This window comes from Paroedura picta, chromosome 7 (assembly GCF_049243985.1).
Source record: "Paroedura picta isolate Pp20150507F chromosome 7, Ppicta_v3.0, whole genome shotgun sequence".
NCBI classification, from domain to species: domain Eukaryota; kingdom Metazoa; phylum Chordata; class Lepidosauria; order Squamata; family Gekkonidae; genus Paroedura; species Paroedura picta.
Window position 1 is genome coordinate 114,736,308 of NC_135375.1, and position 142,634 is coordinate 114,878,941.

At 50.9% G+C, this 142,634-nt stretch overlaps 2 protein-coding genes across 2 annotated transcripts; both read right to left on the reverse strand.

Annotated features, from left to right (window-relative positions):
- Positions 1-651: 651 nt before the first annotated feature.
- SYNPO2L (synaptopodin 2 like) lies at positions 652-77,156 on the reverse strand. The gene is made up of 4 exons (XM_077346069.1): positions 76,847-77,156; positions 56,061-56,212; positions 47,714-48,378; positions 652-8,427 (listed from the first exon to the last, which is right to left on the reverse strand). Exons 1-4 carry the CDS (start codon positions 76,952-76,954, stop codon positions 6,116-6,118), a joined length of 3,237 nt encoding a protein of 1,078 aa, XP_077202184.1. The 5' UTR covers positions 76,955-77,156; the 3' UTR covers positions 652-6,115.
- A 14,721-nt stretch (positions 77,157-91,877) lies between these two features.
- On the reverse strand, positions 91,878-94,039 carry LOC143841897 (uncharacterized). The gene is made up of 3 exons (XM_077346461.1): positions 93,915-94,039; positions 92,804-93,094; positions 91,878-92,188 (listed from the first exon to the last, which is right to left on the reverse strand). Exons 1-3 carry the CDS (start codon positions 94,005-94,007, stop codon positions 91,961-91,963), a joined length of 612 nt encoding a protein of 203 aa, XP_077202576.1. The 5' UTR covers positions 94,008-94,039; the 3' UTR covers positions 91,878-91,960.
- Between the last annotated feature and the right edge of the window lie 48,595 nt (positions 94,040-142,634).

The following is a 142,634-nucleotide window of genomic DNA, read 5'->3' on the forward strand; positions in this document are numbered from 1 at the left end:
GAGAAGGGGGTCAGGGAGCAGGTCATTGGGGGGCTCCAGGAAACGGATTCGCAGGCACCCTGGCACCCATGTGCTCTCTGGAGGAAGTCCTGGTCATAAAGGACAGCAAGAGAGAAGGGGAGGACTCATTTAAAGGGACCGGCTGGGAGGGGGCAAAGGGGATGCAGACCGATGAGCATGGCATGGGAAGACAGGAAGGCAAAAAGAGGGGTTACCCTGGAGAGGACTTGGTGCTCTTTCACCTGAATGGATGGTCAGTCATTACAGGGATTCAGCAATAGGTCTCTCATGAGGTTGGGGAGATCAGAGAAATTTTGAGCAGAGTTTACCAGTCTTCAGCAGACTAATGTCTCAGGTGAGGTGAGACTAATGTCTCAGGTGAAGCCTGCCTCGGGGGGGAGGGGGCTTGCTTATACAGCTGCTCACTGGACACTTGGCTGCAGCAGGGGCCTTGGTAGTGCTGGCTCTTTGCCTTTGGTGTAAGCTGCCTCTCTGCCTGTTTTCAACGGGCATCTCTGCCAGGGAAAGAGGCCAGTCTTCCAGTTTTAAAACCCGTAACCATACAAAGTCATCCATCAGGGCGTCCAAGGCCAGGGGTCATGGGGATCAGACTGTGCACATTTGAAGTGAAAAGGCAACAGAAGCAGCGGGTAAAAGTGCAGGCCAGAAGTTTATTCTTCAGCACAAGCAGTCGCAAAGCTACTTGACTTCAAAAGAAAACAAAAGGACGCTCCAAAGGACAGAACAAGTTCAATCTGTTTCTGCAACCTGATGGCCTAGCTCGAGCAGAACTGTTTGGGGGCAGGTTCCTCTCTGGTGTGAACAACCCGCTTTCTGGTAAAGTCCAGAGGGGAAACATTCATTTACTTCACAGGAGTGCCAGTTCTAGACTAAAAATGGCTACAAGAGGATCTGACAAGGAGGAACACTCTCGGGTGTGAGTTCCAGATGTGTCTACTCTACAGTGTCCAGATGTGAGCAAATGATGGAAACCTAAGCCCCATCCAGAGCTTCTCAACCCCCCCCACCCCCCACCCCCCACCAACACACAAGTATCCCAGTATTCTTTTCTGCATTACTAGCCAGGTCTCCCCATTTTTTTGAGCATAGAATCCTAGAGTTGGAAGGGATCTCCAGGGTCATCTAGTCCAACCCCCTACACAATGCAGGAACTCACAACTATCTGCCTACCCCCAGTGACCCCAGTTTCATACCCAAGTGTCCCCACACACACACAAGTGTCCCCTACCCCTCACACACACATACACCAAAAAATCTCCCAAATCCAGCCTGGCCTGGAAGAAAATCATCTACCACCCCACCGTGGTGATCATCGGTTCCCTGGGCATGCAAGGACGGGCCACCTTTGGAATTCTGACAGGATGTAGAGGGTGCAGACCCAAAATGGCTTCTGCAGCTTATCTTCGGTCACACAGTGAAGACCCTTGTGTTCTGCTTGTGGTGGCTGCCAAAGTAAGTTTAAAAAAAACAACTGCACAGCCAATCAAATCCCCAGTGGCCAATCAAAAGCCTTGCTAGGCAAAGCCTAAAACCACTCAGCAGGCACCAGGAAAGGTATCAGCTGGCACCTTAGTGCCCAAGAAGAGCACCAGTTGGGGCCCCCTGCTCCAAACCTTTCCACAGTGAGTTTGCCTCATTTGGCCTTTTGATAGGTTGCTGTTCTACCTCAAGAGTCCTAACTTTCCACAGCACAAGGCCCTGGAGCCAGCAAATATGGCCTTGGATCCCAAATGCTGTTTGTGTTGAGGGTGAAAACAGTGTGCCTAATGCCTTTGTCCAAACCCACCTCTTGCTCTTGAAGGGCATCCAGAGCCCATCCCCCCTGTCTTCCTGAGCTGCACCTCCCCCTCCACACCCGCCATGCCAATCACTCCCCACTGGCAAAGTCCCTTCCTTTGAAGCCCACAAGAGGGAGGTCTGTGGGGAGGCCCACCCTCTGCAGGCCTAGCCTTGAAACCTCCTCTTTGGAGTTCCTGAGCTGGCACCCATTCTGAGGATGTGACAGCTTCTCTCCTGGCACATTTCTCCCATTTCCCCTGAAACAAGGATCCACCCTGCCCAGCTTCTCCAGAGGACCAATGCACACGACTGGCCACTCTTATCTGGAGCTGGGCTCCCCACCCTAAAAGAGGCCTTCAGGTTCTCTTAGGATTGCCAGGCTCCAGATGATGACATCTGATCTGGCAGCTTGGGTGGGTGGGCTCTATGGCAGAAGTCCCTCCCCATTCACAAACCCTGTCCTCTCCAGGCCCCACCCCCAGTCTCCAGGAATGTCCTCACCCTAGCTTGTCTCCTGTGCCTGCAGGAGGACATGTGAAAGGACCTCCAGCCCCACCCCCTCCATCCCTTGGTGGTGGACTCAGATGCTGCGAGTGCCCCCTTCATGGTGACTGGGCGGTGCTTGGCCAGAGGTTCTTTCCATCACCCTGCAGGGTGACGGGGGTTGGACCAGATGGTCTTTAGGACCCTTCCAACTGTTTAATTCTATGACTCTGCCACATGCAAACACATGCTAATTCTCACCAGCTCTAGATTGAGCACCTGAGTACAGAACAATGCAAGCGCCCCATTCAGGATGCTGGTGGGAGAAATGGCAAGGAAAAGGAAGGAGCCAGGCCCAAAAGAAGTCTGGAGCCCGGACAGCTGGTGGAGTCCTCCACCGACCACCTCCATTCCTGGCACCAAGCAGCAAACACACTGCCCGGCGCTACAGGGGAGGGGCAGCCGCCTTGCCTTGGCATGGGAGTTCAGCAGCCACCTGTCTGTTCGGCAAGGCAGCAGAGTCAGGGCTCACTGGGGGTCACTTGGAAAGTGCAGGTGGGTGGGGGGGTTGTGTGCAGACCCAGTGGTGCAGCAAATCCGGAACCAGCATCCCAGATAGAAGAAGGAGGAGGAGGAGGAGGTTTGTTCTTATATGCCGCTTTTCTCTACCCGAAGGAGTCTCAAAGCAGCTTACAATCGCATTCCCTTTCCTCTCCCCACAACAGACACCCTGTGGGGGGGGGGGTTAAAAGAGGCCTGATATTACTGAAGAAGAATAAGAGTTGGTTCTTATATGCCGCTTTTCTCTACCTGAAGGAGGCTCAAAGTGGTTTACAGTCTACTTCCCTTTCCTCTCCCCACAACAGACACCCTGTGGGGTGGGTGAGGCTGAGAGAGCCCTGATCTTACTGCCCGGTCAGAACAGCTTTCTCAGTGCTGTGGGGAGCCCAAGGTCACCCAGCTGGCTGCATGTGGGGGAGCGCAGAATCAAACCCGGCTCGCCAGATTAGAAGTCCGCACTCCTAACCACTACACCAAACTGGTAATGTTTGAGGGAGGCTGTGACCAAAACACAGCTGAGGCACATGCATCCAGGACAGCACATGGGTTTTTCTCCATGATAAAGAGAAGCCATGATCAGCATGAGCTGATCAGCCCTCCTTCAGCCCATCTAGGAGAGAAGGGTATCCCCATGCACACACACTGTTCTGGTCCATGTGTTTTTACTTGGGGGTCCTGACCTTAACTCAACCAGGCTAGATTTGTATCAGGTTTACTGCTCTGCGCTCAGCAAACTTCCCTATCCCGATATTTTAATGGATCAATATTCTGGAGAAATGTGGCTTTTTTTTTGCTTAAGCTGTTACATATTTTTTGTGCCTATAGCCACATGCAGGGACGACAGGTTTAGACCCCACAGGAATTCACCACCCCACCTTTCCTTGCATAGCTAGCAGTGTCTTGTGAAGATGCCAGGGAACTCTGCACATGCCCATGGTAGTCCTTGCATCCACCTCCGTGTCTCCCCAGCCCTGACACTCCAGCCACAGGTGCCCTGGAGCCAGGGGAAGTCGTACTGCTACGTCCCCTCACTGGTGATTCGAAGGGTCCCATGCCATCTTTTGAACCAACCAAGGACCTGGGGTTTGGATGCAAATCATGTCCCGCAAACCATGAAATCTCAGACATCCCTCGCTTTTAGCTGCATCCTCCTCCAGCAAGGGATTACTTTCCAAAATCCCACCCGACTTTCCGAAATCCAATGGACCACACTTGGTCTTCTTTTCATGGGAGGGCTCTCCAAAATCCAGTCTCTCCTCCCGAGATTCCTCCATGGAAGTTCTTCCCCCTTCTGCCCCGGGGGAAAGAGCTGCAATGTGGTATGATTAGAATACCTTTCACAGGCCAGAGTCTCTCTCCAAGTCCCCAATCCCAGAATCCAGTTTTCTTCTTTCCGTAACGAGAATCCTGTCTCTCTTTACATGATGGTCACAGCAAAGAAAAGTGGGACGGTTTGTAGTTCTACACTGAGCAGAAAAGTAAACCTGTCCCTTAGGCCAGGGGTAGTCAAACTGCGGCCCTCCAGATGCCCATGGACTACAATTCCCAGGAGCCCCTGCCAGCATTCGCTGGCAGGGGCTCCTGGGAATTGGAGTCCATGGACATCTGGAGGGCCGCAGTTTGACTACCCCTGCCTTAGGCTTACAATAAAGCGACAATATCAATAATTTACATACTTTGTCTTTGCAATGCAATAAAGCTGTATAAATGGAAACACATCTCTTTGTTTTTCTTTTCATTTAATGTGAAGGTTCCCATTTTCAAACTTTTCCTCAATGGTTGTCCTCTCACGACTAGATCAGTATAAGTGATTCTAAACAGGAGGTGTCTAGCACCTGAATTACGCAGAAGAATTCTTAAGATATAATCTGGCCAACGGCTCCGTGTCGTGTGGAGATGCTTGCTTGTCTGTGGACTGTTTTGGTTGGAATCTTCACATTAAATGAAAAGAAAAACCAAGAGACAAGGAAGTAAAATGCTGATATTGTGGTTTTATTGTAAGCCGAAGGGACAGGTCTACTTCTCTGCTCACTATCTTTAACTGATGGCAGCCTGAGCTCCGGATCCTTTCTGCCCCCAGTCTTGCATCTTCTTTCTTTCTTCTTGGCCCTAGCAAACATCACAAGGCTGGTGTGAAACAGGATGGGGGTGGGAGTGGGGGTGGAGAACTAGGGGGTTCTGCCTCCATGAGAAGGAATCTGGGCCTCATGGGGGCATCTTTTGGGCAAATGAGCTGTCTTCTTTGTGGGGGAAGCAGTGGTGGGTGGGTGGGTGGGTGGGTGTGCCTGCATGTTGCACAGGAATCTGGTGCATGACCTAAGGCAGGTCACAGAACTGCATCTCATGAGCCCACAGTGAGTGGCAAGTCAATTGTGTTTGCTGCTTAATCATAAGGGGGTGGGACGGAGGGCTCTAATCTGGGGTCAATGCGGCCTCCTTTATAAATGCCCTGATTTTAACCCCTATAAACTCTGTTCAAAACACTGCATCAGGGAGCTGATAGCCTAATGTTGGCCTCAAAGGTGTGGCTGAGAGCTCACCAAAGGATACCCCTCAGGCTCCCCTCTACTGCCCATTTCAGGCAGGAAAACTTGCTCTCCGTGACTTTGCTGCATCTTAAATGTCTGGGAGGCCCCAGATCCCCCCCCCCCCACACACACACATTGCTTGAAAGCTACCGGTAGATACTGCAGGCTGCTTTGGGGGTTTAGGTTTTATCCATCCTTTGGCTATTTCTCTTTGGAGGGCTGTTGGCTCCCTGCTGGGCCCTTGTGACCCTGGACTTGACAGCACAGAAGTGATGTTGTCTGAGCAATTATGAATATTCAGCTGTCTGATGCTATTTTCAGTATTCCCCCCTCCCCCGCAGTTAAACTGTTAAATCTCTTAGAAATGTTGCAAGTCCCAAAATGGAGGGACCAGAGGATGAGGAATTCAGGAAAGGGAGCCGTCCAAATTTGTCTTTGATTGTCCTGATTTACAGGAATTGAATTTGAAAGGCCGGGGGGGGGGGATCCTAAAGATTTTGTCCAGAAGAATTCAGATCAGTTTGCAAATTATGCAGAAACAAACTTGGGTTTGTCAATCAAATGTCCACCCACTGCAAATCCTGGCTCCCTGGTGTTTGTATGAGAAGCGTTGTTTCAAGCCCCTGCTGGCTATGCCTCCATTTTTAGATGTGCACTTAGGCAGATATCTTAGGTATACATCTAAAAAACCCACATCATGTATGAACAGGACAGGAAACAACTCGTGCAGGCCTGGTCTCCGATCATTTATGGCCAGAACCTGGTCTCCAGATATGTGCCTGCATCCCGGTCTGGGCAGCAGAGAACCTGGGTCTGGCTACCTGGAAACTGGACGACAACGAGGGTGGGTGTGGGGAGCCCCCCCTGCCTGCCTGCCTGAGTTCCGGAGAGCTCTGGTATTGGGTGGGAGTCTCCTGGAAGGGCCCAGGGGAGACAGGTGCAGAGGTGGAGGCCCTTTCTGCCCTCCATATGGGCTCATCCAATGTGGTTGCAGAACGGGGGGCCAAGACTGTAGGGGCCAGGCTGCCTGAGGTGGGCACGGGGGCGGGGGTGGAGAAGCGGCGGATCTCATAGGTCCTGGCGGTTTTAACAGGGATTTGTTTGGCTGGGCCGACGGGCAAACTGGACTGCTGGGCTGATGGGGCCATGGCGGCCGGGTCACCAGAGCCCAGAGTCTCCCCGAAACAGAACATGGCCGACTTGAGCTGGTAGGGCTGGTGCCGCAGGAAATCGATGGCCTTGATCCCCGATTTCTGGCTGGGGGCCTTTTTCACTCTGCTCTCGGCTTTCCTGGCCTGAGACTTGCAGGCAGCCAAGGGATAGAATGGGGAATGCAGAGGGTTATAAGCGATGGGAGGAGGGGCACGGATGTTTGGGGAGTACTTCCAAGAGGAAGGCAGGGAAGGAGTCGGGGACGGGCTCCGGGGCTTGGGGGCCAGTTTCGGCGAGGCTTCCACTACAAACTTGTCCATGCGGCTCTGTCGCTTGGCAAAGAGCTCCGCCCCCTTTCCCTTCAGATGCGAGAGGCCGTGTGCCGGAGACAGCCCATTCACCAGTCCGCCAGAGGCCTGTGGGGGCTGAGGCTTGGGGGCTACTGGGGGTGGGTTCTTGAACCTGCGGGCAGAAGCCTGCATGAAGTTGCAGGCTTCTGCCCCAAGACTGAGGAAGTCTTCCTCTGGCCCCGACTCAAAGCCAGCCCCATGCTGGTCGCCTTTGGGCTTTTCATCCAGGTTCTGCACCAAAGAGAGCAGCTCGGGGTTAGGAGAATTCTTTTTCTTCTCCTCTGCTGACTTGAACATGGGCTTCTTGCTGCTCCGCCGACGGGCCTCCTGCAAGATGCCCGTTCGGGGCCCTGGCACAGCAATCCTCTGCTCCCGGCTGACGAGAGGCTCAGAAGCAGGCCGTGGAGGGGCCGGGGCTGCCGCGCTGGGGGGCTGCCATGGCTGTGGTGGGACAGGGCTGAGGCACAGAGACGAGGAAGCGGCCTCCTGGGCCTGCGGCAAGGACTTAGGGACGGCTGCATTTTCGGCTGGTCTAGATGGAAGCGACAGGTGTATGGAAGCAGTGGAGGTTCTTGCTGTGCTGGAAGACAGCTTGGCCTCTGCTGAATTCCCACTTCGGAAAGGGGCTGTGGTCGGCATGGTTGGGAGGCAGAGAGACACCGAAGAGCTTGCTGGGCTGGTCGGCTGCACCGCTGATGGAGTGGAAGGAAGCACAGTGGTCCCTACAGAGACAGTGGAGACAGGAGGCGCAGGAGTTCTCCATCTGCCTTGGCCCTCGTTGTTTCTCTTTGGCATGGATGGCCTGAACATAACAGAAGAAGTCACAGGCTGCTGCCCGGAGAAACCAGGAGTGAAAGGACGGGCAGACCTGTTGAAGATGCCTGTGGGACCCGGAGGGAACTGGGAACCTCCTGCTCCTCCTCCTCCGAAGATGGCCGTGGGAGACTGGAGCTGAGCAGGGCTGGGTGCGGGCAGCCGGCTGGAGACTTGGACAGCCTCCACACGGACATTCAGGGGGGACTTCTTGGCCTTCTGTGGAGTTGGCATCTCACTATTCTCCAAGGTGGGTGTTTGTGGGAAAGCTGGAGTTGGGAGCTGTCCTTCAGCCCTCTGGGCATTTTCCGAAGTGTGCCTGCCAGCCTTCTGTCTCTGCTGCTCGAACAACTGTGCCCCCCTGCCTGAGGCTTCAGAGAGGCCGGGCTGAGGCTGTGCTGGATCCTGCACCGGCTGTTCCTTGGGCTTCTCAATGTCTAGGTAGGTATTATCCCAGTCAGAGTGGTTGGTTATACTTCGAGCATCAGAGAAGCCCTCCTCATCGAACTCAGACTCACTGGTGGGAAAGACGCCATCCTCTTCGTCATAGCAACGGTCTTCGTCAACACTCCCAAAACTGACCAGCGTGTACTTCTTGGCCCTCTGCCTTCGCTTTTTGAACATCAGGACTCCCTTGGAATGGGGGTTGGGGGCGTCTGTCAGTAGGGATGCGATGGTTCGGCACTTGGTTTTGGCTTCTTTCACGTTCTTCTCCTGCATGCTCTCGCTGCGGTGAAGCTCTGCAACGGATGGGAAAAGATACACTCAGTGCTCTGCAACAAATCACATCTCAAAATCCCACAGGGAGGGTCATACCCCTTTCAATTTCTGCTCCTCTCACAATCCATTTGGGGGCCTATGTGGGAACCCCTGCAGACATAATTCCAGAAACCTCAAAAGAATTGAGGCGTGCATCAGAACTGTATTTATGTTTTCTTCTTTATTACTTGCCTTCAGTGGGTTTTTTTTTTTTTTTGTATGTTCAACCGTTCTTTATTCATTTCATTTTAATAGGACACGTGAAATTCTTGGAGATTGGCCCTTCTGCCCCACAAATTCAGCTTATAAGCAGACTGGAGCAAGCATCCCTATTTTTAAATGGGATAGGAATTCGGGGGGGGGTTGTATTTTACAGTGTTTAATGATTATGTTGTGTTTTTATGAAATATTTTATTGTGAACCGCCATGAGCCACTGGGAACAGCGGTAAATAAATTTAATTCTAAATAAATAAATGTTGAAATCACTCACTACATTTCTGGCTTTTTATTTTCTTGACCAATTGGTTTGAAATACTTGGGGATTATCCGGGGGATTATCATCAGGAAAATAGAAGAAGGGTTTCTCTTTTATAGGCAATTAAGATTTCTCACCTATGAATAGGAACAACCCTAACAAAGACAAGCACTAAGCCGTATTATCTCACATGATTTATCAAATGTAACGAGAGATCTCAGAGATGTGCAGTTCTGTTGGCAGTTCTGTAGGCAAACTTCCTCCCTCACGGTGAGGAAGTTTGCCTACAAATACCCTCCACTAAATATAAATACCCCCCACGACTGTAGGGTAACAGTTCCTTACTAAGAACTTACTGGACATGTGCAGGGAATAGGCACATATAGGATCCAAAAATCATGACGACTGTCAGAAACACTGAACACAGAAACCTACCAGAACAATCCTGTTCGGTGGTGAGCCAAATAATCGACTACTGGTTGGTTAATGTGCCTGCCAATTTCACAATCAGCTGGCTTTCCTTTTACCCTCTCTTTCTGCCATCTTGCTTCCCTTTGTCACATCCAGATCTGGGCCAGATCAGAGGCCTTTTTATCCCCTCCTTCCCTTCCACTTTTTCTAAAGAGCTCCTATTTCCCCTTCTGGGCTTTCCTTCCTAAGTGGCAGCTCTACATTTGCATACCAGTGTGCAGAATTTTTGCAGGATATTCCTCCAGGCCTCTGTTCCAAATGGAAAATTAGTTGTTGAGATTAGTTCACAATTTTAAAGAGATAAAGTCACTCTAGAGTCCAGCCCAAATTTGGAGCAAGGGTGTGTGTGCTTGGTGAGTGTTTTTGTTGTACTACAAAAGAAGGCTGTTCTTGGCATCTCTTTGGCAAAGGATGAAAACTGCTTGCAAGAGGTGGGAGAGGGGAGCAGTGGATTAAAAGTGAGTTAATGAACAGGAAAGAAAGAGAGAGAGGGCTTCCCACAGATGGGAAGCAGTGAGGCTTGTGCTTTTTAATCTGTTCATTAACTGTTTGGTATTAAAAAGAAAGCAGGGAAGTGGCTCAGTTTGTGGAAGACACTCTGCTGAAAAGGGCAGTAAGAACCAAGGAGAACTGTGTGGTGCTTCAGAGGGATCTGACAAGGATGAGTGTGACAAATGAGGATCAATGTAGGCAAATGCAAATCCATTGGAACCAAAAATCCTAACTGTAAATTTACATTGATGGGCTTTGAACTGGTGGTGGCAGGCTAGGAAAGAGATTTTGGAATTGTGGTGGATGACAACTCAGTCAGCTACTACAATAAAAGATGCACAATCTACTATGGGTCTCTGAAGATAGGGTGGATTATAAATCCTATAATAAAATAAATAAATAAATGTCACCCAGCTGGTTGCATGCAGGGAACAGGAAATCTGCACTCCTAACACTACAGGAAGGTGGTTTAAAAACAGAGATGTGGTTAGCATGACAAGACGTGTTCTTGAAAAAGCCATGCTGATTCTGAGGGCCATTCCGCACGACTTTAAAGTAGCAGAAGGCTTGCAAATTGTAAACGCTACTAATTTGCAGTTCCGCAAAACGTCGCACACAATCTGCCACACTCCTGAAACAGTCCCGCAAAAAGCGATTCGTTGTAGTGCCTAAAGGGAAATTGGGAAAAGTAGATTCACCCTCCGAAAAGCGCTACACTCTTGCAAACAATCTGCAACAGTAGTGAAAAAGACCTGTGCGTTCCCATTGTTGCAGTTCCAACAAAGTCCCTCCCCCTGGCTCTCTCCTCCGAACTTCCGGCAAAGCAATCGCCATTTTTTTCTCTCGGAGCGAGCAGAAAGCAATGAACCACTGAGCCTTCATTCACCCAGCGAGGCTTTTCTGGCTACAGTCCCTCCACAGAAGTGCTTTAAAGCTCCCAAGCACAACACAGCCCCGTTTGCAAGTTCCCTTTATTTTCAGCCGAAAATTGCATCCATGCGGGGGGGGGGGGGGATTTTTTTTTTCACTCGGGGGAGAATGGTAATGAAGACTCACCAGCTCACACGCCAGCTAGATGGGTCTCTCCGTTAGGAGGAATCAAGGCATATTCGTTGCAACGTGTTTTTTTCTTTTTAAAAAAAAACCTGTTCTTAAAGGGAAAGGGGCTTTTCAGGAACATGATAACAACCGCCCATTGGCTGTTCATTTGATTGACGGCCAGGGGCGGGACAAAGCACAGAAAAAATCGCTTCCTTTCTAGCGATTTTTGTGAGACCAGAAACCTGTGGGAAATGATTGAAAAGCTACTGGATTCCACCACAAAGGCAGGTATGTGTAATGCCGAGATTGCACTTTTAAAAATAGCGTTTCTGCTTTCTGGAACCAATTGGCAACATTGGTCCTTTTGTGGAAAGGCCCTGTGTAATTATAGCCACCTGCTCTAGCTGCTCAAGAACTGTTTGATTATTTGTTCTACAATTTTGACAGCTATAGATGTCAAGCTGATGGGCCAGTAGTTACCTGGATCCTTCCCCCCCCCCTTCTTGAAGATGGGGACGTTTGCCCCCCCCCATCTTCTGGCACTTCACCTGTTCTCCAAGAATAGACAGAGGCTCAGAAATTACATCTTCAAGTGTTTTAGTACTCTTGGATGCAAAGTACATCTGGCCCAGAGGATTTGGTTTCATTTTTAAAAGTTAGGTGCTTATGGACTACCCCTATAGTGATCCTACGACACAACTCCCATCCCTCATCAGGTGAAATGATTTTGCCACATTGAACATGATTCCCCTGGCAAGAGAAGACTGAGAAGTAGGTATTGAGCAATTCAGCCCTGTCTTCATCACTTGTTACAATGTCACTTTCTTGTCCTACCATATCACTATTCTTTTTCTTACTTTGAATATACCTGAAGAACCTCTTTTTGTTGTTTTCTAGCATTTCTTGCTAGTCTGAGCTAAGGTGACCTGATTTTAGGATTGGTAAAGAGGGAAGCTTAGAATGATGTATATGATTTCTCCTTCCTTCTCAAACTGCTGTCTCGGGGTCAAATTATATGTTAGTTTTAGAATTTGGAGACAAATTTAAAATGTTGTAAGGGCCTGATTGGGGCCTTCGTGCAAAATAGCACTCCTACGACTGCTTGCCAGAATCTCATAAACCCTGTATCCCCTAAACTGAATGTATTAATTTCCCCCAAAAGATACCTTAAATAGAACCTGGAGTGTGATGCCTTTTGTATACAAGCTGTGGATTTTTATGTTCTTCTGCTCCTCCTTCACTGATCTTCAGGATGTAGTGTCAGAAACCCTCCTTGGCTCTTGGCATCCCTCAGCTGCCCCAGACTCCACCCTGCCTCTCGGGTTCAATCTTGCCCTTTCTCCAAGGAGCATGGTGTTTAAAACTTACTTTCCAAACACTCCCCTGCCCAAGAGGATGGCAGCCAGGATGGCAGCCACCTCCTCTCTGGCCGGCTGGCTGGGCATAGGAAAGCGGGGAGCGGGGTGGAGGCAGCCGCTTGGCCACTCTCCCCATCTGGGCTAGCCTGCTGCGCAGCTCCTCCTCCTCCTCCTCTGCCCACCGCTGCTGCTGCCTCCTGCTCCCTTGGGCCTGGCCGCCACCCGCAGGTAGGGCTGACTGCCTTGCTTCGCCTCCACCCTGTCCTGCCCAACGGGGCATCGCACCTGGCCGGCCAGCCGGGCCGAGCGAAGCGGGACGGAGGCGGTGGAGGCGGTGGAGGTAGCGGTGCTCCCACCCTCCCTCCGACTGGGCTCACCGTCACCACCATAACTCTGTCGCTGCTATCCAGTGCCTTCCTCCCTGCCCGGAACTCTCTGGGCCCGCCTTGTCCAAACTTGTGCCTGCGTGTGCGCCCATAGCCCCGCCTCCAAGGAGGAGACCTGGCCCGCCTCGCACACCTCCCTCACAGCCCCCTGCCTCGCTCACCTCGCTGCACGTGCTGCCGCCCCCCCCAGCTGCAGAACGTTCATGGGGTGGGGCTGACTTGGGCTCAGCGCAGGTGGGGTGGCTGGGGCTGGGCACAGCTGCGACACATCCCGTTGCAGCCGGGCACGTCGCGGGACTTTCAAAGAGCTCGGCGGGACGCGGGACATTTTGGCTAGAAGCATGACAGTTCCGCGAGAGTTGGGTTGCCTCGTAAGCTTAGCCTAAACTCATACTCAGCTTTAGCTTTTCTAATATTCTCTCTATAAGCATTGGTTATTCGATTATTTCCTCCTTGGTTATAAGGTTCTCCTTCCATTTCCTAAATGTGTCTTTTTTATTACTCAACTCTTTTGAAAGGTTTCTTTCCTGGTTTCTTTAGGTTCCAGTTTTCCTTCTCAAGGGAATTATCTGCTATTGTCCCTTCCATCTCTTTAAGTTTTTTCTGATCATGGGATTCTACTCAACAGAACTTTAAGTTTGTTCAATTTCGTTCTCCTGAAGTTCAGCTTGTATGTATAACTACGTACAGCTCTTCTCTTCCCTAAAATGATAAAGTCCAAAAATCATACTATGCCCACAACTTTTATCTCATCAACCAGTTCTTCCCTATTGGCGAGAATCAAGTCTAAGCAGACTGCTGGTTGCCCCTTTCCATTTTTGGGAAATGAAGCTGTCGGCAAGACAAGTCAAGAATTTATTGTATTTTGCATTTTTAGCAGAGCTGGTCTTCCAACAGATATCTGGGTAATTGAAATCTCCTATGACCACTAGGTCCTGTCTCTCTGAGAACTTTGTAATCTGGTCTAGGAGCATCTCATCCAAGTCCTCTACCTGGCCTGGAGGTCTATAGCAGACCCCTCACCATAATATCCCTATTATTTCCTACTTTTATTTTTACACAAAGACTTTGCTGAACTCTCATGCTCAGACACATGTATATCCTCACAAGTATATATATTCTTGGCAAATAGTTCTACTCCTCCCTTCTTTATTTGCCTGATTGAGAAGGGACATGGTGGAGGTTTATGAAATTATGCTGGGGACAGAGAATGCAGAGAAAGAAGTCCTTTTCTCCCTTTCTCACAATATAAGAACTTGTGGGCAGTCAATGAAGTTAATGAGTAGTCAGCTTAGGACACATAAAAGAAAGATCTTCACCCAAAAAGGAATCTACCACATGGGATTCACTGCTATGGGTGTCTACAGTCATACGTTCAAGAGGAGAGCAGAGGTCTACCAGTGGCTATTATCCCCAATGTATGGATGGAACATATTGATTGTTATATATTCATGGCTTACTTCTTGGTTTTCTCTTAAATTGAGTAAGTAGAGCTTTATTTTGAACACCGAACATGTACTCTGCTGAGATGGGAGGGGGAATGATGCTACATTTTGTGGGAAGGTGCTTGCTAGCCCATTCTCATATTGCTAGACTCAACCCATTTGTAAACAACAACAGCAACAACAACAACCAGAATTTACATGATGGGAAGAATAAGCAATAGTAGAGACTATACAACAATAAAGGGGAGAGGAAATGCAGAAGGTGCAGAGTGGCAGGGACAACCTCAGTGTGGGTGGCAAAGCACTTTGCAAGGAGTGGGGAAAGGTGGAGGTGGGAAAATTTGAGGGAGTCTGTATGCTTTTGAATTACCTTCAGCTTGGAAGCAAAACAGTGAAAAAAGTACAAAATTATTCTCAGAAAACTCGGGGAAACAGTGACCAGAACCAGAACCAGAAAATCAATGCAGATTAACAACACCCCCCCCCCACAAACATAGAATCATAGAGTTGGAAGAAACCTCCATGGTAATCTAATCCATCTCCCTGCAGTATACAGGAAATTCACAACTTCCTGCCCATCCACAGTGACCCCAATTCCTTGCTGAGATAATGCCCCCCTCCCAAATCTCTGGCCAGTCTGATGAGACAGAAATTTGCTTCCTGATCCCAAAGTGACAATTGGTGTTTCCCTGGTCATGCAAGAAAGGACCACAAGAACCAAGCACTGGCACAGTCCCTTCTGCCCGCCCACTCATAATCTGCCAAAATTCACAGAATCAGCATTTCTTTCAGATGGTTGTCTAGCCTCTGCTTAAAAAAAGAAGGAGAACCCACCACCTCCCGAGGAAGCCTGTTCCACTGAGGAACTGCTTTAATTGTCAGGAGCTTCTTCTGGATGTTTAGCTGATAACATCCATGATAAAAGTGAGGGAAAATGCAGAACAATAAAAGGCTCTCAAAGGTATGTGGAACACCGAAGTTCCACCTGTTCCAGAGCTCATAGTTCCATCCCCCTTACCTCTCCCACTCTCTCACAAACACTCACACAAACACACACATGCAGACCCCTTCCCTCCCCACTAACCCCTCAGCCCCCACCACCACCAGCCGTCTCCCCTCCCTCTTCTGGCACACTCCCTGGGATGGGACTATGGATGTCATGCCCATACCCACTTCCATCCCAGGAGGTGCACCAGAAGATGTGTATCACATCAAAAAGGAAAACCTGATGGACTTGCACAGTGAAAGTAAGGGAAACACCCATGCATAACAGGCCTACATCTAGGGTAATGATACTCTATATTCTTGGTGCTTGAGGGACAACAGTGAAGCTTCTGAATTGCTGGCCATGCTGGTGGGCCTCCCGATTGCAACTGGAAGGTCCATTGGCCTGATCCAATATAGCTTCTCTTATGTTCTTAAGGGGAAATACATTCACTGTTGCCAAGGTCTGGCTTTCTGGATGTTGTCACACATAGCTAAAGACATGTTCTATTTAGAGCAACACTGCAAAGATTTGAATGCAAATTCTTTCTCTCTGCATGGCCATATAGGATGTGCAGGTTCAGTCCAAGGCAAAACTAGCCCTGTAGCCTGCAGTACTGGGGAATGTATTCTCTCTTTCCTCACTGGCACTGCAGATCAGGGGAGTGACAGTTACCAAATGATGCAAAAGATGCAGGGAAATGTGGAAGGTGAGAGGAAGGGGCTGCAGAACTTTCTGCATTCTCAACCTGCCCCAACCCTGCCCCAAGCAGTGCAAGTTCAGCATCTTTAAAATTTGGTGCTTCACTTGCTCTTAAATGGGTGCCTTTCTTTGCCTCCATCACCTTCTTTAGAGGTGTCACGTCCTCCAAATAAGTTTAATATCCTGTTACAGTTCCCCTCCGCTTCGTTCAAGACTTACAGGCTGTTCTCCATTCTTATCTAGAAACAAACACAACAGAACAAAACAACCTCTAGTAGTTGAAGCTGGTCTTAATAGGAACCTTCCCCCCCCCCCCCCCAAGTAAGGCATAAAATGTCCAGCGGATTTATTGTGGAGTTCCAAATCAGTGCTCTAAGATAACTACAGTGAAAAAGGTATGACTTAATCAGCTTTAAGAGTCTCAAGCATCCTTCCAAGTGTCCTAAGCAGGCTCTGAGGCCCCTTTCCTCCTAGAGTCCGGGGGCCCAAAGAAGCTGCTGGGTTCTCTCGCTCATGGATCTGCATCAAAACCAGCGGCACCAAAATCAAAAACTCAAGTCTCTCCACAACCCTCCAACTTTCACAGAACTTTCAACTCACAAAAGCCTACACACAGACTTCTGTATGGCATCCATTCCAGAATGACTCCCACTTAGATACAAGCTAGTTCAGGGAATTTATCAGTCCTCCTGCCAAACACAAGGCCAGAGAAGCAATCCAAAATTCTACTGGCATTTTTTTGTGGGGAAGGAAATGCTGAAAGCAGCAAGGACATTCTCTAGATCTTATTAAATTACTTCAGACAAGCAAGAGGCCAGTCCTCCCCAGTCACCATCCAAAGTCCTCCTTGTGGGCCTTGGGCTACCCAATGCCCGGCCTTTTGTTACCCCCAAGTGTTCAGGAGAGTGTATGGCACCAGTAATAAAACAAATCAATCCCTGCCCTTCAGAGGACTCACTATCTGACTTTGGCAGGGAAAGAAAGGAGGATAGAGTTCAAAACTCAGCTCAGGTATGAACTGGTTCCAGCAATAATTCCATCAGCACCCAGTCCTATGGCAGGCAAGATAACTCTCAAATCACAACGGTGCTCCCAAGAAATGATGGAGAGAAGGTTTGGGGGACCAGCCTTCTCTTGCCTCTCTTGTCCATAATGGTCATCACCATCTGAAGGCAAGTAGAAAATGGACAGAAGGGAGAGAGGTCAAAGGAAAGTCCATGGAGATCAAAGCCGGTACTTTCCATCAGGACAGAAGATCACAGGTCTGCCCTGTTTTTTAACAGCAGTCAGCCTTGGGCATGCCTCCCCCAGCAGGTCAGTTCCCTGCTCCCCTGCCCCCCCCAACAACAACAACTATTCAGTGTCCAGCTAACACTGGATGGCTGAGTCTCACCTTAAAACACACACCCCTTCCTAAGTTTGAGGCCTAGAATCTCTTGGGCAGGTGACTTCCATCCCACTCGTTTCACGGTGTATAAAGAAGTTACTTCCCTTTGCCTCTCCTGGATTGCTTCAGCTTCATTGGCAGGATGGCTTATCGTTTCTAAGGCACCTGGGTGGGTGTTGAGAAGTACGAAGGTGGAAGGCTCCTTGACATCTCCATTCATTTCCTCTGCCTCCCCACCCCTTTTCTCCAGTCTCCCAAAGGCCAGAAGTCAAGAACCACCCAAGAACCACCCAAGCCCTCCCCAGCAGCAGGAGGGAGGAAGGCGTCTGTCTGTCTGTCTGTCTGTCTGTCTGAAGCTAGACAGAGGGGTACCTGCGTAGGGTTGGTCCAAGCTCTTGACAGGAGCGTCCAGGCCAGGCGAGGAGGGCATGTCACATCCCCCTTTCAACTTGCAGCTCTCCATAAGGAGAAAGAGCGAAGTGGAGCAGCTCCCTTCTGGAGCAGAACCAAAACTTCAAAAGAGCCCGAGCCCTTTGATTGCGACTCAGCTGGCCTTTTAAAGCCTCCCTTTTGTCTCCCTGCCTTTGCTGTTGACAGCCATGAGGTAACGCTCTCTATTTTTACTCCCTGAGCACCATCACTAAGTAGCTTGAGGGATGCTGTCAACTGTCGAGCACTCTTTCCGTGACCGTGGCTTAAAATAAGACAAGGCGTCTCCCTCGCCACAAAAGCCTTGGTCCAGAGGAGCCCTGGGCAGGGGGGGGGGGCAGGGAAGCCACGGAGGACCATCTTCTGGAAAGGACAGTTGCCTGACCTGGTGCTCACACTGTTCTTGGTCAAGCGAGGCATGAGGGCTTTTTGCCTCTTACGAGCCCTTAACCATCACCACCCCCACCCCCACCCCCACCTGTATCCTGCGTGGAGACTGTAGTTTGTGCTGCCCTTGGTCCTCCCATTTACCTCTGAAATTCATGCCCAGCTCGAAAGGTTACAAAACATAGACCCAGCAGAGCAAACAAATAGTCCAGGGGCACCTTTAAGACGAACAAAGTCTTATTCAAGGTATTCCATTCTATGACACTGTCTCTGAGGAAGTGTGCCTGCACACGAGAGCTCATACCTTGAATAAAAACTTGTGGGTCTTCCAGGTGCCCCTGCTGGACTCTAAATTTATTCTGTCACAAAACATGTGAGCTTCGGAGCTGAGCCTCTCCCTCCTGCTCCTTTGCTGGCTTCTGTGTCGGGTGGGGAGAAAAGAGCTTCACGCAACAGAAGACACAGTGCGGCCCATCCGGACAGGCTCCTTTTGATGCCGGAAGAGCACCAGCCCTGCCTACAGGGGAGAGAGGGGAGTCAACAGACTCACTCAGTTGTCCCTGTCAGACTGACGGGGTGCCCTGTTTGCCCGTCTTGGGGTTCCACCTTATTCTGTTGTTCTAGAACATCACCACAACAAAGTTGAGGCGTTTGCAAGAATATTTTCTGATAAGGTTCCAGGAGTATGACGATCTTCCTCCACACACACTTAAGGTGAGGCCTGGAGAACTCCCGGAATTACACCTGACCTCTCGACTCCAGAGGTCAGTTTCTCTTGAGAGAATGGCTGCTTTGAAGTTTGGGGTTTGTGCAGCATGATACACTCCCCAGATCGAAAGGATCAGGCGACCCAACAAGATCGAAATTTTGCCTCAGGGTTTAATTTAAACGGACCCATTCCTGGCAAAAGAATAAGACTGAGGTTTATCAGCAAAGCTCCCAGAACATCACCAGGCTGGCCCACAGTTGTCTTTCCAGAGCAATACTGAACTCCACTATATTTAGTTATCTTATTTATACCCCACTTTTCTTCCCAACCGGGCCCCAAAATGGCTTACATCGTTCTCCATCCACATGCTAACCCTGTGAGGTAGGCAAGGCTGTGATTGGCCCAAGGTTCTGTAACACAAGCGTGGGTCTCCCCGATGCTAGTCTGACACTCTTAGCCACGACACCATATGGGCTCATTGACAGACCGGATAAGAGCACTTTATTTATTTGCCCTTCTCCCCAAAGCAGCTCACTGAGTTCTCTTCTCCTCCATTTCATTGTCACAACAACCCTGTGAGGAAAGCTCGGACGAGAGTGTGTGACAGCCGCAGGGTTGCCCATGGAGCTTGCGTGGCAGAGCGGGGATTGAAATGTGGCTTTCCCACATCCTGGTCTGACCATACCAAACAGAAGGCGAAATGATGTCTTCTGCAGCAGGGCCAGTTAGTTCCTCACCTGGTTGTTCTTGTGGGTTCTGCAAGTTACTGAACCCAAGTTGTTTGTTTCCAGTGTGACTTGCTGAGGTTTGCGGTATGCCACATTTGTGTCAAATAAACAGGATAATGCTAAGTTAGCCAAACACACAAGCTTCTTCTGAGTAGCCACTACCACCAAGCAACTCAGGAGAGCATGAAGACTTTGTTCTCCAGCACAGCTACTCAGAACAGGATTCGCGAAACGCAGATCTGCAGCAACTTCCTAACACAAACAAGGGACGCAGGAATGCATCTTGATTGCTACCCTGCTACCTTTGTGGCCAGAAAAAGGGCAAACAGAGAAGAGTTCTGTATAAGAACCAAGAGGAGCCCTCCTGGGTCCACCTGGTCCAGCGTCCTGCCTTACACCCAGCGGCCAATCACGAACAACCTGCCTTAGTGGACACAACCAGCATTTCGGTGAGGTGGCTATCTAGCCTCTGCTTTAAAGCTTAGCAAAACGAAGCCTGCTTTCACACTTGATGTTTAAACTGGAATTACCGTATATACTCACATATAAGCCGACCCGCATATAAGCCGAGGCACTTAATTTTACCACAAAATCTGGGCAAACTTATTGGCTCGCATATAAGCCGAGGGTGGGAAATGCAGCAGCTACTGGTAAATTTACAGGGAGGCCTAAGCGCTTAATCCATGCTCCGTCATCAAAGGTTCTCCCCTCCAGCCTCCCCCTCCAACACATACAGAAAAGTCAAGAGGATTAATAGCTGCTGGTTTTTGTACTCCGCTTTTCACTAACCAAAGGAGTCTCAACGTGGCTACAATTTCCTTCCCTTCTTCTCTTGATGCCAGACACCCTGAGAGAGCACTGACAGAACTGCTCTGTGAGAACAGCTCTGGCAGGAGAACCAAACAGTGCCCCCCAGGCAAACCAGCACAGAACAACAGTACCCAAAGTTGGCACCCCACTACAACAAGTACAGCAGCTACCAAACTGGGGGCTACAGTGTCCCCCCCAAGAACAAAACACTGAAATAAAGAACCATAAAACTGAAAACTGAAATAAAGAACTATAAAAATCAACTTTTAAAAGAAACACAACCACAAGAAGAAAAGGCAAACAATGCTGCCCCTCAGATGTATATACGGTATTATTTATTTTATTTCTATACTGCCTTCCCAGGGAGCCAGCTCAGGGCCGTGATAGGGCATTTCCACACCCATTAACGTAGTGACATGTTTACCTTATGCAGTCATTCCGGCCCCTCCACATGACGTTGCCAGCATCCAGCGTCCGGTCAGTAACTGGCTGGCTACATCCCCTATTTTAAAGCGCTAGTTGGGGAATTGCATAAACTGGTTTCCCCAACCTATTTAGCACTAGCTAAGGGAGAGCAACCAGCAGAGGGAAGGTATGGAGGCTCAAGCACGCTAAACGCACCGACCTTGTCCTGCCCTCGCACCTGCCTCCCTCTCCCTTGTTCCTGGGGAGGGAATTTTTTTTTTAAGGTCCTGGAGCAACGAATAGGCAGACAAGCATGCAGGCGATGACAGAAATAATTCCCCCCCCCCCCAAAGTTGTAACACAAAGCATGCCTCTCTAAAGACCTCCCAAATCAGGAAGGAGATTAATTTTTAAAAGTTATATGCAAATAGGCATTTAAATGGGGAACTATTAATTAAAAAAATTAGCGGGCATCACAGGACCTTTAAAACATGGAGAAAGGGGATTGGCTGCCTGGCTTGATTGACAGACAGAAGAGAGTCGTGTGGAAACTGTGTTGCTCTCCTCCGCTGTTTCCAGCAGCACTTGTGAAGGGTGAGAAGCATGAAAAGGTGGCAGACAAAAGCGACACAGCAAAAAGGTGAGGAGGGGCTTGGAGGCGCGATAATGCTTAGCGCTATGCCATTCAGCTGGTGTTATGCTATTTTTTCTGATGTGCGGAAATGCCCTACTTGTTAATTTTGTTGTTATTGAGAATCCAGCTTGCCAGCTGAGTGCTCTCCCTGTTGTTCTCCTATCTTTGTAGAGCCTGGGTTTACAGTGATTTTACTAAAAATGCAATGGCACCACTAGCTTATCTAGTCTGGATTGGGGGAAAATACTATTGAGGTTTCTCATTTTTCATAGCTGTTGTTGCTTTAAACTTTGCTCCCTTGTTTTACAGTCGCCTCCACCTCTCTGCTTGGCTTAGCTGTTTCCTGTTCCTCAGGGTTGCTGTGGCATTCTGCTCAGCCAAATCTTTGCCAGTATGTATGGCAGGGGTAGTCAAACTGCGGCCCTCCAGATGTCCATGGACTACAATTCCCAGGAGCCCCCTGCCAGCGTTTGCTGGCAGGGGGCTCCTGGGAATTGTAGTCCAAGGACATCTGGAGGGCCGCAGTTTGACTACCCCTGATGTATGGTGCTGTGGTTGTCAGCACTTTGACATTCCTTCGGGTACTGAAAGGTAGGAGACAAAAAACAGTCCTCCCCTTCCTCTTTCTTCTCTGCTTGCTTAGCTTAGAGCAGGGGTAGTCAAACTGCGGCCCTCCAGATGTCCATGGACTACAATTCCCAGGAGCCCCTGCCAGCGAATGCTGGCAGCGGCTTCTGGGAATTGTAGACCATGGACATCTGGAGGGCCACAGTTTGACTACCCCTGGCTTAGAGTGTTGCCTGTGTCCAGAGGTACATTTATGTCTGGTACCCTTCATTTGCAGCTCTGGGGCAGCATAACGGAGTACTAACTATTAAGAAAGGGAACACAGGGAAAACTTTACTCCTGTGAAATGCCTAAATGCCACAAAACAACGTAGGTGTGAATCATAGTGGGAAGGGGTCATGCAGGCCATCTAGTCCACCCCCTGCTCAGTGCAGGGTCAGCCTCAAGCATCCAGGAGAAGGATCTTCCAGACACTGCTTGAGGATGGCCAGTGAGGGGGAGCTCCCCACCTCCTTAGGCAGCCCCTTCCACGGCTGAACTGGACTCCTAGAATCCTAGAGTGGGAAGAGGCCATGTAGGCCCTCTAGTCCCACCCCCTGCTCCATGCTGGGTCAGCCTCAAGCATCCAGGAAAAGGATATGCCCAGACACTGCCTTGAAGACCTCCAGTGAGGGGGAGCTCACCACCTCCTGGCACATGCTTTCCATGGCTGAACTACTCTGACTGTGAATTCCCCCCCCCCCCGATATCTAGATGACACCATCCCACAAATAGTTTAAACCCATTACTGTGGGCGTCCTCTCCTCTGCTGCCAACAGGAACTGCTCCCTGCCCTCCTCTAAGTGGCAGCCTTTCAGGTAACTTAAAGAGCGCCATCCCATCCCCTCTCAAGCCCTTCTTCTCCAAGTCAAAAAGGAACCTTATTTCCGGGTTGATGGAAACACTGTTGAAAGGAAAGCCAGTCTATCTGGTAAAATCTCTTCTGTTCTATGATTTGAGATGTTCTCTGTTGGTTCACTTCTCTCCAGACTGTCTGCTATCCTTCCAAGTCAATTCTGCCTGAATAATTCATATTAACTAATGTTAGGTTTTTAAACTAATTTTCAGTACAAGAATTACACTAATAGGACTTCTCCACAACACACTGTTCACTAATTGACAAACAGAAGCCTTTCTGATGCTACCAATATTTGTTCCCAGCTGAAAATAAAGAAAAACTCCTATGGAGGGACAGTCATATGAACCCATCCTTCAAAGTAGCTAGAGATTTAGCAACACCACAGGAATCAAGAGGACGACCTCAAAGGCTGGTCTATTTATAGGAGAGGATGAGGAGTAAAGGTCTGTCCTTGTCCATGGAAATTCACAGCAAGGAATGCCAAGCAAAGCAGCTCACAGGGCATTCCTGAACCTGGCTAGACTGGAGGACCTCTAAATAGATCGGCACGGTGAGATGTCGGCTTACCTTCATTTACTGCATTGTAGTTTGTGAATTAATTAGTGTTTGTACATGCAGCACCAGAGATTCAGTACAGTACATCAGATTTTAATCCAACCAGAAGATTTCTGTTGGTGGGAGGTGAACTGCACTGTGGTCTATAGAATGGGCAACAGTTTGACATCCCAGTTACTTCAGATAAATCTCTTTCTCCTCTCAGTAAAACCCAGCACTCTATAGCTCTTGGAAGCCCCATTCATGTCAACGGAAGAATTAAGCTAACTCAATCCACAAACGTATTTTATGTGATCTGGATCATGCCGGATTAATTTTTGTCTGCAAAGAGCAATTTATGCCCTATGACAAGAATGAGTTCTGAATATAGCTAAATGTGTGTGAAGTTTGGCAGTCAAAGTGATTTTTCCATGGCTGATGTCATAGTTAAGTGAGAACGCTGGTGTGATCTTTGTATTTGTGGTTCTTTTAAAGGTTCTTTTGGACCCAAAAGGTTCTTTTAGACTCCAAAGCATTCCTAAGCCTGATCTTTTTTTAAAAAATTAAGAGCATTTAAATTGTTTTCACAGAAGAAAGTTAACATGGCAAACAAGCCCATACTAAAGTGTCCGATTAGCAGAGAAGGGAAAGTGGGAGGAGGGGAAGAGGGCAGGCAGGGAAAGGCAGGTACAGCATCATGGAATTAATTCAGCAGGGGGCCAAGGTCAGGAGACATCCTTGCCCAAAAAGGCACAGGAATTCATGCTCAATGAAGATGAAGGCTCTGAGATCTTCTCACCTATTGTATGCGATTCTTTCTTTGTACAAAGGTCTAGCCTATTATGGACCCAGACATCTACAGAGAGGGATGCTTGAGACTTCCAGTGTGGGAAAATAATTCACTTACCGACTAAAGCTGCCCTTGGGATCCAGGGAAACAGGGATTCATTATGAGAACAACCAATCATTGTGTGGCCCTTGTACATATGTCTGAGAAATTAGACATAGGAATTCTTCTGCGGGGGGTTGCACTAGATGACCCTGAAGGTCCTTTCCAACTCTATGTATCTAGATTACCTGTTCTTCTTACTATATACTAATCTACTGGAGATTAATCTGGATCTTTATGCTTATTAGAATCATAGAATCATAGAGTTGGAAGGGAACTCCTGGGTCATTCAGTCCAACCCCCTGCACTATGCAGGACACTCACAACCCTATCACTCATCTACTGTAACCTGCCACCCCTTTGAACCTTCACAGAATCAGACTCTCTGTCAGATGGCTATCCAGCCTCTGTTTAAAAATCTCCAAAGATGGAGAACCCACCACCTCCCGAGGAAGCCTGTTCCACTGAGAAACCGCTCTAACTGTCAGGAACTTCTTTCGTATGTTTAGATGAAATTTCTTTTGAATTAATTTCATACCATTCATTCTGGTCTGTTCCTCTGGGGCAAGAGAGAACAATTCTGCTCCATCCTCCATATGGCACCCTTTTAAATACTTGAATATGGTTATCAGATCCCCTCTCAGTCGTCTCCTCTCCATGCTAAACAGACCAAGTTCTCTCAACCTTTCCTCCTACGTCTTGGTCTCCAAACCCCTCACCATCTTTGTTGCCCTCCTCTGGACACATTCCAGTTTGTCTACATCCCTCTTCAACTGGGGTGCCCCAAACTGAACACAGTACTCCAAGTGAGGCCGAACCAGAGCAGAGTAATAATTTAAGACTATTAGTGGATTGCAATTGGAATGGCATTGATGATATTGCATTGCCCTCATGGACAGAAGGGGAGGAGATGCCAACTCAAGAACAGGAGACTTCCACTCCAGGAGAGGAGGCAACACTCTCTCAGAAGGGGAGGACTCAAGATGGAACAGATGCTGAACCTGAGGAGGCATGCCAGGAAGGGGAACCAGCCATTCAAGCACGAGCAACAATGAGATATTGGGTGAACTCCATAACGCAGGGTAGATGAAGCTCTGTTTGGGGCTACAGAGGGCATGTAGGCATTCCAGTAGAATCATAGAATCATAGAATCATAGAGTTGGCAGGGGCCATACAGGCCATCTAGTCCAACCCCCTGCTCAACGCAGGATCAGCCCTAAGCATCCTAAAGCATCCAAGAAAAGTGTGTATCCAACCTTTGCTTGAAGATTGCCAGTGAGGGGGAGCTCACCACCTCCTTAGAAAGAAGTAGGAAGAAGATGCAGGCAGTTCTGTGTTGGGAAGGGGGATATTAGAGGATATTAGAGGAGGCCCTCGGGGCCATATTGATCACAAATTGCAAGTCCCTCAGCCGCACAGCTGGGACTCACCACCTCGTTAGGCAGCCTATTCCACTGCTGAACTACTCTGACTGTGAAAAAACTTTCCTGATATCTAGCCTATATCGTTGTACTTGTAGTTTAAACCCATTACTGCGTGTCCTCTCCTCTGCAGCCAGCAGAAACAGCATCCTGCCCTCCTCTAAGTGACAACCTTTCAAATACTTAAAGAGGGCTATCATGTCCCCTCTCAACCTCCTTTTCTCCAGGCTGAACATTCCCAAGTTCCTCAACCTATCTTCATAGGGCTTGGTCCCTTGGCCCCAGATCATCTTCGTCGCTCTCCTCTGTACCCTTTCAATTTTATCTACGTCCTTCTTGAAGTGAGGCCTCCAGAACTGCACACAGTACTCCAGGTGTGGTCTGACGAGTGCCGTATACAAGGAATGGTTTGGGGTGCTGGGCAAAGAAGGAAAGGAAGAGGGCTTTGTCTTCTCTTCTCTTTTCCCCACTGCTGCAAGGAGGGGAAAGGCCCCCCTCCCGCTTCATGGCCGTCATGGCCCACATGTGAGAGAGTCATAAGCCACTTTGGGGGCATCACAGCTTTTGAGAGCCATTCTGCTATTCCCCAGAGTTTCCTGGTCCCCATCCAACAGAAATGGCTCGCTTAAGTCGTCACTCCTTTTGTTTAGGGCTGCTTCGGACATGCCAGCTGAGGGCAGGGATTGGATGGGAATGTTTTTTCTAGACCCGCTGTCGAGTGGGACATACCTGAGGTGCAACTGTCATGCCTTTACTCTGCCAGAATGTGGGCAGTCGGTGACTGGAGGGGGGCACCAGCGTCCTCAAAGGATCTCATTCGCTTTCCAACCGCAAACGGTCCAGCAGGGTCTCGGCCCCCTTCCCGTGCCAGGCAGGGGGGAGTTCAGCAGCTGCCCTCTACGTAGGCTGTGTTGAAAGCCTCTGACTGGAACGTCACTCCGCCTCCTAAAATAAGCAAACTGCCTCCTCTTGCTCCCAGCCGTTGTTCTGCTGGACAACCCTCATGATTTCAGCCCTCATGATTTCAGGTTCAGGAGCTTCTTAGAGTGCTGGGGGGGGGGGACAGCAGCCCAGTCTCCGTGGGAGAGTGAAGAGCGGGTGCGAAGTCAGGCATTAACCAAGAATCGCCAGGTTTTCTGCCATGGTTTTAATGTTGTCATAGATGGGTTCTGTGCCTGCTAGCGAAGTCTTGCCCTGGAGTGATGTAACTCAGACTTGACACCCCAAAGGCGTTTCCTGCAATTCTGTTTTACAACTCCCAATCCTCCCCACACTTTCCTACCCCTCCCTTTTGTAGTGCCCCTTAGTTCCCAGGTCCAATGTCCCTAATAGCCAACTGATTGTCTCTGTTCTGTCTCCATTAGAATCATAGAATCATAGAATCATAGAGTTGGAAGGGACCATACAGGCAATCTAGTCCAACCCCCTGCTCAACGCAGGATCAGCCCTAAGCATCCTAAAGCATCCAAGAAAAGTGTGCATCCAAACCTTTGCTTGAAGACTGCCAGTGAGGGGGAGCTCACCACCTCCTTAGGCAGCCTATTCCACTGCTGAACTACTCTGACGGTGAAAAACCTTTTCCTGATATCTAGCCTATATCGTTGTACTTGAAGTTTAAACCCATTACTGCGTGTCCTCTCCTCTGCAGCAAGCAGAAACAGCATCCTGCCCTCCTCCAAGTTCACATTGAACTGCGCCTGGCTGGCATTCCTGTGTGTGTGGGGGGATGAACCCCTACATTGTTTTTTTCCATGCTTTTCCCCCTCAGTCCGTGAAGAAACTTTTCTGCGCTTGTGAAGCTACTTATTTAGAAATTGCGGTTCTCACACTTTCCCACCACAAGGAAGATAACCATTTTGCCCCTCCCCGGTAGATCCTGAACTTTCTGGGGTGTAAAGCTGGTTCGCATTATCCCCATATTCCAGACGTGAGGGCGGGGGGTCTGAAGCAAGCATGGCGGCTAAAACAGACCAACTTTTGAGTGACGCCAAAAGAAGGGTGGCGAGTGACTGTTTGATCCTTCCAAAAATGACAGGAATGCAGAAAGGTTACCAACCTCCAGGTGGGGCCTGGAATTCTCCTAGAATGGCAGCAGATCTCCAAACTAGAGATGCCAGTTTGTCCGGAGGAAGTGGTGGTCATGGAAGGCAGGCTCTTTGGCAGACAATAGTATGGAGGAGAAACCGCAATTGGATGGGGAGGAGCCTGCCCACTGGGACTGGAAGCGGGGGAGGGAGAGTCGACCTGGCCCAAGGAGGAGGTATCTAGCCAGGCAGACTAGCAAGGCCTGGTGCTTCCTGACGCTTACCAAAGAGCCAGCATGGAGTGGTGGCTTCTAATCTGGAGAGCCGGGTTTGATTCCCCCTAGTCCTTCGCAAGCAGCCAGCTGGATGACCTTGGCCCAGTGAGAGTCCCGTTAGAGCTGTTCTCGAGGAACAGTTCTGTCAGAGCCCCCTCAGCCCCACCTACCTCATAGGATGTCTGTTGTGTTGAGAGGAGGGGAAGGTGATTGGAAGCCGCTTTGAGACACCTCTGGGCAGTGAAAAGCGGGATACAAAACTCAACTCTTCTTCTTCATAGAGATCTGCAGAGTCCAGCTGAATCCATCCCTTGCCACAGAGTCCAGGTCAGGGCCAAACTAGACATGGCAGGATGCTTGTGGCCACCATGAGGATACTGGCTCACTTTTGAAGCGCTTTTAAAATACCACAAAGGCCTGGCCCACAGCACAGCAGTCTCCCCCCCAAAAGAGTTGGGGAGGGGGCATTTCATCATCAGCTAGGCCAGGGGTAGTCAAACTGCGGCCCTCCAGATGGACTACAATTCCCAGAAGCCTCTGCCAGCAAATGCTGGCAGGGGCTTCTGGGAATTGTAGTCCATGGACAACTGGAGGGCCGATGAGCAGGACTCCTCAACAAGCCCTGGGTAGGTTTTATAATCCCTTTTAAACGGTGGCAGCAACCTCAGGGCAGCCCTGTAGCACTTCCTTTGCTGCAGCTCTGAGTGGGAAGCCGCACCACGATGCTGCTTGGTCAACACTGGAGAGGTTTCTTCATCAGCCTTTGCCTCGATCCTTCTGCTCCACTGCTTCATCTTCTCGGTTTGGCTTGCCTTCATTTGCAACCTCCAGGTGACCCCTGGGGGGATCCTGGAATTACAACTGGACCAGGACTACAGAGCAAGAGGCACCTTTGGAGGGAGGCCTCTCCGGCATCCTGTTTCCTTTCTAAATCCCAGTTTCCCTGGACTCCGTCCTCACAGCTTCCTTCGGGAATTTCTCAGCCAGAGTCAGCAAGCCTCTTCTGAGGAAGGCACACCTTTCATTATTTTGCTCTGGTTTTCACAAGTATTTTTATTTTATTTATTTATTTAGATTTATATACCGCCCTCCCCGAAGGCTCAGGGCGGTTCACATTAAAACTAGTCAACGTTACATGAAGACTTTATATCAGGGGTAGTCAAACTGCGGCCCTCCAGATGTCCATGGACTACAATTCCCAGGAGCCCCTGCCAGCGAATGCTGGCAGGGGCTCCTGGGAATTGTAGTCCATGGACATCTGGAGGGCCGCAGTTTGACTACCCCTGCTTTATATCAATCAGAAATACCTTCAACATTTGCAGTCCCCGCAATATGCCCAAACTTACAGAGGAACACAAGGATATAAAGCAACAGCCAATTACAGGGCCAGAAATGCAGACAGTTACCCAAAACTTTAAAAACAGAGAGACTCCAGGGACAGATGGATTCCCAGCTGAGTTTTAGAAACTTTTTGGAGAAAAAAATTGTGTCTCCCATGTTTGGTAGCTCTAAGGATGTCCTAAACAGAATTACAAACAATTTTTTAAACCAATTATTTGTATCCCACCCTTTCCTGGTTGGTGCAGGGCGGGAAATAACTGGTTTTAACACACCATACACCAAGGTAAGTATTAAAGCATTTAAAAACATTTTAATATTTGCCTCCTCTTAACAATTTAAACCTTTTGGGGGAGGGTATTCAGGATTTGGAGGGATTTTATTAGTGGATAAGAGAAATGTGATTTTCCTGCAATGTCACAAGCATATAACAGATTTCTGCACCTGCAGTAAGGTAAAGGTATCCCCTGTGCAAGCACCAGGTCATGTCTGACCCTTGGGGTGATGCCCTCTAGTGTTTTCATGGCAGACTCAATACAGGGTGGTTTGCCAGTGCCTTCCCCAGCCATTCCTGTGGGTACTCATTTTACCAACCTCGGAAGGATGGAAGGCTGAGTCAACCTTGAGCCGGCTGCTGGGATTGAACTCCCAGCCTCATGGGCAGAGCTTCAGATTGTATGTATGCTGCCTTACACTCTGTGCCACGATGCTGCAGTACATTCACCTGCAGTACATTCAGTATATGTTCGCCAACCTCTGGGTGGGGCCTGCAGATTACCTGGAAGTCCAACTGATCCCCATGCTCTAGAGATCAGTTCTCCTGGTGCAAATGGTTGCTTTGGAAAGTGAATTCCATGGCATGATACTGTGTCCTTCCCCAAGACTTGCCCTCCCCAGTCTCTACTCCTACATCTCCAGGAATTTCCCAACCTGGAGTTGGCAACCCAAGCAGGATGTGCCCTTCCTGGTGCATTTGTGTTCATGTGCTTGGTATTGGCACAGTAATTAATACAACAGTGGTGCACCTCCTGATTAAAAAGCAGGTAAAGTTTTAACTAGGAGCTTTCTTGATCAGAAAGGAGGGTCCTCCTGTCTACCCCTCTACCTGAGTGGGAGAGAGGCACTTCCAGGAAGGAGGCATCTGAAGGAATGGCACTTAACAGGACCTCACTAGCTTCTCTGATTGCCTTCCTGCTGCCCCCTGCAGGGCTTTCCTCTCTTCCTCTTGGGACACCAGACAGTACCTTTTCCAACACCTCCCTCCTTCCAGTAGGAATGACCACTTAGGCAACTCACCCTCACAAATTCTCAGTGGGACATTCCCAAAGACAAATTGGTCACAGTGATTAGCAGAGAGAGGTGCTAGAAAACAGGCCCCAGCAGGGGCAAGGACCGATGGCAGCAGCCTTCCTCCAGGGTGGCTAGCAGTGGAAAAGCCGATTCAACTGTCTGACAGGGTATTTTACTTCATGCCTTGAGTGTGGCTAGGCAAAACTGAAGCTGTTATTTGACACCTGTTCTCTGTGACATCCACAGAGCAAAGAATTGATTGCAACAGGTGAGCTGCTAATAATTTGATCATCTCTCCATTTTTACTGTTGCCCTTGAAGAAACTCAGTCAAAATATTTATATTTGTTTTGTAATTTATATTCCACCCTGTCTTCGCAAACTCAGGGTGGATTAAATATGAAATAAATATAGATTCCATAAATACAAAATAAACTTTAAATTGAGCATAAAAACATTAAAGCACAAAATTAAATATTAAACATAAGGAGAAATTCTCCTGTTGTTCACTTGTCAAAAACAATTTTTTATTATTTTGATTTTGTAATTATACTATTACAAAATTGAAAGCAAGCAATTAGTTTGGTTTCTAAGCAATGCCCAATTCCATTCTCCAGTAAAAAGTGATATTTGTCAATTGATTCACAAAGGCCACAGCCAGGGCAGAAGTCATGAAGGAAGAAGCTGACTGTGCTGAACAGGCCATTCTTCTACATTCTTCTGCCAGCTGGTGTAGTGGTTGGGAGTGCGGACTTCTAATCTGGCGAGGCGGGTTCGATTCTGTGCGCCCTCACATGCAGCCAGCTGGGAGACCTTGGGCTCCTCACGACACTCATAAAACTGTCCTGACCGGGCAGTGATATCAGGGCTCTCTCAACCTCACCCACCCCACAGGGTGTCTGTTGTGGGGAGAGGAAGGGAAGGAGTCTGTAAGCTACTTTGAGACTCCTTCGGGTAGAGAAAAGCGGCATATAAGAACCAGCTCTTCTTCTTCCTCTTCCTCTTCCTCTTCTTCTTCTTCAGCCTGAGTCAGCCAGCGGTTGTTTGTTTTTGTTTGTTTGTTTTTTTTACAAGTCCTTTTGAGAGTGCATTACCATGTTGGCTTTCTCAAGAACACATCTTGTCAGACCAACCTTATCTCTTTTTTTGAGAAAATTACTACCTTGCCAGATCAGGGGAATGCTGTGGACATTGTTTACCTTGATTTCAGTAAGACTTTTTATAAGGTTCCATATGATATTCTTATTGGCAAATTGGTAAAATGCGGTATGGATCCTATTACTGTTAGGTGGAGGGAGAACTGGTCGACAGTTCACACCCAAAATGTGTTTATAAATAGTTCGTCATCTTCTTGGAGAGGAGTGACAAGAGAAGTGCCCCAGGGATCTGTCCCGGGCCCTGTGTTGTTCAACAGACTCATAAATGACGGAATAGAGGGGATACTTATTAAATTTGCAGATGATATTAAATAACACACCAGAAGGCAGAATCAGGATACAGCATGAGCTTGACAGGCTAGAAAACTGGGCTAAATTAAATAAAATGAATTTCAATAGTGATAAATGTAAAGTTCTGCATTTAGGTAGGAAAAATCATATGCATCACTAGAGGTTGGGCAAGACTTGTCTTGGCAGTAGTACGTGTGAAAAGGATCTGGGGGGTCTTCATAGACCAGACACTCAATATGAGTCAGCTGTGTGACTCGGTGGCTAAAAAGGCAAATGGGATTTTGGTCTGTATTTTAAAAAGTATAGTGTCCAGATCACACAAGGTGATGTTACCATTTTACTCTGCTCTGGTTAGACCTCAATGTTTTCAGTTTTGGGCACCACAACTGAAGAAAGATGTAGAGAAAATGTAATGTGTCCAGAGGAGAGCTATGAAGATGGTGAGGGGTTTGGAGACCAATTTGTATGAGGAAAGGTTGAGGGAGCTTGGTCTGTTTATCCTGGAGAGAAGACAACTAAGAGGTAATAGGATAACCATCTTCAAATACTTGAAGGGCTGTCATATAACAGATGGAGCAGAGTTGTTTCTGTTGCCCCAGAGAGTCGGACCAGAACCAATGGGTTGAAATTAATCCAAAAGACTTTTCGGCTAAACATCTGGAAGAAGTTCCTGAAAGTTGGAGTGGTCCCTCAATGGATTAGGCTTCCTTGGGAGGTGTTAAGTTCTCCTTCTTTGGAAGTTTTTAAGCAGAGGCTAGACAGTCATCTCACAGAAACTCTGGTTTTATGAACTTAGGCAGATGGTGAGCGGGTGGCCAGGCTGGGACATGCTGGTTTTTGTCTTTTTTGGCCCTTTCCTATATATACCCAAGGAATTGCTGTTTTCCACTGTGGTATGGCAGTGGTGCCTCTTGTGGCGCAGAGTGGTAAGGCAGCAGACATACAGTCTGAAGCTCTGCCCTTGAGGCTGGGAGTTCGATCCCAGCAGCTGGCTCAAGGTCGACTCAGCCTTCCATCCTTCCGAGGTCGGTAAAATGAGTACCCAGCTTGCTGGGGGGTAAACGGTAATGACTGGGGAAGGCACTGGCAAACCACCCCGTATTGAGTCTGCCATGAAAACGCTGGAGGGCGTCACCCCAAGGGTCAGACATGACTCCAACTCTATGATTCTATGATTCTAGGAAGTGGAGTGTCCAAAATAGCTGACACTGTATGCACATATCCACATGAAGCAAATCAGACCCTTGGTACCGCAAGGTCAATCCGATATATTCAGACTGGCAGCAGTTTTCCAGGATATTATCTGGTCTTTTTAGCTAAAAATGCCAGCGATTGACCCTGCAAACTTCTGCATGCTGAGCAAATGTGCTACCACTGTCTCATTTCAAGCGGCTGCGAAGGTACAGCTGACAAAGACATTCTATCAGCTCCTGTGCTGGAATTGCCGCAGTGCTCAGAATACTTTGCTTCCAGCCCCTGCAGAAACACTCCGTGTGACATATCTGGCTTCCCTGGGATCCTTTTTGCCCTGACTCCGCCTCTGACAAATAAGCCCTTGGGCAAAGACCTGGCTTCTCACCTGCTGCAAGGACTATCGGGTGACAGAGAACAGCTGGGCATGCCTGGCTCAGCTTTTGCCTCATTATTCCAAAAGGAAAAACAGCCTCAGCTTAAAGGTAGCTGAAGCTCTTGGCTGGCTCTTGGGTGCAGTGAATCATCCTGCGTTTGGCTTTGCACCTTCAGTCTCTCTCCCCCCACCATAGATTGTCTGAGGAAAAGACAGTCTTTGAACCACCTTCCTTAGAATACTAATTTGGCCACCATGGCTGTGGAATCTCTATACCCCAACATCCCACACAAAGTCAGATTGCAGGCCATAAGAAATACAGTTTCTGACAACATCACAGCTGATTCTGCCACAAAACTGTGCCAGTTTGTTCTCACCCATAACCTCTTCCGATCTGGCAACAACCTGTCCCCTCAGATCGATGGTGCTCCGTATGCCAAGTTGCCATCATCTTCATGGCAGATTTGGAACAATGCTTCTCAACTCCCTCCCACTCACACCTCTCTTATACCTGCAGTTCACTGATGACATTTTAATTGTCTGGACACATGGTAAAGAAGCCTCGGACATACAATGATTTTCACCCTATCATTCTCCAGGAATGTTCAGCCTGGAGAAAAGGAGGTTGAGAGGGGACATGATAGCCCTCTTTAAGTATTTGAAAGGTTGTCACTTGGAGGAGGGCAGGATGCTGTTTCTGCTGGCTGCAGAGGAGAGGACACGCAGTAATGGGTTTAAACTTCAAATACAACGATATAGGATAGATATCAGGAAAAAGTTTTTCACAGTCAGAGTAGTTCAGCAGTGGAATAGGCTGCCTAAGGAGGTGGTGAGCTCCCCCTCACTGGCAGTCTTCAAGCAAAGGTTGGATACACACTTTTCTTGGATGCTTTAGGATGCTTTGGGCTAATCCTGCGTTGAGCAGGGGGTTGGACTAGATGGCCTGTATGGCCCCTTCCAGCTCTATGATTCTATGATTCTATGATTCTATGATCAGACTGACAATGAGCAAAACTATGGGGAAAAATTCTGGACACTACAGTAAGAATATCCAGTGGACAGAGTTCACTTTATTCCAGGAACTTACTGACGGACAAACATACCTGCCTGGCTCTAGCTGCCATCGTAAACACACCAAATGATCCATTGTATACAGCCAGGCTCTACGCTACAGTCACATCTGCTCCCACCCTACAGACATGGATTCTCATCTGAGGGATCTACAACAAATCTTTTTGGAACTTAAGTATCCACCTGAAGAAGTCAAGAAACAAAGCCAGAATGATACCTAGAGAAAACCTGTTACAAGACCATCCAAAAGAGACAATAACAGAACACCACTAGTGGTCAGATATAATTCTCAACTCAAAACTGTTGGTCACATTATCAGTGACTTACAACCTCTACTGGAAAATAACAGTTCCCTTTCACAAGTTTTTTTTTTTTTTGGGGGGGGAACCTTTTCTTGCACACAGTCCCCCAGTCTCAAACAACTTCCACAATAATATAACATCTAATTTGAACATAGATACTGGTATCAGAGCTTGCACTAAACCCAGATGCCAACTTTGCTGCCACATACATTACAACAGGATTATTCACATGCTCATTTTCTAACATTGTGTATGCCATCAAATGCCAACAGTGCCCTTCCATTCTCTACATAGGGCAAAGAGGGCAAACCCTATGCCAAAGGATAAATGGACACAAATCTGACATCAGGAATCACAAGACTGAGAAACCTGTGGGGGAACACTTCAACCTTCCAGGACCTTCAACAGGTGACCTTAGAGTAGCTGTTTTATTACAAAGGAACTTCAAGAACAGAATTGGGAAGGAAATTGCTGAAAAGCATGTTATCACAACATTCAGAGCAATGGAATCCCCAGGACTCCACAGGGATATTGGTTTTTTATCGTGCATAACTGCATTTTAGTAGCGATTACAACTTGCCACACTCCTGCAACATTAAACTTGTGTGGAATGGACCCTAATCACCACTGTGGGATGGTGGGTGAATTTTCTCAAGGCCAGGCTGGATTCTGGAGATTTTCAGTGGGGAATCACTTGGGCATGAAACTGGGGTCACTGTGGGTGGGCAGTTAGTTGTGGGTGTCCTGCATTGTGCAGGGGGTTGAACTAGATGCTCCTGGAAGTACCTTCCAACTCTGTGATTCTATGAATCCGAGATGTTCTTCTTGGGAAGGAATGGTGTCTCCCCATCACCACCTCATAGATGAGCTCCCCACTGATGTTAAGGATTCAGGAAATGGTACCACGGCAGTTCACTTACTGGGATGCAATAAATATTTCTTGCATAACTGATTGCAAAGGCATTAACTTCCCAGCTGGATGCAGTTTACTTAATTATCGAGAACTATGTTTGTAATGCTCATAGATGTATCTGAGTTACCAGATAGATAAATATTTCTTGCATCACCAGCTTGAGAAGAACATATAATATTTTAAATGATTTTTGTTTTTAAAAAGCACCCTTCCTACAACTAGCTGATTTTGGTGCAAGGCCATAGGCAGGGCAAGAGGACACAGCTAAAGGTAAAGGTATCCCCTGTGCAAGCACCGGGTCATGTCTGACCCTTGGGGTGACACCGTCTAGCGTTTTCATGGCAGACTCAATACAGGGTGGTTTGTCAGTGCCTTTCCCAGTCATTACCGTTAACCCCCCAGCAAGCTGGGTACTCATTTTACCCACCTTGGGAGCTGAGTCAACCTTGAGCTGGCTGCTGGGATCGAACTCCCAACCTCATGGACAGAGCTTTCAGACAGCATGTCTCTGCCTTACCACTCGGTGCCACAAGAGGCTCTTAGGACACAGCTACTGCCACATAAACAAAAATATGCTTCTAGAATTGTTTGTGCTGTACAAAGTGATAACTTGTTGGTATATGAAATGTAATCAAAAATGTCATTAAATGGATATGACAATAAATGTTCAAGACATTGCCCAGTCCCACTGGGCTTTCCTTCTGCTGGCAGCACCATTTGCTTCCCTCTCACAAGCAGCCTATTTTTCCTCCCCAACACAGCCCATGTTTCCCTGTCTTCAGCTTTTTTCAGCCTTTTTCCCCTTCTCCTCCATCTTTACCTTCCCTCCCTCCCAACTTTTGCCTTTTTCCTTTTGACCTCTCCAACACTAACCAAGGCATGGAAGCCTCAGCAATGTAATTTGGCAGCTGCTAAGGCAAGTCACTTAGCGACTGCCCAAAGGGTTGCTGAGACCTCATAACATGTCAGGGAAAGTTATGATGTAGACTAGTCTTGCTTCTATGGTTTGCATTTTTTAAAACTCCCAAATGTTTTTCTGCTTACATTTCTTATAGACTACCCCGAGGCTTTGAGAACATCCTCCTGTCTATTCCTGGCCCCAGTGTTGATTTTTTGATCCATGCTGTAGGGTAGCGATCCCCAACCTGTGGGCCGCAGACCACATGTGGTCCTTCGACTAATTGGAGGTGGGCCCCGAAGGACGCCTTCTCCCCCCCCCCGGCCTTTTACTTCACCCCCCCCCCCGGCCCTTTACAACACACTTTGGGTGTCCTTGTCTCCCATGACTCCCAGATGGGACTATCTCGTTGCAGAGAAACAAGCTCAGGGTTCCCATTGATTTGTCATTGTCATGAGTTAAAATTTCCATGAAAATAAAATGTTCCTTACGTTCATTGTTGTGGCGTGTCTGTATCTTATTTTGAAGGGATGTTTAAACATGACCATAGTGATCAGAGAGCGTTAGGGCAGTGGTTGAGAGTAGAGGAGTAAACTACCCCACCCCACGGGCCTCAGTAAAAGGCGTTGAGTGGTCCCCGGTGATAAAAAGGTTGGGGACCACTGCTGTAGGGCACAATTCAGAATTAGGTGGATCCATGAATTTTGGAATCCAGTATCCATTGTCAGTACTGCCTGTAACTAGAGAGCTCAAAAACAGCGGTGAAAATGTCATTGATGCAGCACATCAAAGTTCCAACAAAACACGTGATTTTAGTCTAATTCTACTGTGGGTTCTAGAGCTGTAGTCCAATTCCAACAAGTGAGTGTCCCAGTAACTTATTTGGCTTTTCCCTTAATCATGGAACAAATATGCCAATATGTTGAGCAGTCATTAGCACCTAGAATCCTAGAGTGGGAAGGGGCCATCCAGGCTGTCTAATCCAAACCCCCGTTCAGTGATGGATCGGCCTCACGCATCCAAGGTAAGGGCCTGTCCAGCCGCTGCCTGAAGGCCCCCAGCGAGGAGAAACTCATCACCTCCTTAGGCAGCCAATTCTTCTGCTGAATTACTCTGATTATGGAAAAAAAATATTTCTGAATTGATGAGGGAAACTGAGGTCTGAGCCTCTCAGCGAACAATTCACTATAATTGTCAGTAGTAGCAGTGAATACCTTAAAAGGGACAGACAAAAAAGGGGGGAGGAGTAGCACTATGTGTTAAGAATATATATATAGTGAGGAAATATATGTGTCTGAACAGGAGAGTTTAACTGAGAGTCTTTGGGTAAAAATAAAAGGAGTAGGAAATAATAGGGATATTATGGTGAAGGGTCTGCTATAGACCACCAGGCCAGGCGGAGGACTTGGATGAGATGCTCCTAGACCAGATTACAAAGTTCTCAGAGAGGCAGGACCTAGTGGTCATGGGAGATTTCACAGGATCACAGAATGATCTAGATGAGGGGGTGGAGGGACGAGATCTGAACACAATGGAAAAATGCCGGCACCAACTACGCAGCCAGTGATTCACCTCCATTATCTTCCTCTCCCGACGCATTCCTCTTCACATTGAAGGAACTGCCTTAAGCAGGTTTTATCAGGAGGGGCAATATATAGAATCATAGAATAACAGAGTTGGAAGGGATCTCATGGGTCATCTAGTCCAACCCCCTGCACTATGCAGGACACTCACGTCCCAATCGTTATCTACTATAATCTGCCACCCCTTTGGTTTCACAGAATCAGCCTCTCTGTCAGATGGCTCTCCAGCCTCTCTTTAAAAATCTCCAAAGATGGAGAACCCACCACCTCCTGAGGAAGCCTCTTCCACTGAGGAACCGCTCTAACTGTCAGGAACTTCTTCCAGATGTTTAGATGGAATTTCTTTTGCATTAATTTCATCCCATTGGTTCTGGTCCATCCTTCTGGGGCAGGAGAAAACAACTCTGCTCCATCCTCTATATGGCTGCCTTTTAAATATAATTACACATAAATAAACGAGAGGGCTGGCAATAGAACACAAATCCTAGATGAGACTATTGGTTGGTATACAATCCAGATAGGCTACAAAGAACAGTAAGAACCTAATCACAATTAGGCACTAAATTATTAAGCTGGTGAAGGAGCTGGTATGGAATCTCAAATAGTTAGAAAAGGCTGGGATGATAAGGAGGAGGGACCTGCAGGGCCAGGGAGCCCAACAATCAGGGCATATGCCCGACAACTATCAGGGGAATTTTATTTACAGTCAACGTACTTCAACAGTGGAATCAACTGCCTAAGGAGGTGGTAATCTCCCTCTCAATGACAGAATTCAGGCAGTGGCTGAAACTAGTGGCTCCCAAATTTCTTGGGCTGCTACCCCCTTGGCTCCCAAACCACAACTTCAGTGCCCCCCCCCCCACCATACACCTCTTTCCTGGTGTTATGTCCACTGTAAATTCAAAACACATTATTTTGCCCATACTATTTTGGTGATTGTGCAGGAGCTATATTTTACTTTGGGGGAGAAATCCGAGTTAAGAAATTCCTGGTGCCGGCAGGAGGGATTTGGTTTCTGGGACCATGGGTTAGGCTTTCTTGAGGAAGGCCTACTAGAACCTGATGGACTGCACTTATTGAAACTGGGGAATAATGTGTTTGGCAGGAAGATTCATCAGGAGAGCTTTAAACTGAAGCCACAAGGGGAAGGAGACGATCAACATAGGGAGTGTATGGAAGGAAAACGATCGGAGGCAGCCCAACCAGGGCTGATTCTGCACTTACTTGGTTTTTTCCGGTGTGGATCCTGCTGAATTCAGATCGATTTGAACTCGGGTCTTCCTCTCCCCCCCCCCCCCCATTGAAACAGAAAAGTGTTCTGCACTTGATTGGGAAAACTCAGAAGGAGGGGGGGGAGTCAAGCCCAGACAGAGCCTATTTCTTTCTTTCTTTTCTTGAATGGGGGGGGGGGGCTTGAAGACAACAGAGAAGGGAGGGAAAAAAACCACGAGGCAAATCTCTATCCATAGAAGGGCTTCTGCAGCTTGCACAGAAAGAAAATTAGGGCTTCCTCTTTAAGAAAAGCTAACAGCCTGGGCTGGCTTTGCAGGTTTGGCCAATCAGAGCTTCTGTATCACGGAGTCAGCTGGCCAATCAGAACTGCTCTACCATGGAGTCAGCTGTCAGCTGGCCAATCAGAACTGCTCTACCACGGAGGGAGTGCTTTCCCATGCTTTCTGAACCGCAATATCCCAATATCGAGGATTAAAAGGACTCCTGGATATGGAGAAGAAATGGTAGGGTGACTCCGGATCGATCCTCCTTGGTGCAGAGGGAAAATTAAAATCGCCCCAAATCCAAACGGAAATTGCATTCTGTGTAGAGGGCAGGGACTGAATCGATCTGGGGTTGGGATAAAAGCTCCGTGCAGTTTACACCCAGGAAGGCCAGCTCATAGGGAACCAAAAGTAAAAGGATTCAGATGCCTTTATACTAACGCCCGAAGCATGGGCAATAAGAAGGAAGAGCTGGAACTTCTCATGCTGATGGAAAGGTATGATCTAGTAGGCATCACAAAAACTTGGTGGAATAATTCTCATGACTGGAATGTAATGGTGGATGGATATGAACTGTTCAGAAAAAACAGAATAGATCGAAGAGGTGGAAGAGTGGCACTGTATGTGAGGAAAGGGCTTACCTGTCAGGAAATTCTAGTCAAGGAGAGCATATCTACAGTGGAAAGCATCTGGGTGAAAATAAGCGAGGGGAAAACAAACAGTGTGGTGGTTGGTGTCTGCTACCGACCGCCTGACCAACGAGAGGATGTGGATGCTGCACTTTGTGAGCAGCTTGAGAAAATATCCAAGCGGCAGGACCTTGTCATCATGGGTGACTTCAATTTCCCAGATGTGTGCTGGGAAACAAACTCTGCGAAGCGTCCTCAGTCATGCAACTTTCTGACCTGCCTGGCTGACAATTTCATTTATCAAATGGTAGATGAACCCACAAGAGGTTCAGCCATACCGGACTTAATACTGACCAACAGGCAAGAGTTGGTGGATGAGGTGAAGGAGGTGGGGACCCTAGGGGGAAGTGACCATGTCCTCATAGAATTCCTTTTGAGATGGGGAGCCAAGGAAGCTTGTAGCCAGATGCGGATGTTGGATTTTCGTAGGGCAAACTTTAATAAACTCAGAGACATGATGAGTGTCATACCATGGACGAGAATGCTGGAAGGGAAGGGAGCATGTGAAGGGTGGCCGCTACTCAAACAAGAGCTATTGCATGCTCAATCAATGACTATCCCAGAAAGATGAAAACACTGCAGGAGCTCTAAGAAGCCTATTTGGATGAACAGAGAACTTCAAGAGGAACTAAGAAAGAAAAGGAAAATGTTCAGGAAATGGAGGGAAGGACAGAGCTCTAAAGAAGAGTACCTACAGGTTACTAGGCACTGTAGATCAATCATCAGAAAGGCCAAAGCTGAGAGTGAGCTAAGATTGACCAGGGAAGCCCATTGTAACAAGAAAAGATTTTTCAGTTATGTGAGGAGCAAACGTAAAGGAGGCAATAGGCCCACTGTTGGGTGCGGATGGACAAACTCTAACGGAAGATGCAGAGAAAGCAGAAAGGCTTAGTGCCTATTTTACATCTGCTTTTTCCCACAGGTCAAAGTGTTTAGGCACATCTAGAGATGGCCATAGCCAAAGGTTAGTGTCTGGGTGGCAGGTTAACATGGATAGAGAGGTTGTCGAGAGGCATTTAGCTGCACTGGATGAGTTCAAATCCCCTGGTCCGGATGAAATGCACCCGAGAGTACTCAAAGAACTTTCCGGAGAACTTGCACAGCCCTTGTCCATCATCTTCGGAACCTCTTTAAGGACTGGAGATGTCCCGGAGGACTGGAAGAGAGCAAACGTTATTCCGATCTTCAAAAAACGGAGGAAGGATGACCCGGGAAACTACAGACCAGTGAGTCTGTTGTAGGGAAGATAATGGAGCAGATATTAAAGGGAGCGATCTGCAAACATCTGGAGGACAATTTGGTGATCCAAGGAAGTCAGCATGGATTTGTCTCTAACAGGTCCTGCCAGACCAACCTAGTTTCCTTTTTTGACCAAGTAACAAGTTTGCTGGATCGGGGAAATTCAGTTGATGTCATTTACTTGGATTTTAGTAAAGCTTTTGACAAGGTTCCCCATGATGTTCTGATGGATAAGTTGAAGGACTGCAATCTGGATTTTCAGATAGTTAGGTGGATAGGGAATTGGTTAAAGAACCGAACTCAAAGAGTTGTTGTCAATAGTGTTTCATCAGACTGGAGAGAGGTGAGTAGCGGGGTACCTCAGGGCTCGGTGCTCGGCCTGGTACTTTTTAACATATTTATTAATGATCTAGATGAGGGGGTGGAGGGACTACTCATCAAGTTTGCAGATGACACCAAATTGGGAGGACTGGCAAATACTCCGGAAGACAGAAACAGAGTTCAACGAGATCTGAACACAATGGAAAAATGGGCAAATGAGAACAAGATGCAATTTAATAAAGATAACTGTAAAGTTCTGCATCTGGATCAGAAAAATGAAAAGCATGCCTACTGGATGGGGGATACACTTCTAGGTAACACTGTGTGTGAACGAGACCTTGGGGTACTTGTGGATTGTAAACTAAACATGAGCAGGCACTGTGATGCAGCGGTAAAAAAGGCAAATGCCATTTTGGGCTGTATCAACAGAGGCATCACATCAAAATCACAAGATGTCATAGTCCCATTGTATACGGCACTGGTCAGACCACACCTGGAGTACTGTGTGCAGTTCCGGAGGCCTCACTTCAAGAAGGACGTCGATAAAATTGAAAGGGTACAGAGGAGAGCGACGAAGATGATCTGGGGCCAAGGGACCAAGCCCTATGAAGATAGGTTGAGGGACTTGGGAATGTTCAGCCTGGAGAAAAGGAGGTTGAGAGGGGACATGATAGCCCTCTTTAAGTATTTGAAAGGTTGTCACGTGGAGGAGGACAGGATGCTGGTTCTGTTGGCTGCGGAGGAGAGGACACGCAGTAATGGGTTTAAACTTCAAGTACAACGATATAGGCTAGATATCAGGTAAAAAATTTTCACAGTCAGAGTAGTTCAGCAGTGGAATAGGCTGCCTAAGGAGGTGGTGAGCTCCCCCTCACTGGCAGTCTTCAAGCAAAGGTTGGATACACATTTTTCTTGGATGCTTTAGGATGCTTTGGGCTGATCCTGCGTTGAGCAGGGGGTTGGACTAGATGGGCTGCATGGCCCCTTCCAACTCTATGATTCTATGATTCTATTATTAATGTCAATCATAAGAATTTTCTTTCCCTTCTCAATCCTCCTCCAGTCATCTATTTTACTCTTGCCCATCTTAGTTCTAATTTTTACATCTTTGCATTTACTCCAACCTACCAAAAGATACTATTGCACTCATTCTGCCTCCTTTGCTTTTCCCCCAGCCAATTCCTTATTCCTCCCCAAAATTATTCCAATAATCCAACTAACTAATCCCAAACCTTCCAAGCTTCCCTCTTACCCACTTAGTCAGATTAATAACTAACAGATTGAAAAATGATTGAATATGGTGAAGGCCTCTGCTGATCTTGTCCTCTTATGGAGAGCTCTCAGCACTTGCTACAGGGAGAGATTTAATATCTATTTTCTGTACAATCATTTGGAGGATAACAATTAATATAGGTGATTCAACTTTTTTTAACAATTCCAAATTGCTCAAGCCCAATGAGTCTTGGTAATTGGGAGCAGAATAGCCTGATAATCAGCAGTCCAATCTTAGTGCTGCTGCGCTGGCTCTCAAAAAACTGCGGCCAATCTTCGCTGTCCTTAGCCAGTTCACTCTCTCTCCAGCAGGTGGCACTCAAGTGGTTGTTCTGGTGATTCTCTGGTCATAGAAGTGTCTGCAGACTGGTGGCTGGATTACATCCAGTCACTGTATTGCTGTCTTTTGCAGCCTGCCAAATCCTCCTCCGTTGCCTACCCCCTTCTCCTGATCAAGGACTTGTTAGGGCCCCTGGGGAACGGGGGAACCTGAGGGACATGTACTATCGCATCCATGTACAAGAGGGGGGTGCTTGGTGGATCACCTTTAACACCCTCCTGGGATTGTGTGTTTATTTGGTCGTGTCATTTGGACCATCCAGGTATGAGTTCCACAAAGACCACCTAGATTTCCAGTCAGGAACTGGAAATGGACCCGTCTAAGGTACAAGATGTCTTGGGGTGGGCGCTGCTCCAGACCTGATGCCAGCTGCAGTGTTTCTTAGGCTTCACAAATTTTTATCATGATTTCCTCGCCAATTTTGCCCAAACGGCACTCACCCTCACTTATTTGCTGAAGACAAAGGGAAATGGGGAAGGGGCATGGCAGCCAGGCACTAGATTCCAGTGGGCTTTCATAGAATCATAGAATTGGAAGGGACCTTTAAGGTCACCTAGTCCAACCCCCTGCAGAATGCAGGACACTCACAACTGCCTTTCAAGAAACTAAAATGGAGGTTCACTTCGGAGCTCATCCCCTGGCATGCCAACCCAGCAGAGCAGTTCATTGTCCAAGTCAATTCAAGTGATGTGTATATGGGGGTGGCAGGCAAGGGTGCCTTCGCCCCTGTGCCGACCTGTCCAAAAAGTTTAATTATAATGAATGGAACTTGGCCATTTGGGAGAAAGAGTTGGCAGCCTGTCGGGACTTGTGCGGCAGGGGGGGGGGGATGTCATTTCAGGTCTGGATGAATCACAAAAACTTGCAGACACTTAAACAGCCTCAGAAGCTGATGGCAAGCCAAGTGTTTTGGGCTGTCCCCCCCCCCCTTCTACTTCACTTTGAGACATTTGCTGGGCAAACAGAGCTTCCTGGCTGATGCCCCATCCTGCCTTCTGCAGCATGACAGCCAATTGGGACCCATGGTCAACTCCGTGGGCCATTCTGCACCCGATTTAAAAAGTGAGAGTCTTACCCTTTGCAAATGCTGTATTTTTGCCATTTTGCATGACATTATAAACATTCATCGTTACAGCAGCAAACCGGCAACTACATGCTCCATTTTAAAGTGCTTGCAGGGGAATCCACAAAACTGGATTACCCCTGCCATGTTGCACTAGCAGGATGTGAGCAGCCAGCAAGACACTCGCACAAGACACCTGCATTACCAAAGTGGCTGAAGTAGCGAGATTTCCAGCTCCAGTGCCCGCCCTCGAGCCCACCTCCCTCTCTCTTCACCCAGAACGGGGTTCTTTCTTTTTTTAAAAATGCCTGGAGCAACTGATAGACACATAATAGCCCAAATAGAGCACAAAATAAACTTTTCCCCACGAATTTGCCCATAAAGCATGCCTCTTCCCCACCAGAAAAAACAACAAATCACGCTCTCCCTGCATTTTAATTCCAGATTACAAGAGGAATTGCAGTGAAAGGAGCCCCATTAATAAGGAGCCCCATCCATGAATAAATGTATATGTGTTTAAACAAGTCTCATTTAAAAGGGGGGGCATTGCGATCCCTTAAAAAGAGCAAGGAAGGTGATTGGCCACGTGTCTTGATTGACAGGTGGAAGAGAGGAGCGTGTCTAGCATGTTCCCCTCTTCTGCCGTTTCAAGCAGGCATACGAAATGGCAGGAAGCGCTAAACGGCAGCAGAGGAGCCAGCAGGTGAGGAATTACGGGAGGTGTAGGGTTTTTTTTAAGCATTATGCCATTGCAGTGGCCTAACGCTGTTTTTTTAACATGCGGAAGGGCCCTGTGTTATCTCCCCAGCAGCTGGGGTTGGCTGCCCTCACCCACAGTCAGCACTGGCAGGAGGGCACCACAATTCCCAAGGCTGCTGATTCAGTTACTGCCCCAGAGCGGCTACAGCAAATCTTGGAAGTGTGTGTGGGGGAACGTCAAGTTCACCCAACTCCACCCAGAAATGATGGAATGGGATGAGGTATACTACCGCAGGGAATATTTCTACATTCCCATGGAGCCTCAGGGCATTTTGGATATATGAAAACATTATACCTGGCAAGACAGCAGTTCTGGTGGCTTACCATAAGAAAGGACATCTAAGCATACATCAGGGCTCTTCTACTTGCAGAACCTCTAACTGTGAGGACTGCTGAAGCCCCCTGAGATCCCTTCAGCCTCATAGAGTCATTTTGATGGACTTGCCTTCCAGTTATGGAAAGACGGCCATTTGGGTGGTTGTAAACCTGTGTTCCAAACAAGTGCCCTTGTGCCTCCCAGCACCACCACGTTACCATGGCTAGGCTTTTTGTGAATTAACTTCTTTCTCCATGCTTCATAGCAAAGCAGTCTTCCCTGATTGGCCAGGGCGTCTGTTCAAAGACTTCCTGGTTCCCAGTTGCAAGGCTTGTCTTAAAGTGACTGCACTCCAGAAGCCTTCTCAGCAAAGATTTGCCTCTTGGATTTATTTCCCCCTCCTCTGCTGTCTCCAATCCTCTCCCCCACCCCTGGTTCAAGAAAAGAAAGAGACTCCTGCTGCATTGGCTCCTCTCCCCGCTCTGAGCTTCTCCAACCAAGAGCAGAACACTGTTTCAATTGGGAAGACCTGAGTTCAAATAGAGGAAGACCCAAGTTCAAATCAATCTGAATTCAGCAGGATCCACAATGGAAAAAACAAAGTAAGTGCAGAATCAGCCTTGGGATAACACTCACAACTGGAATATTAGGAATGAAGGGTACAACTTATTTAAAACTTTTTGTTTCCCTACCTGAAAGGGTCCCTTTTGGGTTGCTATAAATCTTAGGAAGGGGAAAAGGTGGGCTCAACCTGTCTTTGTTGCATTTTATGATGATGTGGTTTTATTTATGCTGTGAGTCTACTGAGTCTACTGAGAATGAGTGAAATAAAAACTCCAACATAAGTAAATAAATCCTTTGAAAGGGAAAAAGGGAGGTTCCCAGGCTGGGACAACTTTATTCCCTGCTGTGTTTTAAAGCAGCTCAAGAGGAACATTTTCAATTGAAAACATCATGTATGCGAAAAAGGTAAACCAACACCTGCCTGCCCGCCCACCCCGTCATCAGAGCAGGGGTTCCAGTCCATAGAGCCAAGCCTGTAGTTGTATTTTGCAGCTCCGTGACGTATCTGAGAATCTAAGCATCGCATGTGGCTCGGCCCTTCCAAAACAGTGTCTCCTGTTGGGACTCATCAAAAAGGTGTGCTTTTTGTATACAAATTTATAAATGAATGCAGCCATACAAGGATAATTTCTTTGTCTGGGTAGCAACACTGCTTGCAAGCACTGTTTTCATCTAACCATGTTTCAGCTGATATTTTCTCCTGGGGCACCCCGTGCAGTTTCCCCTTCTCTCTATGTCTCTTCTCCCTGCTCTACCTCTGCCTGCCTCCTGGCCCTCTGAGAGTGGCCATAACAAGCCAGACCTGTGGGAACGTGTTACAGATCATCAGAGTTGCAAACCTCTACATCAGCCTTTCTCAGCTGTTTTCTCAGCCAATGAGAAGCCCCTGAAACGTTCTTCAAGCTTTGAGAAACCTCAGAAGTGGCTCGATGGTGCAGAACATGGTTGGGAAGCACATGCCCACCCTGGGCCCTTCCCTTTCCCACCCTCTGCAGGCCCATCACTGGCCATTCTGGGATGGGAAGGGCGGGTTGACATGACCATATATGATCATATATCATTATCAGTGTTTAACAAAAATATATATATATATTAAAAACTACTTAACCTCCCAACGGGGAAACCCTTCAGGTACCATCAAGAAGCCCCGGCTGCGAAGCCTGCTCTAGGTGGCACCAGGAGGTCTCCTGCTATTGCAATAAATCCCCAGGCAAGCAAGATCAGTTCCCCTCCATCCGTTTCCGCATCCTGGCTGTCAACATTCCACCCCAAGGAAAGATGACTTCTGTGAAAAGGATGGAAATGGGAGAGGGAGGGAGGGAGGGAGGGAGGTGTCTGGACACTCACTGGCTTGCTTGGCTTTTTCAGCATAGGTGGTGGTGAGGTCTTCGTCCACTGGGTGCTCTACAGGCCCCACCATGGGGATGAGGTGTCTCTCGGCACGGATAGTCTTCGTGGCATGTGGCAGAAGCAAGGCCTCCGGGGAAGGGTCTCGGTCGTCAGGTGAGGGGAGCTCCAGCAAGGCCTCACTCTCAGAGAAGGGGGTTTCTGTGCGGCTGCCCGGCTGGCACACAATCTCCCGCTTGGCCACTCCAGTCAGACCATCTCCGTCCTGCTTTGGGGCCACCGCCTCCACGGTGCTCTCATAACTGCTCAGCTCTGAGAGGGAGACTTCCTCTTGTGGCTCGCCCACTTTATGGTTTGGAACCCCCGGTGGGGAACGGGGACTCTTCTTGCGAGCCCTCCGGTGCTTTTCCTGGGCCATATTGTCGGCATCGCTGTCTGTCTCGGCATAGTATGCTTCACTGTCTGGGGGTGAGGTGAGATTCTCCAGCTGCTGCCGCTGGCGGGCCTGCTGCTCAGGCTGTGGGGCCACAGGGACAGCAGGTGGTTCAGGGCTGAGGGCCTGCGTTGCCGGGCTGAACGGGGGAGTTGGAGAGAGCGCTGGCACCTGCTGAGGGGAAGGGGAACGCAGCAGTCTCACACTGGCAGAGTCTCCTCCACTGGTGGCCCTGGAGAGGAAAGGGGGGGGGGGGATACAGTATTTCAGTCAGTTATCCACTGTGCCGTGCATAACTTCTTGTATCTGTTTAGGAGTTGTGCATGATTTCACTTGAGAATCTTCACATTAATTTGTAAAAAGCCATATAATGAGGGGATTGTGTGAACATGCAAATGATGACCAATGAGGACTCAGGCTCTACTACAGACATCTCTGGTGGTGGAGGAAGAAAGTGCCCTGCCCATTTAAAGGAACCTAGTGGGGGTTTCAAAGCCAACATCAGATCCATGATTCAAAGAAAGTGGCTAAACAGATTCATTCATTCATTCATTCATTCATTCATTCATTCATTTATTCATTCGTTCATATTTATATACCGCCCTCCCTGAAGGCTCAGGACGGTTTACATATAACTGAAACTATACATGAAACCATACATATAATAACTATAACATTCATATTATTAACTGATATATCCGGGTAACAATATAAACAATAGTAATTCAAACGGGTCCAGGAAGTGGGTTTCTGTGGGGAGGGGGGGCAGGGGCCCTGCAGATGATGTTTGGTTGTGCCTGGCCTCAGCCAAATGCCTGGTGGAAGAGCTCCCTTTTGCAGGCCCTGCGGAACTGTTTAAAATTTAAAATTCTGAGAATCAAGAGAGACAGTATTGAAACAGAAGAGATGAGGAAAAAGTTGGATTATTTAAAGCAGAAGAACTTTGAATGGGCAGAGAAGCCAGGAAGATGGTTGGTTTACAAACTGCAGAAAATTTTCCAAAAACAAGCTATCAGCAAACTGAAACATGATGGGAAAGAAGCATCACAGCTGGAAATATCTGAAGGATCTTATCAAACAAAACTGTACCAAAGAGCTTTGTTTTTTCTTTCCTTCCTGCTGTCTCAAGGGGAATTGATGCCTGCAGGGAGGGCCTGGGGTTTGGAATAAAGACCTTGCAACCGAAAAAAAATGTAATAAATAAATAATTAAAATATTTCAAGTTTGGCATTGCTATTCCCGCAACTGTTATCTTTCTATATAGAGTCTTGGTTTGACCTTTAATTATTCCAAATAAAATTTTCTTTGATGACTTTGCAAAAATTGATCTGTATTCATTATCGGGATACTTTGAAACAAATACAAAAAATGGGGTATCACTATCCTTTTAAACTAGACTAATAGGTTTTAACCTAGACCAATCTTTCATTTTTTTATTAATATGCTTCACCATTAAACCATAATTATAACTAAATCAAAATGCCAGTAATGGCACAATCATGCAGAATATGGTTGGGAAGCATAACTGTGTACATACCCACCCAAGGTTCCTCCGCTTCCCACCCCCTCCAGGCCCATAATTGGCCATTTGGGGAGGGGTCAACATGGCTATATATGGTCATATCACCAATAAAAGTTTAAAACAGCTGCTGTGGAGTAAGCATTGCAGCCAAATCCATCTCTACGGCGGCCGTTACAGCCAGAAGGTGTGGTGTGCTGCTCTCTCCTACCTAACGCAGGTATAACTGTGAAGAAATCTGAGGTGGGCTTGGGGTGTTTTAAAAGATAAGGACTTCCTTCCTAATCTTATATAAACCATCCAACTAGCGGGCACATGCTGAAATAGCAGCTGGGCTGTCCCAGTTTTGTTTGGTTCCTTCACTAATGAATCTCAGCCCAAATCATGTGAGCATAAGGGGATCCTCAGATTTTTCAGAAGATGTCTTATATTCCAAATTAAGTGCATCTCTTCCTCATCTCCTCCATTCTGCCAGGACCATCATTGGGACCCAGCAGTCCTTCAGTGTCGCAGTTGACCTCGACAAGCCCTGCTGTCCTCTTGGCAGCAGTGACAGCAACACAAGGACATCATATCAGTGATAAATGCTTAAGCATGCTGATCGGCCATGGGGAAGGCTCTTTTTTTTTAATGAGATTTTTATTTTTATTTTCCAGGCTTAAAGATAATGAAATACAGGCCATCTACATTGTTGATACAGAAAAAGACATTTAGTTCCCCGTTTCAATCCCCTTTTGTAATATTTAAAGATAATGCAATGCAAGTAATCTACATTGTTGATACAGAAAGAAAAAGATTATGCTCTTCGTTTGATACACTTGATACCCCGTTTCAATCCCCTTTTAACTTATTTTCTTAGGTAATTCAGATAAGGGCCCCATTGTTCTTGAAAAGGCTCTTCTCTTCATTTAAGATTATATGACTCCACAGGCCATGGGGAAGGCTCTTGATGTTGGGTCAGAGGTGATTCCCGTCACAGTCAAAGGGCGTCCCCCAGGGATGGTGATCTCAACGCCAGTGGGGACGGAGATGAGGAGAACACCCAGTGGCGGCAATGCTTTGATGCGGGTCAACAAGGCCATCAGCCTCTTGTGGCAGACCGGGCTGCTCTCCGCAATGACAGGGATTGGCAGTGCTGAGCTGAAGATGGGCCTGACCAAGTCACAGTCAGTTGCAGGGACTTGCGGGTCCTCTTCGCCCACTTTGCAGGTGGCTCAGAAACTTCCCACTCTGCCTCCAATCGAGGAATGGCCTGAGGGCCTGGAGGGGGCATCGAGCTGGCGGATGAGGCCTTGTATAGGCTCGGCTGGTGCTGGCACAGCCCTCGGAGCCTTTCCCCAAGGGCCACTGTCAGGTGTTTTGTCCTCTCATCCCTGGCCTTGGAGGCGAGCCACTCACATGCTGCACATCCTGCTGTCAAATGGCCTTCTTCCAAGCAGAGGAGACACACAGGAAGTGCATTGTTATAGGCTAGGGGTAGTCAAACTGCGGCCCTCCAGATGTCCATGGACTACAATTCCCAGAAGCCCCTGCCAGCGAATGCTGGCAGGGGCTTCTGGGAATTGTAGTCCATGGACATCTGGAGGGCCGCAGTTTGACTACCCCTGTTATAGGCCAACGAGGCACCACATGGGCCACCTTGCTTGAATTGAGCCACGAGGCCGAAGTAAAAATATCAAGGAGAAAAGGCTCTATAACTGATCCTCAAAGAAAAAAGTTGGCAAGGAGACACTGCCATAAAAATCACTGCAAAGTAGACAAAAATCTCCTGAGTTACTGAGCTAACTAGCATCTCCTAACTAGGTGGCCAAAGAGAACTGAGGGGGGAGTGCTGACCCCTCCCACATCATATGGCTTTGGGGTGGGAAAGTCACCCTCTGTGAGGGGAGGGGTGAGCACGCTTGGGAGCGGCTAGAGACTTGATTTTTAAGCTTACTAGCTGTTCCCTGTGGCAGGCCTGTGAAGACACAGACCCATGTGGGAATGCACAGAAACCACGGAGATGAACTTTCAGTTCTCAGGAACAAACCTATCAAGCTATTGTTTGGGCTTCCAGCATGTAGCTCTTTGCCTCAGGATCCATTTTTGCCAACAAAAGAAGGCTTTCTAGTGATCAGTACACCTGTACTGTTTATTGCAGGGGTAGTCAAACTGCGGCCCTCCAGATATCCATGGACTACAATTCCCAGAAGCCCCTGCCAGCATTCGCTGGCAGGGGCTTCTGGGAATTGTAGGCCATGGACATCTGGAGGGCCGCAGTTTGACTACCCCTGGTTTATTGGCTCCCGATGTCACCCTCCACTGTCATGCTGCTGGTCACACTTCTGGGACAGACAAGTATCTCTCAATCCTACTCTGAATCCACCCATTTTCCTCCGTTTTATTTCTTAGGAACCTGTGTGTTTGCTCCTGTGTGCTTTGAGTGCGTACCCCACTTCCTCAATAAATCTCCTTGAGTGAAAGTTAAGTTGTCATCCTTTATTTAAAAGATAAAAAAGATCCTGCCGTTTCCTGGCCTCCAGCTTCTGTATTCAATAAATATTAAATTGTCTATAATTCCCCATTATTCCCCTCAAGGGTTCTATTTTGGGTAAAATTAATTGGCAAGAAGATTAAGATTCTCTGAAAACCACAGGATCATAGGGTTGGAAGGGGCCATATAAGCCATCTAATCCAACCCCTTGCTCAATGCAGGATCAGCCTAAAGCATCCAGGATAAGGATCTGTCTGGTCACGACTTAAAAACCACCAGTGAGGGGGAGTTCACCACCTCCTTAGGCAGCCCATTCCACTCTGAATGCGATTTTTTCCCCTGATATCTAGCTGGTACAATTCTACATGTAGTTTAAATCCAGTACTGCGAGGAAGTCAACAGGACCCCACCTGGCTCTCCTCCAGGTGACAACCTTTCAAACACTCAAACAGGAGAGCCGTCCTGTCACCTCTCAACCTCCTCTTCTTCAGGCTGAACATTCCCAAGACCCTCTGCCTTGCCTCAGAGGGCTTTCTTCTGTACCCTCTTAATTTTGTCCCCATCCTTTTTGAAGTGAGGCTTCCAGAACTGCACACAGGACTCCATGTGCGGTCTGACCAATAATGTATAGAGGGGGACTATGACATCTTGGGATTTCAATGTGATGCCTCTGTTGATACAGCCTTCTTTACCGCTGCACCACACGTTTTGCTCATATTTAGCTTACAGAACACAAGTACCCCAAGATCTCGTTCACACATACCACTATGAAATAACTAGCAAAGAAGCCCATTGCAAGCAGGAATGTAATGGGCGCTAGGACCCAGGGGACACCGGGAGGTGCAGATCTCTCTGCGTGTCTCTAGGTAATTAGGGCTGGTTTGTAAGAGGGACAGCCGGACACCTCCCACCCCCCAGGCTGTTTCACAAATATATGGAGGAGCCATGGATAAGCAGATAACAAATAATCCGGTATGAAATGGTAACAAATTTGTGTCAGGAAACTACTTCCATTGAGTCAGACCATTGGTCAGGCCAGCCCAGTACTCTAGCCCCCAACAGAGCTTCTGTGTCTTTACCTGGCCTCCTACTTGGGATCCTTTAAAGGTGGACACTAGGGCGATAGAAACAGGAATTTCCTGGTGTCACAGCCAGGAGAAAGCCAGGCACCTGGCCCAATCCCTGCGCCTGAGACACCTTTACTTTTGTGGGAGACACAAGGATTGCGGCTGACGTAAACAACTTTTCAAAGAAAGCTCCCTTTTTCTTTCTTTCTGCTGGTGAGCTTCATGTGTATTCTCCCTTCCGGCTTTATTGTCTCGTTCCACTGGTGCCTTGTTGTTACCAGGGAAAGCAGCACTAGTCTAAAGCAGGGGTAGTCAACCTGTGGCCCTCCAGATGTTCATGGACTACAATTCCCATGAGCCCCTGCCAGCAAATGCTGGCAGGGGCTCATGGGAATTGTAGTCCATGAACATCTGGAGAGCCACAGGTTGACTACCCCTGGTCTAAAGGATTAAGGTCTTCTCCCTCACAACCCATGTGATGCAATCCTGCCTCAGTAAACCACCACACACAAGAGGCATTGCCAAGTTTAATAAACAAACAAATAAACACAAAGCTCTTCTCTGGGGGGAGGGGAACTAAATAAAAAGTCAGGACTAGATTAAGAGTTTAGCAGTAGATACCTGTTCAAGTACATTTACTTATATGGAGGCATATTCTAGCCTTTCTTGAATCCCTTATTGGTACTTTCAGAACACAGGACTAAGGACACCTTGTCTCCCCAGGAGAGAATCCATATCCTGGTCTAGGTGTGGGATAAACTCCCAGGGTCCCTCTGTGTCCTCCCCTCCAGAGCCCCCTGTGAGAACACGTCTCTGCCCAGTCTGGATTCAGCCACCCAGCCTAGACTTCACTAACTTCATCAGGGTTTCATGGCACCCTGGAGGGGCCCACAGCTCTGCTTCCCAACACCATTCTGCATGATCCTGCCATTTTCTGGCCTTTCTTAAAGCCTGAAGAATGTTTCAGGGTAAAAATCTTGAGAAAGGCTGGTCTAAACCGCTTAGATGTCTGACCCCCCCCCCCACACACAAACACACACAGTCTCCCCCACCACAGCTCTCTCCATCCAGCTTCTGTCACTGCTTCCTCCTGCATCAGCCAATCAGACCCCTTCTCTCTATTCCTCTGAAGGATTAGCCCTACACAGGATGGCTTCTGCAGGCAGACACAGAAAGAAGTCACAGCAGTTCAAGGGAAGCTTTTTAAAGACCCCTCTTTCCCACTATAGCTCCATCCCTCCTGTGGACAAAGCCTCTGAGCCCCACCTCTGAGCCCCTACGGACCTTAACATAGGAAGGGGTTATCAGGAAGAGTAGGACTCAGCTGAGACACTGTCTGGAAGGGAGGCTGCATGAGGGCCCATTCTGAGATGGCTGGGGTGGGGGAAACCAGGGTTTTAGGAATGCCAGCCTCCAGGTTGGATCTGGGGATCCCCAGCAAAGCCAGTTCTAGGTTTTGATGGGTCCTGCCAAAAAGTGCTCAGAGGAGCCCCTCCTCACCCCTGCTTATGTTCCCTTCCTGCTCTTACCCACATACCCCCATCCTCCTGCACACGCTTCTGCCTGCCCACTCAGGACCCCTCCCACTGCCTCCTGCAAGCCCTTCCCACAACAGCACAGGGAGGTGTGTGCGGCTGGGAGAGCAGCACTGCTGTGGCTGCCACCATCAGTGCACTCGGCCTCGTATGGAGCACAGCAGAGGACTTGCAAACAAGGGGGGAAAGAAAAGGCACACATGCGGGTGGTAAAGGAGTGGGAGGGCAATGGTTGGGGGTCGTGGGCTCTCCTAGGTGTAAACTGCACAGAGCTTTTATACCAATCCCAGGTCAATTCAGTCCCTGCCATCTCCACTGAATGCAATTTCCATTTTGATTTTGTCAGATTTAAATTTTCCCTCTGCAACAAGCATGATTGATCTGGAGTGACCCTATCTATCCTGCAATATCCTGGAGTGAATATAACCCTCAATATTTGAAGAATCGGATTGAGAAAGCATGTGGAGTTCTGCCTGCTTTGAATTTGCTGTGGTAGAGAAGCCCTCATTGCCCAAGGCTGCCCAGGTAACAAACTTGCCTTAAAGGGGAAGCCCTAATTTCTCTCTGCAGAAGCTCTAGAAGCCTAAACTTATTTCGACAGAAATTTGCCTCTTGGTTTTTTTCTCCCTCCTCTGCTTTCTCCGATCCTCCTTCCCCCCAATTCAAGAAAAGAAAGAATGAGGCTCCAGCAGTGCTTGGCTCCTCCCCCTCCCCTTCTGAACTCGCCTAACCATGTGCAGAACACTTTTCTGTTTCGATGGGGAGGGAGGGGGGGGGAGACCTAGGTTCAAATCGATCTGGATTCAGCAGGATCCACAACAGAATAAACAAAGTAAGTGCAGATTCAGCCCTAGATACCAGCCATGATCCCCTGGAACTACAGCACATGCAGAGATCCATTCCCCTGGAGGAAATGGATACTATGGAGGGTGGACTGTTGGGCACTGTAGTCCTCTGTATCTCCTACCCTCAGGTCTCCAGGAGTTTCCCAACCTGGATCTGGCAACCCCACCCTCCCACCTACCTCCTGCTGGCAAGTGCAATAAAATGAATTGCTCAGCTTCAGGAAGCAGCTCCTGTAAGCAGACAGCCCCATTAAGATAGATACCCCTAGGAGTTTTTGGAGTGAAGTTTAAGGACAGGACAGAAGCTACTAAGAAATGCAGTTAGCACATCTCCTAGTTTGACATAAAAACATTCATGCAGATTGGGTTGTTCTGTTGTGTGATCTGAAATAAAAAGTACACTTTGTATGAAAACTGCACTGAGTTATTTTCCCCTCTGCCCTCCTAGCAGCAGATCCCACACCCTCCCTGTTACCTCTTAACCACAATGCTGAGGGTGCCATTGGAAGAGTCGATGATTTGCATGGCTCTCGCATGAGAGAGGTTGGCACATGGCTTTCCGTTGATGGACACCAGCTCATCGTTTTCCCACAGGCCCCCACGGCAAGCTTTGCTCCTCTTGCGGATCTAAGAAGAAAATGCAGGGAGGAGAGGGTGAGAAAGAGAACAAAAGAAGAAGTTAGCCGCTTAGCTCTTTCCCAATGGCACTCTGAACCATCCATCCAACAAGGGACCCTGATGCTAGATCAGAACTGAAGTCCCCCACCTTCCCCGAAAAGGGCCAGAGGCACGCTCAGTTTGTACCTAAGCACAGAGGCATTTGAAGTCACCCTCCCCTGAGTTCAAAGTGAACTGAGGCACAAACAATTTGTGCCTTACAAGGCAGCCTGAAGGCAGCTATATGTTGCCTCCCTGCCTCGTGTCCCAAATGGTTGCAGCAAGCGTCACCCCCCCCCCAGCCTCAAACAGCATCGGGGAGCTGCTGAAGGAGCGCTGTGGCTGCGGGGGGTGGCCAGCGGTTGCGATGTCACAAGACAGGCCCGGAAGTGAGGGGCTGTCTGCAGGCTGGCCACCCACTTGTGGTGGAGCTCAGGGGGTGCAGATTCAGGCTTGAGTTCCTGCAAATACAGAGGAGCCTGAAAGAAAGGTTAGCTGGGAGCGGCTCACAAGGCCATGGGCTGCCTTGAAAAGCCTCATGAAAACCTTGGAGCTACCCAGGAAGGATGCTGTAGGACTTTACAAATGCATAAACATAGGAGAGTGGGGTTTATTTATTTTGGTTATTTAAAAAGGCCCTGGCCCGAGTTGAGGCCAGGCGTACGTCCCAGGGGTCATGCAGTTCTGGTCATGCAGTTGAACAAAAGTTGAAACCACAACAGTGACTCCTTTCTGCTTCCACCATGACAGCTGGAGAGCATGGCAGAGCAAATCCACATGGAGAAGGCTTGTCTCAGGGGGATGCTGAAGTTAGAAGTGTCTCCCCGGAAGTGAGGAGGAAGGGGAAATGTCCCTCTCTCCGGGTGGTATGTGCTGTCTAGACATTGGCTGGACTTCTACTAGTTCCCTGGCCTCTGGAGGTCTCTGCTTCTCCTGCAGTCTTAAAAATAGGCGTTGCTCATTCCATCTGTCACATTCATCACCACAAATGCCACTAGGCTGGCCTTTAAGAATCTTTGCTCTTCCTCCGCCTCTGACATTAAAAAAAAAAAATCCCTCTGGCATGAGAACATGGAACACAGTAATGAAGCATGAGCACAGAGGCATTTCTGTCCCTGTCAGCCTGACCACCATCTCTCTTCTCCCCTCCCTTCATTCCAGCAAGTTGTGCAGGCTATTAAAAGAGGAACTGCGCCAGTTGTGATATGGAAAATCCTGGCGTGGGCTTTCCTTTTTGTTTTGTTTTATATTTGTAAAAGTAAAAACAGGAAAGCAGTGTATGGTTGCCAGCCTCCAGGTGGTGTCTGGAGAGTTCCTGGGATTAGAACTGGTTTTCAGGTGGCACAGTTCCCCCTGGCATCTGTGGCCTTACACCCCATTGAAGCCCCTCTCCTCCCCAAGCCCCACCTTCCTCATGCTGCAGACCCAAAGTCTCCAGATATTTCCCACTCCATAGATTGCAACTAGGATTATGTGCAGTGGCGGCCAAATCGGACACTCCAGACCACCGCAGCCAGTGCCTCACCACGCGGGGGGGGGGTGCACACCCTCTCCCCCCCCACCCTGGTGAGACGATGGCTGTGCCCCATGCAGCTGATCTAGAAGAAAGAGGACGCAAAGCTGGGCATGTGTGACCCTCCCCTCCTGGCCTGTTTCCCCAGTACATGTCCCCCTCCAGGGTCCTCCAGGGCCATTTAATTAAACGCAGGGAGTATAGATCATTCCCCACCAACTATTTCAGTGAAAGAAAAATAGACTTTCTCCCCCCCCCCCCCATGTGAGGCTGTCAATTTAAAAAACTGGCAGTGAAAACCAAACATATCTAATTTTTTACCTTCATAACATGTCCCTTAATTACATACATGCTCATGAGAAACCAGCATTGCAGGAACAGGATTAGTTTCAGAAGTGGATTTGGCTAAGAGTTCAGTGTCCGAAGCCCAATAGTTAGAGAGAGCTGACTCCTCCGTGGGTTCCATGGTTAGTCAAACTGCGGCCCTCCAGATGTCCATGGACTACAATTCCCAGGAGACCCTGCCAGCGAATGCTGGCAGGGGCTCCTGGGAATTGTAGTCCATGGACATCTGGAGGGCCGCAGTTTGACTACCTCTAACAGAACCATACTAGGCTCAAGACAGCACATTAGTTGCCACTTCCTCTCTCCCCAGAAACCCTGAGATAGAAAACACTGGCAGAATTCCCAGCAAGCTCCCCTATCTGAGATTCTTTGGGGAAACAGGTGGTGGGGCAGTTGGTGCAAGAACTGGTGGATCCTGCTGAACCTGGACCTTCCCACTAATGCCGGGGCTTTCTTGCAGCACACAGTGCCTGGCTTTAGTGGGAGAACCCCCTGAGGGGTCATCAGATGACTCCTTGCCCCAGAGCAGAACCCTTTCATTAGCAGGAAAGTTCCCTCAGGCTCAACCTCCAAAACGTTTGTGGTGTATTTGTTCAGAAGTAACATGACACACACAGTGGGGTTTAACATAACGTGGTCAAGTCCATGGCTTGCATGCTTCTAGTACTGCATCCCAGGCTTTCTCGGCCAGTGTTTCATGGAACTCTGCATTTCCTTGATGGCCCTCGAAGGGTTTCCCAAATAGGTGGGAGTTAATTAATTTTAATATATATTTAAAATGTGTTAAATCTTTATCAGGTGATATGACCAGATATATTCAAATGGGTAGCCGTGTTGGTCTGAAGTCGCACAGCAGAAGCAGAGTCCAGTGGCACCTTTAAGACCAACAAAGATTTATTCAGGGTGCAAGCTTTCGAGTGCAAGCACTCTTCGTCAGGTCATAGTTTGTTGATCCAGTCACCTTGCCAAAACGATGAATGATGGGAGGTGGGGGAAGAGGAGGGGTCCCGGGAGGTTTCCCCAACCATATTCTGCCTAATCATGCCACTTCTGGGTTTTTTTAAAACCTGAAGAATATTTCTGGGGTTTCTCAACAGTATAAAAGTTGAGGAAGGCTGCTCTATCTAATAGAGTGTTTGCGCTTCCTCTCCTGAGCAGAATTCCAAGCCAGGCTGGTTTGGCGAAGAAGCACAAACCACTAAACAGAAGACAGGCAAAAGAGGGAAAGCCAAATCAAGCATATTGTTAAATCCACACACAACTTCTGTATAAGGAATATTTGAGGACACAGCCTCTGAATTTTAGCGGCCTATTGGGGCCCCTCCAAATTTATTAATTTACTTACTTAGATTTTTATGCCGCCCTCCCATTCGGCCCAGGGCAGTTTACATGGAACTTCGTGGAAGACATAGAACATCTTCTATTAAGTACCACAACAGTCAGTAACAATTCTAACAGTAAATATAAAATTAACAGATAATTATAATTAATTCATTGAACAATTTTCGATAGAACAACTTTAATAGAACACCTAGGGAGGTCAGAATCATTCAGGTTATGAAGGGCCTGACTTGAGGGGAGGCACCGGGTGTTCTGAGGTTTGATGAGCCTCAGTCGAATGCCTGGTGGAGCGCAGAGCTCTTTTGGGGGCGGAGGCAGAGAGACGGTCTCTCAGGTTCACAGGGCCCAGACCGTGTATGGCCTTGAAGGTAATTACCAGGACCTTAAGCCTAATCCAGAATTCAATTGGGAGCCAGCTGAGTTTTTGGAGAACCGGCAGGATGTGGGATCCATGGTTTATTTGTGAGGATCCTGGCCATGGCATTCTGAGGCAACTGTAGTTTTCGGATCCAGGAGTAGGGTAGGGCTGCGTAGAGCGACTTACAGAAATCCAGCCTAGAGGCAACCATCGCATGAATTAGTGTGGCTAGGTATTCTGGGGCCAGGTAGGGTGCTAGTAGCTTGGCTTGGCGTAGGTGGTAGAAAGCCTGCCGTGCTACTCTTGTGACCTGTGCCTCCATAAAGAAGGAGGTGTCAAGGATCACACCCAGGTTTCTGGCAGGGTGGGCTACTGCAAGCCACACTCTATCTAGGTTGGGCAAGCATGATTCCTCACTTGGTCCCTTCTTATCCAGCCACAGGACCTCCATATTTGAAGGGTTGAGCAAGCAGCTCAAGCAGCTGGCAGCCAGGGATAAGAACATATGGAGAGGGTCACGTGGAAGACTCTCTTGAGCACTGTCCCACCCTTGCTACTTGCTCACCTCTCCTGGCTGCCTGCCACTCAGCCCTCCCCTTCCCCACTCACTGCCATGCAGCCTGAGCTGCATATCAATGGGTCTGCAAAAGCAAGTGAGCGGGAGAGCAGCTGGACCCTGCTGGCAACCCCCCCCCCAATCCTTCAAAGATTCCAGCCCTAGGAGGACAGCTGGGGCTGGGCTCTGAGGCAGGGGCGCAGGGAAAGGAAGCTCACTGGAGGAAGGGGGGCTGAGGGACGGGCACTCCGCCCCCACTGACCTTTTCCTCTCTCTCTCACGCAGAGGCGGCAGGTGGCTGGAGGCGGGCTGGCTCCCCGGCTGGGCTCTTTCCGCAGCGTCCCCCTTTTCCCTCATCCAGGACCGGCCTCCTTTCCCTGCTGAGCCTGCGTCCCTGCCTCAGAGCCCAGCCCCAGCCGACGTCCTAGGGCTGGAATCTTTGAAGGATTTGGGGGGTGCCAGCAGGATCTGGTGGCTCTCTGGCTCACTTCCTTTTGCAGAGCGGTTGATATACAGGCCGTGCAGCAGTAAGTGGGGAAGGGAAGGGCTGAGCATGTCTAATGGCTTAAGTGCCACTCAGTGCTTAACACCCACTCAGGGTGGCTGTCCCATTCCTGAGTGCCTCCTTCTCCAGCGGCCAGCCAATCACCTTCTATCCCCCACCCCTGACCACCCCCTCCTTCTTTCACTTCCCCCTGAGGCTTGGAGGCTGCAGATCCCTGCTGGTGAGTTCCCTAACGGCTGCCTGTTTCCAGGTCCTGGGGGGAGGGGGAGGCCGTCCCCAAATCCTTCCACTCCACCCCTCTAATCTAGCACCCATTATATTCCTGAATGCAATGAGCTTGGCCCCAAGTTAAGAGATAAATTTTATTTATTATTAATTTATTTCACAGCATTCCAGCCCCTCAGCCGTCCCAGTCACCCTTCTCTGTACATGTTCCAACATTAATATCCTTCTTGAACTGTGGTGCCCAGAACTGGACACACTGTCCCAAATGAGGTTTAACCAATGCAGAATAGAGTGGAATTATAGCTTCCCTTGCTCTAGATTCTCTGCTCCTAGCAATGCAGCCTGGCTTCAGACAGTAGCCTTCTTAGATGCCATACTGAACTGTTGGCTCATATTCAACTTAATGTCCACCAGAACTCCTAAATCCCTTTCGTATGTACTACACTCAAGCCATGTATCCCCCATCTTATATTTATCCATCACAGTTTATAGTCCAAACATAATACTTTATATTTTTATTTGCTGAATTTGTGTACAATAATTTGGTCCACACCAGCACCGGCATACCCCAACATCCTGGCAGCTCCTGACTGGACTCCCAATCCTGATAGCCTCCCGAAACAGAAAGCTTGGTCCGCATGCGTCCAAAGTGCCTGGCCTGTTATAGTGGCTGCTGTAGAGACTACAAAGGCCGACAAACTCTGCACCGACAAGAAATGGCTCCCAGATGTGTGTGCCTATTTATCCACTAAACACCTCCGCTGCCGACAACCATCTCAAAAGCTCGGTCTTAAATTCATTGTCCTGTTTACAGCTTCTCATCTAATAAATGATATCACTGTTGCACATTCCTTCCCTAACATTTATAAAACATTCATTCTTTTTTCCATCGCAGCATGCTCTGCCATGACCCAAACCCTGATAAACGACACGTGGGCCCCGATGCTCCCATTCCTATCTATGTAGATGAACACACCAACTACAAAGTCAGCAAAATCTTGGACTCCAGTCTCTGGTTGACTGAAAAGAATTCCCTATGGGGGACCTGGAGTGGGTAGAGCCAGTTTGGAGAGCCAGTTTGGTGCAGTGGTTAGGAATGTGGACTTCTAATCTGGCATGCCGTGTTCGATTCCACATGCAGATTGATTCCACATGCAGCCAGCTGGGTGACCTTGGGCTCACTACGGCACTGATAAAATTGCTCTGACTGAGCAGTAATATCAGGGCTCTCTCAGCCTCACCTGCCTCACAGGGTGTCTGTTGGGGGAGAGGAAAGGGAAGGGGAATGGAAGCCGTTTTGAGCCTCTTTCAGGTAGAGAAAAGCAGCATAGAAGAACCAACTCCTTCTTCTTCTTCTTCTTCTTCTTCTTCTTCTTCTTCTTCTTCTTCTTCTTCTAGATAATTCCCCTGTGTGGGCCCCCAAGTAGGTCAAGATTTTCACTCTCCATACCCCCTAAAACCCAATAACTTGGTGGTGGGAGGATAAATGTTGGGCGGCGGGATGTCAGAAAGCTGTGTTTCTGCCATTTGTTTTGACTCTGTTTGATGTGTAGATCTAATATGATGTGTATTTATTGCACCCTGCTTCCTTCCTTCTCCCTTATACACCCCCCACCCGCAGTCCATCTTCCCTGTCTCCAGAATGCAGCACTGTGACCTCGAACACCTCGCTATCTGCCTTGTCTGTTCCCTGGAAGAACTCCTATGTTTCTCAGGTTCTCACGGAAGGGGGTATGGGCGAGGGGGTTATATGCTGTGCTTGTTCAATTGTACCCCAGTTCCAACAAGGTACTTGTTGGATTCACTTTCTTGCTTCAGAATCAATGCATCTTTTGCACCGAGTCAAAGACTAGACCACATCTGGTGTGCCAGTTTGTCATTTATTTTTGTGCAAATGGCAGAGAACCACCTCTAAGACTCATCATAGTCTGTATGCTGCAGACTCGGCATGAACAATGCCTTCTCAGAGGTCTGGAGAGAGAGGTGTAAGTCTCTCACACACATGTTCACCTCACTCCCACAATAGTCCTTGGGCAACCGGGCATGTATATTGCCGACAGCCTGAAACATATTTTCTGGGGGCCATTCCGCACCAGGATCTATGTGGCAAATTGGTTGCGGGACAAAAAAACGCTATTTTAAATAGTGGAATTCGTTGTTATGCATACCTGGCTTTGTAGTGGAATCCAGTTGCATTTCTATCGTTTCCCATAGGTTTCCGGTCTCGGCAAAAATCGCTAGCCAGGAAGCAATATTGCCGAGCTCGTCCCGCCCCTGGCCGTCAAGCAGCCAATGGGTGGCCGTTATCATGAGCCCAAAAAGCCTCTTTCCCTTTAAGGAAGTTAAAAAAAACACACGTTGCAACGAATCTGCGTTGATTCGTTGCAACGGAGAGACCCATCTAGGTAGCAGGTGGTGTTTGAGCTGCCGTTTCATCGTTGCCACGCTCCCCCCGAGTGAAAAAAAAATTACCCCCCCCCCTGGCACGGGTGCGATTTTCGGCCGAGAATACAGTGAAAAATAAAGGGAAAATAAACCAGCAAACGGGGCTGTGTGTTGTTTCGTGCTTGGTGACGTAAAATTGCTCTGCAGCCAGGGAAGCCTTACTGGGTAAACAAAGGCTCGCTGGTGCGTTGATCTCCGCTCACTCGGAGAAAAAAAAATGGCGATCGCTTTGCCGGAAGATCAGAGGAGAGAGCTAGGGGGAGGGACTTTGCAAAAACCGCAACAATGGTAACGCACAGAACTTTCCCGCTAGTGTTGCAGATTGGTTGCAAGAGTGTAGCGCTTTCCGGAGGGTGAATCCACTTTTGGGGATTTCCCTGAAAGCGCTACAACGAAGCGCTTTTTGCGGATTCGTTTCAGGAGTGTTGCAGATTGTCAACAACGTTGTGCATAACAGCAAAACTGTAGCGATTTCAATTTGTAACCATTGTGCTATTTTGGATGAGTGTGGAATGGCCCTGGGCCTCCTGTGACTCATAGAGAAGAGCTGGCCTTGGAAAATCGCCCTCTGACTGCAACAAAATAGGAGTTTTGCTTAGCCCTCACCACTCACCACCTTAAGGCAGAGTTTTTTTCATCTTTATCCTGCCTTCTCAAACTCTTCTGCACAAAGGGTACAGAGGAGAGTGACGAAGATGATCTGGGGCCAAGGGACCAAGCCCTATGAAGCTAGGTTGAGGGACTTGGGAATGTTCAGCCTGGAGAAAAGGAGGTTGAGAGGGGACATGATAGCCCTCTTTAAGTATTTGAAAGGTTGTCACTTAGAGGAGGGCAGGATGCTGTTCCCATTGGCTGCGGAGGAAAGGACACGCAGTAATGGGTTTAAACTACAATTACCACGATATAGGCTAGATATCAGGAAAAAATTTTCAGAGTAGTTCAGCAGTGGAATAGGCTGCCTAAGGAGGTGGTGAGCTCCCCCTCACTGGCAGTCTTCAAGCAAAGGTTGGATGCACACTTGTCTTGGATGCTTTAGGATGCTTTGGGCTGATCCTGCGTTGAGCAGGGGGTTGGACTAGATGGCCTGTATGGCCCCTTCCAACTCTATGATTCTATAATTCTATGATTCTAAATATCAATTCCAATGACCCTCCCATAGTTCACTCATAACAGGCATACTCATAGAATAATAGAATCAAAGAGTTGGAAGGGACCTCCTGGGTCATCAAGTCCAACCCCCTGCACCATGCAGGACACTCACAACCCTATTGCTCATCCACTGTGCCTGCCACTGCAGACTTTACCTCTCACCAGGATCTTAGTCCTGAGTTCTTTGAACAGAAGATACCAGGGACTGGACCTGGGCCTGTCGGGACATATAGCTTACACTCTCTCCATGAGACCCAAGCCTCCCCTGAAGCTATATGGGAGCAACATTCCACACAGCAGGTCTAATAGTAATCAGTGTGCTTCACAGTGGAAGAATGACAAATTCCCAAGCAGACAATTTCCACTTGAGCACTGGAGGGGGAAACAAGGTTCCTTCTCGATAGATGAACGGGCCATGGGCTGCAGGAGATGAACAAATGCGTATTTCTTGTCCCAGAGAGCAGATCAAGCAGAAAGATCTTCACATTCCCTGCAAGACAGACAGAGAACAGCAGGGGAGGGTAGCCATTTGCACTCACATCATGTGCTGATGGGGAGGGAGAGCTTTAGAATGCAGCTGTTCGGTGGGAATGGAGGCGGAATGCCAACTCTCACCACCTGACTCCTCCAAAGGCTGAATTCAGCAGCAACAGCAGTTGTCACCATGAGTGGCGTTCAGGCTCACAGTGTGCTCTGCGGGATCCCATGCTCTCCACCCCAGGGAGCCCTCCATAACTAGGGATGAATGACATTACATGCTGTGGATGGCTGGAAGCAAGTCACATCCCTTTATCCTAAGCACACCATTTGGGGGCTTGGCCATGCCCAGAATCACAGGAGAAACATCCTGTCTGAACAAGAACTATGTGCAGGAATAGACTCCCAGGCCACATTTCCTTTGGGTTCCCAGGACCTGGGAAAACCATGGCTGTCCTAGCGTTCAGGATGGTGGCCTTTCCCTCCCTTCTGGGGAAGGGGCACCAAAGCCAAGCTACCTGTGAGAGAGCTGGAGGTGCATACTGAGCACTCCACATGTGTCCTTGAGAGGCTTGTTGAATGACCAGGCCTCCTGTTCCAGTGCCACAAGCCAGTGCAAGGTTGATCGGTTGCAAGGTCATGATCCTGAGCAAGGCAAGGTCATGATCCAGGAGTGGGAAGTTTATGTTCTGCCCCTTCTGGTTATCGCACTTCACTTCTGACAGGTAGACTGAACAGGCCTGGCGTATACCATGGGCATAGTTCACCTCTTAAACCATTTATGCACTGGAGGTTTCATGCTTGGCTGCAGGCTGGAGGTTTAGTCGTGGCAAGTCGCCCCACCTCTTCCTGCACCCGCTTGGGGGAGCATTTGGCCCGGTGTACCTCAACCACCCCCGATTTGTACTTCTGCAAGAGAGCTGGGGCAGTGAAGTTCCCAGTGCATAAACGGTCATGCAGCTGGTCTTAGTTGAGTGTGGGAAAGAGGCAGGCAGGAGACTTGACTGTATTTATGCAAACACAAGTCTAGTTTCCCATCCCACTCAAGAAGAACTGGATGTCTTATATGCAAGTGCAGTTATGTCAAATATGCAAGTGCAGTTATGTCAAATTTTTGTGCAGATTGTCTTATATGCATGGCTGTCTTCCTTTTGAGTAAATCTGGTATGTCCCATCCCCCCCCACACACACACACACGCACACACAGTTCATAGATGCGAAATGTTGATAGAGGAAACAGTAGAGAGGGAAAGGATTTGCCCTCGTGCTCCCGCAATCTTCTTGTTTGCTTGCTTGCTTTTAAGGAAAATCAAATTATGGATCTTCTCCATAGATTCAACCTCAGGTGCTTTCTGAACACTCAGTGGGCTCTAGAGCAGGGGTAGTCAAACTGCGGCTCTCCAGATATCCATGGGCTACAATTCCCATGAGCCCCTGCCAGCAAATGGTGGCAGGGGCTCATTGGAATTGTAGTCCATGGACATCTGGAGGGCCGCAGTTTGACTTCCCCTGCTCTAGAAGTTCTGAACAAAAGCTTCTTGTATTAGATGTGTTCTCTTCTACTTTGGAGGAGGGGAGCATTCCTCCTACTTGGTTCAACGCTTTTAAATTGGGGCTTCCGGAGGGGGCATAAGAACAGATATTTTCACATTCTCAATTCTGAGATACCCTTCCAAACAATGCTGAGGGGGAGGGAGATTCCTGAAGAACATTGCTAAGTGTAAAACATTATCGCTCCTATAGTAGGCCTTGGCAATCTCCCAAGTATTTACGGGGCTGCTGGACAGTAACTGAAAAGGAGATTGGAAAAGGTTTTTCTTGCTCAGTGTGAATTATATTCATCTAAGGATAAGGATAATGGCAGGAGGGAGGACAGCATGCATGGCCACTTAGATGGAAGACCACTACGGAAGGCTCTGCAGGGAAAGGCAATGGCAAAACCCTGTGAGGCCATCTCAAGTGGGCACGCATAAACACACACAGAGATGCATTGCTCATAGCAGAGAAGAAATGATGCAGTGTTTTTTGGGGGAAGAGGTCATCAGCAATGGACCCGAAGCCTCTCCCCATCATCAGGTGGGCTTCCATGGCCCATGCAGGAAGTGCTGAGGATCATCTGCAGTTTGCGCTAGGCACCTGCTCAAGGCTAATCTGGCATCGGTGCTGTTCTTCGCTGGACGGACCATCCATTATGCACCATCTGCAGCAGTTTTAGCAGCGAGTTTTGTGACACAGATTAAGAGTTCCACTCTAAAGGCAGAGGGCTGGAGGAAGAGGGATGAGCAGTATCACCACAATGCCTCGAGACAGTTCCTTCAAAGGGAAGGGGCTACATCCCTTCCTGACCTCACCTGTGGCACAAGAACTGGCTACCTGTTGCCGCTCTACTGGTTAAGAGCGGCAACTTCTGACCTGGTGAGCTCCCCCACATGCAGCCAGCTGGGTGACCTTGGTCTAGTCACAGTCCTGATAGGACTGCTCTGTGGGACCAACTCTATCAAAACTCTCTAAACCCCACCTGCCTCACAGGGGTATCTGTTGTGGGGAGAGGAAGGGAAGGTGAGTGTAAGCCACTTTGAGCCTCCTTCAGGTAAAGTGGCATATGAGAATCCACTCTTCTTTTCCTTCTTCTTCTGGTTGTTGCTTGTGGCTACCATATTGGCCTCAGCACTCATGGGAAGAGGTGGCCACTGTTGTCAGCATAACAAATGATTCAAAACAAGCGGCTTTGGTTTTTCCTCTCTAACATTACTCAGAATGGGAAAATAGGCAAAAACAGCAATCAAATGAATGATTGATGACTTGGAGCACCAAACAGATCTCTCATGCTCCCCTATTTTGCACCATTAAATACCAGATGTATCCAAGCCCCATGGAATCATGGAATCGTAGAGCTGGAAGGGACATCCAGCGTCATCTAGTCCAACCCCCTGCACAATGCAGGACACTCACAACCACCTGCCTACCCACAGTGACCCCAATTTGATGTCCAAATGAACCCCCGTCAAAAATCTCCAGAATTCAGCCTGGACTGGTGGGAATTCACCTACAATCCCACAGCTGCAATTAGCAGTTCCCTGGGTATGCAAGGAAGGGCCACAAGAGACAAACAATGGCACATCTCTTCCGGCCTACCCACCCTCAACATTGACCCTTTATGGGCCAGGATCTGCCTAGGTAGAATCATAGAATCATAGAATCATAGAGTTGGAAGGTGACTGTAGAACTGAGCTCATGAGTCATCTAGTCCAACCCCCTGCACTATCCAGCCTCTGTTTTAAAATGTCAAGAGATGGAGAACCCACCACCTCATGAGGAAGCCTGTTCCACTGAGAAACCGCTCTGTCAGGAACATCTTCTTGATGTTGAGACGGAATTTCTTTTGAATTAATTTCATCCCATTGGTTCTGGTCCATCCCTTCGGGGCAAGAGAGAACAACTCTGCTCCATCCTCTATATGGCAGCCTTTTAAATACTTGAAGATGATTATCAGATCCCCTCTCAGTCACCTCCTCTCCAGGCTAAACAGACCAAGTTCCCCCAACCTTTTCCTTTTTGAAAAACTTTTATTTGTGGCCATGAGGCTACTTAAGGCCAGGGGGTTTCTCTTCCAGCTCTGTTGTGTTCCTGGCTGCTGAGCTGACTGGTCCTGCTGCACTCTGGTACTGACAGATTCTCTTTGAGCCTGACTCCTAGGCTACTGGACTGGTTTGCTGTTTCTTGCGCTGGAGGATCATCACTGGAAAAGACTTCCAAAAGACTGATTCAGGGATTCCTCTCTCCTCTATCCTATATTTCTCTGTTTTGGGGGAAATATCAACAACCTCAGATATGCAGATGATACCACTCTAATGGCAGAAAGTGAAGAGGAAATAAAGAGCCTGTTGATGCGGGAGAAGGAGGAGGGTGCAAAAGTTGGCTTGAAACTCAAAATGAAGAAAACGAAGATTATGGCATCCAGCCCTCACAATTCCTGACAAATAGATGGGGAAGAAATGGAGGTGGTGACAGATTTTATTTTCCTGGGCTCCAAGATCACTGCAGATGGCGACTGCAGAAAAGAAATTAAAAAACGCTTGCTCCTGGGAAGGAAAGCTATGACAAACCTAGACAGCATCCTAAAAAGCAGAGACATCACCCTGCCAACAAAAGTGCATCTTGTCAAGGCTATGGTCTTCTCGGTTGCAATGTATGGCTGTGAAAGTTGGACCATAAGGAAGGCCGAGGGTCAAAGAATTGAGGCTTTTGAACTCTGGTGCTGGAGAAGACTCTTGCGAATCCCTTGGACTGCAAGGCGAACAAACCGGTCAGTCCTAGGTGTAAACTGCACGGAGCTTTTATTCCAGCCCCAGGTCGATTCAGTCTCTGCCCTCTACACAGAATGCGATTTCCATTTGGATTTGGGGCGATTTTAATTTTCCTTCTGCAGCAAGAAGGATTGATTCGGAGTGACCCTACCTTTATTGTGCCATATTTCAGAGTGCTGAAAATCCTCAATATCCATTTGGAAAAGAACTTCTGATAGGCCACACCTGGTCATGTGACACGCTTGCCTTAAAGGAGAGGCCCCTAATTTCTCTCAACTTCCGTCATCCTGGATTTTTCCTCCCTCCTCTGCCTTTTCCGATCCTCTCCCCCTCCCCTCCAAGAAAAGAAAGAGACTCCCTGCCTGGCTCTCTCTCCCCCCCCCCACTTCAAGAAAAGAAAGAAAGAGGCTTGCCTCCCTAACCATGTGCAGAAGACTTTCCTGATTCAATGGGGGGGGGGAGAGGAAGACCCGAGTTCAAAGCGATCTGAATTCAACAGGATTGACAACGGAATAAAGAAAGTAAGTGCAGACTCTGCCCCAGACTTCTTGTAGCTAGTCCTCCTCACAGTTACCTTTTAACAAACTTAAAACTTCTAAAAGGTTTTCCCCTCCTTTTTTCCTGCCCTGGGTTAGCTAGGGTCATTTAAACTTAGCCAGGCTTAACTTCAGACAGACACTTCTTTAAAAGAGAAAACAGGAGCAGAAAACTTCCACAGAAGTCAGGTCAGTTCAGGGTCTAAGAAAGCAAAAAAGAAATTGGGGGGGGGGGGGAGGTCTCATAAGTTTCCAGCCAGGCTTCCTTAGAAACAGGTGTCAGGGCAGTTAGTGTAGGGCAGGGGTAGTCAAACTGCGGCCCTCCAGATGTCCATGGACTACAATTCCCAGGAGCCCCTGCCAGCATTCGCTGCATTCGCTGCATTCGCAGCATTCGCTGGCAGGGGCTCCTGGGAATTGTAGTCCATGGACATCTGGAGGGCCGCAGTTTGACTACCCCTGGTGTAGGGCCTCTTATTTCCCTGTCTGTCAGACTGGACAGAGTTTGGCCAAGGGTAGAAAAAGAGATGAGTAGCAGGAAGGAAAGTCCAGCTAGGGGCCCTGGGGAAAGGCCCTGCAGAAAACTAGAGGGGTGGAGGGGAGTGAGCGGGGGAAGGAAGCGTCCTTCCCCCCACCTGAGAAGAGGCCTGTCTTGGGTCGACCTTCCACCACTCCGACCTCTGGCCGGAGTGGTGCAATAAAGATTGTCTGCAAGGGTCTCTCTACTGAGGTGGCTGCCGGGGCGCCCCCTTCTAAGGTGCGTCAGGCAGGGGTCTTTGCTGGCACTTCTGTGGGGCCTGCTGATCAGGCAGCCCCTCGTGTCACTCCCTTTGCTAGTGAGGCATGGGGGCGTCAGGAGGGGTTGCCTGATCTCTCCCTCGGGGTGAGCCTTGGCAACATGAGTGGTTTGTCCTTCATGACCCCAGGTGGCACCGCAGGGGTGCAGAGAGCCCTGGAGGAGATTGGTAAGGGGCTGGCCCGCCAGTCCACTCCCCTTTCTCCTCCAGGATCCAGCAGGCCTGAGTTGGGAGAGATGGAGGTGGCACCTCCTGCCCTGCCATCTCGACCCCTGCCCCTCCTCAGGACACGACTGTCCAACCCAATCTCCTCACAGGAGGTAGCTCAGGGGACTTCCCAGGCTGCGAGCCGGCCTGCAGTGTCCAGAGGCTCCAAAGTCTGGAATTACTTCCAGATAGTGGAGGGCACACACTTCGCAGAGTGCCAGCTCTGCAGGCAGAGGGTTAGTCATGGAAGACAGGAGCGTCTTTACACGACTGGTACCCTCATGAACCACCTGAAGAGGCACCATCAGGCTGTCAGAGACAAGCTGCCACTGGGGTGCCTGCACAGGCACTACCAGCCAGCAGCAGATTGGAGAGTCTCCCCGGGACCTCCACCTGCAGAGCTCTCCCTAAGAGTTCTGCTCAGGGGGCGGGTGGAGTGAGAGGGAGGCAAGCGACCATGGTGGAAATGCTTGCCCAGGCTGGCAGCAACATGCCAAAAGGGGGGTTCAAGGCAGGGTGTAGGGCCGCGAACCATGACCTAGCTGCGCTCATGGCTGTGAGAGGATACTCCTTTCTTCTGGCCGACAATTTCTACTACCACTGGATCTGCTGTCGCATATCCACCTGGGACACGCCTCCTAGTCATACTACGATTAGCAGGTCAGTGTTGCCCTCTATATAGGGCAGCCAGGTGCCGTGGGGAGGTAGAGATGTCCCGAGCCTCTGGGACTGTACACTTCACGTCGGACATATGGACGTCATGTCATGCGCAGGATGCATACATCTCGCTGACTGCGCATTGGTGGGATGTCTGCGAAGTCATGGGTGGAGTGGAGACTGTTAGGCAGGGTGAGGGCTGCTGGGCAGGCTTTCACCATGCCTTGTTGCACGTCGAGCCCTTCAATGTGCAGCACACAGCAGACAACATTCGGGGCAACATCCAGAGGATGCCAGATGGGTGGGTAGGTAGTGGGATGGGGCTTACCAGGGGATTCTTGGTGACTGATGGTGCCCTAAACATGACCAAAGTAGTCAAGGACATGGGCCTGAAGCACTTCTCCTGTGTGGCCCACCTTCTCAACATCGTGGTTAAGGATGCCCTTGGGATTGGTTCCAAAGGAACCAGTTCTTCAGCTGAAGCCACTGAGTTCAAGCATCTCATGGGATCAATGGGATATAATGGGGCGGATAGGGGCACCACAGGCTGCTCAGCAAAGGCTGCTCAGACTCTCAAAACCTTATAACTGGACATTCCTGTTGCTCTCTAAGGGGCACCTGGACTGTTGCTCTCTAAGGGGCACCTGGACCTCTCTAAGGGGCATCTAGCTGTGTCTTTAACATTGTTAGTCTTAAAGGAGCCACTAGAATCCAGCTCTGTTCTATATTGTTACCTGTTTTATGTATGTTATATGGAATACTGTTGCTTGCACCATTTAACACATCATGCTTATGCCTCGTTTCCAGTTTCTGTAATCCTAAACGTTTTACATTGTTTATGAAATGTTTCCTCATCATGTTGATTGTACGAATTGTACGAATTGCCTGCTCCATGTTAGAATTTTGGGGGGTGGACAGGAAGAGGGTGGGGTTTGGGGAGGGGAGGGACTTCAATTGGGGATAATGCCATACATTCCTAAGTCTCCATTTCCCCAAGTGAACGGATAACATCATCAACATCATCATCATCATCTGTACTTTTGAACTATCTGCCCATGATGTTCTGTTGACTACTTCCAATAAACAGGCTTTGTTGAATGAAAATTTCTTTATTGAAAGAATATCGAAAGAACTTATCATCAGAAGGCTTTTGCTAACACTAAGGATTATACCTCTACAGCCCCTGTATCTACCTTCCACCCAATGCTTTTTGGCACAAAGGCATTTTCCTGACTAAATGGGCAGGACAAATGCAGGTGCTGGCAAAGTCCCAAAGACAGTGGGGATGATGGTCATTCCCCCAGTGGGCTGGCTAGTTACAATTACACCGATGCTAATCAATCAACAATGGATCAAAGACCACAGTGATATGCAGATAGGAAAGGAAACAACCCACATCAAGGTTGGTCAAGCGATACAAGCAATATAAAGATAAAAGCACAAAATATGGTTATGACATCAGAGCAGTCCGTGGCAAGGCAGGTCAACCAAAACAAGCAATACAGGGCAAAAGCAGGGGTAGTCAAACTGCGGCCCTCCAGATGTCCATGGACTACAATTCCCAGGAGCCCCCTGGGAATTCGCTGGCAGGGGGCTCCTGGGAATTGTAGTCCATGGACATCTGGAGGGCCGCAGTTTGACTACCCCTGGCATAGACTATGGTTTTGACATCAGTTCAAGCAATACAGGCAATATATGGCCAAAGTGTGCAGGCAATACAGGGCAAAAGCATAACATATGGTTTTGACACTGTCGATCTCTTGGAGGCTAACCAAGGGTCAATGAAAATGGACTCTCCCTTATTATAGCTAAAGGATTCCTATTCCAACATTGGAAAGGTCAGCCCACGTCCAGTAAATCAATGGATGGAGGGTTATTCTATGATTCTGACTCTACCAATATTTGAACACATGGCATACAGACAGCAGTTACATATGGACTTCTTTTAGATATTTGGAAACTGTTTATAAAAACATATGTGTAGATCTGCCACCACTGTTGTTATATTTTTGCCTTATTTTTAATAAATTTTTCTTTTCAAAAAATCTCATTTAGCTGCTGGATTTTAAGCTTTGTTCTCTTGTTCTTTTTTCCTGTTTTTCTGAAAGGAACAATGAATAAACTCAACCATAACACAGTGATAACCCCTCATCTCCCTCTGGTACACTCTTGGCCAGTGTTGACTTCAACTGGTTGTTTCTGCCACAGGTCTTAGTACCCGTCTTGCAAAACTTCAGGACTGTAATTGCTAAAGAAGCGTTTCTCTACTTTTTTGCTGTTGAGGAACCCCTGAAACATTCTTCAGGCTTCAAGAAATCCCAGGAGTGGTGTGATCATGCAGAATATGGTTGGGAAGCAGAGTTGTGCCACCCTCCCACCCCCTCCAAGCCTATCACTGGCCATTGTGGGAGAGGTGGGTGGGTTGACATGATCATATATAGTCATATCCCCAGATGAATGTTTTAACAAATTAAAGATAGATGATAGATAGATAGATAGATAGATAGATAGATAGATAGATAGATAGATAGATAGATAGATAGATAGATAGATAGATAGATAGATAGATAGATAGATAGATAGATGGGCCTTAGGATGTCTGAGTAACAATAAAGCTAGTGGGGGTAACAGCATTCCAGTTGAACTATTCAAAATCTTAAAAGACGATGCAGTAAAAGTGCTACACTCAATATGCCAAAAATTTGGAAAACTCAACAGTGGCCACAGGATTGGAAAAGGTCAGTTTACATTCCAATCCAAAGGAAGGGCAATGCCAAAGAATGTTCAAACTACCGCACCATTGCACTCATTTATCATGCTAGCAAAGTTATGCTCAAAATCCTACAAGCTAGGCTCCAGCAATATGTGGACCAAGAACTTCCAGAAGTACAGGCAGGATTTCGAAGAGGCAGAGGAACTAGAGATCAAATTACCAACATACATTGGATCATGGAGAAAGCTAGGGAGTTCCAGAAGAACATCTACTTCTGCTTCATTGACTATGCTAAAGCCTTTGATTGTGTGAAGCACAACAAATTGTGGCAAGTTCTTAAAGAGATGGGAATACTAGAGAATTTTATCTGTCTCTTGAGAAACCTGTATGCAGGTCAAGAAGCAACAGTGAAAACCAAGCATGGAATCACTGATTGGTTCAAAATTTGAGAAAGGAGTTCAGCAAGGCTGTATGCTGTCACCTTGTCTATTTAACTTGTATGCAGAGCACATGATGAGAAAGGCGGGGTTAGATGAGTCACAAATTGGGGTCAAGATTGCAGGAAGAAATATCAGCAACCTCAGATATGCAGATGATGCCACTCTAAAGCTGGCTTGAAACTCAACATCAAGAAAACTAAGATCATGGCATCAGGCCCTCTCAATTCCTGGCAAATAGATGGGGACGAAATGGAGGTAATGACAGATTTTATTTTCCTGGGCTCCAAGATCACTGCATAAGGAAGGCCGAGCGTCAAAGAATTGAGGCTTTTGAACTCTGGTGCTGGAGAAGACTCTTGCGAGTCCCTTGGACTGCAAGGCGAACAAACCGGTCTGTCCTAGAGGAGATCAGCCCTGACTGCTCCTTAGAAGGCCAGATCCTGAAGATGAAACTCAAATACTTTGGCCACCTCATGAGAAGGAAGAGCCTAATGCTGGGAGCGATTGAGGACAAAAGAAGAAGGGGACGACAGAGAATGAGGTGGCTGGATGGAGTCACTGAAGCAGTCGGTGCGAGGTTAAATGGACTCTGGGGAATGGTAGAGGACAGGAAGGTCTGGAGGATCATTGTCCAGGGGGTCGCGATGGGTCGGACAAGATATATATAATTAACTTCCACCCATTGTGGATACCCTCCCAAGGCCAACAAGAAACCCTAGGGTGTCACATATCCCTTCTTGAGAAAGCCGGCCCTAAACTAATGGCTCATTCTGCCAACCTCTATGTTGGGCCTGGAGCTCTCTTGGGACTTCAGACCACAGAAAGAGGCTGCTTTGGAGGGGGGTCTCTTCCTCTCCTCAAACCCTGCTTTTCTCAGGCTCCTCCCTCAAATATCCAGGAATTTCCCAGCTCATAGTTAGCAATCCTACAATGGTGAACTCCTGGGGCCTGCAAGAGTCTCTGATGCCTTCACCGAATTTACTTCTGCAGCGTGATGATTACAATTGTGAAAGCACGGCCAACACCTGCCATCGCGTCGGATTGAGGAACTGCTGACTGAATTCCTGAACTGCCACAAGCCGCAGCCGAAGCCAGAAGCACCATCTATGGTCATTCTCCGCTTCCTGTTTTTTTGCTGCTGGGTGGGAGATGCCTTTGTAAAGAGGACAGCTTCATACCATCAGGTAGCCAGCAGGCCTGGAGGCAGATGCCCTGTCCCACTCACAGAAGCTTTAATGTGTAGGAATCGGCAGAATGGAGCTGAATAACGCCTCTGCAGAGTTCTTGCAAATCATTTTTTCTCTAGGCCATGGACAAGGCTAAGCTGTGGCCCTTCGTGCAAGCAATCTCAAGGGTAGCTTCGCTTAGGCCTGCAGTGTGGCTGCCATGCAGAGCACGGAGGCATCCCGAACATGTCCCGTCCATTCCATGGCTGACTTTAGCAGGATTGGGGTCTGTGCATATGGGCCAATGATATTCTGCCACATAGACTGTCATTTGCACACATTGAGAAGACTCTTTGCATCCTGAACAGCACTAAGCCATGCACCACCAGTCGTATCCATAAGCCATATGAGAACAGAGCTCTCTTGAAACACTCTGTGTGCGATGTCTGTCTTGGCGAAGCTATGATGGAGTGTGTGAGCAGTCTTTCCCCAAGTGAGGAGGTGAGCCAGACTGTGCAATTGCTATGGGACAAAACACTAACAGAAACGTGCAAATATTTCCAGCAACCAGAATGGAGCGAACAGTAGTTGGCAGATCTTTCCAAAATATTCTCATGTAGACTGTAACCATAAGCCAGCTGGGCTTTCGACTTATTATTTCCAGCCATAGGAACTAGAAACTTACCTTACCTCACCCAAAAAATAAAAAGTATTGCGAACATGCTAATGCAAACACTGGCTGCAGAGATGGTGCAGGATACCAGACAAAACCCACTGTGATAATGCCTGGCTCCCATCCTAAGGCAGCCTACATGGATCATTGTATGCAAAGAATTGCAGCATAAGCAAAGCAGTTGCCTCTCCTACCTTTGACACCTGAAGGGGCCTCTTCTGTTCCGAGCCCCCCTGCAGTCGGAAGCCCCAGGGCGACCCTCCAGAAAGAGTGACGACGACTTCTTCCTCTTCAGCGCCCATGGCTCCAGCCCTTCCCCTTCTCCCGGATGGACTTCCTCCCGGGCTTAAGGGCCAGTGGCTTTGGCCTCCATCGGCGTAAGTGGCAACCTCCCCCCCTCCCAAGCTCTCCCGTCCCTCCTTGCTGCTCAGGCACAGGAGAGTTTTGTCCAGCCAGACCCCCGGTCCTCTGGCTCTGCCGCTGAAGAGCAGACGATCACCAGACGTTTTGATTCCCCTTTTGGTCAGAGGCCAGAGTCCTGCTGCACAGGCACCTTGTCAATCTCCCCCCCTTCCCACCCCCACCCCCAGCCCCCTCCACTCCTGACCCGCAGTAGGCCCTGGATATCTCACTAAGCACAGCTCAAAATAGCTGGCACCTCCTGGCTCTTTCCATTCGGCCTGCTGAGGAGGAGGAGGAGGAGGATTTCGTTCAAGCATTGTCAAAAATCTTGCTGGTACATGAACTCCTGCAGGCTTCCCCACAAGAGCCTTCCCCACAACGGGGGCATTACCTTCCGCCAAGGAACCTCCACTTCCTCCATGCAAAGCCTCGGGCGTGATCTACTGAGTCCGAAAGACGTGGATTAAAACCTAAACACACACCTCTAATTCTAGGGGAGGTCTAGAGATTTATGCAGAATTATCAGACATTTATAAAGGGAGCAAAACGGAGTCATGTTCCCCCCTCCCGTTGGTTTTCTTAAATACTGTGCACAAAAATGCGACTGAGAGCTATTGAAATTAGCTTTCAAGAGAAGGGACATTGTAAGTTGTGTTTAAAGTGCTCCTGAAAAACTGCCTGTTGGGGGGGAAACGCAGCAAGAGATACGGGTTCAAGTGTTCCCTCAGTCCATGTCCTAAGGCTGGTCATTCCCTTGGCTTAACCCTGGCAGCACCTGCACTGTTGGGATGAGGAGAGAACACACAAGTGGGCTGAAAATGGAGCAGGCAAACTGCAGGCAAGGAGAACAATCAGCACAGCAGATTCAGATCTCAGCCCTCCGGACGTGGAGACACGCACACCTCCTTTGCCCACTCCCTAAAACAAGCCGCTCCTCCCCCCCCCCCTCTTGTTTTAGCAACATGTGTCATGCCACACTGAGCCCCAGCCGGCAGGCAGGTCTTCTCTCAAACGTCAGCTGCAGCGATACAGAATCCCTTGGCTGGGATTAGCCTGGTATGGCTTGCAAGCAGCCCCCTCCCCCCCCCCCAAGTCCCTGCCCACAAATGAAGACGCTCCACCAAGGAAGAAGAGTGTCCAAGGCTCAAGGGAGAAGGCTCAGGGTGGCTCTGTTGGGTTTATGAAGTATTCTGCAGTGTTTAATCAATCGGATCTTGTATTCTACCGTTGTGTATTTAGTACTGGCAGCTGAGCGTGAGACACGTCCCTGTCTGTCTGTCACACGGGAGAAGGCCCTGGCCAGGCCAATGTGACCAGCCTGGCGCAAGATGGACACCATGGTTCTTTCCTCCCAGGCCCCAAATACAGCCAGTCGGTAGGTGGGAGCAACCAGCCCAAATCTCCTTGCAATGCAAGCAGTGGTGGGAAGGAGGAGCTGAAGAGCCAGCCTCGGTTCAGCACAGCACCGCGGGTTGCTTCAGAGAGGACATGAAGGAGAGCCAGGGTGGGGCAGTGCTTCGGGGAGATGTGGGATTGACCTGGTCACATGCTATGGGAGCTGGCTGGTGACCATAGGCCAGTCACACTTTCTCAAACTAGCCTACCTCACGGGTCAGTTGGGAGCCCAAAATGGAGGAGAGGAGGCCAATGGAAGACAGCTGGGGTCCCCACCGGGGGGAATAAACCTTGGGTTTTATTCAAGGTTACGACCCCGTGGCCATCACCAGGAAGACAAAAGTATGCACAGCCTTCAGATGCTTCTTAGTCTAAGGCAGGGGTAGTCAAACTGCGGCCCTCCAGATGTCCATGGACTACAATTCCCAGGAGCCCCCTGCCAGCGTTCGCTGGCAGGGGGCTCCTGGGAATTGTAGTCCATGGATATCTGGAGGGCCGCAGTTTGACTACCCCTGGTCTAAGGGACAGCCTCTGTGGCCTTCTGGCACAATAAGGGCCAATTTAGTGTACACCTGGGTGTAAATGTCTCATCTTGTGTTAACTCTAAAATGGGAGGAAGCTCAGGCATGTGCTGAAGAAAAGCCAGAATACAAATATGATAAATAAATGTGCCTGGTCAGCTACCTCTCCTACATGGCTCAATGGAGCAGGGGGGTGGGGGGAGCCATAGCTTTCCCAAGCCTTTCTAAAACGCTGCATACAAGTCAAGGACTATTATGTAAAAGTGACAATTTTATTTTGCCTATAGATATTGTGAGCATTTATATTTGCAAAATTTGCCTGTGCACTTATGGATAACAGGCCTCTCCCACTCAAAGAACCAGCTGACCCTGGTACCGAACGCCACCTGCATCTTGTCAGCTGCTGCTGCTGTCACGTGACAAGGGGGCCAAAGGAACAAAGAGAACAAAGCAGCAAGATGTGCTAAAGGCAGGAAGCCAAAGAAGGAAATGCCAGGGAAGTATTACAACGGAGGATAACGGCAGGCCTGGGAATTGCGGCCTACAGATATAATTAAAAAATACATCTTTTCCACTAGAGATCCTGAGAACGGGGTCAGGGCTTCCTTCAGGCCTTCTGCTGGAGTCCTCCCTCACAGAAGCAAACTTCCAAACTCAGCATGGGAGCCCACAGGGTGGGGGTGGAGTGGCCTGGCCAGGGCTCCTGACCGAGGCGGAAAGGCTCCTCGGCCCCCAAACCCCGCCCTCCCCTAACTACGATCCCACCGGCATCGTCCAAAGCACTTGCTGGTTTTAAAATCATGTGTCCCTTCCAGGTTCCCTCCGTTTACGGCCTTGATAGTGAGGAGCAGGAGACTGACAGCCCCCATACCCCCCCCCAGCCAGAGTCTCCTGAAGAGAGCAACTTGGAGCAAGACAGTTGCTTCCTGATGGACCACGAAGACCTCCTCCAGGACTCTGGGTCTTCCAGAGCCCCCTCACCCTGCTACAACACATAACAACACTCTGTGCGAGGCTGAGGACCCTCCCAAGACCCCTGGCAGGAAGGATGTGGGAGTTCCAGTTGGGGACACGCTACTGGCTGGAGCTGGAAATGGGGACGGAGGACTGGAGGCCACACCCAGCGTGGAAATTACAGTGAGGTACGTGGTGCTAACCCCATCTCAGCCAAGAGGCAAGTTCTGGAAAGTTTGAGGAAGGGGGACGTGGGACTCAAAAGACAGGGATGACCAGAGGGGGCCTCCCGCTCACATCGCCCTGGCCCTCTCCTGCATTCTGAAAGTAGCCCCCCGGGTCTGTCAGGGAAAGGTGCGGGCCCTCTTTGGCTGCTTGTGCCCAACTCCAGGCACTCGGAGATAGACTGCTCCTGCATGCAAGGGTGCTACTTGGCACTCTTCCACAAACTGGTCCAATTCAGTCAGCCCGATCTTCTGCTGACACAGCCGTCTAGCAAAAAGGCCCCGGAAGGCATGGCCAATTTTGCCTCCAGCAAAAACCACCCCCCTGAATGGGCCCAATGGGTCAGGGGGCAGGCTGGAGTATAGCCCTGAAACCATCTCCCTCCCCCTTCCCCCCTCCCTCCCTGCTTTAGAGATTGGCCGCTCCACACTCCACAGGCCAGGCCCACCTGAGCAGCCCGCCTGGGACCCCCAGCCACTTGGGGGGAGAGCCCACGTCCCTCCCGGAAGCCGCGGCCCCAGAGCCACAGTCAGGGCCTGAGGCCGAGGTCAGCCTGTGGCATCTCTCCTTCCTGCAGGGTCTGGACGGGGCCACGGCAGAGGAGGACGTGGGCACCCCAGCGGCTCCGGCCACCCCCCAGCGGAGGATCTCCAAGTGGGTCCGCCAGGTCTTCCGGTGTAGCTGTGTGCCGCGGCCAGAGCCTAGCCCAGTGGCGGAAGAAGACGGGAGAAGGAGGCGTCTGGGCGGTCGGCTTAGGTCCTGGATCCGGAAGCACCGGGGGCGCGTGCACCCAGACCGGGGCTGAGAAAAGTCTGAGCACAAATGGGACTCTTTGTAAATATGTTTCTGGGCAAATGTGTTTAGACAAGGTTTGTAGTTAGTAGCAGAGTATCGTTTTGAGGAGGCATCATCCAAAGTAGTTGTTGGTTTTAAAATCATGTTTCCCTTCCAGGTTCCCTCGGTTTACAGCCTTGACAGGTGCGAGATTGACAGCCCCCGGACCCCCCAGCCAGAGTCTTCTCAAGACAGCACAACGGAGGGAGATCTTTCCCACCTCCTGGGCCTGCAGGACTCCGGGTCTTCCAGAGCCTCCTCACCCGGCTACAGCACCATCAGCACTCTGTGCGAGGCTGCGGACCCTCCCCAGCCCCCTGGCAGGAAAGATGAGGGAGCTCCAGTTGGAGTCTCTTTCCCTCCCCCTCTCTCTGCCTGAGCATTTAATAACATAGCCACCTCGATGGGGCAGGCTAATCTTCTTAAGTAGAAGAAGAGGACTTAGATTAACTAGCAAGAGCTTTTACAGCAGTTGTTTTGGTTTCCAGAGATAAGAGCTGTGATTGGGAAGATCTCGTGAGAACTCTGATCCAGGACGAGACTATTGGCTTCACTGACTTCAAAACGTCATTTAATGGTGCCAGGAAATTCTGATATGCGACCAGCTCTTAAAGGACACCTTTTTTGGCTATACTAAATTCAATTTGATGAAAAGTTTCTGTTCAAGTGCTTTAGTTCTGAACTGCCCTGTTTTTAATCTTCGTGCTGTTTTTTGGGCTTTTTTCCCCCCCCCATTCTACACTGAAGAACATAGGAGGACTAAACAGACTTTCGCTTTTGCCTAGGACTGTATAGGACCTCTCCTGGCTATTTGCAATATTGTCTGAGCTTGGCTGCTGACTTATAAGCCTAAAACATGTCTATGTTAAAAAGAATGGCCCATCTAATAGAGAAACAAACCCAAGATTTTAAAGCATTTACAGACGGTTTGCTTAAGAATATTTTCAAGGAGATCCAAGACGGCAAGGAAGAAGTTTTTAACAGGATTGATGGACCAATAACAGTGGTTGATGACAGCACTAAACAAGGTTGGAAATCATCAGCAGAAGAGAAATCTGAAATTTTGGAGATGCAAAAGGGGGTGTCGGAGCCTCGCAGAAAACATGACTTCCCAGATAAGGACACCCTTTTTTTAAAGGCATACAGCTATTTCAAAGCAACTGTACACAAGAATCAACCAAAAGATACATGGATCTGTTTTGAAAGTAATCGATTTAAAGGAGCTTCTCAGAAAAAAAATTGTACTGATATATTTTGGAATTGATTAGAGAACCGCACTCAAAGTGTTGTTGTCAATGGTGTTTCATCATCAGACTGGAGGGAGGTGAGTAGCGGGGTACCTCAGGGCTCGGTGCTCGGCCCGGTAGTTTTTAACATATTTATTAATGATCTAGATGAGGGGGTGGAGGGAGTACTCATCAAGTTTGCAGATGACACCAAATTGGGAGGATTGGCAAATACTCCAGAAGATAGAAACAGAGTTCAATGAGATCTGAACACAATAAAAAAAATGGGCAGATGAGAACAAGATGCAATTTATTAAAGATAAATGTAAAGTTGTGCATCTGGGTCAGAAAAATGAAAAGCATGCCTACTGGATGGGGGATATGCTTCTAGGTAACACAGTGTGCGAACGAGACCCTGGGGTACTTGTGGATTGTAAACTAAACATGAGCAGGCAGTGTGATGCAGCGGTAAAAAAGGCGAATGCCATTTTGGGCTATATCAACAGGGGCATCACATCAAAATCACAAGATATCATAGTCCCATTGTATACGGCACTGGTCAGACCACACCTGGAGTACTGTGTGCAGTTCTGGAGGCCTCACTTCAAGAAGGACGTAGATAAAATTGAAAGGGTACAGAGGAGAGCAACGAGGATGATCTGGGGCCAAGGGTCCAAGCCCTATGAAGATAGGTTGAGGGACTTGGGAATGTTCAGCCTGGAGAAAAGGAGGTTGAGAGGGGACATGATAGCCCTCTAAGTATTTGAAAGGTTGTCATTTGGAGGAGGGCAGGATGCTGTTCCCATTGGCTGCAGAGGAAAGGACACGCAGTAATGGGTTTAAACTACAAGTACAACGATATAGGCTAGATATCAGGAAAAAGATTTTCACAGTCAGATTAGTTCAGCAGTGGAATAGGCTGCCTAAGGAGGTGGTGAGCTCCCCCTCCCTGGCAGTCTTCAAGCAAAGGTTAGATACACACTTTTCTTGGATGCTTTAGGATGCTTAGGGCTGATCCTGCGTTGAGCAGGGGGTTGGACTAGATGGCCTGTATGGCCCCTTCCAACTCTATGATTCTATGATCAGATCCCTTCTCAGTTGTCTCCTCTCCAGGATAAGCAGACCAAGCTTCCCCACCTTTCTTCATACATCTTGGTCTCCGAACCCCTCCCCATCTTTCTTGCCCTACTTTGGACATGCTCCAGTTTGTCTACATCCCTCTTCAACCATGGTGCCCAAAACTGAACTCAGTACTCCAAGCGAGGCAGAACCAGACCAGAGTCAAGCGGTACCATCACCTCCCGTGATCTGGACCCGATACTCCGTTTCAGACAGCCCAAAATACCATCTTCCTTTTTAGCCACTGAGTCTAGACTTGGGAGGAAGCTAGACACAGGACAGACCAAGTCACTCTGGCAGGGCAATGTCAGAGCAGACTCCATCTTGGGAACCAGGACAAGCCCAGGCTTGTTCTTAGCTACAGGTTTGGAAATCCAGGTGCCTCCATGCCCTACTCTCGACCCCCCCCATTGTATTTCTAAGCGAGTGGACTGGCTTCCTCCTGTTTGCCTAAGGACTCCTAGGACAATCCTTTGTCTTGCAACATTTTTCACACTTGGCCCCTCTGCCAGGGGAAATCTCCTCCCCACATCCTGCCAGCTAGACCTGATGGCTTTCTTCCTCAGAGCCATTAATACCTTTATCCAAATCCATTTACGGCCATCCCCCCCACTTGGCCAGGTATTGTCCTAATCTCTGGGGACCCTGGAAACTTCCAGCACGTGCTTACTTGAGCCTTGTCACATAGCCCCCTTCCCAAAATCCTATAAAAACTGTGGCTTCACACAGACACTCGGAGTGTCTTCCAATCCGGGACATCCCATGCTGGTTCGTGCTTCTTCCTCTGACCCACCACTCCTCGGACAGGTAACTATCAAGCCTTCCACTCTTCCTCCCCCTTTTCTATATGACTGCTTGTATGTGTGTTAGCTATTTGTGTGTCTTTTTGTTATTTTCCTTTCAATAAAAGCTTATATTACTATTTTACTATTACATCTGTGTTTGCCTGGAGTTCCTACGGATGTAATCAACCCTGGTATATACAGGCATTTCGATCCATAAACGCTAAGTTACCCCCCTCTCGCAGCATTTGGGCTAATATTCCCCGCAAGCTCAAAGATACGTGTTTTAGGACACGTGTCCACGCAATTTGGGTAACACTAGGTGCCCTGAACCTGGGTCTTCTAGGCTGGCACTCCACCGTCTGTACTTCAAGACCTGCATGCAGGAGAGGCAGACAGAGCCCAAGACGCAAAAGGGTCCTGCCTTCAACTCCATTTCTCTCCAAACAAACACAGCCTCTCGGAGGGCATCCAGGTCGCACCATGAGAAGCTCCAGGGTTACTTGAGCCCGGACATTGCGGCTGCAGAGAGCGTATGAAAGCTTAACACCCAAAAGCTGCCAGCCTGAGCAGGATGGGAGGTGCGTTTTGTTTGCTTGTGTGAGCCCAGGCCCAAAGGGTATCAACAGCACTCCAGGGCCCATTTTGCCCGGAGATCACAAGAATAAAGATAAGAATGCAAAGTATTGTGCCAATTGCATAACCACTCTCAGAACTCCAGGCCGTACCTGGAGGTTGGCAACTCCCCCGGTCAGTGTTGTCCCTCTTTACCTATCTTAACATCTGGCCACCTTAGTCTTTACTCACGGTGTCCTGCCACTTCCCCATGGCTTTCTGGCCTGTCCTGGTGAGGGCCTACATTGCACCCTTACCTGATTGGCTAGAACTGCTGTCTGTCCTGGTACGGGGCCGATTGGCCCCTCACCCGGACTGGCCCTGCCCACTCTCTGCCCACTTAGCCCTTAGCCAAATATAACTACAGCCTATAAAGATGCTGCATGAATCTTTATAGTTCTTGATTTCATGTTTCAAACTCCGTTTTGTTTTTTGTCTTTACATGTAGTATGTTCTATTTAATTTACCTAAGCATTAATGTGCCTAGATGAGAGGGAAGATGTTTGGACAAAGATTCGTATTCTCTCAGTTCCATTGGGGAAAACCCAGAAGGAACCCCTTTGATTTAGAAAATTAACTCAGGGGCTCAATGGGGGACTGATGGAGTGACCACCCGGGAGAACATCCTGCCATTGGAAGGAGAGAGTGAACTTTTGAACAGTCTAAGACAGCTGTTGACAATCCCCAGTCCAAGGACCGGGACCGGTCGCTGGATCAGTCAGTAGCGGGCCGTGGCTCCTCCTCGTCCTCCTCCCCGGCTGCTGCCTCGGGGGCTTCCCTGCCACTCTGCCGCAGGCTCACCTTTGGTGCTCTCCGGCGGCCGCCGCAGCTGGGGCTCCCCCTCAGCCTGGCACTGCACAGCTGCTGATGGCAGCGCACCCCAGCGGGCGGCAGTAAGTCAGAGGTGCTGGCGGAAAGCTAGCGGAGCAGGGGCTCTGGCAGCAGCGGCAACGATGTCCCTTGGCAAAAGACTACCCCTTCCCCGGGCCTCAGTAAAATTGTCAAGCATTGACCGGTCCCCGGTGATAAAAAGGTTGGGGATCACTGGTCAAAGATATCTGTCAGGTGTCCAAGCTGAAGAGCACATCCCTACTCAGAAGCTAATCCCGGTGGGCGCTGGTTGGCTCTACTCGCTGTTTGATAACCTCTTTTGCTTGGGCCATCCGAACCAGAAATTCTGGAGAAAATCCCAAAGCTGCGATTTCCCCCCTCACAGACTGTTTCCACTGAGCATTTTCCTTGAGGAATAAATTGAGGAGAGCCAACTGGACTGAAGGCTCCAACTTCACTTTTATAATTTTACTAATTTCAAAAAAAAATTTCTCCCAGAATTTCATTATTGCTGGACATTCCCACCACCTATGAATAAAAGTTCCCTTTTCCCACAGCCTCTCCAACATTTTTTATCCCCAGATTTCTTCATCCGATATATCCTAATTGGGGTATAATACCATTTTTGTATTACCTTTTTTGGATGTTCTTGTACTTTCCTTGATATTGACTTGAATGGAACTTGCCTAAATATCCCATTAATTTAAGTGTAATTCCCACAGTTTTATGGTTTGTGATGCTGATTGTTCCTGATCTAACTGTACCTTATATAGTTTTGATATTCATTTCCCTTCTATTTTATCTGTTATGAATTAGTTTTTCAAAATCTGTCAATGGTGTATCCAATTGGATTTGAATTTATTTCCTTTGCAGAATTTATTTCCTTTGCCATTCCAGAATGCTGGAACTCACAATGGGCTGCCCACCCACAATTTCATGCCACAGTGATCCCCCCCCCCCCAAACAATCTTCAAGATCCAGCCTGGCCTGGAGGGATGCGGCAATAGCCAGGACTATCTCGTGTGCTTGCTGGCATGTAGGAGCAGACAGTTGTGTCTTAATCTCTGTCTCCGTGTGTGTGTGTTTGTGTATGCGGGTAATTGGCACTCTGAAAAATTAGCATGGTGATAAAATTTTGCAAGGACCAAACTTTGTGAACCATAAGCAGGAATGCTTATGAAAATGAAATTGTAAAGCTGCAATATCCAGCCTTTTTGATGTCAGCCTTTCCTTTTTGCTCTGACTTTAGAATTAGTTCCTCACATGGGCTCCCTGGGCCTAATCCTAATGCGATCCAGTCAGGACAGCTCGATCAGGAGCCTCAAAGCGTTGGACATTCGCCGTCCCTTCCCTCTCCCCACAACAGACACCCTGGGAGGGAGGGGAGGCTGAGAAACCCTGAGATTACTGAAGAAGGAGAAGAGTTGGTTCTTATATGCCGCTTTCCTCTACCCAAAGGAGTCTCAAAGTGGCTTCCAATGGCATTCCCTTCCTGCCCCCACAACAGACACCCTGCGAGGGTAGAAGAAGAAGAAGAAGAAGAGTTGGTTCTTATATGCCGCTTTTCCCTACCCGAAAGAGGCTCAAAGCGGCTTCCAATGGCATTCCCTTTCCTCTCCCCACAACAGACACCCTGTGGGGTGGGTGAGGCTGAGAGAGCCCTGATATCACTGCTCGGTCAGAACAGCTTTATCAGTGCTGTGGCGAGCCCAAGGTCACCCAGCTGGCTGCATGTGGGGGAGTGCAGAATCGAACCTGGCATGCCAGATTAGAAGTTCGCACTCCTAACCACTACACCAAACTGGAAGTAGTAATAGTATTTCATTTTTATACCCCGCCCTTCCCTGCTGGCTCAGAAAGGTGGGGCTGAGAGAGATCGGAGAGAACTGTGCCTGGCCAGGGTCAATTCCTCACTCTTTCTCCCCTTCCCCATGTAGTGACTGACCTTGGTCAGTCACAGTTCTCTTAGAGCTCTCTCAGCCCCACCTACCTGAGCCATGCTAGCTCTCATTGCTCTGTGAGTCTGATCAAGGTTGAGACCTCATGACATTTTTCAATCGCTTGAAGATAGTGGTGGTATCTCCATGGCAGCCCTCCCACCAAGGGCAGCACCGTAGGGTTGGGCCTCCCCATCTCCTCTTCCTCCCTGCCCCTCCTCTTGCTCTCCATCTCTGGCCCCCGAGCCCTCCTGACGGGAATTTCAGGCTGGACGGGGAAACCCCTCTCCTGTCACAGAGAAGCAGGGGAAGCCCTGCCTGGCAGCATTCCCCTGGGCGGGTGACGGGCCCCTGCTGCCAAGGGAGTACACGGAGGGTGGAGATGCGCATCCCATGAAGATCTGGATGCCAACCCTGTGCAGGGGCCTCCCAAGAGTCAGGGCCCCCCAGAGTCTTCTCCTGCCCTGAGGGGAGGCTCCGTGGCAGGCTGGAGGGGGCTGGGAAGAAGCCCCACTGGGCCTCCTTGGAGGGTCCCCAGGCCTGTGGGGAAAGACAGGGCACAGCGGGGGTGGGGAAGAATACCACGTTCAAGTCCATGGCAGCCCCCCCCCCCCGCCCCGCACCTGACCGCCACTACAAGGAAACACAGGGTGGACATTTTTATAAGTCATAGGCAGGGAGAGCTCCACCGCCACAGATATGGGAAACTGTAAATGGCCCCACGAACTGGGGGCCCAGTTTGTGGGAGGGCTACGGACAGCGGAGGTCCCTGGCGTATAGATCCATTCCATCCCCTGAAGGCCTGGTGGTGACCAAAATGATTGCAACCTTCTGACTGATCATGCAGTTATTATTGACTAGAGTTCTGCATATGGGTGAGACTGTTTTTGACCCTTGGTTCCCATCAGGAGAGCAGGACCTTCCTATCCAGAATGTAGCCTCCCATGAGTCTGAGGAGGGCATGCTTTCGGCAGGGTCAAGCCTGTCTTGTCTTGTGGCCATTGCAATATGTAAGCCTTGGGGGCTGGGACTGAGGCCAGGCCAAGGCCCAGGTCCCTGGCAGCAGTTCCTGGAAGGCTGGCGTCAAGGCTGCAGGGTGTTCCTGGGAGGTGGAGTGGGGAGACAGAGACCTCCGAGATCAGGGTTTTTAACTGCTCATCATCCTGTCATCCTGCTCTTCTCTGCCTAGATATGGGCAACTCCCCTGTGTCTACATTTATTTCTAATAAAAATATTGTTAAAGGATTTTCAGTGTGATTAATTGCTCCAATTTCATGCCAGGGAGGCAGGATAAGAGGTCAGCAAGGAAGTTTTGCTGTCCTGGGAGGTGCTTGAGAGAGAAGGAGAGCTGCTTAGCGGATTGGTTCCTCAGTTGGCACAGAGCTTGTAAGTTCTTGGGATCTGTCCAGACTTCAAGTGGGGACAGGGAGCCCTCCAGCCAGTGATGCCAAGTCCTGAGAGCTAACTGGCTGGCAGCTGCCTCCTTCTCCCAAATAGCCCATCAGCTCTCTTTCAAAGAGTCGGTCCTTGAGCAGCTGGAGAAAGAGCTGTGATTTCTCAGACTCAGCATGGCCCTCCCAAGAACAAGTCATGTCCGACCAACCTCTTGTTTCGAGGAAGTGTCTAGCTTGCTGGATCAGGGGAATGCTGTGGACATAGTTCATCTGGATTTCAGGAAAGCTTTTGAAAAGGTTCCACTTGATATTCTTGTTGACAAGTTGGTAAAATGTGGTATGGATCCTAATTCTCTCAGGTGGATTGATAATTGGTTGACAGATCGTACCCAAAGGGTAATTGTTAATGGTTCAGCATCCTCTTGGAGAAGAATCATAGAATCATAGAGTTGGGAGGGAACTCATGGGTCATCTAGTCCAACCCCCCGAACTATGCAGGACACTCACAACCGTATTGCTCATCCACTGTCACATGCCACCCCCTTGAACCTTCACAGATTCAGCCTCTCCATTAGATGGCTATCCAGCCTCTCTTTAAAAATTTCCAAACATGGATAACCCACCACCTTCCAAGGAAGCCTGTTCGCTTGAGAAACGGATCTATCTGTCAGGAACTTTTCCGGATATTTAGAGGGAATATCTTTTGCATTAATTTCATCCCATTGGTTCTGGTCTGTCCCTCTGAAGCAAGAGAGAACAACTCTGCTCCATCCCCTACATGGCAGCCTTTTAAATACTTGTAGATGGTTATCAGATCCCCTGTCAGTCGTCTCCTCTCCAGGCTAAACAGACCCAGCCCCCCCAAGCTTTCCTCCTACGTCTTGGTCTCCAAACCCCTCCCCATCTTGCTTGCCTTCCTTTGGACATGCTCCAGTTTGTCTACATCCCTCTTCAACTAGGGTGCCCAAAACTGAACTCAGTACTCCAAGCGAGGCAGAACCAGAGCAGAGTCAAGCGGTACCATCACCTCCCGTGATCTGGACCCGATACTCCGTTTAAGACAGCCCCGAGTACCATTTTCCTTTTGAGCCACTGAGTCACACTGCTCCTTCCTCCTTGGTCTATGAGGTAAGTCTATGAGGGGAAGGGCAACCTGCGCAAACTGCAGGAGGAAATCCCCAAAGGAATTTGTGAAACCTGAACAGCTTTCTGCGGGGCAGAGCCCAGCTAAGTCAGTCACACACGGTGCCTGGGTCCAGGCTCAGCCCTTGAGGGGACGCCTGAAATGCCGGGAAGTCCAGGCTTTACATCTGCAGTTCCCATTTGGAAATCTTTGCCTAGATGTGGTTGGCTGGAAGCCTCTTCCACACCCCTCATTTTTGAATCTACGTAGATATCATTAACCCAAACCAAGACCCCCTCGCAGAACAGATTGTGCAGGACCTCGTCTATGAGTTTCATCAATTCTCCTGGACTGCCGCACAGTTTGAACGGCCTATCGAGATAGGCAAACTGTCCCAACGGTGTGTTGAGAGCCATGAGGTGTTCAGGACTGTGTTTCATGCTCACTCTGTCATACGACACCCTCAGGTGGAATGTAGTGAAGATCCTACCCAGTCCTCACTGCCCCAACAGATCCTTGGCAAGAGGGAGAGGGTAGACATTGGAGGTGGAAACGGCCTTGAGCCCCCAGGAATCCGTGCCTGGTCGCAGGGACCCCGATGTTTCCTTCACAAACATCAAACTTGGTGCGGAGTTTCTGCAGCTCTGGAACCCCCCTTGGAGCTGGGATCAGGGCCGCCATTCCAGAGGCATTGCCCCCCGCCTGGGGGACCCTGGCCGTGGTGGCTCTTGCCTCCAAGGCCACGGCCGACGTCACACCTTCTTCCTCTATTTCACCTGCGTATTTCCCCAGACTGCGTTGGGCATATGCCCTGGCCTTCCCTTCCTTTCCCAGGAACAGCATTGCTGTAGCCCCCAATGGATCGTCCAGCTGGGCTTTGGATTGCGGCTTCATTTCAACAAACTCCCATCGCAGCAACGTCTCCACTTCAGGGCTTCTGTGTCGACCCGCCTCGGTCCACTCACCCAGTTCCTTGGCGGTCCCTCATGTGCAGCCCCTGGCTTCTTCCAGCTCAGGGTGCTCACCACCACTGCAGGTATGAGCATCACTTTGGAGTCCTGCCATGCCCCCTGCTTTTGGGAGGTCAAAGGGGAGCCTGGCCATGTCCTGGAGCCACTGCTGCCATGTCACTTGGCCCCTGGGCAAAAAGAAGAGCCTGGAGACCCAGACCATGAGGCCTGCTGGCTCGCCAGGGGCCTGAGTGGCCATGAGCCAAGGTAGGTTGGGGCAAAATCCGCAGGGTGCCCATTGAGGGGTGAGGGTGGTAGGTGGGGGTGCAGTGAAACTGTACTGAAAGTGCCTTCTTCGCCAGGCGTGAAACTGGGAAGGGGTGGAGAAGCTGCCCCTGCCCAGGAGGGCTCCAGGGCCCTTTCCCTCCCTGATCCCTGGAGCTTCCTGGATCTGCATCAATGTCCGTTGAGCGTTCCTTAAAACCCCTGCGCATGTTTTGCTCAAGCACGGCCACCCAGATCTCAACTCTCCTCGCTCTGTTATTTTACAGCTCCCGCTAGTGGCCTCCAGTAAAAGGGGCCACAGAGAGTAATAGGTAATCCCAGAACCACCCCGAGTTGAAAGAGGCCATAAAGGGCCACCCCGGTCGAGCCCCCCCCCCCTCCCCTGGGTCTCACAAGCCACCTCGTTCTGGAGGGCAGTAAGTTCTTACAAGGATGGGAATTACCCCTGATTCCCCTCTCCCCACGGCACCCCACGGAGCCCCCTGAAATGTATTTATTTATTTTGCAAAATTTGGATCTGCCTTTATAGCCTCACAAAGGCCACCAGGCACCGAAAAACGTACATAATAACACCATTTATTAAACCCAATCAAAAAGGCACCATTAAATGAACTAAAAGTACTACATCTACATCTACGTATCTATATGATCGTAATCTACAAACCTTGTCTAAAGAACATATTTACAAAGAGTCCCATTTGTGCTCAGACGTTTCTCAGCCCCGTTCTGGGTGCACGCGCCCCCGGTGCTTGCGGATCCAGGCCCTAAGCCGGCCGCCAAGACGCCTCCTTCTCCCGTCTTCTTCCGCCACTGGGCTAGGCTCTGGCCGCGGCACACAGCTACACCGGAAGACCTGGCGGACCCACGTGGAGATCCACCGCCGGGGGGTGGCCGGAGCCGCTGGGGTGCCCACGTCCTCCTCTGCCGTGGCCCCGTCCAGACCCTGCAGGAAGGAGAGATGCCACAGGCTGACCTCGGCCTCAGGCCCTGACTGTGACTCTGGGGCCGCGGCTCCAGGGAGGGACGTGGGCTCTCCCCCCAAGTGGCTGGGGGTCCCAGGCGGGCTGCTCAGGTGGGCCTGGCCTGTGGAGTGTGGAGCGGCCAATCTCTAAAGCAGGGAGGGAGGGAGGGAAGGGGGAGGGAGATGGTTTCAGGGCTATACTCCAGCCTGCCCCCTGACCCATTGGGCCCATTCAGGGGGGTGGCATTTGCTGGAGGCAAAATTGGCCATGCCTTCCGGGGCCTTTTTGCTAGAAGGCTGTGTCAGCAGAAGATCGGGCTGACTGAATTGGACCAGTTGGTGGAAGAGTGCCAAGTAGCACCCTTGCATGCAGGAGCAGTCTATCTCTGAGTGCCTGGAGTTGGGCGCAGGCAGCCAAAGAGGGCCTGCACCTTTCCCTGACAGACCCGGGGGGCTACTTTCAGAATGCAGGAAAGGGCCAGGGCGATGTGAGCGGGAGGCCCCCTCTGGTCATCCCTGTCTTTTGAGTCCCACGTCCCCCTTCCTCAAACTTTCCAGAACTTGCCTCTTGGCTGAGATGGGGTTAGCACCACGTACCTCACTGTTGATCGCTTCCCCGCTGGGGGTGGCCTCCAGTCCTCTGTCCCCCACGCTGGCTCCAGCCGGAGCTCCCTCATCTTTCCTGCCAGGGGGCTGGGGAGGGTCCGCAGCCTCGCACAGAGTGCTGATGGTGCTGTAGGCGGGTGAGGAGGCTCTGGAAGACCCGGAGTCCTGGAGGCCCATGAGGTGGGAAAGGTCTCCCTCCGTTGTGCTGTCTTGAGAAGACTCTGGCTGGGGGGTCCGGGGGCTGTCAATCTCGCAACTATCAAGGCTATAAACCGAGGGAACCTGGAAGGGAAACATGATTTTAAAACCAGCGAGTGCTTTGGACGATGCCAGGGGAATCTCGGAGTCAAAGTCGTACTCAGGGAAGGGAGGAAGCCCGGATCCTTTTCCCATTAGCTCTGGTGGAGAAGGTCTCGGGTGTTAGGAGCCAGGGGGGAACGCAGAGCTGGACGGTCGCAGCAGATGTTCCATGGGAAGTCAGGCCCATTTCTCCAGGGTCAGAGGCCACCATCTGCATGCTGAAGGTCCTGGGCTCCCACTAAAATTAAAGGCTCTCAGGCAGCAGGCATGGTGAGAGGGCTGTCACTGCCTGCAGAGCAGCTGCCAGTCAGAGCTGGCAATATTAAAGCCGGCAGACCAAGAGGCTGACTCTGACTCAATCAGCTCCAGGGGTTTCTGGAAGGTCCCATCGCTCAATGGTCAGGCACCATGTATTGCACATGCCATGAAGATCCCGGGGGCAGCTGGGGAGTAGCTCCTGCCAGTCAGAGGAGAGGAGACAACCGGGATGGCCAGCTGGAGTCTCCTTTGGCAGCTTCCCAGGAAGGTGGGGGTGCCCTCTCGTCCATCCTATGGACCTGGCACTCTCATGTATTTGGAAGGAATGGTTTTCCTTAGGTGAGTTTTCAACATGGTAAATTGTTCCTAATCACTTTGGGGATTTAATGATAGAAATAAGGCTTGTCAAATGTCCAGCAGTGGCTTCTCATCTCACTGCCCTGCCTCCCTCCCTGACAGGATCTTGCCTGCCCACTGAATTCTTCTCTCATTCCCCACAGCCCCTGAACCGACCGGCTTCTCCGCCTCTCCTTTGAAGACTCACCACTATTACATGGACCTCCAGGGGTGGACCGTGTTCTTCTCCTGGCTGAGGCCAGATGTCCTCCTGGGAGCCCAGAGATGAAGCCTCGTCCATATCCCCTTCCTCTGTGAAACCTGGGTTGTCCTGGGACAGCTGTTTGTCAAGTTCATCCATCTGCAAGACCAAGTGCCCAAAGAAGGTTAAAATTATGGCCCGCCTAGGAATCATCACAGTTGGCTTTTCATGAAGAAACAAGGATGCACATTTCATTCATATATTTCTTATCTCATTCATTTGCACGAGTGGGCAATGTGGTGACTCCGGAGGCCGTGCTCTGCATACAGGAATTTTAATTCTGGCCTCACGGGGATCCCCGGTGCCAGGGTACAGCTGATGCTCTAGACCGCGGAGAGGAGACCAGGTTATGGAAACAGGCACTCTGAGGCTACATCTGGCAGCTTCATGGGGCGTGTCCTCCTGGCAGCTGGTTTGCTCCCTCATTCATTTTCTGGACATGGACCTCTAACTGATTTTTCCTTCATTCCTCCAACTCCTGAGCCAGCCTGTCCTTCGGTTGATCTGCCCAGCTTCTGCCTTTCCTATCAAGACTCACCTGCTTTTCTAACAACCTCAGGTACACCTTAAGGCACATCCTCTGCAGAGGACCACACTCCTCCAGGCTGTCAGAAGACAAAGGCCTTTCTGCACCGTCTTCTTTCCTTTCTCTGGACGTATCCTGCCGCACCTCTTCCTCCTCCGGTCTCTCCTGCTGGTGCACCTGCAAAGCCAAAGTGTCCAGAGAAGTTGGACTTTAAGACCCTTCTCAGAAATCCCATTTGCCCTTTTAGCCGCTGAGGCACACTGCTGACTCCTGTTCCATGTATGGTCTACCAAGACTCCTAGATCCCTTTTGCACTTACTACTGCCAAGACAAGTCTCCCCCATCCTATACTGGTGTAGGTGGTTTTTCCTACCTAAATGCAGAACTGCACATTTGTCCCTATTGAAGTTCATTTTGTTCCGTTTAGCCCACTTCTCAAGCCTTTTAGTTCTCTTCCCCTTGAGGTTCCCAGGTGACCCAATCTGGTGGGAGTGAGAATTGAAAAGCAAGGGAAAAGGCCGCTTGGAGGGATGGATCCAGACCAGATGCAGAGGGCTGGAGGCCGCTCTCCACCCCGCCCCTCCCTTGTGCCTCTCCAGCACCTGGTGTTTTCTTGGGAGACGGCCTCTGAATCGTCAGTGGGAATTCAGGGCAGTAGATGAAAAGCTCTCAGAGAGAAGTCCTATTGTGGAGGACGTCCAGTGATGAAGAAATGGCCATTTGGCTCTTGGTCAGAGTACTGATGACACGTAATGGGCACCAAACTGCCAGTTCTTACCATACAATTTATTTATAGTGCCATTCCTCATACGATCCACAGTAGAAGAGCAGATCAGTAGAACGTGACTGCTTTCCAATGTTGTACTTGATGCATAAGACAAGCCCTAATGATGTGAGACTATTGTGACCACTTGAGGCTAAGCCATGTGGGGTCTGGTCCCTTTGGCCATCAAATCTCTCTGGCCTTTCCCTCGGCTAGTGGCGTTTCTGTGCATGCAGCCCCCTCAGCCTCCGGACAGAAAGTCACCGTCTCTCTTACCATTCCCTCATCCATTCTTCTGGCACCTGCTCGAGAGGATCCAGCTCCTGGAAATATAGCAGGGAGATGTGAACCCACAATTCCGCTGACCGTTGAGCCTGGACCCAACTGACCGGGCCAGCGAGGTTCCGAGCTGACATCATCAAAGGTTCTGGATTTGTCCCCTGGGGAAGATTCCGTTCCGACTGGGACTGCCTTGGTCTCCCACAGAACTGCAAGGAAAGAGATGTCAATGCCTAACCCTTGAAGGAGAGCAAACTCTTATTAAAAACCTTTTCATGTTTTTGGCAACCCATTAAATCAGGCTTATTCTGAAGAGCCAGTGGCTAATTCTATGCCATGTACCAGCCCAGACACACACACACACAGACAGATATCCAGCAGGGCATTATGCCAGGAAGCCCCTCCTCCCGAAGAGCCATTTTCTGGAGATCAGTTGGGATTTGGGGACATCTCCAGATTAAGAATGCCATTCTCCAGTTGGGGCTTGAGGATCTCGCGATTAGCGAGGAGCCCAAAACATCTGCTTTGCAGGGTGGACTTGTGCCCTGCTGAGGTCTCTGTCCTCCCTCTCCCACCTCCAGGCCTGCGGGGGAAGAAGCAGGGAGTCCTGAGGGCCAAGGGAACCGGGAAGCCATCTGGGTCTGAGAAGGGCAAAGAACGGAGAAGCAGGGGAAGTAGTAGAGCTCTGTCACAGAGAAGCAGGGGAAGCCCTGCCTGGCAGCATTCCCCTGGGCGGGTGACGGGCCCCTGCTGCCAAGGGAGTGCACGGAGGGTGGAGATGCGCATCCCATGAAGATCTGGATCCCAACCCTGTGCAGGGGCCTCCCAAGATTCAGGGCCCCCCAGAGTCTTCTCCTGCCCTGAGGGGAGGCTCCGTGGCAGGCTGGAGAGGGATGGGAAGAAGCCCCACTGGGCCTCCTTGGAGGGTCCCCAGGCCTGTGGGGAAAGACAGGGCACAGCGGGGGTGGGGAAGAATACCAACTCCCCACTCGGGCCACGGGTGCAGACTGGCTGCCCGTGGGCCTGTCACCTCTCTCAGCCTAGCCTACCTCCCACGGTTGCTGTGAGAGAGGAGAGGAGAAGGACATGAGCCATTTCGGACCCCCATGGGGGAGGAAGGCAGGCAGGCCAACGAAGCCCATAAAATAAGGAAACGGAAGAGGTTGTCGTCCAGAAGAGTTTCAGACCTCCCTACCGGCAGCCCCCATGCCCAAACGCTGCCCCTAAAGCGACTGGGGAAAAATCCCTAAAGCCTTTCCTATAACAAAGTTTTATTACTAAGACCAATGAAATGCCAGTAAAATTGCCAGTGAAATGCACCAGCAGGTCTTCTCATGCACAATCTCAACCGGGGCGACCAGGCGCTGGCTGCTTCCCAAGCAGCAAGCAGGCAGCGTCCCCAATTTTGGGTGCCCATGCTCGGTGCGCCTCTCAGTAGGGGTCTGGTTCAGGAGCACGGTGCAGCATGCTACATGGAAACACAGGGTGGACCTTTTTATGAGTCGTAGGCAGAGAGAGCTCCACCGCCACCTCCTTAATGATACAGGAAACTGTAAATGGCCCCACGGACTGGGAGCCTGCGTCATCTCCTGGGCCATCGAGCCCAAGCCCCTGAGCTAGGCAGGGCACTCCCAAGTCTCTTCAACACCTCCCAGGTCACGTGTACACACTCATCACTCATTTTTGAATATACTGAGATGTCATTAAACCAAACCAAGACCCCCTTGCACAACAGATTGTGCAGGACCTCGTCTATGAGATTCATTCATACTCCTGGACTGAATGTAGTCAAGATCCTACCCAATCCTCACTGTCCCAAGAGCTCCTTGACAAGCGGGAGAGGGTAGACATTGGAGGTGCAAATGGCCTTGAGCCCCCAGGAATCCGTGCCTGGTCGCAGGGACCCCGATGTTTCCTTCACAAACATCAATCTTGGTGCGGAGTTTCTGCCGCTCTGGAACCCCCCCTCCCGGGGGCTGGGATCAGGGCCGCCATTCAGGAGGCATTTCCCCCCGCCTGGGGGACCCTGGCCGTGGGGGCTCTTGTCTCCAAGGCCACGGCCAAAGTCACACCTTCTTCCTCCATTTCACCTGCGTATTTCCCCAGAATGCGCTGGGCAGATGCCCTGGCCTTCCCTTCCTTTCCCAGGAACAACATTGCTGTGGCCCCAACACTTGGAGCAGCCAGTGGTACCTCAGGCTTTCTGCCCCAAACTGAGGAACCAGAGAGAGAAGGAGCGCCACAAACTAGATGTATGTAGCTTGTTGCATGTCTGTGCCAAGAGGGCAGGCGGTTTCACATGCTCAGATGCTCCGTTCGTCTCCCGCAGCACCCAGAGGCTGGACAGGAAGGTGACTGGGTCAAACCATGTATCATCCAGACTCATGGGTCAGAGGGCAAGATCCCCTGGCATTTTATCCAGGCTGCAGCTTCCTTCCGCTTCCTTCTCCACCGGGGCCCCAGTGGCAGAGAGAATGCACGGACGTCATTTTCCACACTTGTCAAGCACTACTGCCTTGACCAGACTGGACACAGTGGAAGAGACCTTTGGCCCCACGGGGTGCTGCAACAGGTCGCCCAGGACTGAGGGGGATTCTGCACTCCTGCCCTGGAGGCCTGCTTGGGTGCTGCCTTTGGCCCCACTGAAGGAGACCGAAATATTGGACTCCCCTGAAGGAGCAAAGGCATCGACTTCCCACCCTTGGGAGGCCGTGTAGACTCAAGGTTACAACAAGGAGAATAAATGAATACTTGAATACATGAACAGGGCCCAGAAGGAGCGGACGAGACTCCAGGGGCAGACTAGCCCAGAATGGTCAGCAAGGCTGATACATGAAAACGCATCAGGGCTTGGGGCAAGACTTGGGAGGTCAGGCTTTGGATATTCAGAAACTTTGCATATGTTTGCAGTGCCTTCCTGAGAGAGCAGAGGTGTGACCCAACCAGCTTGGGTGACTTTGCCCCACTGAAGAGAAGAAACCTTCCGGGGGGTCCTGTGTCTCGTTCTGCTGTGGTGGCTCTTTCCAGGAAACGTTCTGGCTTCTTCCGTCTTTCCTGGACCAGGGAGGGGGTCATAATGCGAGGAAGGCACGTGGCTTATCCTTTAGGAGAGAGTTGCTGTCTGAGGGATGGAAGCAAATGGGATTGTAACCTTTGTTTGGTTTTAAGTAGCTGGAAGCCTGGGGAGGGTTGGTGGGTTTTCAGCACAAGGTGGTGGGTTTGACCATAAGAGCTGTCCAGAATACATCCCTGTTGTGTGGACTGGCCATGCTGAGGCTGACAGTGGGGTGAAAGTTGTTAGCCTGGTAAAATTTCTTGGGGACGTCCTTCCCATGTTCCCCAGGAATGAAAATATCACCTAATAGGAGACGTGTGAACTGGGAGGAGCTGAGCCAGTCATGAAAACGTTTGCAGCCTTTTGGGCTGTTGCCAAATTCTCAGCTTCTAGAAAGCGTGACTGGCACCGAGTGCTTCGTGGGTATGTGAATGAGATGAACCCAGCAGTGGACCTCCTGACTTTCTGAGATGGGAGTCACCGCTTGAGATAGTGACCACTTGCTAATCGGAGGCTCCGATGTGCATTGAAGCATTTGTGCTGGACTCCCACCCCTGGGCTTGGGATCATCGTAGCCTTGGATTGCACTGTGTGTGTGTGTGTGTTTTCCTGCTGGGAACAGAACAGCTTTGTGGAGTCCTGTGAGGAAGCATGAGGAGAAGCTCACGCTCCAAGCTGGACCTTTCACTGGACCTCTGTCCCCACTGAATGCCATGCAGATATCTGAGCGGAGATGCTTTCTGCTGGATGCCAATGCCTGTGACTCTGTGGCTTGTGTGTGTGTTTCCCCTCACAGGAGAAAGAGAAGAAGGACTTGCTGCCTCTGGACAACCTCAAAATCAGAGATGTGGAGAAGGGGTTCATGTCCACCAAGCATGTCTTTGCCATCTTTGACACAGAACAAGGTAAGAAATGACCGCTGAAGTACGACTGTGGGGGCCCTGCTGCCTTCTGGGAGACCACTCTCTTATTTATTTACTAGATTCAAAGCCTGTCCCTAAGGACGAGTTTTGAAGGGCCCTCCTGCCGGCCTCCGCGGCCGGCTGCCCTCCCCGGGGAAGCCATCCCCGGCCTACCCTCTCCCCGGTGACATCGGAGGCTGGCGGGGAAGCCCTCCCTGTTGTCCGTCCGGGGGAGGATCCAATTGGAAGGGACTCTGCGCCTTCCGATTGGCCCCTCACCCGGACCTGCCTCACCCACTCTCCGCCCACTTACCCCTTAACGAAATTTGACGGTGGAAAGATTGGAAGATAAACAAGAGTCGATTTTTATACTCTGCTTTTCGCTACCTGAAGGAACGTCAAAGTGGCTTCCAATTGCCTTCCCTTCCTCTCCGTACAACAGACAACCCGTGAGGGACGAGGGGCTGAGAGATCACTGACAGAATCGCTCTGTGAGAACACGACTGTGACTATCCCAAGGTCACCAGCTGGCTGCGTGTGGAAACAGAGGGGGGAATGAAACCCATCTCGCCAGATGAGAAGCCACCACTCCTAACCACTATGCCCAGTTTGGTCCCTTTCTTCTATGCTGCCCTCCGAATGGCAGCAAACCTGGGAAAACCATTAAAAGATGTAAGCAAGGAAGGGGCCGTTCACATTATAACACAGTTCAGTGTAAAAACACAGTCATCTCCACTGGCGACGATTAAATGGGACTTCTAAAGCCTGCTTGGTGTTTTGTTTCAGAGTGCAGACTTCCAACCTGGCGAGGCGGGTTTAATTCTTTGCTCCCCGACATGCAGCCGTCTGGGTGACCTTGGGATCGCCATGGCACTGAGAAAGCTGTTCTGACCGAGCAGGAATCTCAGGGCTCTCTCAGCCCCACGTCCCTCACATGGTGTCTGTTGTGGGGAGAGGAAGGGAAGGCGACTGTAAGCTACTCTGAGACTCCTTCGGGTAGAGAAAAGCAGCATATAAGAACCAACTCTTCTTCTTCTTCAGTAAAATCAGGGCTCTCTCAGCCTCACCCACCCCACAGGGTGCCTGTTGACTGGCATGATGTACTAGGCCAATAAAGACGCGAGCCAGGGGTTTGGCAAAGAATAAGGCCACAGCTTTATTAACCAAAAAACCCAGGGGTTGGCCTGGCACGAGGTGTAGAGTAAAAACCCCCGCGCAGTCGTCCGACTGCTGACTTGGGCTCAAGGGGCGCCCTGGGGTCCCCCTTCCTCCCAGCCGGGAGAAAAGGATCCCTTGCCCCTCATAGCCCTCCCCTGGGAGAAGGCAAGTTATGGTTGCTGGGCGTCCACCACATGCAAACCATCCCTGCCTTCTGGCTCCGAGCCCCAGACCTTCCCAGCCGGGAAGGCCGCGCTCGGTGTCAGCCGATCTCTTAAGGAGACCCCCTTCCTCAGGCCCCAGTGCGCAAACTGGTTCCTGCTCCATATACTCCACCTCGTGCCCCCTATTCCGCCACTAGACGAGAGCCCTCAGATCTCGCTCCCGCTAACCCCAAATAACCCTGACACCATAACTGAATGGCGGTGCCTAAACTCCGCAACCACAACTCCGTCCCTCTTGCCGAGAGATGCACTCCATCCCTCCGGAAAACTGAAGCTTCCCGAAACGTAATTCCAGGATGCCTAATAACTGCTCCCCCCAACTCCGCCATCAACTTCCGAACTGCCCGGTTGACCTTTTCCTTAGCCAGGTGCACCTTTCCCGGTCGGGCAGCAGACTTCCAGCTTTTCCTATCCAGCAGCTCCGACCACATCAGGTACGTCTGTGGCAGCCGCTGCCGAAGCACCCGGAGGTCAGCAAAAACCATCTGGCGGAGTTGAAGCCCCGAAACTTCTGGCAAGTCGTTTTCACCCAGCTGGAGGATCAGCACCAATGGGGAACCATTTTCAAAGACCTCCTGGGACACAACATCCAGCAACGCTGGCCACTTCAGTCCCCTATGACCGGACCACCGCAACTGCATGCCCCCGTCCAGATGCAGCTTCTCCTCCCATCCAGAGGTCTTCGCATAACGGCCCGCCCAAAAAACAACGCTGTGTCCAATCACCAGTGCGTATGGCGAAGCTCTCCCCAATCCTGCAACAAGCAACACATTAAACTTGCAGACCCGCCCGGACATAAACCCAAAACGCCTTGGAGCGCCACCTCCCCAGCTCCATGATTTCCCGGGCATCCACTCCATCCTGGAATGCTTGAGTGGCCACCCCTATGCGGAACGAATGAGTCCCAAACCAATCCGGATTCAGACCCACCTCCCTCAGGCAGATTTTTAATACTGCCGCAAATTGAAAACGGGACAGGTTCGACCCATCCCCATGCACGAACAGGCAACCGGGCACCCGCGATCTGATCACTAAGTACCGCCTTAGTGTCCGCACTGGGCATGTAATCCGGTCCCCTGACCTGCGCAGGATGACTGAAGCCCCCGTCCCCCTCTGATCCGTCTTCGACCGACGGACCCATAGCCGGACACCCAGGTCTGTAAACTGAACGTCCCCTAATTGAAGGGCCGGGGAGGACCCATCAAATCTCGATGACGCCACTAGCTCCCCACACCTAAATGCCCCGTGGTAGGCCACCGAAAATGCCGCCCTGAACAAGGCCTCCTCGTACTGAGAGGAACACACTTCCCCCAGCCGTCGAACCAACTGTGACAGCACATCCAGGGTAATGGGTCGCCGTGCGTCCAGGGTCCTACAGGCCAACCTCCCCCATCCCTGTATCGCCTTCCTGGCGAGAAAGGATGAACTCGGGTCCCACGCCTCTAAGGCCTTGCTAAAAAAGGCAAGTCCCGCCATCGAAACTCGAAGCGTTTTGTGTGACAGTCCGCGACCCTTCAGGTGCGCCAGGTATCGCAGGAATGCTTGCTCGCACATGGGCCATCGTCCACTCCAACCCATGTCTCGCGCAAAGGTCAAAAAATCCCGAGCTGCCCCTTCATAGCTCCGCCTCGTCGATGGAGCAACGGACCCAAGCACGCCGTCCCAGATCACACGGCTCCAAGGGCCCAGAGGCTCTCCGGGAAGACATCCGGATCCAGGCGGGCGTGAGGAGCGAGCAAGCGAAATTTGTCGACCTGCAGGCGAGATAAACTGTCAGCAAGCACATTCTGCACCCCCGCCACATGCCGTGACCTAAATGTAATATTAGCCTCCAGGCAAACCAACACCATGCGCCTTACCAATCGCATGACCCGTGGCGACTTAGCTGTCTGCTTATTCAAAATACGTACTACCGCCTGGTTGTCACACCAGAACAGAATCCTCCTGTCCTTAAATTCCTCCCGCCACATGACTATGGCCGCCAGGATTGGAAAAAATTCCAAAAACGTGAGGTCCCGCCGCAACTCGGCTGACCACCACCGGGGCCATGCTTGAGCACACCAACGGTCCCTGTAAAGGACCCCAAAACCCACGCCCCCCGCTGCATCGGAGTGTACCTGAAGTTCCCCTTTTAAAACCATGGCCTCCTGCCATATGGCTACGCCATTAAAGCGCACCAAAAATTCCTCCCACACCAAAAGGTCCTCCCTGATGCCCTTTGATATCCGCAGGTGGTGATATGGCCGTGATAAACCCCGCGTGGCGTGCGCCAACCTCGCGCAAAACGCCCTCCCCGGGGAAACTACCTTGCATGCAAAGTTCAAGTGGCCCAACAGAACCTGCATGTCCCTCAGGGTGCATTTTCTCTTGCCAAGCAAGGCCCGCAGGAGGCCGCGAAGAGCCACTAACTTATCCTCTGGCAAACTGGAGGTACCTGCCACAGTGTCGAGCTCAATAACCAAATAGGTGAGCCTAGTGGCCGGCCCCTCCGTCTTATCTTGGGCCAAAGGGACCCCCAGCTCGGCAGCCAGCTCCTGAAAGACCCCCAAGCGCTCGGCGCATTTTTCTGTCCCCCCGGGGCCCGCAAACAGGAAGTCATCAAGCTAATGGGTGATTTCCTGAAAACCCCCCTTCCTCCTAGCTGCCCATTCTAAGAAGGAGCTGAAGGCCTCAAAAGCCGCACATGCAATGGAACACCCCATGGGCATGGTCTTGTCCACATAGCAGCGGTCTCCAAACTTGATTCCCAGCAGTCCGAAATCCTCCGGGTGGATGGGCAGCAATCGAAACGCCGATTGTATATCACTCTTGGCCAGCAAGGCGCCCCTCCCACAGGCGCGTACCATATCCACTGCCTCATCGAAAGAAGCGTACCGGACGGAACACAAGGCTGCGGGAATTCCATCATTGACCGATCCGCCATACGGATGGGACAGATGGTGAATCAGGCGGAATTGTCCCGCCGCCTTCTTAGGGACCACCCCCAGCGGGGACACCCGAAGGTCCTCCATCGGGGGGCTGCTAAATGGCCCCGCAATCCGTCCTGCCTTGCACTCCTTCTGCAGCTTATCAGCTACAACCTCCGGGAATTCACGTGCCGATTTCAGGTTCACACAGGAGGTAGGCCCCCGTTCCCCCATAAAGGGGATCCGGAAACCCTCCGTGAAACCCTTTGCCAAATAAATTGCCTCCCCCTTTCTTAGGATAGAGCGCCAACCAATCAACCAGCGGGCCCAACTTAACCGGGGTGGGAGCCAAAACCTTAAGGACTCGAGGCACGTCACTGCGCTTTTCCTGCCGAAGAGGTCCCTGCAGCACCCGACCCACCGTTCTTCTTGCCGATGGGCCGGGTTCCTCGAAAGGGCTGCCCACCGGCCTGACTGCACGTGGGCAATGCATGACCCCCACCGCACCCTTCACATTTGTGCTCAAAGCGGCACCGCCGCCGCTTGCACCCGGACCTATTAAAGTCCCAGCACACGAAACCTGCCAATTTCCGGTTGGGGGCTGGGCTCCGCACCGTCTCCTTCTGTTGCCGCACACTGGGACCAACCTGCACCAACCACGTATCGTAGTGCTTCAGGTCCCACCGCGCTAAGGGGTTATGCGACGCCAATTCCCGAAATTCCCTATCATATTCTAGGGCCGCCTCATCCCCCGCCAAGTCCCGCGCCTCCAGCACATGGGCCAGGTACTTCCACGTATGCCACCCCCTTTCCGGGTAGGCGGCCGTGACTAGTGCCATATATTCGGAGAGCCCCCGCAACCAATTATCGAATGTCCTCTCAGCGGGCTTTGAACGCTTGCGCGGCTCCTTCCGCTTCCCAGTGTCGCCACCCTTACCCTGACCCCGGAGCATGGCGAACACGTCCACAAAGAACCCTTCAAGGGCCCGCTCCCGTATTTTGGGAGGCAGATGAATGCCGGGAGGCGCATCAGTGGCGGTATACCACACCGGCGGCCTCCGGTCCTCCTCCGCCAAACCTTCATCATCCAGTAGCCGAAGGGCATCTTCCCTCCTCTTCAGCAACCACCGCGGTAGGCCTGGCACATAGGCCCCCTCGAGCCAGTACCAGCCTTCCCGTAAGTCTTCATCGCCTTCCCAGGAGGAGCTCTCACCAGAAGATGGGCTGGGTTTGCGCCTGGACTTCCGCTCCTTCCTCCGCAATCGATCTCTCCCATGCCGGACTTCCGGGTCCTGCCTGCCACCTGGGGAAGAACTGGAGACCGTCAATTCCCGCGAGCCCGACCCGCGGGACGCCTGGCTTGCTCCCGAAGACCCACTATGGCTGCTGCCAGATATGTGACGGAGAGCAGCCGAATACCCCCGCCAATACGCGGCATCTTCTGGCGGAAGGGGGGCCGCCGACCTCCTATTGCCGGGTCGGCCAGTAGCCTCCGGCAAGGCCACCCTCCTGGTCTTCCTGGCCCGCTCCGCGGAGTCACCCCCACTGCGCCCCCTGGCAGCCCTGGCCGCACCCCTGCGGCGAAGAGCAGGTCTCCCTGACCCCCCAGCTGGAGGTTGCCGTGCCCTGTCCCTGGCTCCAACTCTCCCCGGGCTGGCCGTAGGTGGGGACCCCCGGGCCGCTGAGCCCAGCAAGGGCCCCTTGCCCGCCTGCCGCCGGCTCCTGCGGGTGGCGCTCTCTCTGTGAGGGGACCCGGCCTTGTTGCCCCCTCCCCTGACCGGCGACCTGGACCTTCCAGCCCGGCCCAGGTCAGCAGGAGACTTGCGGCCTCGGGCCCGCCCGGCGCCACCCGATCCCTCCTTGCTCCGCCCCTGGCCGCGGGGTACCGCTGCTGCCCAGGCCTCCCTGGCCCGCAGCGCACTGGCCCTTCTCCGGCCCCTCCCCCGGGGCTCCTCGCCTGCCCCCCTCTGCCCTCCGGGGGCCTCTCCTGGCTCACTACGCCGGGCGCGAGATCGCCGCCCGGCCATTATCCCACGTCGCAGGCTCCAACTGCCGCCTGAATCCGCTGCCGATCCGGGGGGGGGGGGCGACCCGTCGACTCTGGCACCGCCTCTTTTCCCTCTCTCCGCCGCCCAAATGAGCTCCCCGCCTCTCCGCCGCTCTTCGTGTCCACCCGCCGCCACTCCAGAGGGGTGTAGATGCGGCCGAGACGCCGTCCGCCGAAGTCCAGCGCAGCTGGGATGCAAGGCCTGCCCCGCTAGGCCGCGTGTCGCAGATCTTCGCAGCCGCGCATGCGCGGCAGGCCGATCTCCGAGCCTCGGGACAGCGTGTGTCCTCCGGCTCGATCAGCGGCAGAGAGGGCGATTCCTGGCCACGCGGCGCTTATAAAGCGCCCGGCCCCCTCTCTGCGCGCTGACGTCTTCAGCGCGACGACGCTCCCTTCCCTGCGTCGTCGCGTCTTTCTTGCCCCCCCCCATCCGCCGCGTCAACTGCGGCCCCTTTGCACCCGCGGCCGCTCTTTGTGGGGAGAGGAAAGGGAAGGCGACTGGAAGCCGCTTTGAGCCTCCTTCGGGTACAGAAATGTGGCATCTAAGAACCCACTATTCTTCTTCTTCTTCTTCTTCTTCTTCTTCTTCTTCTTCTTCTTCTTCTTCTTCTTCTTCTTCTTCTTCTTCAGCAGGAAAGGGCTGCTCTGAGTAACACCATTTGAGCTTTAAAAATACCTTTAAAAGTAAGATAACTTGCATATCTCGATAGGCCCTTTTATATTCCAATAGGTGTTACTCTAGCAGCAAAGGTGGAGGTGGTGGTGGGCGGGGGGGCATGCACCTACAATAAAGCAGAGGCTTTACCCTCATTGGTCCAAATTCCTCCTGGAAGGAAGCCTTCAGTAGCTGCAGGAACTGGACTGGATTTCCAGGGGACCTTGGGGAGCCTAAGCTGTAAAGAGAAATCCCTGAGAATTCATTCCAATTGTTATATCAATGGTAGATTGTGAGTTGTGGGTGTCCTGCATAGTGCAGGGGGTTGGACTAGATGACTCTGGAGGTCCCTTCCACCTCTATGACTCCATGATTCTATATGTTTAAGGCATAATGGTATGGAAAACCAGTCTACTTGATTTATGCCGCATAATATTTTATATTGTATTATGCTAGATTCAAAGCCCGTGCTTCTAGGCCTGAGGGGAAGGCCTGCTTCCCCCCTCGCCCTCCCTTCCTTCGGCATGGCCTTCTGCTCGGGCCTAGAAGCCCATCCTGGGTCCCTTTGAGTGCCCGAGGGGAAGGCCTCCGTCTTTACTAAGGAGACCAGATATCCCTCCTTTGGCCGGACCGACCCAACTTCACAGGCTTTGTTCTGGGTCCCGTCGCATTTTCAACACGTCCCACCTGCCCTGCCCCCCCACCCCCACCACATGCACGCCCGGCCGGCCGGCTGCTGGATGTCGGCTGGGCGAGCGAGGCAGGGCGTGCGGGCCGGCTTCCCACCACCAGAGGGAGCCACTTTGGGGATCCAAGCCCAGCCGCTTGGTTGCTGAGTGGCCTATCTGGGAGGGGCCTGGACGGCAGTGTTTATGGGGCAGGGGTCCAAGCCCCTTCCTGCCCCTTTCCACCCTTGCCAGGGCTGCCTTCACCTCCTTGGCTTGTCTGGGCGCTCCGACTCCAACAACGCTCCTCTAGGGAGCCTCCGGGGCGTGGAGGAATGGGGAGCAGAGAGGCGCAACAGCGGTGTCAGGGTGGGAGGCGGCCTGGCAGGGCCCGCGGAAATGACGCCGCCTTGTGAGCCGTGAGGAAAGTGGGACTCCGGCTCCTTCCTTCCCGGCGGTTGGAGCAGGCGGTGCCTCTCGCGGAAGGAAAAGCAGAAGCGGCTACTGCAGGGGGAGGGGTGGGGTGGGGTGGGGGGCGCGGGTCGCCCTCCTCTTCCTCCTCAAAGGCAGCTGGACGGCGGGAAAGAAGGCGGCGGCCCGTGAAATGGCGGCGCCAGTGAGAGTCGTGTGGCAGTAGCTTGGGGGGAGGCGCTGGTGAGGAGCAGAGCTGCCTCCAGTGTGATGGGTGGGGGGCTGCCAGCTGTTTGTGCCCCCTCCTTAGGCTTGGCGACAAAAGAGTGGCCCGTCCTTCGCCCGCCTACTTCTCCCCCCCCCCCCCGTCACACAAATCTTTCCACATGGTGTTCCAGGCCCACTTTCCCTTTCTGTTGTGTCTTCCATATGTACAGTAACCATCTAGTGTTACGCATGGCAGGATCCCTGCCTTATGGCTTGGCACACTGTACTCCTTAACCAATACTGCAGTGCGACAGTCTAGACTTGGGAGCAAGCTCGACACAGGACAGACCAAGTCACTCTGGCAGGGCAATGTCAGAGCAGACTCCATCTTGGGAACCAGGACAAGCCCAGGCTTGTTCTCAGCTACAGGTTTGGAAATCCAGGTGCCTCCATGCCCTACTCTCAACCCCCCCCCCCATTCTGCTGGCTCAGAAAAGTGGGGCTGAGAGAGATCGGAGAGAACTGTGCCTGGCCAGGGTCAATTCCTCACTCTTTCTCCCTTTCCCCATGTAGTGACTGACCTTGGTCAGTCACAGTTCTCTTGGTGCGGAGTTTCTGCCGCTCTGGAACCCCCCCCCCCCCGGGGCTGGGATCAGGGCCGCCATTCCAGAGGCATTGCCCCCCGCCTGGGGGACCCTGGCCGTGGGGGCTCTTGCCTCCAAGGCCACGGCCGACGTCACACCTTCTTCCTCTATTTCACCTGCGTATTTCCCCAGACTGCGTTGGGCATATGCCCTGGCCTTCCCTTCCTTTCCCAGGAACAGCATTGCTGTAGCCCCCAACAGATCGTCCAGCTGGGCTTTGGATTGCGGCTTCATTTCAACAAACTCCCATCGCAGCAACGTCTCCACTTCAGGGCTTCTGTGTCGACCCGCCTCGGTCCACTCACCCAGTTCCTTGGCGGTCCCTCATGTGCAGCCCCTGGCTTCTTCCAGCTCAGGGTGCTCACCACCACTGCAGGTATGAGCATCACTTTGGAGTCCTGCCATGCCCCCTGCTTTTGGGAGGTCAAAGGGGAGCCTGGCCATGTCCTGGAGCCACTGCTGCCATGTCACTTGGCCCCTGGGCAAAAAGAAGAGCCTGAAGACCCAGACCATGAGGCCTGCTGGCTCGCCAGGGGCCTCAGTGGCCATGAGCCAAGGTAGGCTGGGGCAAAATCCGCGGGGTGCCCATTGAGGGGTGAGGGTGGTAGGTGGGGGTGCAGTGAAAGTGTACTGAAAGTGCCTTCTTCGCCAGGCGTGAAACTGGGAAGGGGTGGAGAAGCTGCCCCTGCCCAGGAGGGCTCCAGGGCCCTTTCCCTCCCTGATCCCTGGAGCTTCCTGGATCTGCATCAATGTCCGTTGAGCGTTCCTTAAAACCCCTGCGCATGTTTTGCTCAAGCACGGCCACCCAGATCTCAACTCTCCTCGCTCTGTTATTTTACAGCTCCCGCTAGTGGCCTCCAGTAAAAGGGGCCACAGAGAGTAATAGGTAATCCCAGAACCACCCCGAGTTGAAAGAGGCCATAAAGGGCCACCCCGGTCGAGCCCCCCCTCCCCCCCCCGGGTCTCACAAGCCACCTCGTTCTGGAGGGCAGTAAGTTCTTACAAGGATGGGAATTACCCCTGATTCCCCTCTCCCCACGGCACCCCACGGAGCCCCCTGAAATGTATTTATTTATTTTGCAAAATTTGGATCTGACTTTATAGCCTCACAAAGGCCACCAGGCACCGAAAAACGTACATAATAACACCATTTATTAAACCCAATCAAAAAGGCACCATTAAATCAACTAAAAGAACTACATCTACATCTACGTATCTACAAACCTTGTCTAAAGACCATATTTACAAAGAGTCCCATTTGTGCTCAGACGTTTCTCAGCCCAGGTCTGGGTGCACGCGCCCCCGGTGCTTCCGGATCCAGGCCCTAAGCCGACCGCCCAGACGCCTCCTTCTCCCGTCTTCTTCAGCCACTGGGCTAGGCTCTGGCCGCGGCACACAGCTACACCGGAAGACCTGGCGGACCCACGTGGAGATCCTCCGCCGGGGGGTGGCCGGAGCCGCTGGGGTGCCCACGTCCTCCTCTGCCGTGGCCCCGTCCAGACCCTGCAGGAAGGAGAGATGCCACAGGCTGACCTCGGCCTCAGGCCCTGACTGTGGCTCTGGGGCCGCGGCTTCAGGGAGGGACGTGGGCTCTCCCCCCAAGTGGCTTGGGGACCCAGGCGGGCTGCTCAGGTGGGCCTGGCCTGTGGAGTGTGGAGCGGCCAATCTCTAAAGCAGGGAGGGAGGGAGGGAAGGGGGAGGGAGATGGTTTCAGGGCTATACTCCAGCCTGCCCCCTGACCCATTGGGCCCATTCAGGGGGGTGGCATTTGCTGGAGGCAAAATTGGCCATGCCTTCCGGGGCCTTTTTGCTAGACGGCTGTGTCAGCAGAAGATCGGGCTGACTGAATTGGACCAGTTGGTGGAAGAGTGCCAAGTAGCACCCTTGCATGCAGGAGCAGTCTATCTCTGAGTGCCTGGAGTTGGGCGCAGGCAGCCAAAGAGGGCCTGCACCTTTCCCTGACAGACCCGGGGGGCTACTTTCAGAATGCAGGAAAGGGCCAGGGCGATGTGAGCGGGAGGCCCCCTCTGGTCATCCCTGTCTTTTGAGTCCCACGTCCCCCTTCCTCAAACTTTCCAGAACTTGCCTCTTGGCTGAGATGGGGTTAGCACCACGTACCTCACTGTTGATCGCTTCCCCGCTGGGGGTGGCCTCCAGTCCTCTGTCCCCCACGCTGGCTCCAGCCGGAGCTCCCTCATCTTTCCTGCCAGGGGGCTGGGGAGGGTCCGCAGCCTCGCACAGAGTGCTGCTGGTGCTGTAGCCGGGTGAGGAGGCTCTGGAAGACCCGGAGTCCTGGAGGCCCAGGAGGTGGGAAAGGTCTCCCTCCGTTGTGCTGTCTTGAGAAGACTCTGGCTGGGGGGTCCGGGGGCTTTCAATCTCGCAACTGGCAAGGCTGTAAACCGAGGGAACCTGGAAGGGAAACATGATTTTAAAACCAGCGAGTGCTTTGGACGATGCCGGGGGAATCTCGGAGTCAAAGTCGTACTCAGGGAAGGGAGGAAGCCCGGATCCTTTTCCCATTATCTCTGGTGGAGAAGGTCTCGGGTGTTAGGAGCCAGGGGGGACGCAGAGCTGGATGGTCGCAGCAGATGTTCCATGGGAAGTAAGGCCCATTTCTCCAGGGTCAGAGGCCACAATCTGCATGCTGAAGGTCCTGGGCTCCCACTAAAATTAAAGGCTCTCAGGCAGCAGGCATGGTGAGAGGGCTGTCACTGCCTGCAGAGCAGCTGCCAGTCAGAGCTGGCAATATTAAAGCCGGCAGACCAAGAGGCTGACTCTGACTCAATCAGCTCCAGGGGTTTCTGGAAGGTCCCATCGCTCAATGGTCAGGCACCATGTATTGCACATGCCATCAAGATCCCGGGGGCAGCTGGGGAGTAGCTCCTGCCAGTCAGAGGAGAGGAGACAACCGGGATGGCCAGCTGGAGTCTCCTTTGGCAGCTTCCCAGGAAGGTGGGGGTGCCCTCTCGTCCATCCTATGGACCTGGCACTCTCATGTATTTGGAAGGAATGGTTTTCCTTAGGTGAGTTTTCAACATGGTAAATTGTTGCTAATCACTTGGTGCATTTAATGATAGAAATAAGGCTTGTCAAATGTCCAGTGGTGGCTTCTCATCTCATTGCCCTGCCTCCCTCCCTGACAGGATCTTGCCTGCCCACTGAATTCTTCTCTCATCCCCCACGGCCCCTGAACCGACCGGCTTCTCCGCCTCTCCTTTGAAGACTCACCACTATTACATGGACCTCCAGGGGTGGACCGTGTTCTTCTCCTGGCTGAGGCCAGATGTCCTCCTGGGAGCCCAGAGATGAAGCCTCGTCCACATCCCCTTCCTCTGTGAAACCTGGGTTGTCCTGGGACAGCTGTTTCTCAAGTTCATCCATCTGCAAGACCAAGTGCCCAAAGAAGGTTAAAATTATGGCCCGCCTAGGAATCATCACAGTTGGCTTTTCATGAAGAAACAAGGATGCACATTTCATTCATATATTTCTTATCTCATTCATTTGCACGAGTGGGGCAATGTGGTGACTCCGGAGGCCGTGCTCTGCATACAGGAATTTTAATTCTGGCCTCACGGGGATCCCCGGTGCCAGGGTACAGCTGATGCTCTAGACCGCGGAGAGGAGACCAGGCTATGGAAACAGGCACTCTGAGGCTACATCTGGCAGCTTCATGGGGCGTGTCCTCCTGGCAGCTGGTTTGCTCCCTCATTCATTTTCTGGACATGGACCTCTAACTGATTTTTCCTTCATTCCTCCAACTCCTGAGCCAGCCTGTCCTTCTGGTGATCTGCCCAGCTTCTGCCTTTCCTATCAAGACTCACCTGCTTTTCTAGCAACCTCAGGTACACCTTCAGGCACATCCTCTGCAGAGGACCACACTCCTCCAGGCTGTCAGAAGACAAAGGCCTTTCTGCACCGTCTTCTTTCCCTTCTCTGGACGTATCCTGCCGCACCTCTTCCTCCTCCGGTCTCTCCTGCTGCTGCACCTGCAAGGCCAAAGTGTCCAGAGAAGGTTGACTTTAAGACCCTTCTCAGAAATCCCATTTGCCCTTTTAGCCGCTGAGGCACACTGCTGACTCCTGTTCCATGTATGGTCTACCAAGACTCCTAGATCCCTTTTGCACTTACTACTGCCAAGACAAGTCTCCCCCATCCTATACTGGTGTAGGTGGTTTTTCCTACCTAAATGCAGAACTGCACATTTGTCCCTATTGAAGTTCATTTTGTTCCGTTTAGCCCACTTCTCAAGCCTTTTAGTTCTCTTCCCCTTGAGGTTCCCAGGTGACCCAATCTGGTGGGAGTGAGAATTGAAAAGCAAGGGAAAAGGCCGCTTGGAGGGATGGATCCAGACCAGATGCAGAGGGCTGGAGGCCCCTCTCCACCCCGCCCCTCCCTTGTGCCTCTCCAGCACCTGGTGTTTTCTTGGGAGACGGCCTCTGAATCGTCAGTGGGAATTCAGGGCAGTAGATGAAAAGCTCTCAGAGAGAAGTCCTATTGTAGAGGACGTCCAGTGATGAAGAAATGGCCATTTGGCTCTTGGTCAGAGTACTGATGACACGTAATGGGCACCAAACTGCCAGTTCTTACCATACAATTTATTTATAGTGCCATTCCTCATACGATCCACAGTAGTAGAGCAGATCAGTAGAACGTGACTGCTTTCCAATAATGTACTTGATGCATAAGACAAGCCCTAATGATGTGAGACTTTTGTGACCACTTGAGGCTAAGCCATGTGGAGTCTGGTCCCTTTGGCCAGCCAGATCCCTCTGGCCTTTCCCTCGGCTAGTGGCGTTTCTGTGCATGCAGCCCCCTCAGCCTCCGGACAGAAAGTCACCGTCTCTCTTACCATTCCCTCATCCATTCTTCTGGCAGCTGCTCGAGAGGATCCAGCTCCTGGAAATATAGCAGGGAGATGTGAACCCACAATTCCGCTGACCGTTGAGCCTGGACCCAACTGACCGGGCCAGCGAGGTTCCGAGCTGACATCATCAAAGGTTCTGGATTTGTCCCCTGGGGAAGATTCCGTTCCGACTGGGACTGCCTTGGTCTCCCACAGAACTGCAAGGAAAGAGATGTCAATGCCTAACGCTTGAAGGAGAGCAAACTCTTATTAAAAACCTTTTCATGTTTTTGGCAACCCATTAAATCAGGCTTATTCTGAAGAGCCAGTGGCTAATTCTATGCCATGTACCAGCCCAGACACACACACACACAGACAGATATCCAGCAGGGCATTATGCCAGGAAGCCCCTCCTCCCGAAGAGCCATTTTCTGGAGATCAGTTGGGATTTGGGGACATCTCCAGATTAAGAATGCCATTCTCCAGTTGGGGCTTGAGGATCTCGCGATTAGCGAGGAGCCCAAAACAGCTGCTTTGCAGGGTGGACTTGTGCCCTGCTGAGGTCTCTGTCCTCCCTCTCCCACCTCCAGGCCTGCGGGGGAAGAAGCAGGGAGTCCTGAGGGCCAAGGGAACCGGGAAGCCATCTGGGTCTGAGAAGGGCAAAGAACGGAGAAGCAGGGGAAGTAGTAGAGCTCTGTCACAGAGAAGCAGGGGAAGCCCTGCCTGGCAGCATTCCCCTGGGCGGGTGACGGGCCCCTGCTGCCAAGGGAGTGCACGGAGGGTGGAGATGCGCATCCCATGAAGATCTGGATCCCAACCCTGTGCAGGGGCCTCCCAAGATTCAGGGCCCCCCAGAGTCTTCTCCTGCCCTGAGGGGAGGCTCCGTGGCAGGCTGGAGAGGGATGGGAAGAAGCCCCACTGGGCCTCCTTGGAGGGTCCCCAGGCCTGTGGGGAAAGACAGGGCACAGCGGGGGTGGGGAAGAATACCAACTCCCCACTCGGGCCACGGGTGCAGACTGGCTGCCCGTGGGCCTGTCACCTCTCTCAGCCTAGCCTACCTCCCACGGTTGCTGTGAGAGAGGAGAGGAGAAGGACATGAGCCATTTCGGGCCCCCATGGGGGAGGAAGGCAGGCAGGCCAATGAAGCCCATAAAATAAGGAAACGGAAGAGGTTGTCGTCCAGAAGAGTTTCAGACCTCCCTACCGGCAGCCCCCATCCCCAACCGCTGCCCCTAAAGTGACTGGGGAAAAATCCCTAAAGTCTTTCCTATAACAAAGTTTTATTACTAAGACCAATGAAATGCCAGTAAAATTGCCAGTGAAATGCACCAGCAGGTCTTCTCGTGCACAATCTCAACCGGGGCGACCAGGCGCTGGCTGCTTCCAAAGCAGCAAGGAGGCAGCCTCCCCAATTTCGGGTGCCCATGCTCAGTGCGCCTCTCAGTAAGGGTCTGGTTCAGGAGCACGGTGCAGCATGCTACATGGAAACACAGGGTGGACCTTTTTATGAGTCGTAGGGAGAGAGAGCTCCACCGCCACCTCCTTAATGATACGGGAAACTTTAAATGGCCCCACGGACTGGGAGCCTGCGTCATCTCCTGGGCCATTGAGCCCAACCCCCTGAGCTAGGCAGGGCACTCCCAAGTCTCTTCAACACCTCCCAGGTCACGTGTACACACTCATCACTCATTTTTGAATATATTGAGATGTCATTAAACCAAACCAAGACCCCCTTGCACAACAGATTGTGCAGGACCTCGTCTACGAGATTCATTCATACTCCTGGACTGAATGTAGTCAAGATCCTACCCAGTCCTCACTGTCCCAAGAGCTCCTTGACAAGCGGGAGAGGGTAGACATTGGAGGTGCAAATGGCCTTGAGCCCCCAGGAATCCGTGCCTGGTCGCAGGGACCCCAATGTTTCCTTCACAAACATCAAAATTGGTGCGGAGTTACTGCCGCTCTGGAACCCCCCCCCCCGGGGCTGGGATCAGGGCCGCCATTCCAGAGGCATTTCCCCCCGCCTGGGGGACCCTGGCCGTGGGGGCTCTTGCCTCCAAGGCCACGGCCAAAGTCACACCTTCTTCCTCCATTTCACCTGCGTATTTCCCCAGAATGCGTTGGGCAGATGCCCTGGCCTTCCCTTCCATTACCAGGAACAACATTGCTGTGGCCCCAACACTTGGAGCAGCCAGTGGTACCTCAGGCTTTCTGCCCCAAACTGAGGAACCAGAGAGAGAAGGAGCGCCACAAACTAGATGTATGTAGCTTGTTGCATGTCTGTGCCAAGAGGGCAGGCGGTTTCACATGCTCAGATGCTCCGTTCGTCTCCCGCAGCACCCAGAGGCTGGGCAGGAAGGTGACTGGGTCAAACCATGTATCATCCAGACTCATGGGTCTGAGGGCAAGATCCCCTGGCATTTTATCCAGGCTGCAGCTTCCTTCCGCTTCCTTCTCCACCGGGGCCCCAGTGGCAGAGAGAATGCACGGACGTCATTTTCCACACTTGTCAAGCACTACTGCCTTGACCAGACTGGACACAGTGGAAGAGACCTTTGGCCCCACGGGGTGCTGCAACAGGTCGCCCAGGACTGAGGGGGATTCTGCACTCCTGCCCTGGAGGCCTGCTTGGGTGCTGCCTTTGGCCCCACTGAAGGAGACCGAAACATTGGACTCCCCTGGAGGAGCAAAGGCATCGACTTCCCACCCTTGGGAGGCCGTGTAGACTCAGGGTTACAACAAGGAGAATAAATGAATACTTGAATACATGAACAGGGCCCAGAAGGAGCGGACGAGACTCCAGGGGCAGACTAGCCCAGAATGGTCAGCAAGGCTGATACATGAAAACGCATCAGGGCTTGGGGCAAGACTTGGGAGGTCAGGCATTGGAGATTCAGAAACTTTGCATATGTTTGCAGTGCCTTCCTGGGAGAGCAGAGGTGTGACCCAACCAGCTTGAGGGACTTTGCCCCACTGAAGAGAAGAAACCTTCCGGGGGGTCCTGTGTCTCGTTATGCTGTGATCGGCTCTTTCCAGGAAACGTTCTGGCTTCTTCCGTCTTTCCTGGACCAGGGAGGGGGTCATAATGCGAGGAAGGCACGTGGCTTATCCTTTAGGAGAGAGTTGCTGTCTGAGGGATGGAAGCAAATGGGATTGTAACCTTTGTTTGGTTTTAAGTAGCTGGAAGCCTGGGGAGGGATTGGAGGGTTTTCAGCACAAGGTGGTGGGTTTGACCATAAGAGCTGTCCAGAATACATCCCTGTTGTGTGGACTGGCCATGCTGAGGCTGACAGCGGGGTGAAAGTTGTTAGCCTGGTAACATTTCTTGGGGACGTCCTTCCCATGTTCCCCAGGAATGAAAATATCACCTAATAGGAGACGTGTGAACTGGGAGGAGCTGAGCCAGTCATGAAAACGTTTGCAGCCTTTTGGGCTGTTGCCAAATTCTCAGCTTCTAGAAAGCGTGACTGGCACCGAGTGCTTCGTGGGTATGTGAATGAGATGAACCCAGCAGTGGACTTCCTGACTTTCTGAGATGGGAGTCACCGCTTGAGATAGTGACCACTTGCTAATCGGAGGCTCCGATGTGCATTGAAGCATTTGTGCTGGACTCCCACCCCTGGGCTTGGGATCATCGTAGCCTTGGATTGCACTGTGTATGTGTGTGTTTTCCTGCTGGGAACAGAACAGCTTTGTGGAGTCCTGTGGGGAAGCATGAAGAGAAGCTCACGCTCCAAGCTGGACCTTTCACTGGACCTCTGTCCCCACTGAATGCCATGCAGATATCTGAGCGGAGATGCTTTCTGCTGGATGCCAATGCCTGTGACTCTGTGGCTTGTGTGTGTGTTTCCCCTCATAGGAGAAAGAGAAGAAGGACTTGCTGCCTCTGGACAACCTCAAAATCAGAGATGTGGAGAAGGGGTTCATGTCCACCAAGCATGTCTTTGCCATCTTTGACACAGAACAAGGTAAGAAATGACCGCTGAAGTACGACTGTGGGGGCCCTGCTGCCTTCTGGGAGACCACTCTCTTATTTATTTACTAGATTCAAAGCCTGTCCCTAAGGACGAGTTTTGAAGGGCCCTCCTGCCGGCCTCCGCGGCCGGCTGCCCTCCCCGGGGAAGCCATCCCCGGCCTACCCTCTCCCCGGTGACATCGGAGGCTGGCGGGGAAGCCCTCCCTGTTGTCCGTCCGGGGGAGGATCCAATTGGAAGGGACTCTGCACCTTCCGATTGGCCCCTCACCCGGACCTGCCCCACCCACTCTCCGCCCACTTACCCCTTAACGAAATTTGACGGTGGAAAGATTGGAAGATAAACAAGAGTCGATTTTTATACTCTGCTTTTCGCTACCTGAAGGAACGTCAAAGTGGCTTCCAATCGTCTTCCCTTCCTCTCTGTACAACAGACAACCCGTGAGGGAGAAGGGGCTGAGAGATCACTGACAGAATCGCTCTGTGAGAACACGACTGTGACTATCCCAAGGTCACCAGCTGGCTGCGTGTGGAAAAAGAGGGGGGAATGAAACCCATTTCGCCAGATGAGAAGCCACCACTCCTAACCACTATGCCCAGTTTGGTCCCTTTCTTCTATGCTGCCCTCCGTATGGCAGCAAACCTGGGAAAACCATTAAAAGATGTAAGCAAGGAAGGGGCCGTTCACATTATAACACAGCTCAGTGTAAAAACACAGTCATCTCCACTGGCGACGATTAAATGGGACTTCCAAAAGCCCACTTGGTGTTTTGTTTCAGAGTGCAGACTTCCAACCTGGCGAGGCGGGTTTAATTCTTTGCTCCCCGACATGCAGCCATCTGGGTGACCTTGGGATCGCCATGGCACTGAGAAAGCTGTTTTGACCGAGCAGGAATCTCAGGGCTCTCTCAGCCCCACGTCCCTCACAGGGTTGTCTGTTGAGGGGAGAGGAAAGGGAAGGCGACTGGAAGACACTTTCAGCCTCCTTCGGGTACAGAAATGTGGCATATAAGAACCAACTCTTCTTCTTCTTCTTCTTCTTCTTCTTCTTCTTCTTCTTCTTCTTCTTCTTCTTCTTCTTAATGCCGGTCCTTATATTTGGGTTCCCGTTATTCTTTCGAGGGGCAGCTTGATTGGCCACCGAGTGAAACAGGATTCTGCAACAGACAGACCACTGGCCTAGTGGCCTGATCCAGCATGTCTGTTACGTAATGCCATCCTCAGCAGGAAAGGGCTGCTCTGAGTAACACCATTTGAGCTTTAAAAATACCTTTAAAAGTAAGATAACTTGCATATCTCGATAGGCCCTTTTATATTCCAATAGGTGTTACTCTAGCAGCAAAGGTGGTGGTGGTGGGGGGGGGGGCTTGCACCTACAATGAAGCAGAATCTTTACCCTCATTGGTCCAAATTCCTCCTGGAAGGAAGCCTTCAATAGCTGCAGGAACTGGACTGGCTTTCCAGGGGACCTTGGGGAGCCTAGGCTGTCACGAGAAATCCCTGAGAATTCATTCCAATTGTTATGTCTTTATCTATTTGGGACAGATAATAGAGTCATATGGTAGATTGTGAGTTGTGGGTGTCCTGCATAGTGCAGGGGGTTGGACTAGATGACTCTGGAGGTCCCTTCCACCTCTATGACTCCATGATTCCATATGTTTAAGGCATAATGGTATGGAAAACCAGTCTACTTGATTTATGCCGCATAATATTTTATATTGTATTATGCTATGCAATATTGCATAATATTGTATTACTAGATTGAAAGCCCGTGCTTCTAGGCCTGAGGGGACGGCCTGCTTCCCCCCTCGCCCTCCCTTCCTTCGGCATGGCCTTCTGCTCGGGCCTAGAAGCCCATCCTGGGTCCCTTCGAGTACCCGAGGGGAAGGCCTCCGTCTTTACTAAGGAGACCAGATATCCCTCCTTTGGCCGGACCGACCCAACTTCACAGGCTTTGTTCTGGGTCCCGTCGCATTTTCAACACGTCCCACCTGCCCTGCCCCCCCACCCCCACCCCACGCACGCCCGGCCGGCCGGCTGCTGGATGTCGGCTGGGCGAGCGAGGCAGGGCGTGCGGGCCGGCTTCCCACCACCCGAGGGAGCCACTTTGGGGATCCAAGCCCAGCCGCTTGGTTGCTGAGTGGCCTATCTGGGAGGGGCCTGGACGGCAGTGTTTATGGGGCGGGGGTCCAAGCCCCTTCCTGCCCCTTTCCACCCTTGCCAGGGCTGCCTTCACCTCCTTGGCTTGTCTGGGCGCTCCGACTCCAACAACGCTCCTCTAGGGAGCCTCCGGGGCGTGGAGGAATGGGGAGCAGAGAGGCGCAACAGCGGTGTCAGGGTGGGAGGCGGCCTGGCAGGGCCCGCGGAAATGACGCCGCCTTGTGAGCCGTGAGGAAAGTGGGACTCCGGCTCCTTCCTTCCCGGCGGTTGGAGCAGGCGGTGCCTCTCGCGGAAGGAACAGCAGAAGCGGCTGCTGCAGGGGGTGGGGTGGGGTGGGGTGGGGTGGGGGGGCGCGGGTCGCCCTCCTCTTCCTCCCCAAAGGCAGCTGGACGGCGGGAAAGAAGGCGGCGGCCCGTGAAATGGCGGCGCCAGTGAGAGTCGTGTGGCAGTAGCTTGGGGGGAGGCGCTGGTGAGGAGCGGAGCTGCCTCCAGTGTGATGGGTGGGGGGCTGCCAGCTGTTTGTGCCCCCTCCTTAGGCTTGGCGACAAGAGAGTGGCCCGTCCTTCGCCCGCCTACTTCTGGGTCTACTTGACTGGGTCAAACCATGTATCATCCAGACTCATGGGTCTGAGGGCAAGATCCCCTGGCATTCGATCCAGGCTGCAGCTTCCTTCCGCTTCCTTCTCCACCGGGGCCCCAGTGGCAGAGAGAATGCACGGACGTCATTTTCCACACTTGTCAAGCACTACTGCCTTGACCAGACTGGACACAGTGGAAGAGACCTTTGGCCCCACGGGGTGCTGCAACAGGTCGCCCAGGACTGAGGGGGATTCTGCACTCCTGCCCTGGAGGCCTGCTTGGGTTCTGCCTTTGGCCCCACTGAAGGAGACCGAAACATTGGACTCCCCTGAAGGAGCAAAGGCATCGACTTCCCACCCTTGGGAGGCCGTGTAGACTCAAGGTTACAACAAGGAGAATAAATGAATACTTGAATACATGAACAGGGCCCAGAAGGAGCGGACGAGACTCCAGGGGCAGACTAGCCCAGAATGGTCAGCAAGGCTGATACATGAAAACGCATCAGGGCTTGGGGCAAGACTTGGGAGGTCAGGCTTTGGATATTCAGAAACTTTGCATGTGTTTGCAGTGCCTTCCTGAGAGAGCAGAGGTGTGACCCAACCAGCTTGGGTGACTTTGCCCCACTGAAGAGAAGAAACCTTCCGGGGGGTCCAGTGTCTCGTTCTGCTGTGATCGGCTCTTTCCAGGAAACGTTCTGGCTTCTTCCGTCTTTCCTGGACCAGGGAGGGGGTCATAAGAATACCACGTTCAACTGTATGGCAGCCCCCCCCCCGCCCCGCACCTGACCGCCACTACAAGGAAACACAGGGTGGACATTTTTATAAGTCATAGGCAGGGAGAGCTCCACCGCCACAGATATGGGAAACTGTAAATGGCCCCACGAACTGGGGGCCCAGTTTGTGGGAGGGCTACGGACAGCGGAGGTCCCTGGCGTATAGATCCATTCCATCCCCTGAAGGCCTGGTGGTGACCAAAATGATTGCAACTTTCTGACTGATCATGCAGTTATTATTGACTAGAGTTCTGCATATGGGTGAGACTGTTTTTGACCCTTGGTTCCCATCAGGAGAGCAGGACCTTCCTATCCAGAATGTAGCCTCCCATGAGTCTGAGGAGGGCATGCTTTCGGCAGGGTCAAGCCAGTCTTGTCTTGTGGCCATTGCAATATGTCAGCCTTGGGGGCTGGGACTGAGGCCAGGCCAAGGCCCAGGTCCCTGGCAGCAGTTCCTGGAAGGCTGGCGTCAAGGCTGCAGGGTGTTCCTGGGAGGTGGAGTGGGGAGACAGAGACCTCCAAGATCAGGGTTTTTAACTGCTCATCATCCTGTCATTCAGCTCTCCTTGCCTAGATATGGGCAACTCCCCTGTGTCTACATTTATTTCTAGTAAAAATATTTTTTAAGGATTTTCAGTGTGATTAATTGCTCCAATTTCATGCCAGGGAAGGCAGGATAAGAGGTCAGCAAGGAAGTTTTGCTGTCCTGGGAGGTGCTTGAGAGAGAAGGAGAGCTGCTTAGCGGATTGGTTCCTCAGTTGGCACAGAGCTTGTAAGTTCTTGGGATCTGTCCAGACTTCAAGTGGGGACAGGGAGCCCTCCAGCCAGTGATGCCAAGTCCTGAGAGCTAACTGGCTGGAGCTGCCTCCTTCTCCCAAATAGCCCATCAGCTCTCTTTCAAAGAGTCGGTCCTTGAGCAGCTGGAGAAAGAGCTGTGATTTCTCAGACTCAGCATGGCCCTCCCAAGAACAAGTCATGTCCGACCAACCTCTTGTTTCGAGGAAGTGTCTAGCTTGCTGGATCAGGGGAATGCTGTGGACATAGTTCATCTGGATTTCAGGAAAGCTTTTGAAAAGGTTCCACTTGATATTCTTGTTGACAAGTTGGTAAAATGTGGTATGGATCCTAATTCTCTCAGGTGGATTGATAATAGGCTGACAGATCGTACCCAAAGGTTAATTGTTAATGGTTCAGCATCCTCTTGGAGAAGAATCATAGAATCATAGAGTTGGGAGGGACCTCATGGGTCATCTAGTCCAACCCCCCGAACTATGCAGGACACTCACAACCGTATTGCTCATCCACTGTCACATGCCACCCCCTTGAACCTTCACAGATTCAGCCTCTCCATTAGATGGCTATCCAGCCTCTCTTTAAAAATTTCCAAACATGGATAACCCACCACCTTCCAAGGAAGCCTGTTCGCTTGAGAAACGGATCTATCTGTCAGGAACTTTTCCGGATATTTAGAGGGAATATCTTTTGCATTAATTTCATCCCATTGGTTCTGGTCTGTCCCTCTGAAGCAAGAGAGAACAACTCTGCTCCATCCCCTACATGGCAGCCTTTTAAATACTTGTAGATGGTTATCAGATCCCCTGTCAGTCGTCTCCTCTCCAGGCTAAACAGACCCAGCCCCCCCAAGCTTTCCTCCTACGTCTTGGTCTCCAAACCCCTCCCCATCTTGCTTGCCTTCCTTTGGACATGCTCCAGTTTGTCTACATCCCTCTTCAACTAGGGTGCCCAAAACTGAACTCAGTACTCCAAGCGAGGCAGAACCAGAGCAGAGTCAAGCGGTACCATCACCTCCCGTGATCTGGACCCGATACTCCGTTTAAGACAGCCCCGAGTACCATTTTCCTTTTGAGCCACTGAGTCACACTGCTCCTTCCTCCTTGGTCTATGAGGTAAGTCTATGAGGGGAAGGGCAACCTGCGCAAACTGCAGGAGGAAATCCCCAAAGGAATTTGTGAAACCTGAACAGCTTTCTGCGGGGCAGAGCCCAGCTAAGTCAGTCACACACGGTGCCTGGGTCCAGGCTCAGCCCTTGAGGGGACGCCTGAAATGCCGGGAAGTCCAGGCTTTACATCTGCAGTTCCCATTTGGAAATCTTTGCCTAGATGTGGTTGGCTGGAAGCCTCTTCCACACCCCTCATTTTTGAATCTACGTAGATATCATTAACCCAAACCAAGACCCCCTCGCAGAACAGATTGTGCAGGACCTCGTCTATGAGTTTCATCAATTCTCCTGGACTGCCGCACAGTTTGAACGGCCTATCGAGATAGGCAAACTGTCCCAACGGTGTGTTGAGAGCCATGAGGTGTTCAGGACTGTGTTTCGTGCTCACTCTGTCATACGACACCCTCAGGTGGAATGTAGTGAAGATCCTACCCAGTCCTCACTGTCCCAAGAGGTCCTTGGCAAGAGGGAGAGGGTAGACATTGGAGGTGGAAACGGCCTTGAGCCCCCAGGAATCCGTGCCTGGTCGCAGGGACCCCGATGTTTCCTTCACAAACATCAAACTTGGTGCGGAGTTTCTGCCGCTCTGGAACCCCCCCCCCCCGGGGCTGGGATCAGGGCCGCCATTCCAGAGGCATTTCCCCCCGCCTGGGGGACCCTGGCCGTGGGGGCTCTTGCCTCCAAGGCCACGGCCGACGTCACACCTTCTTCCTCCATTTCACCTGCGTATTTCCCCAGACTGCGTGGGGCAGATGCCCTGGCCTTCCCTTCCTTTCCCAGGAACAGCATTGCTGTAGCCCCCAATGGATCGTCCAGCTGGGCTTTGGATTGCGGCTTCATTTCAACAAACTCCCATCGCAGCAACGTCTCCACTTCAGGGCTTCTGTGTCGACCCGCCTCGGTCCACTCACCCAGTTCCTTGGCGGTCCCTCATGTGCAGCCCCTGGCTTCTTCCAGCTCAGGGTGCTCACCACCACTGCAGGTATGAGCATCACTTTGGAGTCCTGCCATGCCCCCTGCTTTTGGGAGGTCAAAGGGGACCCTGGCCATGTCCTGGAGCCACTGCTGCCATGTCACTTGGCCCCTGGGCAAAAAGAAGGGCCTGAAGACCCAGACCATGAGGCCTGCTGGCTCGCCAGGGGCCTCAGTGGCCATGAGCCAAGGTAGGCTGGGGCAAAATCCGCAGGGTGCCCATTGAGGGGTGAGGGTGGTAGGTGGGGGTGCAGTGAAAGTGTACTGAAAGTGCCTTCTTCGCCAGGCGTGAAACTGGGAAGGGGTGGAGAAGCTGCCCCTGCCCAGGAGGGCTCCAGGGCCCTTTCCCTCCCTGATCCCTGGAGCTTCCTGGATCTGCATCAATGTCCGTTGAGCGTTCCTTAAAACTCCTGCGCATGTTTTGCTCAAGCACGGCCACCCAGATCTCAACTCTCCTCGCTCTGTTATTTTACAGCTCCCGCTAGTGGCCTCCAGGAAAAGGGGCCACAGAGAGTAATAGGTAATCCCAGAACCACCCCGAGTTGAAAGAGGCCATAAAGGGCCACCCCGGTCGAGCCCCCCCCCTCCCCTGGGTCTCACAAGCCACCTCGTTCTGGAGGGCAGTAAGTTCTTACAAGGATGGGAATTACCCCTGATTCCCCTCTCCCCACGGCACCCCACGGAGCCCCCTGAAATGTATTTATTTATTTTGCAAAATTTGGATCTGCCTTTATAGCCTCACAAAGGCCACCAGGCACCGAAAAACGTACATAATAACACCATTTATTAAACCCAATCAAAAAGGCACCATTGAATCAACTAAAAGTACTACATCTACATCTACGTATCTACAAACCTTGTCTAAAGACCATATTTACAAAGAGTCCCATTTGTGCTCAGACGTTTCTCAGCCCAGGTCTGGGTGCACGCGCCCCCGGTGCTTCCGGATCCAGGCCCTAAGCCGACCGCCCAGACGCCTCCTTCTCCCGTCTTCTTCAGCCACTGGGCTAGGCTCTGGCCGCGGCACACAGCTACACCGGAAGACCTGGCGGACCCACGTGGAGATCCACCGCCGGGGGGTGGCCGGAGCCGCTGGGGTGCCCACGTCCTCCTCTGCCGTGGCCCCGTCCAGACCCTGCAGGAAGGAGAGATGCCACAGGCTGACCTCGGCCTCAGGCCCTGACTGTGGCTCTGGGGCCGCAGCTTCCGGGAGGGACGTGGGCTCTCCCCCCAAGTGGCTGGGGGTCCCAGGCGGGCTGCTCAGGTGGGCCTGGCCTGTGGAGTGTGGAGCGGCCAATCTCTAAAGCAGGGAGGGAGGGAGGGAAGGGGGAGGGAGATGGTTTCAGGGCTATACTCCAGCCTGCCCCCTGACCCATTGGGCCCATTCAGGGGGGTGGCATTTGCTGGAGGCAAAATTGGCCATGCCTTCCGGGGCCTTTTTGCTAGACGGCTGTGTCAGCAGAAGATCGGGCTGACTGAATTGGACCAGTTGGTGGAAGAGTGCCAAGTAGCACCCTTGCATGCAGGAGCAGTCTATCTCTGAGTGCCTGGAGTTGGGCGCAGGCAGCCAAAGAGGGCCCGCACCTTTCCCTGACAGACCCGGGGGGCTACTTTCAGAATGCAGGAAAGGGCCAGGGCGATGTGAGCGGGAGGCCCCCTCTGGTCATCCCTGTCTTTTGAGTCCCACGTCCCCCTTCCTCAAACTTTCCAGAACTTGCCTCTTGGCTGAGATGGGGTTAGCACCACGTACCTCACTGTTGATCGCTTCCCCGCTGGGGGTGGCCTCCAGTCCTCTGTCCCCCTTGCTGACTCCAGCCGGAGCTCCCTCATCTTTCCTGCCAGGGGGCTGGGGAGGGTCCGCAGCCTCGCACAGAGTGCTGATGGTGCTGTAGGCGGGTGAGGAGGCTCTGGAAGACCCGGAGTCCTGGAGGCCCATGAGGTGGGAAAGGTCTCCCTCCGTTGTGCTGTCTTGAGAAGACTCTGGCTGGGGGGTCCGGGGTCTGTCAATCTCGTAACTATCAAGGCTATAAACCGAGGGAACCTGGAAGGGAAACATGATTTTAAAACCAGCGAGTGCTTTGGACGATGCCAGGGGAATCTCGGAGTCAAAGTCGTACTCAGGGAAGGGAGGAAGCCCGGATCCTTTTCCCATTAGCTCTGGTGGAGAAGGTCTCGGGTGTTAGGAGCCAGGGGGGAACACAGAGCTGGACGGTCGCAGCAGATGTTCCATGGGAAGTCAGGCCCATTTCTCCAGGGTCAGAGGCCACCATCTGCATGCTGAAGGTCCTGGGCTCCCACTAAAATTAAAGGCTCTCAGGCAGCAGGCATGGTGAGAGGGCTGTCACTGCCTGCAGAGCAGCTGCCAGTCAGAGCTGGCAATATTAAAGCCGGCAGACCAAGAGGCTGACTCTGACTCAATCAGCTCCAGGGGTTTCTGGAAGGTGCCATCGCTCAATGGTCAGGCACCATGTATTGCACATGCCATGAAGATCCCGGGGGCAGCTGGGGAGTAGCTCCTGCCAGTCAGAGGAGAGGAGACAACCGGGATGGCCAGCTGGAGTCTCCTTTGGCAGCTTCCCAGGAAGGTGGGGGTGCCCTCTCGTCCATCCTATGGACCTGGCACTCTCATGTATTTGGAAGGAATGGTTTTCCTTAGGTGAGTTTTCAACATGGTAAATTGTTCCTAATCACTTGGTGCATTTAATGATAGAAATAAGGCTTGTTAAATGTCCAGTGGTGGCTTCTTATCTCATTGCCCTGCCTCCCTCCCTGACAGGATCTTGCCTGCCCACTGAATTCTTCTCTCATTCCCCACGGCCCCTGAACCGACCGGCTTCTCCGCCTCTCCTTTGAAGACTCACCACTATTACATGGACCTCCAGGGGTGGACCGTGTTCTTCTCCTGGCTGAGGCCAGATGTCCTCCTGGGAGCCCAGAGATGAAGCCTCGTCCACATCCCCTTCCTCTGTGAAACCTGGGTTGTCCTGGGACAGCTGTTTGTCAAGTTCATCCATCTGCAAGACCAAGTGCCCAAAGAAGGTTAAAATTATGGCCCGCCTAGGAATCATCACAGTTGGCTTTTCATGAAGAAACAAGGATGCACATTTCATTCATATATTTCTTATCTCATTCATTTGCACGAGTGGGGCAATGTGGTGACTCCGGAGGCCGTGCTCTGCATACAGGAATTTTAATTCTGGCCTCATGGGGATCCCCGGTGCCAGGGTACAGCTGATGCTCTAGACCGCGGAGAGGAGACCAGGTTATGGAAACAGGCACTCTGAGGCTACATCTGGCAGCTTCATGGGGCGTGTCCTCCTGGCAGCTGGTTTGCTCCCTCATTCATTTTCTGGACATGGACCTCTAACTGATTTTTCCTTCATTCCTCCAACTCCTGAGCCAGCCTGTCCTTCGGTTGATCTGCCCAGCTTCTGCCTTTCCTATCAAGACTCACCTGCTTTTCTAACAACCTCAGGTACACCTTAAGGCACATCCTCTGCAGAGGACCACACTCCTCCAGGCTGTCAGAAGACAAAGGCCTTTCTGCACCGTCTTCTTTCCTTTCTCTGGACGTATCCTGCCGCACCTCTTCCTCCTCCGGTCTCTCCTGCTGGTGCACCTGCAAAGCCAAAGTGTCCAGAGAAGTTGGACTTTAAGACCCTTCTCAGAAATCCCATTTGCCCTTTTAGCCGCTGAGGCACACTGCTGACTCCTGTTCCATGTATGGTCTACCAAGACTCCTAGATCCCTTTTGCACTTACTACTGCCAAGACAAGTCTCCCCCATCCTATACTGGTGTAGGTGGTTTTTCCTACCTAAATGCAGAACTGCACATTTGTCCCTATTGAAGTTCATTTTGTTCCGTTTAGCCCACTTCTCAAGCCTTTTAGTTCTCTTCCCCTTGAGGTTCCCAGGTGACCCAATCTGGTGGGAGTGAGAATTGAAAAGCAAGGGAAAAGGCCGCTTGGAGGGATGGATCCAGACCAGATGCAGAGGGCTGGAGGCCGCTCTCCACCCCACCCCTCCCTTGTGCCTCTCCAGCACCCGGTGTTTTCTTGGGAGACGGCCTCTGAATCGTCAGTGGGAATTCAGGGCAGTAGATGAAAAGCTCTCAGAGAGAAGTCCTATTGTGGAGGACGTCCAGTGATGAAGAAATGGCCATTTGGCTCTTGGTCAGAGTACTGATGACACGTAATGGGCACCAAACTGCCAGTTCTTACCATACAATTTATTTATAGTGCCATTCCTCATACGATCCACAGTAGAAGAGCAGATCAGTAGAACGTGACTGCTTTCCAATGTTGTACTTGATGCATAAGACAAGCCCTAATGATGTGAGACTATTGTGACCACTTGAGGCTAAGCCATGTGGGGTCTGGTCCCTTTGGCCATCAGATCTCTCTGGCCTTTCCCTCGGCTAGTGGCGTTTCTGTGCATGCAGCCCCCTCAGCCTCCGGACAGAAAGTCACCATCTCTCTTACCATTCCCTCATCCATTCTTCTGGCAGCTGCTCGAGAGGATCCAGCTCCTGGAAATATAGCAGGGAGATGTGAACCCACAATTCCGCTGACCGTTGAGCCTGGACCCAACTGACCGGGCCAGCGAGGTTCCGAGCTGACATCATCAAAGGTTCTGGATTTGTCCCCTGGGGAAGATTCCGTTCCGACTGGGACTGCCTTGGTCTCCCACAGAACTGCAAGGAAAGAGATGCCAATGCCTAACCCTTGAAGTGTTGGAGTATGCAATGTCTGGTGTACAAAGTTAACCAGGAAGAGGAAGACCCTGATGGGGGCAGCAAGAAGGCTGTTAGATAGATCAGAGAGTTCAGGACCTTTCTATCTTTTAAGTGTGCCTTTTGTCTGTCCCTAGATTGCTACTCTTAGGGCAATTTCCTCTTTCTTCCCGGATGCTTCCAGTCTGCCTTCTTCTCTTGAGCCAGCTAGATGTAGGAGCTCTATCCTCCGCCTCACCTTTCCTATCCGGAATGTCCTTCCGTAAATAAAACTTTCCTTTCTAAGCTAAACAGCGTCTGCATATCAATGAAATAACTTTGCTATGCTAACAAAAGGGTTATGGGCCCAGGGCAGACGCTAATTAGTTAGACAAAGGAGAATTGCCTGCGGGGGCTCAGTCGGAGCCTGAGGCGAGAGGAGAACAAAGGGGATCCAAGATGGCCACGTGCGGTGAGGATCACACCCAGCAAATCTACAAACTGACCGACAGCAACTATCTACTTTGGAAGGCAAGAATAAAGGCCTTAATGAAGGCGGAGGAGATTTATGAGGTAATTGAGAAACCCCAGCCGCCAGAAACCCAAATTGTGGAGAGGATCTCCTGGGACAACAAGAATGAAAAGGCATGCGGTATGTTGCGGGTGTCCCTTTCTCACAAAAACTTGTTGCATGTTTTAAATTTGAAAACAGCCAAAGAAGTATGGGATAAGATTCAAAAGATTTATTCCAGAGTTTCCTTGAAGCTGCCTGTTGAATCCCTAAAAGGTCTATCTGTGAATGCAAAGGAGACAGTGGGTTTCAAATGCAAAGAGAGCAGCCCCAGTCAGTGGGAATGCAAACTGGCAAAACAAAGGGAAGAGGCTGTAAAGACCAAATGGTCTGCCACAGACATAGAGAGCCCAACAGGCAATCTAAACGGAAAGCAAAGCAGAGACAGTGTCTTAAACAGGAAACAAGACAAAGAGTTAACAGATTTTAAAATGTCTTTCGGTCTCCCAGAATGTTTATCAAAATAATGCAAATAATATTTGGTTTATTGACTCTGGAGCCATAAATCATATGTCAAATAACCGAAGAAATTTTATAGAATTGGATGAAAGTCGGAAATTGGAATTAATTGTAGCCAATGGGTCAACAATGCTCTGCTTAGGAGTTGGGACAGTTCAATTATCGTGCAGATTACCTACTGGGAGGACCCAAAGAATCCTGATTCAGAATTGCATGTATGTCCCTACACTTGCAAATAACCTCCTCTCAGTGGGGGTGATGACTGATAAAGGACTAGATGTATGTTTTGACAAAGGTAAATGCCTAATTAAGGATGCAAATGAGATTGTGGCCATGGGAAGCAGAGAAGGTGCTTTGTATGTGTTGGATACCTGTAAGCAACCAGAAATTAATCTTGTGAAGCAATGCAAACATAGAGACTGTATGAATCTGTGGCATCGCAGATATGGCCACCGAGATAATCAAGCAATAAAACAATTAGCAAGCCAGGATCTAACAAAGGGCTTGCAGATGAAGGGGTGCCCCATTGAACCAGAGCGATGCATATGCTGCCTTAAAGCCAAAGCAACCAGACCCAGCTTCAAAGGGAAAAGTGATTTGCAAAGGGCAAAGAGGCCCCTAGAACTTATTCACAGTGATATATGTGGTCCAATGAGGACAACGACCCCCAGTGGAAACCGATATATACTGACTTTTATTGATGATTTCTCAAGATATACTGTAACTTACCTGCTCAAAGAAAAGGGCCAGGTATTGGAGAAATTTAAAGAATACCTTGCAATGGCCAGGAACAGGTTCACTACAGATCAGCCAGTAGTATTATTTTCTGATAATGGGGGAGAATATATTGGACATGAAATGAAAAATTATCTGGCAGAAAATGGCATAGAACATAATTTCACTGTCCCATATACCCCAGAGCAAAATGGTGTGGCAGAAAGAAAAAACCGCTCTCTCACAGAGATGTGTAGATGCATGCTCCTAGAAGCAGGCTTACCTGAGAAGTACTGGGGAGAGGCAATTAACACTGCTACCTACCTGCAAAATAGACTACCTACCAAAGGTGCTACTGCAACACCCTATGAACTTTGGTATGGGCACAAGCCCAGTGTGAATCATTTAAGGGTGTTTGGATCTAAAGCTTATGCCTACATTCCCAAAGAGAAGCGAGCCAAGCTGGATCTTCGTGCTGAAGAAGGCATTTTTGTTGGCTATGCAGTGGGATGTAAAGGTTACAGGATCCTTAACCCCCAGACAGAGAGAGTGAAGATCTGCAATGCGGTGTACATTGATGAGAATCCTAGAGGCATGAAAGCTGTGGACATCAGTGAGCCTACACCAGCAGAAGGGGGTGAATCCTCGCAACTAGAAACAGTGTTCCTCAGTCCTATTGGCAATGCAAAGAAAACTTCCCCGCAACTAGAAACAACGTTTCTCAGCATAGAGGACAACGGAGAACAGGACTCAACTGCAGAACCTCAGGAACCAGAAGGGGTTGCAGAGCCAACTATCAGACAATCTTCTAGAACAAACAAAGGAGTACCACCAGAAAGATTCACTTATCTGGTAAAGGGAGAAGCAGCACCTGAGCCTTCCACATGGAAAGACATTGAAAGGATGCCTGCCAAGGAAGCAGCTAAATGGAGAAAAGCTGCAGAAGAGGAAATTGAATCTCTGAACAAGAACCAAACATGGACACTCATAGAACTGCCTCCAGGGAAGAGGACAGTTGGATGCAAGTGGATCTTCAAAACCAAACTCGGAGCAGAAGGGGAAGTACAAAGGCATAAAGCCAGATTGGTTGCCAAAGGATACTCCCAGAAATATGGAGAAGATTATGATGAAACCTTTGCACCTGTGGTGGGACACACTTCAATAAGAATGCTCTTGAGCATAGCTGCAGCAAGAAAGATGCATGTGGAGCATCTGGATGTAAAGACTGCATTTCTTCATGGAGAAATAAAGGAAGAAGTGTACATGGAACAGCCACCAGGATTTGAAAGACACACAGACAAGAATCTTGTGTGCAAGCTGAAAAAGAGCATCTATGGACTGAAACAGGCTGCAAGATGCTGGAATGAGAAACTGCATCAGCTCCTAACCAAGGAAGGGTTTACGCAAGGCAAAGCAGAACGCTGTCTCTACTCGAGATATAAGGACAACAGATGGACTTATGTTCTGATTTATGTAGATGATCTGCTTTTATGTTATGAGGCCAAGAAAGACTGTGATGAAATAGTCCAGAACTTAAATCGAGAAGTGGAAGTAAAGCAACTTGGAGACATCCAGTACTATCTTGGAATACAAATAGAACGCAGAGAAGATGGGAGCTATCTTCTCAACCAAAAGCAGAAAATTCAAGAATTTCTCAACTTCATGAATATGAAGGAACTTAAGCCAGCGCCAACTCCAATGAAGACAAACTTCTTGGAACAAAGAGGAATCAGTGAGCCTTTCCTCGACAACAAGCAGTACAGGGAAGCAATTGGGAAGCTCCTGTACATCAGCACATTGACACGTCCAGATATCGCAGCGGCTGTTGGCTTACTGTGCAGGAAGGTGGAATCACCAACCAAAAGAGACTGGAATGCAGTCAAAGAACTTACAAAGTACCTGACTGGAACTGCACACCTGAAACTAAAGCTACCAACATGTGACAATCCCAGACTGGTGGGATACATGGATGCCGATTGGGCAGGAGACACTACTGACAGAAAGTCTACAAGTGGACACCTGTTCTACTATGGCGGTGGTGTAATCAGCTGGAGCAGCAGGAAGCAAGAAAGTGTAGCTGTCTCCACAACAGAAGCTGAATATGTATCTGCAGCGGAAGCGTGCAAACAACTGAAATGGATACTGCAACTGATGCAAGACTTTGGGGTAGAAGAACCCAAGCCAGTGCAACTCTATGAAGACAACCAAAGCTGCATCAAGTTGCACTATCAGAGAAAATCAACTCCAGAACAAAGCACATTGATGTGAAGCATCACCTCGTGAGAAACATGAAAGAAGAGGGGCTTGTTGAGCTGGACTACTGTCCTACGAATGAAATGATTGCAGATGTGCTCACCAAGCCACTTGCCAGAGAGAAGTTTCAAAGTCTACGCAAGAAGATGAACCTTGTGGACTTTGTACACTAGACTTTGAGAAGGGGTGTTGGAGTATGCAATGTCTGGTGTACAAAGTTAACCAGGAAGAGGAAGACCCTGATGGGGGCAGCAAGAAGGCTGTTAGATAGATCAGAGAGTTCAGGACCTTTCTATCTTTTAAGTGTGCCTTTTGTCTGTCCCTAGATTGCTACTCTTAGGGCAATTTCCTCTTTCTTCCCGGATGCTTCCAGTCTGCCTTCTTCTCTTGAGCCAGCTAGATGTAGGAGCTCTATCCTCCGCCTCACCTTTCCTATCCGGAATGTCCTTCCGTAAATAAAACTTTCCTTTCTAAGCTAAACAGCGTCTGCATATCAATGAAATAACTTTGCTATGCTAACATGAAGGAGAGCAAACTCTTATTAAAAACCTTTTCATGTTTTTGGCAACCCATTAAATCAGGCTTATTCTGAAGAGCCAGTGGCTAATTCTATGCCATGTACCAGCCCAGACACACACACACACAGACAGATATCCAGCAGGGCATTATGCCAGGAAGCCCCTCCTCCCGAAGAGCCATTTTCTGGAGATCAGTTGGGATTTGGGGACATCTCCAGATTAAGAATGCCATTCTCCAGTTGGGGCTTGAGGATCTCGCGATTAGCGAGGAGCCCAAAACAGCTGCTTTGCAGGGTGGACTTGTGCCCTGCTGAGGTCTCTGTCCTCCCTCTCCCACCTCCAGGCCTGCGGGGGAAGAAGCAGGGAGTCCTGAGGGCCAAGGGAACCGGGAAGCCATCTGGGTCTGAGAAGGGCAAAGAACGGAGAAGCAGGGGAAGTAGTAGAGCTCTGTCACAGAGAAGCAGGGGAAGCCCTGCCTGGCAGCATTCCCCTGGGCGGGTGACGGGCCCCTGCTGCCAAGGGAGTGCACGGAGGGTGGAGATGCGCATCCCATGAAGATCTGGATCCCAACCCTGTGCAGGGGCCTCCCAAGAGTCAGGGCCCCCCAGAGTCTTCTCCTGCCCTGAGGGGAGGCTCCGTGGCAGGCTGGAGGGGGCTGGGAAGAAGCCCCACTGGGCCTCCAAGGAGGGTCCCCAGGCCTGTGGGGAAAGACAGGGCACAGCGGGGGTGGGGAAGAATACCAACTCCCCACTCGGGCCACGGGTGCAGACTGGCTGCCCGTGGGCCTGTCACCTCTCTCAGCCTAGCCTACCTCCCACGGTTGCTGTGAGAGAGGAGAGGAGAAGGACATGAGCCATTTCGGGCCCCCATGGGGGAGGAAGGCAGGCAGGCCAACGAAGCCCATAAAATAAGGAAACGGAAGAGGTTGTCATCCAGAAGAGTTTCAGACCTCCCTACCGGCAGCCCCCATGCCCAAACGCTGCCCCTAAAGCGACTGGGGAAAAATCCCTAAAGCCTTTCCTATAACAAAGTTTTATTACTAAGACCAATGAAATGCCAGTAAAATTGCCAGTGAAATGCACCAGCAGGTCTTCTCATGCACAATCTCAACCGGGGCGACCAGGCGCTGGCTGCTTCCCAAGCAGCAAGGAGGCAGCCTCCCCAATTTCGGGTGCCCATGCTCAGTGCGCCTCTCAGTAGGGGTCTGGTTCAGGAGCACGGTGCAGCATGCTACATGGAAACACAGGGTGGACCTTTTTATGAGTCGTAGGCAGAGAGAGCTCCACCGCCACCTCCTTAATGATACGGGAAACTGTAAATGGCCCCACGGACTGGGAGCCTGTGTCATCTCCTGGGCCATCGAGCCCAACCCCCTGAGCTAGGCAGGGCACTCCCAAGTCTCTTCAACACCTCCCAGGTCACGTGTACACACTCATCACTCATTTTTGAATATATTGAGATGTCTTTAAACCAAACCAAGACCCCCTTGCACAACAGATTGTGCAGGACCTCGTCTAGGAGATTCATTCATACTCCTGGACTGAATGTAGTCAAGATCCTACCCAGTCCTCACTGTCCCAAGAGCTCCTTGACAAGCGGGAGAGGGTAGACATTGGAGGTGCAAATGGCCTTGAGCCCCCAGGAATCCGTGCCTGGTCGCAGGGACCCCGATGTTTCCTTCACAAACATCAAAATTGGTGCGGAGTTTCTGCCGCTCTGGAACCCCCATTCAAGAGGCATCTCCCCCCGCCTGAGGGACCCTGGCCGTGGGGGCTCTTGCTCTGGCCTTCCCTTCCATTCCCAGGAACAACATTGCTGTGGCCCCAACACTTGGAGCAGCCAGTGGTACTTCAGGCTTTCTGCCCCAAACTGATGAACCAGAGAGAGAAGGAGCGCCACAAACTAGATGTATGTAGCTTGTTGCATGTCTGTGCCAAGAGGGCAGGCGGTTTCACATGCTCAGATGCTCCGTTCGTCTCCCGCAGCACCCAGAGGCTGGGCAGGAAGGTGACTGGGTCAAACCATGTATCATCCAGACTCATGGGTCTGAGGGCAAGATCCCCTGGCATTCGATCCAGGCTGCAGCTTCCTTCCGCTTCCTTCTCCACCGGGGCCCCAGTGGCAGAGAGAATGCACGGACGTCATTTTCCACACTTGTCAAGCACTACTGCCTTGACCAGACTGGACACAGTGGAAGAGACCTTTGGCCCCACGGGGTGCTGCAACAGGTCGCCCAGGACTGAGGGGGATTCTGCACTCCTGCCCTGTGAACTGGGAGGAGCTGAGCCAATCATGAACACGTTTGCAGCCTTTTGGGCTGTTGCCAAACTCTCAGCTTCTAGAAAGCGTGCCTGGCACCGAGTGCTTCGTGGGTATGTGAATGAGATGAACCCAGCAGTGGACTTCCTGACTTTCTGAGATGGGAGTCACCGCTTGAGATAGTGACCACTTGCTAATCGGAGGCTCCGATGTGCATTGAAGCATTTGTACTGGACTCCCACCCCTGGGCTTGGGATCATCGTAGCCTTGGATTGCACTGTGTGTGTGTGTGTGTGTTTTCCTGCTGGGAACAGAACAGCTTTGTGGAGTCCTGTGGGGAAGCATGAAGAGAAGCTCACGCTCCAAGCTGGACCTTTCACTGGACCTCTGTCCCCACTGAATGCCATGCAGGTATCTGAGCGGAGATGCTTTCTGCTGGATGCCAATGCCTGTGACTCTGTGGCTTGTGTGTGTGTTTCCCCTCATAGGAGAAAGAGAAGAAAGACTTGCTGCCTCTGGACAACCTCAAAATCAGAGATGTGGAGAAGGGGTTCATGTCCACCAAGCATGTCTTTGCCATCTTTGACACAGAACAAGGTAAGAAATGACCGCTGAAGTACGACTGTGGGGGCCCTGCTGCCTTCTGGGAGACCACTCTCTTATTTATTTACTAGATTCAAAGCCTGTCCCTAAGGACGAGTTTTGAAGGGCCCTCCTGCCGGCCTCCGCGGCCGGCTGCCCTCCCCGGGGAAGCCATCCCCGGCCTACCCTCTCCCCGGTGACATCGGAGGCTGGCGGGGAAGCCCTCCCTGTTGTCCGTCCGGGGGAGGATCCAATTGGAAGGGACTCTGCGCCTTCCGATTGGCCCCTCACCCGGACCTGCCCCACCCACTCTCCGCCCACTTACCCCTTAACGAAATTTGACGGTGGAAAGATTGGAAGATAAACAAGAGTCGATTTTTATACTTTTCGCTACCTGAAGGAATGCCAAAGTGGCTTCCAATCGCCTTCCCTTCCTCTCCGTACAACAGACAACCCGTGAGGGAGAAGGGGCTGAGAGATCACTGACAGAATCGCTCTGTGAGAACACGACTGTGACTATCCCAAGGTCACCAGCTGGCTGCGTGTGGAAACAGAGGGGGGAATGAAACCCATCTCGCCAGATGAGAAGCCACCACTCCTAACCACTATGCCCAGTTTGGTCCCTTTCTTCTATGCTGCCCTCCGTATGGCAGCAAACCTGGGAAAACCATTAAAAGAGGTAAGCAAGGAAGGGGCCGTTCACATTATAACACAGTTCAGTGTAAAAACACAGTCATCTCCACTGGCGACGATTAAATGGGACTTCCAAAAGCCCGCTTGGTGTTTTGTTTCGGAGTGCAGACTTCCAACCTGGCGAGGCGGGTTTAATTCTGTGCTCCCCGACATGCAGCCATCTGGGTGACCTTGGGATCGCCATGGCACTGAGAAAGCTGTTCTGACCGAGCAGGAATCTCAGGGCTCTCTCAGCCCCACGTCCCTCACAGGGGAGTCCCTCCTCCTCCTCCTCCTCCTCCTGGCAACCCATAAAATCAGCATTATTCTGAAGAGCCAGTGGCTGATTGTATGCCATGTACCAGCCCAGACACACACACACACAGACAGATATCCAGCAGGGCATTATGCCAGGAAGCCCCTCCGCCCAAAGAGCCATTTTCTGGAGATCAGTTGGGATTTGGGGACATCTCCAGATTAAGAATGCCATTCTCCAGTTGGGGCTTGAGGATCTCGCGATTAGCGAGGAGCCCAAAACATCTGCTTTGCAGGGTGGACTTGTGCCCTGCTGAGGTCTCTGTCCTCCCTCTCCGACCTCCAGGCCTGCAGGGGAAGAAGCAGGGAGTCCTGAGGGCCAAGGGAACCGGGAAGCCATCTGGGTCTGAGAAGGGCAAAGAACGGAGAAGCAGGGGAAGTAGTAGAGCTCTGTCACAGAGAAGCAGGGGAAGCCCTGCCTGGCAGCATTCCCCTGGGCGGGTGACGGGCCCCTGCTGCCAAGGGAGTGCACGGAGGGTGGAGATGCGCATCCCATGAAGATCTGGATCCCAACCCTGTGCAGGGGCCTCCCAAGATTCAGGGCCCCCCAGAGTCTTCTCCTGCCCTGAGGGGAGGCTCCGTGGCAGGCTGGAGAGGGATGGGAAGAAGCCCCACTGGGCCTCCTTGGAGGGTCCCCAGGCCTGTGGGGAAAGACAGGGCACAGCGGGGGTGGGGAAGAATACCAACTCCCCACTCGGGCCACGGGTGCAGACTGGCTGCCCGTGGGCCTGTCACCTCTCTCAGCCTAGCCTACCTCCCACGGTTGCTGTGAGAGAGGAGAGGAGAAGGACATGAGCCATTTCGGGCCCCCATGGGGGAGGAAGGCAGGCAGGCCAACGAAGCCCATAAAATAAGGAAACGGAAGAGGTTGTCATCCAGAAGAGTTTCAGACCTCCCTACCGGCAGCCCCCATCCCCAACCGCTGCCCCTAAAGCGACTGGGGAAAAATCCCTAAAGCCTTTCCTATAACAAAGTTTTATTACTAAGACCAATGAAATGCCAGTAAAATTGCCAGTGAAATGCACCAGCAGGTCTTCTCATGCACAATCTCAACCGGGGCGACCAGGCGCTGGCTGCTTCCCAAGCAGCAAGGAGGCAGCCTCCCCAATTTCGGGTGCCCATGCTCAGTGCGCCTCTCAGTAGGGGTCTGGTTCAGGAGCACGGTGCAGCATGCTACATGGAAACACAGGGTGGACCTTTTTATGAGTCGTAGGCAGAGAGAGCTCCACCGCCACCTCCTTAATGATACGGGAAACTGTAAATGGCCCCACGGACTGGGAGCCTGCGTCATCTCCTGGGCCATTGAGCCCAACCCCCTGAGCTAGGCAGGGCACTCCCAAGTCTCTTCAACACCTCCCAGGTCACGTGTACACACTCATCACTCATTTTTGAATATATTGAGATGTCATTAAACCAAACCAAGACCCCCTTGCACAACAGATTGTGCAGGACCTCGTCTACGAGATTCATTCATACTCCTGGACTGAATGTAGTCAAGATCCTACCCAGTCCTCACTGTCCCAAGAGATCCTTGACAAGCGGGAGAGGGTAGACATTGGAGGTGCAAATGGCCTTGAGCCCCCAGGAATCCGTGCCTGGTCGCAGGGACCCCGATGTTTCCTTCACAAACATCAAAATTGGTGCGGAGTTTCTGCCGCTCTGGAACCCCCATTCAAGAGGCATCTCCCCCCGCCTGAGGGACCCTGGCCGTGGGGGCTCTTGCTCTGGCCTTCCCTTCCATTCCCAGGAACAACATTGCTGTGGCCCCAACACTTGGAGCAGCCAGTGGTACTTCAGGCTTTCTGCCCCAAACTGAGGAACCAGAGAGAGAAGGAGCGCCACAAACTAGATGTATGTAGCTTGTTGCATGTCTGTGCCAAGAGGGCAGGCGGTTTCACATGCTCAGATGCTCCGTTCGTCTCCCGCAGCACCCAGAGGCTGGGCAGGAAGGTGACTGGGTCAAACCATGTATCATCCAGACTCATGGGTCTGAGGGCAAGATCCCCTGGCATTCGATCCAGGCTGCAGCTTCCTTCCGCTTCCTTCTCCACCGGGGCCCCAGTGGCAGAGAGAATGCACGGACGTCATTTTCCACACTTGTCAAGCACTACTGCCTTGACCAGACTGGACACAGTGGAAGAGACCTTTGGCCCCACGGGGTGCTGCAACAGGTCGCCCAGGACTGAGGGGGATTCTGCACTCCTGCCCTGGAGGCCTGCTTGGGTGCTGCCTTTGGCCCCACTGAAGGAGACCGAAACATTGGACTCCCCTGAAGGAGCAAAGGCATCGACTTCCCACCCTTGGGAGGCCGTGTAGACTCAAGGTTACAACAAGGAGAATAAATGAATACTTGAATACATGAACAGGGCCCAGAAGGAGCGGACGAGACTCCAGGGGCAGACTAGCCCAGAATGGTCAGCAAGGCTGATACATGAAAACGCATCAGGGCTTGGGGCAAGACTTGGGAGGTCAGGCTTTGGATATTCAGAAACTTTGCATGTGTTTGCAGTGCCTTCCTGAGAGAGCAGAGGTGTGACCCAACCAGCTTGGGTGACTTTGCCCCACTGAAGAGAAGAAACCTTCCGGGGGGTCCAGTGTCTCGTTCTGCTGTGATCGGCTCTTTCCAGGAAACGTTCTGGCTTCTTCCGTCTTTCCTGGACCAGGGAGGGGGTCATAATGCGAGGAAGGCACGTGGCTTATCCTTTAGGAGAGAGTTGCTGTCTGAGGGATGGAAGCAAATGGGATTGTAACCTTTGTTTGGTTTTAAGTAGCTGGAAGCCTGGGGATGGTTGGTGGGTTTTCAGCACAAGGTGGTGGGTTTGACCATAAGAGCTGTCCAGAATACATCCCTGTTGTGTGGACTGGCCATGCTGAGGCTGACAGCGGGGTGAAAGTTGTTAGCCTGGTAACATTTCTTGGGGACGTCCTTCCCATGTTCCCCAGGAATGAAAATATCACCTAATAGGAGACGTGTGAACTGGGAGGAGCTGAGCCAGTCATGAAAACGTTTGCAGCCTTTTGGGCTGTTGCCAAATTCTCAGCTTCTAGAAAGCGTGACTGGCACCGAGTGCTTCGTGGGTATGTGAATGAGATGAACCCAGCAGTGGACCTCCTGACTTTCTGAGATGGGAGTCACCGCTTGAGATAGTGACCACTTGCTAATCGGAGGCTCCGATGTGCATTGAAGCATTTGTGCTGGACTCCCACCCCTGGGCTTGGGATCATCGTAGCCTTGGATTGCACTGTGTGTGTGTGTGTGTTTTCCTGCTGGGAACAGAACAGCTTTGTGGAGTCCTGTGAGGAAGCATGAGGAGAAGCTCACGCTCCAAGCTGGACCTTTCACTGGACCTCTGTCCCCACTGAATGCCATGCAGATATCTGAGCGGAGATGCTTTCTGCTGGATGCCAATGCCTGTGACTCTGTGGCTTGTGTGTGTGTTTCCCCTCATAGGAGAAAGAGAAGAAGGACTTGCTGCCTCTGGACAACCTCAAAATCAGAGATGTGGAGAAGGGGTTCATGTCCACCAAGCATGTCTTTGCCATCTTTGACACAGAACAAGGTAAGAAATGACCGCTGAAGTACGACTGTGGGGGCCCTGCTGCCTTCTGGGAGACCACTCTCTTATTTATTTACTAGATTCAAAGCCTGTCCCTAAGGACGAGTTTTGAAGGGCCCTCCTGCCGGCCTCCGCGGCCGGCTGCCCTCCCCGGGGAAGCCATCCCCGGCCTACCCTCTCCCCGGGGACATCGGAGGCTGGCGGGGAAGCCCTCCCTGTTGTCCGTCCGGGTGAGGATCCAATTGGAAGGGACTCTGCGCCTTCCGATTGGCCCCTCACCCGGACCAGCCCCACCCACTCTCCGCCCACTTACCCCTTAACGAAATTTGACGAAAAGGGAAAGATTGGAAGATAAACAAGAGTCGATTTTTATACTTTTCGCTACCTGAAGGAATGCCAAAGTGGCTTCCAATCGCCTTCCCTTCCTCTCCGTACAACAGACAACCCGTGAGGGAGAAGGGGCTGAGAGATCACTGACAGAATCGCTCTTTGAGAACACGACTGTGACTATCCCGAGGTCACCAGCTGGCTGCGTGTGGAAACAGAGGGGGGAATGAAACCCATCTCGCCAGATGAGAAGCCACCACTCCTAACCACTATGCCCAGTTTGGTCCCTTTTTTCTATGCTGCCCTCCGTATGGCAGCAAACCTGGGAAAACCATTAAAAGACGTAAGCAAGGAAAGGGCCGTTCACATTATAAAACAGTTCAGTGTAAAAACACAGTCATCTCCACTGGTGACGATTAAATGGGACTTCCAAAAGCCCGCTTGGTGTTTTGTTTCGGAGTGCAGACTTCCAACCTGGCGAGGCGGGTTTAATTCTTTGCTCCTCGACATGCAGCCATCTGGGTGACCTTGGGATCACCATGGCACTGAGAAAGCTGTTCTGACCGAGCAGGAATATCAGGGCTCTCTCAGCCCCACGTCCCTCACAGGGGTGTCTGTTGAGGGGAGAGGAAAGGGAAGGCGACTGGAAGCCACTTTGAGCCTCCTTCGGGTACAGAAATGTGGCATATAAGAGCCAACTCTCCTTCTTCAGTAATCTCAGGGCTCTCTCAGCCTCCCCTTCCTCACAGGGGTGTCTGTTGAGGGGAGAGGAATGGGAAGGCGACTGGAAGCCACTTTCAGCCTCCTTCGGGTACAGAAATGTGGCATATAAGAACCCACTCTTCTCCTTCTCCTTCTCCTTCTCCTTCTCCTTCTCCTTCTCCTTCTCCTTCTCCTTCTCCTTCTCCTTCTCCTTCTTCTTTTTCTCCTTCTCCTTCTCCTTCTTCTTTTTCTTCTCCTTCTCCTTCTCCTTCTCCTTCTCCTTCTTCTTCTTCTTCTCCTTCTCCTTCTTCTCCTTCTCCTTCTCCTTCTTCTCCTTCTCCTTCTCCTTCTTCTTCTCCTTCTCCTTCTTCTCCTTCTCCTTCTCCTTCTCCTTCTCCTTCTCCTTCTCCTTCTCCTTCTCCTTCTTCTTTTCCTTCTTCTTCTTCTTCTTCTTCTTCTTCTTCTTCTTCTTCTTCTTCTTCTTCTCCTTCTCCTTCTTCTTCTTCTTCTTCTTCTTCTTCTTCTCCTTCTTCTTCTTCTTCTTCTTCTCCTCCTCCTCCTCCTCCTCCTCCTCCTCCTTCTTCTTCTTCTCCTTCTCCTTCTCCTTCTCCTTCTCCTTCTCCTTCTCCTTCTTCTAAACCCGGTCCTTATATTTGGGTTCCCGTTATTCTTTCGAGGGGCAGCTTGATTGGCCACCGAGTGAAACAGGATTCTGCAATAGACAGACCACTGGCCTAGTGGCCTGATCCAGCATGTCTCTTACGTAATGGCATCCTAAGCAGGAAAGGGCTGCTCTGAGTAGCACCATTTGAGCTTTAAAAACACTTTTAAAAATAAGATAACTTACTTTTATATTCCAATAGGTGTAACTCTAGCAGCAAAGGTGGTGGTGGTGGTGGTGGGGGGGGGGCTTGCACCTACAATGAAGCAGAGGCTTTACCCTCATTGGTCCAAATTCCTCCTGGAAGGAAGCCTTCAATAGCTGCAGGAACTGGACTGGCTTTCCAGGGGACCTTGGGGAGCCTAGGCTGTAACGAGAAATCCCTGGGAATCCATTCCAATTGTTATGTCTTTATCTATTTTGGACAGATAATAGAGACATATGGTAGATTGTGAGTTGTGGGTGTCCTGCATAGTGCAGGGGGTTGGACTAGATGACTCTGGAGGTCCCTTCCACCTCTATGACTCCATGATTCTATATGTTTAAGGCATAATGGTATGGAAAACCAGTCTACTTGATTTATGCCGTATAATATTTTATATTGTATTATGCTATGCAATATTGCATAATATTGTATTACTAGATTCAAAGCCCGTGCTTCTAG

Coding starts and splice junctions, on each gene's coding strand:
- SYNPO2L (XM_077346069.1), bottom strand. CDS start 76,954: ATGGGCGCTGAAGAGGAAGAAGTCGTCGTCACTCTTTCTGGAGGGTCG. Junction 56,213..76,846: donor GGCCCCTTCAGGTGTCAAAG/GTAGGAGAGGCA, acceptor TTTTCTTCTTAG/ATCCGCAAGAGGAGCAAAGC. Junction 8,428..47,713: donor TGAAAAAGCCAAGCAAGCCA/GTGAGTGTCCAG, acceptor CATCCGTTGCAG/AGCTTCACCGCAGCGAGAGC.
- LOC143841897 (XM_077346461.1), bottom strand. CDS start 94,007: ATGGACGAGGCTTCATCTCTGGGCTCCCAGGAGGACATCTGGCCTCAG. Junction 93,095..93,914: donor TGGAGGTCCATGTAATAGTG/GTGAGTCTTCAA, acceptor TTTCCCTTCCAG/GTTCCCTCGGTTTATAGCCT. Junction 92,189..92,803: donor GGGAAGCGATCAACAGTGAG/GTACGTGGTGCT, acceptor TCCTTCCTGCAG/GGTCTGGACGGGGCCACGGC.